Source organism: Notolabrus celidotus, chromosome 2, assembly GCF_009762535.1.
Source record: "Notolabrus celidotus isolate fNotCel1 chromosome 2, fNotCel1.pri, whole genome shotgun sequence".
Lineage (NCBI taxonomy): Eukaryota > Metazoa > Chordata > Actinopteri > Labriformes > Labridae > Notolabrus > Notolabrus celidotus.
In genome coordinates, this window is record NC_048273.1 from 25110021 (window position 1) to 25230848 (window position 120828).

Sequence of the window (120828 nt, forward strand, 5' to 3'; positions counted from 1 at the left end):
AAGAGTATGGACGTGCACACAACCCACATGCTGCTTTAATAAGAGCAAACCCATCAAAAGTTTAAGACCTAACTTAACTACAACCTGTTTCAAATTTGATGGTTTGCAAATCTTTTTTAACACAAAATTTAATTGAATTAGTGCAAAGACAAAACATGGAGAAGGAGCCTGTAAAATACAAGACCTTTATATAAATGTGATATATCCTGAGCAGGTGGGTCCAGGAACAGCATCATGGACCTTAAGTGATTTTGTAAAAGTTTAAGAAATGCACAAAAAAGTTGGATTCTTCCTATTGACCTCTCAATAATTAGTCTAATTAACAGGTAAGATATTCAACATGACTACCTTAGGGTGTGTCTCCTTTGATATCACAATACTGATAAAACCCCTGACCATGAGAAAATATAGTTTGCACTTACGTTCAACATGATGACTTATTTTAGCTGTGATATTAATACATCTTTGTAAATCAGGTATAGTTACAGAGGATTGAGGTGTTTCTTTATGTACGTGGATGTGTACAATAACAACCCCTGTATGGCAGATTGCAGGAGGCTGTTTTATAACCAAACCAGTATTCACTTAGTAAAATGAAGCTCCAATAAAAATCAGTGTCTTCATATGATTATTAATGACAGAAATGTAACAGTTTAAATGTTCACAGTGTATTAACAGTTTTTATAATGCTAATAAATGTTAAATTAGAGCTGTGTGATCCAAACTGGAACAAACTTTAAAACGTACTCAGATCTATATCCTCTTCTCACCTCTTTAAGACATCTCTCCTCACTCTCCTGCTTTTAATTGCGTTCAGAAATATGTGATAAGTTTGTGTTTTGTTGATGTAAATACACATAAATGCATGTAGTTGGATTACTATGGGTTTGTGAACATCTACAGTTATTGAATGTATCTTTGCTGTATGTTCATTTGAATTTCTTGGCGCCTGGTGGTTAAGGAAGTGGTCAGGTCGGCAGAGCTGTCTGTGTATGTTTGAACGTCTCGTGATGTGTGATGTTTGTGTTTTATCTCTACGTAAATTTGTTGAAGGACCACCTGATAACAGAAGGGTTCATCTGAAGGAGTATCCTCGATACATTTCAGATTTCAACTAATGCTTAGACACAACTCTGTCATATGCCAGTATTATTTTCAGTGAGTTGCTGCAAACGTCAGATGTTTTTCACAGCTACATGAATACCTCTGTTACAAAAGTGCAGCTCACTCTTCTCAACAGAAAAGGTGAGTCTATCAAGTTTTCTCTGATGTGTCAAATTTCTCCATCCTCTTAATAACCCCTACACTCTGAGAGAGATCAAAGCCTGAATGTGTTTGCAAGTCTTGTCATCTTTCTCCTGAATGGAACAGAGTTCTGATGTATGAATAGAATAAAAATAAAAAACTTCCCCTTCTCACCTCTGTTACTGTAAACAGAGAGCTGGCAGAGAGCGGATAAAGGTTTAGGCTTTGAACTTATTTTGTGAATGAATCCGTGGGAGGACAGCGAGCTAAGTTTAGAACACAGAGAATCAAAACAACTCCTCGCTGCCCTGCACGGCTTTCCCCTCCGTGTAGCGGGAAACCAAGAGCAAGAGCCACAAATGAAGACAATAACAGAAAGTTGTAGCTAGGAGACAACTGAGAGGTGTATCTTTAATATTCAGAAGTTGAGGCTGAATCGCTGCTGTCCTCAGATAACCCCTGGTGTCAAGCTTTCTCATGTGAGCTGTGGGTGTGTTGTAGTCTGTCTGCACCGCTCATTGTAGAAGTCACCTCCACCCACAACGATCGCATACTTTCTGTTGTCACCATCTTCCTCGAGGATCCATTCATTCTCTAACATGTGCTGCTGGCTGAATAACGGCCTACACTGTCCCCACCCTGCACACACACGCCCTGAACCAACCCTCATCCTCCTCCAGAGGTCTAGACACGGACATGATAGACAGCATGCGTGAGCTGATGAGCTGGAGCTCCAGAGATGAATGTTTCAACCCGCTTCTTTAAACCATGATGCAGGACACACCAACTGTCCGCCAATATGCACAAAGTTCACTTGGGTGTGGCATGCAGATTTTAAGACAAGATCATTCACAGTTCATCAATTTAATGGTGAAACTGTCTCTCATGATTGCTAGATATGCAGATTTATTTTCCATTGCATTTGTTTTTTGGGTACTTTCATGTCTGAATTGAATCATTCTTCATTGGCAGTGTTGTTCAGGTATTGTTTTTGGATTTCTGCTGCAGCTTTTCATTAGCAGCAAGTTCAGTTGATACATTTGTTTGAGATTAGCTTTGTTTGGATTTGCAGCCCATCTCTCTCCAAGTAAAGATCTCATGGTTCCTTGCAGCGTGCTTGTCCTTGTCAGCCACTGTGGACACCATACTGCAAATGACTTTCTGAGCACTGAAGAAAGTCTTGGATAATTAGTTAGCATTGCTAAAAACTATCTTGGTCAATGTGCAAACATCTGCGTTCAGTCCTACCTACTAAACGGTGCTATGAACCAGTTTTAGCAAGTTACTGTGCAAGAGTTGACATTCTTTAATTGTCTCACTTCTCTCCTGAGCACCTGTCTTGTGAAATTGATTTGCTAAGTATTTTCTACTTTCAAATTTTGAGTGGAAATTGTTCATTGACAAAAAAATAGAAAATATACAATGACTGTAGCATAAATGTTCTCCCTTTATTGGGTGAAAGACATGGCACAGAACAAAACGTTTCTAAGCATTCAACATTTTCTCTCAGTGATATTAGGATGAGTAAGAGCACGTTGACAGTTCAGTCAGAGGAGAAACAGCACAGACTGAATCCCAATTCTGACCCAGAACCTCCTTAAAACCAGCCTGTCAGCCATTTTTAACCAGTATGTTAGCTGCATGAGTGGCTGCAGTTGATTAGCATAACCACCATGGCTGGGACTGTCCTACATGGTAACAATGAAATCCACTCATTTAGTGTCGTTGAGATTAGATAAACAGACGTGTGTCTGAGCAAATGAAGCAGAAATTGAAAGTGAGAATAAAAAAAGAAATGAGTGAAGAATAAAGTGATGAAGAACAGAGATAAGGTTCATTGGATGATTGCACATGAATATGAACAGAGTTGAACTGAGAGTGAGTTTATCTCTTTACAGGCTGGACACAGGACGGCTGGAAGCAGGTAAGCTGGAGCTGCATGCTGCTTTTAAACTTGTTCAGCAGCTCTTCCAGTAACCTGGAGGATAAAACAAACATGTGAGATTGGCTTGTGAAGAGGTTTGTTTCATTTAGCCTTGTTGGGGTCTGAAGGTCAAATAAGTACCATACGTTTTAGAACTGCGCTAGACACAAGACAGGCTGCTAATTTGTGTCTGCATGCAAATCCCCTCTATCGAAGTGCGTCCACTTGAAGTTCTTGTTTTTGCCACTGACTCAAGCTTAGACTGTTATTACAAGTGTATGTCAATATTAAAGTAAATGAAACTGTAAAACAGACTTCTGAGATAAAGAGTAGGATGCTTGAACAAAACCAAAACCAGTCGTTACAAGGCTCTCACCAGAAACCATGGAAACAAACAGTAATTCAACCTTTCAGAGCAGCAGATGAAGTCTAGTGCTGCCTTGATCAATAAGCTTGTCTGTGTATTCTGTGACTCTGGGTGTTTGAACGGTTAGTTGGTATGCAACACAATGCTTGGTCAGCAGTAGACTAGAAAGTATTTAAAGGGGACATACCATGAATCACACTTTCTCAGTATTTGTGCACATATACTTGGAGTACCTACTGACACACAAAATATGAAATCTGTTCGACACAGATTCTGCTCTCCCCCATACCTGGTATCTCCTCCCTTCAGAACCAAACTTTTGGGAAGTCCGCCTCCATTTTTCTCACATCAGGCAGCAATAGGGAAGAGAGGGACGGACTGAGAAGGAGCTAATTTGCATTTGTTGCATTTGCTTCTGTTCGTATATAAGGCACTTCATGGTTTGGCCCCACTTACATCTCAGAATCCTGTCTCCATATCACTCTGTCAGAGCACTCAGATCATCACACCAAAACTCTCTGTCACCCGCACATCAAGGACAAAGAGACATTGGGACAGGGCCTTCTCCATCTGTGCCCCAAAACTGCGGAATTCTCTCCCCCAACCATCCAATTCTCCCCCTGTCGAGACTTTTAAAAGTCGTCTCAAACACACTTTTATTCATTAGCTTTTAACTGCCCCTAACCACACTGGCTCAGATACTCACTGCACTGTTAATTGTTTTTATTGTCATACTGTTTGTTATTATTCTGTTAATTTCATTTTTAAGTATATTGCTCTCTTACCACCTTCTTTCCCTCTCTCTTCTCTGTTTGTGTGTTTTTATTTCATTTTCTCTTTGTTTTCCTCATTTTCTGTTGTTAAGCACTTTGGATCAACTGGTTGTGTGTAAAGTGCTATCTAAATAAAGTTTAGTTGATTTTATTTGATTTTAAAGAGACTGATCTGAGAAAGACTGTTTGGAGCTGCAGAGTCCGAAACCTCCTGTGGTAATAGATCCATGTCATATTTTGACCAAAGTACAGCACAGATGTTTCATTTAAACCACAGAAGACGGTGTTAAATGGTCAGAGGGGGTATAACAAGCCCCCTTTAAGGTAAAATTAGTGACTGTCCATGGAGTCTGGTGATTTTGTAATAGCAATGTAACAGCTGCTTCAGGTTTTAAAATACTATCTTTCTCTTCATCAAAAAAGTAACCTTCCACTTAGAATTAAATTCTGAACCCGTCAGTGGCAACAACGAGCACTGTAAGTGGACTAACTCTGACAGAAGCAATACACCCACTTTTTTGCTTCTCCCCACAAATATATAACAAACTTGCCCAGGTGCTAACTGACGAGAGAAACCTTGTAAAGTAAGAACCAAAGACTGCAGGTAGAGTTACTTTATCTGCAACTCAAATCAGTGGACACTCACTTTTATTCTGCTCCCTGTGCTAGGCTGGGTGGAAGGCCCCTCCAAATCCAGTTTAAAGCTGGCGCTGAAAAAAACAAGTCGGCCAGGTTGAAAGCATTCATTTAAAAAACATATTTATTGGAACACTGTAAACCAAAGAATACAGCTTCAGAATGAGAGTGTGTGTGTGTGTGCATCTATGAGGCCTGCAAACTGAGCTTTCTGCACACACAATAATACACACACACCCCGCTGCCATGTACACAGCAGAACCAGATTACTTTCACGTCCTTTCTCAGAAACAACCAACCAAAGTAACCTAACTAGGGGATTGTAGTGAGGGATGTGCGACTGCAAAGATTTATGCTTGGACACTTTGCTATCATAATCACTGGTATATACACTATGTGAGTTCCTGTGTGTGTGTGTGTGTGTGTGTGTGTGTGTGTGTGTGTGTGTGTGTGTGTGTGGGGTGTGTGGTGTGTGTGTTGTCCTCACTTGCTTTCAGAGTTTAGGAATGCAGCTACAGCGTCTCTTAGGGCACAAAGTTCAATTCGAGCCTGAGGACGACACAGGATGGATGGGGGATGGGGTGGGGGTGGGGGGGGGGTGAAAGCAAAGTTGAGATCAAGTCGACTTCATCAACTGTCAGCAGCTGGCAGATTGAGGAGAAATACGGCATTATCACTAACAAATGGTAAAACCCCTGCTAAGTGTGGGGGTCGTTATGAGTCAGGGTCTTACTATGAGTGTGTGTGTGCGTGAGGAGGGGCCGGTGTGTATGTGTCAATGTGTACCTGGAGAGCTCCGTTTTTGCTGAAGGAAGACACACACTGCATTAGACGACACATTTCGTCCGCAACCGACTCAACGATTCTAGACAACACCCGAGGAACCAGGTCCTTTGAGACCGTGAAGACCTGAAGCAGAGAGTTGGTTGAAGACAGATCAAGATGGTTCTTAACCAGGTTACTGCAGAGTTTGATAAGAAGGACAATATGTGTTTGGGTTGTTTGTACCTCAGCATGAACCGTGATGATGTTGACCAGAGCTTCCTTCAGGTAGTTCCTCACACCTGAGAGAGAAGAATGCCACAACATGAACACAATCCAAATTGACGGCTGGATGATGAGCTGCTGAGAGCTAAAAGGAAAAGCATGATCGTGATGACTGTTGATGCATCGTCAGGAGGAAGAGGATTTAGTCAGAAAATGTGAAAGTGCGTGGAGCTACATGCAGCTCTGCAGGGAGCAACATGCTGCATCACTTCACACAACTAAATGACAGCAAACAGCACACAAAAGTTAAAGAAAACGCATTTCATTATGATGCAATAGTTCACTCTTACATCTCTATAAGAAAGGTGCAAAAGGTGTAAAAGTGCTGCAAAACAGAGGACTTGTCTGAGCACTGGTATGGGTTATTCAGTCCTGTATGTGGGGAAGATTTCCAGCATGTGAGCATGTGAAGAAACAGCTGAAATGATGTCACCAAGTGCTGCTGGAACAACTTCAATACACCTTGGCATCAAGGCATGTGACCTTAAAGCTGGGGTGGTAGTCAGATTTAGATACACTTTTTGTATACTGGTTAAAACTGATCTTTATGTCCCAATGGTAATCAACATAATGTGTTCTTAAAAAGAGCGAAAAAAAAGCTGCTATTTACAGCCAAAGTAAACCTGGGAAAACACCAACCAATCCCTGCCATCAGGAGCCAAAATATGAAACCAATCATATCCCGTCCTGCCATTCTGCCGCCTCCTGCGCGTACATTTCATGTTTGTGTTTTTAACTTTTCACAATGATAATGTTTTCGTGTTTTCTTACTGCTGAGTGAGACATGAGTTGACGTAGTGCAAAACACAAACGATATGCTGAGGACCGGTTTGAATCAGTCATGATCATATAGTCACGAAGCACGGCACTTGTGCATGTGGGCTGGGGCGTCATTTTAGAGGAGCTCAGAGGGGAGGGGGGGAGGGGTAGACGGAGTCCTGAGGAAATTCTACATATTTCCCGTGGACCCAACCCTAACTTTAAGGCCACAGCTTAAACATCACATCCTTTCATACTCTTCTTCTTTTCATGAGCTCTATGTCCTAAAAGACGGGGCTTGAGGGCTCAATGGACCACTCCTCCTTTAATTTACCAGTCATTTGTATGAGACCATGTTAATGAATCTGATCTGCTGTGGACTGGACCCACCTGAAGGATCTTCAACTGTAAGTGCAATGCATATTATGGGCAGCATAAAGGGTGTGACATCAGCCCTGCAACACCACCAGCCAGGACTCTTCTGCCACATGTGTTGGCTGTACCAGCGTAATATGTCGGCGCCTAACAAGGTGTTTTTTTAAAGTTATATTTTTGGCCTTTTTGCCTTTATTTGATAGGACAGCTGAAGAGAGACAGGAAATGTGGGGAGTAGAGAAGACATGCAGGAAATGGTTCACCGGCCGGGAATCGAACCGGCGGCCCCTGCAACAAGGACTGTAGCCTCTGTATGTGGGGCGCTTAGATCGCTAGACCACCAGCGCCCCAACGAGGTGTTTTTTGCTTCACATGAAGGCACGTTGTCCATTCTATTGACAGCCATTTATTTTACACTGAAGGTCCTTCACGTTGAATACACCAGCATTTCAACATGCTTCACTTAACTTGTGTTTGTCAGACAATGATCAATAAGATCTTATCAGTTTTAAAACTCTATCTGGTCCACTGCTGTTTGTGCTCCACAGATGACTTGGAGAAAGGACTTCATGCTTCATGATGTTCATGTTGCTGCATTCAAAACTAGAACTAATACACAGAGAGAGCTGGAAGTCTAGATATGTTTGCTCTTTCTATCAGATTTTTTTTCTTTTTTTTTTATAAACACAAACCTTTGAAGATAAAGAGGACGGCAGTTAATGTGTCACCGAGAAGTTTAAGATTGAAAAAAGTCAAACAGTGAAACAACCAGAGACAACAACAGAGTGAAAGTAGTGAAACTGGATCTTTAATGTCTTACAGCGCCCACACCAACAAAAAGTGCAACAAGTGAAAGTATCAGATCCTAGATCTGTGGCTGAGTGTCCAAAGTGTTCCTGTTTCACATGCAGCTTGAACACACACACTCACAGCGGCAGGAACAAACCAGAAAAAAAAAAAGGCCCACCTTTCTACAAATGCTGTTTTCTGTAAAGCGAGTAAAGAGCTGGTGCCAATCTGACAACTCACCAGGGCTCTCACACACACTCTGACATGTGGCTTCACATCCTGTGCTAAGGTAAACCACACATAGAAGTTTCACCTGGGTTTTTATCTGGTGAGCCTAAAAGTCAAACTTACACATGTGCAAACAAACGCTGCAGCTGCACACCCACAGCTGAGCACAAAAGGCCAGGACACTTTTAGGGGGACTAATAGAGCGATCTCTGCGGTGTTTACAGTAAGCTATCAAAGATCTGTACTTTACTCATGAGACAGGAGAGCCACAGTGACAAAGATCAGGACCCACAGGACGGTTTAAGCCTGATATTACTGGGGTCAGTCAATGCTTGGTGCAGGTGGTTTCCCCCAGGATCTCACACCATCATTGTTTAATTATGACAAGAGAGTGAGCATTCATGCAGAGAGCTTTCTACTGAGCATGCTCACAGTGACACTACAGTACCTGTAGGTGTTTGACAGTCCCTCCAGTCAAAGTATCCGGCGTAGATGCCCGGCTCCAGGGATCCTGCGATGGGGTCTGCTCGTTGCTCGATGTAGGCATCAAACAGTTTTTTTATCCAGCTCTCGAACAGCGTCCACGCTCACCTGTCAGGTGACAGACATGTGACGTTAATATACATAATCCAATGTGTGTACATGTGAACACTCGCAGGGCAAATCTTCCACATTCCTGAACTGTGCAGCGCTTTCCTCACACTCCAGAAAACGACATATTGCAGATATTTTGTTTAACGTCTTTCATATTTTTTATCGTATGTTAGACAATTGAAAGCTGGATTCCTGCAGTTCACTTGTATTTTATACCTACTATATTTTATTCTACTCAGTGCCCACAAATGAAGACAAATTATTCAAACAATAGTGAACAGATTTTATCATTCGAGGATTTTATCAAAAGTAGAGGGGTACCTGCCACAGAGAGATCTTGAGACAGTAATCCATGCTTTTATTAACACACGACTGGATTACTGCAACTCACTTTATTTTGGATTGGACCACTCACTCTTGCACAGCCTGCAGCTGGTACAGAACGCAGCTGCCCGTCTCCTCACTGGCAAACACAAGCGGAAACCCACATATCCCCTTTCCTTGCTTAGCTGCACTGGCTCCTGGTTGCTTTTAGAATAGATTTTAAAATGTTATTGTTTGTTTTAAAGCTCTTAATGGTCTAGCTCCCCAGTATCTGACTGAGCTTCTCCAGCATCACCTCTCCACTTTTAAGAGTAGACTTAAAACTTTCCTTTTTGATAAAGCTTATAGTTAGAGCTGGATCAGGCTTGGACCAGCTTTTGTCATGCTGCTATAGGCCTAGACTGCCGGGGGAACTGGCACACTGACACACTGGGATCCTAGCTCACCCTCTTCCCCCCCACCCCCCGCATCACTTACTTTAACTCTGCCTGTCCCATTAAAGTTACTAACCATAGACCTTTCTGGAGTCCCTGAGCTCCATTGTCTTGTAGATTCTCTGAGCTGCTGTAGACGTCCTCCTGCTGTGGACGATCTGGACTCCAGCTGATACGGACGTGCTGGACTCCAGCGGCAACAGCTTCTACGACTCGTCTCATCACTATCACCTCTCTCTCTTACTCCCCTCTATCTGTCTTTCCAGACCCAACTCAGTCGAGGCATGATGGCTGTCTAACATGAGTCTGGTTCTGCCTGAGGTTTCTGCCTGTTAAAAGGAAGTTTTTCCTCACCACTGTAACTAGCTAAATACTGCAATGTGCAATGCTCATGATGGATTAAGGTGGGGTCAGACTGAGTCTTACCCTGTCTTGAAGTTGGGTCTCTGTTCATAATTTGACATAGTGTGGTCTATACCTCCTATGTTTGTAAAAGCGTCTTGAGATAACGTTTGTTGTGATTTGGCGCTATACAAATAAAGATTGATTGATTGATTGACTGATCATGTCCCTGCTAGAACACTGAGATCGTCTGGCCAGTTATTATTGGTCAGCCCCAAAACAAGCTTAAAACCACAAGGTGACGGAGCCTTTGAGGGGGCTGCCCCTTGGCTCTGGAACAACCTGCCCTGGCGCTCTGCGGGATCAATTGAGGTTTTCAAATCCTCTCTAAAGATTCACCTCTTCTCCCTGGATTTTAAATCACGGTTGAGTGGATATCTGGCATCATTTTAATTAAATTCTAATTTATTTTATTCTATCTTATTTTATTATAAAATTGCACTGTGTTTATGTATCTTAGTATTGCATCTTTGACATTGTTTGGGTTATTTTTGTCTTTTGTGCTGTTTTGATCTGTACAGCACTTGGTGGTCAACTCCAGTTGTTTTAAACGTGCTCTATAAATAAGTTTGAGTTGAGTTGAAACAAGGTGCAAACCCACTTCACAACTGACCCATACTCGAATTCTGATCCTAACAAAACAAAGAAATAGATAAGAAGTAGGAGTTTATATCAAAGTCTGCTACAATGTGATGTCAGTTTGATTCAACACAGTGAGCGGATGTAAAACAATATCAAAAGCAAATTCATCACGCATATTTTCACTTTGCATCAACTATAGTGAATAACTGTTTATTGGATCAATGCAACGGCAGAGTACATCATGACATCGGTTATAAGAACAATAGATCCTTTTTACTGAAAAGAAGAAGTGTGTTTCCAGGACCTCATGATGACACAGGGCAGCCCGGGTATGAACATTGTGAGTCAAAAATGTCACCACTTCATCATCTGTCTTTTGTGACATTTGTATGAATTACATATCAAGATTACACTCTGAGTTCTTGAGATGTTCGAAAGCGATCACAGAGAAATCTGACATGCGTGTGTCAGATATAGCAATTCGACCTGTTTAATAAATCCTTGTTGTTAAATCAAAAGTTTGTGTTCTGTTCTGATCACGTTATAATAATGGAGTTAATGTCTTAAGTTTGGGAGCAAGATGATGCCTAAACCAAACCTTCAATCACCTGACAGGCCTGCTACCCACTCCACTCTGAGTCCGTGATTCTTCAACCCACCCTCCCTTCCTTCTCCCTCTTTCTACAGTCATGGCCAAAAGTTTTGAGAATGACACAACTATTAATTTTCACAAAGTCTGCTGTTTCAGTTTTTATAATGGCAATTTGCATATACTCCAGAATGTTATGAGGAGTGATCAGCTCAACTGCAATTAATTGCAAAGTCCCTCTTTGCCTTGAAAATGAACTTTATCCCCAAAAACACATTTCCACTGCATTTCAGCCCTGCCACAAAAGGACCAGCTAACATAATTTCAATGACACACAGGTGTCACACACATTAACACAGGTGTGGGTGTTGATGAGGACAAGGCTGGCAATCAATCTGTCATGATTGAGTGACTGGACACTTTAAAAGGAAGATGGTGCATGACACCATTGTTCCTCATCTGTTAGCCATGGTTACCTGCAAGGAAACACGTGCAGCCATCATTGCATTGCACAAAAAGGGCCTAACAGGGAAGTTTATAGCAGCGAGTAAGATTGCACCTCAGTCAACCGTCTATCCAATTATCAAGAACTTCAAGGAGAGAGGTTCAATTGTTGCCAAACAGGCTCCAGGGCGCCCAAGAAAGTCCAGCAAGCGCCAGGACCGTCTCCTGAAGGTGTTACAGCTGCGGGATCGGGCCACCACCAGTGCAGAGCTTGCTCAGGAATGGCAGCAGGCAGGTGTGAGTGCATCTGCACGCACAGTGAGGCGAAGACCTTTGGAGGAAGGCCTGGTGTCAAGGAGGGCAGCAAAGAAGCCACTTCTCTCCAGTAAAAACATCAGGGACAGACTGATATTCTGCAGAAGGTACAGGGACTGGACTGCTGAGGACTGGGGTAAAGTCATTTTCTCTGATGAATCCCCTTTCCGATTGTTTGGGCATCTGGAGGAAGGCTTGTTCGGAGAAGACGAGGTGAGCGCTACCATCAGTCCTGTCTCTTGCCAACAGTGAAGCATCCTGAGACCATTCATGTGTGGGGTTGCTTTTCGGTCAAGGGAGTGGGCTCTCTCACAATCTTGCCTAAAAACACAGCCATGAATAAAGAATGGTACCAGAACGTCCTCCGAGAGCAACTTCTCCCAACCATCCAAGGGCAGTTTGGTGATGAAGAATGCCTTTTCCAGCATGATGGAGCACCTTGCCATAAAGCAAAATTCATAACAAAGAGGCTCGGGGAACAAAACATTAAGATTTTGGGCCCTTGGCCAGGAAACTCCCCAGATCTTAATCCCATTGAGAACTTGTGGTCAATCCTCAAGAGGCGGGTGGACAATCAAAAACCCACAAATTCTGACAAACTCCAAGCATTGATTATGCAAGAATGGACTGCCATCAGTCAGGATTGGTCCAGAAGTTGATTGACAGCATGCCAGGGAGAATTGCAGAGGTCTTGAAAAAGAAGGTTCAACACTGCAAATATTGACTTATTGCATGAATTCTGTGTAATTCTCAATAAAAGCTTTTAATACTTATGAAATGCTTCTAATTGTATTTCATTATACCATAGAAACATCTGACAAAAACACCTAAAAACCCTGAAGCAGCAGACTTTGTGAAAATGTAATATTTGTGTCATTCTCAAAACTTTTGGCCATGACTGTACTTAACTCTCTGTTTGCCTCTCCTGGTGTCCCAATTCTGGAGCACAGTCTGGGGCAGGATCAGTTCGGGCTGAATAATACCCGAGACGAAGCCTGCCAAGACCAGCCTCACACATGACATCCTTCCTCCACTTTTACCACTCATCTCATCAGCCTCAACATTCATACTCCTGAATTTTCAGTAATATCAAAGTGTTTGATATTAAGATCATCAGCTTTTTCTAACATGTTGTGTTTGCAACATAAAGCAGATTAAAAGAAGCTGCAGAGAAAAAGAATCGACTTTGCTATATCTAACATGTAACAGATGCACATCTATGAATTTATTTTCTTCACTTAGAGAAATCTTAAAAAAACTGAGTAAAATGCACTTATCATCCTCCACATATTGATCTCTGAAAACATTAACACACACCATCAGTAGAAGTCTTCATTAATCTTTCAAAGGAAGTGACTCGTTTTTTACTGGAAAACAAACCATCTTTGCTTTGTGATTCAGCTGTTAGTCATTGCGTGCAGTGTTGTGTGTATGTGTGTGTGTGTGTGTGGTGTGTGTGTATGTGTATGTGTATGTGTGTGAAGAAGAAGAGAAAGGAGTGAAAATGTGGAACCGAGCTTCTAAGGCGATGACCTTTACGTTTTTTTGAATTTCAGTCATATCTCTGCTCAGAAGAGAGCGAGAGACTTTTAGTTTCTCTCATCAGCTTTGTTTATAATGACAACACATTTCTCATCAGCAGAATGAGGCAGAGCTTTTGTGAAATGGTAAGAAATTGTACTGACCCGTGTGATCTTCTCTGTGCCCGTGAGGCCGTTCTTCTCGAAGTGATCAGCCAGGTTCAGGAAGGTGTGTCTCTCCAGGTACTGGCAGTTACTGAGGATGATGAGAAGACGCTGCTCCTGTGAACACAATATATACATGCTTACTCTTTTATACTGGAGGAGGGCTCTCATAGATCATGTAGTCCCTGATCTTAACCATCACTGAATCAGTGTCCAATGGTTCAGATATGGCAGTGTCTCTTAATGACCCCTCTGAACTCATTCACCTAACTTTCCTGAATGTTTGCACTCAGATTCTTTAATGCAAACTTCCTGACTGTAAACTTTGTCATTTCTTCTCCCTATTACAAATCTTTCCACACTTTCCCCACTTTAGATTTTTGTTACTTTTTAAAAATAAAATCCACATTTCATTAAACGATCAGTTCTTAAACTGATCATAACTTGTGCCCTTTGTTGAATAGAGGTCCTCTTATGCTCTTAAGATAATTTGTGCTGGGAAAAGAAGGTTTGTGCTTTGCGAATATCAAATATAACATTGAAACTGTAAAGAAGTCAGCACACAAAACGTCCTTTAACAGCTTTTAATTTGGGCAAAGCAGCGTACAGACCAGCTCGGACCCTTCCTCAGCGAGGAATGTTGGTCTGTGCGCTACTTCGCCCAAGATTAAATGTTGTTAAAGGACGTTTAGTGTGCTGACCTCTCCACTGTTTCAATAATCTTCGTGTTGTCGTGCACCTTAAGAAGTTCATTAGTTGGAGTGTGCTCCTTTTTTACTCCTACTTTTTCAAATGTGTCCTGTTCTGTTAAAGCTTCTCCTCATTTCTCTTACAGGTCTTTCAAAATAATACTTCACTTCTTAAAATGACCTCATTTTCAAAAGTGATCCAAACTTTTTCTAGCTTTTGAAGCTTTTTAAAAAGGTTTTAAACCTTGGGCGCGGATTGAGGTTGGTTAATGGTTAAGTTGCACGCCCATATAGCCAGCGGCCCGCGTTCAATTGTCCACGTCTGACCTATCCACTGCCCCCCCCCTTCTCTAAATGAAGATGTCAAAACCCCCCAAAAAAACTAAAAAAAAATTTTTTTTAAACCTTTAATCCTGATGTGTCTCTTATTCCAAAAACAACTTCCTAAGATATCCTCACTCTAATGAAAGCATCTTCACTTTTTTGGGAAATGTCTTCACTATTCAACTACTCACTTGTGTAAACATCCTCATTCATAAAAAAGAAAAAAATCTACCTCTGATTTTAGAAAAATGTCCTCCCGACTTAAAAGCCCTCCATGTGTCATGCTGTGAATCATCACTTTCTTAAATTTCCCTTGGCAAACTGTACCACGTGTCCTCCTAACCTTTTTAATGTCTTCACTAGAAGTGTCCCTCATAAACCACAGAGCAAACTTCCATTGCACTACCAGGTTACATTCACAGAAACATGAGCACACAAACACTGACGGGACAGGCGACAGAAAGGTTAGCCGACATTCTGATGACCACAAATGATGTTGTTGACAGCTATCTGTTTGTATTTAACCGTACATACAAGATAAGAGACCTACAGAGGCTGCTGCGCACAGATATCCATCTAGTTATGCCAGCTTCAGACTGTTTTTCTTTGTAGTTGGTGGTTTTAAATTGTACAGCTAGCCCAATGAGAAAAAAACAGCCTTCACTCTGGTCAGCTGCACTCAATCGTGTCTGGCTGCTTTAAACCCGCTACACGCATTCTGACAGGGGGAAACCCTGTCTGCACCTTGCTCCATTTCCCTTTACCAGAATCACTCTACGCCCTGCTCTTCCTCCTCTTCTTCCTCCTCCCCTGCACTTAACCTCCTTCGCTAGATCTCAAACAAGTTACAGGAAATGAAGACGTCCATAACCAGGAAACAGCCTGATAGCATTTGGTGGTTTGAATGAGTGACACACGTGTTTTTGTGGTTGTGTAGAGGAGAGAGCCCACACTAGTGACGCCGGCTGTGGCCAGATGTGGGATTTCAGGTGTATTAAGACCAAACTGTTTTAAGGAAACATAAAAAAACTAACTTCACACTTACAGATGTTGGACTGAAGCTCTCTTGAACGCCAGAAAACCGATCTGGAGAGGACAGGTCCACTGACATGTTGCTGCACACAGGGGAGATTTTATCTTAAGTATTTAAGGGGAAGCAGTCAGTGATTAAAGATTGAAAGTCATCAAATTACTTACAGAGAGGAATCATTGTGTCCATCTGATTTAGAGCTCAGCCGCTCCAAGCAGTTGATGAAAACCTTAGGGGAACAAACGGACACACAAGTTAGTTATAGTATAAAAAGTGTCACCATCCTTACTCTACGTCAGTAACTGTAACTTTGTGCATGGGTAAAGTGGCACGAATGACACGTTGGTGCCAATCGGTCAGACTGAATGATGTCATGTTGGCACAGGGTTGTAAATAGAAAACGAGAGGCCAGCAGAGACACGTCCGCAACCCAAGCCACCGCCATGTTTATGAGATGCTTTTAAAAATATTCTCTAGACATTGAGCTGGCACTTCTGCCCATCAAAAAATTCAAAGTATGAGGTGTGTGGACTTGTTGTGGCCAGAGAAAACACAACGATGTGGTGTGCTGTGTCTGCAAAGTCTGAAGTAAATGTACTTTTAGCAGCAGTTGTTAGATGTTGGCACTTTGTGATGGAGTCTCAACGCGGTCAGTCTTTGGTTGTCAAAGCTCTTGAGCACAGTTCATGTAGGGTCAAAAAGCGTAAAGCTTTACGACAAAGGGAAGGGACAGGAGAGTAAATCCAAACAGGCTGACCAAAGCAAGTGCATAAACAGAGTGCAACGAAAATCAAGATGTTGTGATTTATTAATATAACAAAGAATATAAAAAAGGAAAACTGACAGCTAAAAGAAATATTGAAAATGTTTTGTGTTGGTATTTAAACTTGACAAAGAGTTTGCAAGTTTAGTGCAAAGCAAAACAAATCATCTTCTGATAGCTTGTGATGACAAATCGTCTCTGAGGATTTGAACAAGGAACAGAGTTTATGCTGCAAATAATTCTTCTCTTTTATATCAAGTTAGCCGGGAATCATATTCCTTACTGTTTCAGTAAAAGGCTAAATACTTGATGTCTCTCTTATAGGACTGTTGGTCAACAGCATTTTAATGTTTTGAAAGTTTATTTGAAAGTAATTAAAACATAAATTAAGCCTCCTATGATTTATGTGTGTTCACAATTTACCTTCATGATGCCCACACTCAGCTCTGCAGCCTGGTCCTGGACCTGGTCCAACTGCAACACCTGAGGAAGAGAGAGTGGAAGAACTTCAGAGAAGCTGTAAGATCTCATTCAAGTTGCCTAAAATCAGATGAGGTATTCTATGTCTTATATTTTAATATTGCCGTGAGGAGTTGTGTATCCATGCTCAGGCTTTTCTTTTATAATTATACAAAAAAAAAAATCCTTATTTACTTTTGTGCATTGCCTTTACAATGCTTGGCAGTCTCTGTATCCAAATGGACTTGAAGTACTTTGTTACTCTTACTGATCTTGTTTCCTCTTGTCTAGATCTTTGCTTGTGTTGTTCTTGTTCTCGTATGTACATCGCTTTGGATAAAAGCGTCTGCTAAATGACATTGTAACATTGTAACAACTGAGGATGAAGTTTGTTCATCAACTCATTTATGTGAGTGATACCCAAGCGGCAAACTCCGGTCTCAAATGATGAAGCCAATGCGGAAGTGATATAAACTGCAATACATCGAAAATCCGCTTGAGGCTGGCTGCAGAAACGCCGGAAACCACATAGATATGAATGGGAAAAAGACGATCTTTGCAGCATTAATAAACATGTTTACAGCCTGGTTCAAAAAACGTCTTGGCCCTACAAAGCTAATCTCTCTAATGGCACACACTGTACGGGGGGTGAATTTTTTTCTAACGTGACGGTTAAGAAGATATTAAGATTACGAGTTTTGCCCAAATAAGGACATGACTGACGTGACTCCCGGTCGGGAACACACAGCCATTGGCTAAGAGGCTCACACTACGTCACACTCTGCCTAGTTGAGTTCAGCATTACCAATATGGATGCTGCCGTCGATTTGCTTCAAAACAGCTCTCAGGAACAGATGGGTGACGTCACAGATACTACGTCCATATTTTATACAGTCTATGGTGATACCAGATGATTGTTTTTTTATGACAGCATGATTAGAGCTAATATTATAAAGAGTGCTTTGGTTAATTATGGGACATGTTTCTATGATGGTACTAAGAGTTTAGGTGCTTAATGGGTCAACTACATGGAAGATTTATGACAACAAAACAAATACAACTGAAAATGTTTGCAGGTTTCCATTGCAATGAAAATGATCTCAACTACAACTGCAAATATATAAACTGCACAGAGTAAGATTTGTTACGGTTTACTGTTTAGTTTAGTTGAGATGTTTACCGCTTGGACAGATCCTAAATGAAGCAGTTTACAGAAACAGTGCAACAGCAAGAAGATAAGATTTAATACCCCTGCTATTCTACAGTTTGATGGATACAAAATCCAGTTTTTAAGTGTAATATGTAATTCCCCAAGTAGATGCAATGGATTCACCAAAGCACATGCCAAAACAAGAAGCATCTAGTGCAACCAGTAAGTTGCACTAGATGCTTCTGCTGCTTCTGCTGCTTTTGTTACAGATTTTGCTTACATTGATTTCTCCTGGTTTGATCTCCAGCGGCTCCTTGAGTGACTGCAGCATCTGTATCATGCACTGCTCAAACTGTGCAGGCTATGAAGAAGAGAGAGAAAGGAAATCACAGATAATCATTCTGTTATTTTTATCAGCTCATATGAGGTCAGCAAGTAACCTCATAAAGGTTGTTAACATATTGTATGGTAATCAATTGACTAAATCTTAAAAAGATGAACATGTTTCTGCTTTGAATGGTTGGAGGAAATGATCTACTAAATAAAAAACGTTAGTAAAGCATGTTTCATTCTTGTATCGTGGTGGAAAAAGTTATCAACCGATAACAAAAAAGTGAAAAAGGATCATTGAAAGTGGCAAACTGACATTGATTTTTATCTCCGAACCCATATGTGACGTGTCAGTGAACATTTGCTGATGTCTATCTTTGCTCATTATACAACTCTCTGATGTGATCAAAAAACCTTACCAGACTGGTGATCCCTTCATTATCTACGACCCAATCTTCCTTCTCTGCAAGTCTCTTCACATCTGAGAGTGTAGAAGTTTACTTTAGTTTACTGATATCACAGACAATAAAAATTATTACAAACAAGAAATGAACCATAATTGATGGTTTCTGAAGGAAAACCACAAAAAGAAGAATATTACAATGAAGACCACAAATGGATGTGAGTGTGGGGAAAGTTAAATGAAAAGCAGTCACTCTTCTCAAAATGACCGTGATTATCACAAGTGAAACTGAGAATGTCTAGTTTTAGTCTCATCACAGTTTCTTCATTACTACCAGGGAAGCTGCGTCAGGTAAAAAGTGACAGTTGAAGACAGTGACCGCCAACAACTCAAAGATGCACTGCAGACAAGACAGATACGTGTCTTCACTGTGTACTGACTTTTCACTGCAGCACAACTCCTCATGATACTCTACCCATATGGAACACGCCTCACTACACTGAGACCCTTCTACACTGATTGCTTTCAAAAATTGAGTGCTTTTTGAGCTTTGTAAACATACAAACTTTTCTTCCACCACGACTCTGACAGTGCAGCTATTATCCAAAAGTCAAGACTCTTGAAACGATTACCTTTTCTAAAGGAGGAAGAACAAAGACACAAAGTTGATGCTGATGGAATAACTCCTCCATCTCTGACACCCTTTGCTGAAAGTGATACATGTATCAGTTCAGTTTTTTTTTTTTAGTTGAGACTTTCTTTTGATGAGAAGAGGTGCAGGAGTCTAGTTTTCTCTCACACCACCGAATTTTCAAGATGCTCAAAAATACTTCTTTCTGGTGACTTGTTCCACGACTACAGTTATTCTACACATTATGTGTCTTTTATTTTCTTAATTAAAGCAGAATTAATGGTGATCAGCTACCCAACGTTCCCAAATGATACCCTTTAATGTCTTTTTTTTATTCACGACCCAAATATAGTCAGTTATTCATTATAGAGGAGGGGGGAAAAGCAGAGAAGATTCACAATTAAGACGTTGGAGTCTGATTTATTGGGTCATATTTGCCCAGATATCTGAATGTATCTGAAAATAATAGTAGTTTAATACTGGACAACTTGCATGAAAATTCACCCTTGTAGCTCTACCTCTCCACCTTCAAACAGAGGCAAAGTAAGTACAAATTGAGTGCATGCACACTGATACCCTCTTTCTGCTCCTGCTCACCTTCTGTAGTGTGCAGCAGAGTCACCATGAGGCAGTGAACTCTTAGATCCAGCAGCAGATCCTGGATCACCTGCAGCAGATCATTTGGGATCTCCAGGGCAGACAGAGCGTCGTGACAAGCCCTGGAGGAGAGAGCGAAGAAGAGACAAAGAAAGGAGAGTGTTAGTTGGAAAGGCAAATTGCAGCCTGTCACCACTGCATGAAATCAAGGAGACACATGTTCAGACAGTAAAGCTTGAGAACCTGACGGTGTGTATGATCTGTGTCAGCCAGGTTCCAGTGAGCTCCGTCTTGTTCTCCCAGCCTCCGTACATGTTCAGCTCCCCCTGCGGCAGGGTGGAAGGGAGGAGAGCTCCACGAATCAGCTTTACCAGCCGATTGGTCATCTCTTCAATCATTTTCTATGAAACACACAACAAATGCACAAAGAGCAGGTTTACTGAAGGTAGTGTTTATTCCAAAAACGACTGTGGTGAGAAGGTATCTCAAAATAAAGTGTTTGCGTAAACAGTCTCAGTGACACATACTTTAAAGTCATTCTGCCTCTGTCGAGCATTCTTCTTGGATTTTTCCACCTGGCCTGATTTCTCTCCAGTCTGCAGGACAAGAAGTGTATTTAGAAATGCATAAGTAATGCAGTATGTAGAAAAAGTAAGAGACAGATTTAGAACACATGATTCAGACTGACATTTGCTCCATGATTTGCTGAAAATAATCAAACGGTGCCATCGTAAGGCCCCTAAAGAGAAATCCTTTTAGAAAATCATGAACTTAGGTCTGTAGTCTGTGGTTGCACATACAGATTTTTGATGCTTGTCAAGCTTGTCAAAAAAAGGGATCATAAATCTAAGGGGTCAGTTTAACATTGTTTAAGTCACAGCTTGTTCTGTAGATTATCCAACGTGACATGGATGATGTTTATGACATGCTTATGTCTAAAAAGTGGTAATCATCTCTTCTGTTTTGTGGTGGAGAGAAATCTAAGAGGAGATGAAGCTGTATCAATGACATCAAGAGCGAGCGGGCGGAGCGAAATGACACTTAATCTTTAGTCCCCCTAATCACAGACTCCTTGTCTGTGATTAGGGGGACTAAAGATTAAGTGTCATTTCGTAACAATTTTTTCTGCCAGTGTTTAAGTCTCTGAGGCATTTACCTCACTAAAAAGACTTCCATTCACATAAGAGATCCAGAGCTTCCAGAAGTTTGGCAGCTGACCGATCACCACATCAGACAACTTCTCCACGAACTGCACCTGTTGCGGGGTTTCAAAGCCCCAAGCTGAAAGAAAGACACACAAACTGTAATACACAAAGCCGCAGACACACGACTATATCTCTTCTGTATTAGAAAGTCACGGGGGACTTTTGTTATTCAAGAATCATAAGTATATGTATACATTTATATAACTTCCAGGCAGCACTTGTACCACTTGTTTATAGTCTTACCAGTCAAGGGAGACATGCTCCAGTTCTGTTAAGCATTACACACCGTGATTCCAGTAAGCACTGTGCATTTCAAAAAGTGTTACACATAAACAAACAATAACACAGTCAGAGTGTGGCTGAAACAGGGAAGCCCCTCTTAAACACCAAGCGTGTGGGAGTGTTGTAATATGATTGTGGTGCTCACTGCTGGGCCGTGGTGTTCGCAGGCTGCCCCCTCTCTTCAGAGACGCTGTATGGCTGAGTCTGCCGAGGGCTGACGGACGGGTATCTCCCTCCAGGCCCGAGGCTCCGACACCTTCTGATAGGTATAGAGGAGGGGAGGGGAGGGAAGGGGGCAAGAGATGAGAATGAACTCAGAGGGAAAGAGAAACACATACTTCAGATATCAAATAATCAAATAAGCCATTTTCATAATTCCACATTCCTCAATAAGCTCAGCAGGCTTTCACACCAAACAATCCTTCCTCGCCCCTCTCCTTCTTTCTTTATTTGTGTTCTGATCCGTCTCTGCCGTGGCCCACAGCTGAGAGAATGTCCCGTTGTTTCCAGGGTGAGGAAACAGAGCTGTGGGCTTTGTGAGGGCCGGGGTGAAGTGGGTTTACATCGGCCACACTGGGCTCAGTTACGTCTGACTCTTGAAGCATGAAGCTCGGCTCCACTAGATGGCAACAGAAGGCTTTACAGCAGTGACAGATGGGAGAGTCCTACTGCAACCGCACACTCCTATCTCGGTGGGTAAGACTATTTACTGAGACATCTATGAGATAACTTTAGGATAATAGAAAAAGGGGTGAAAGTTGAGAAAAAGGAATGAAAGTGAAACATTGCAGCTTTGCTAAAGATCACACTTACAACAATGAAAATGAAACTTAGAAAAACGAATTCGTGCAACGCTGCAATACACCTACATGTAGTTTATCTAAACGATGGGGAATGGATGGCCACATTTCCAAAACATGTGTCTGACACACACAGACAAAAAATGTACTGGTGAGTCACAGACTGAATGTAGTGTGTAAGCAAGTATTGAAAAATCCCCAACAAAAGGAGCACATGCGGTTGAGTTGGCCGTGCACACAACACAGACATCCAGTCTACAAAACGTAAGGAAATTCTCAAATGGGTCAGATTATATGTAAACACTCAAAGCGCTCTCACATAGCACTTACATGCACACTGACACACAGCCCTTCTGAATCTGTGCACACTCTGTTTTCTCTCTTTTTACAGGGATGAGAACTGCTGTTGATCCAGGTGTCAGCTGTCCTCAGAATACACAAGAAGGGTATGTGAGACAGTTTAGGTGTGAGTGTGCATGAGTGCAGGGCTGCTTAATGCTATTCTTTGTGCTGCCATGTTGTTTCTTAGTGAAAGTTGGAAGGTTTAAATATAGGAACTTCTGTGTATGTGTGTTGAAGACAGTCAAACAATGTGTGTCACTCCTGCTCACTTCCTCATCGGGCCTGGAGCTTCTCCACTGCTCCGATGAGTTCCTGTTCCCTGAGAGGTCACAGACCCGACCACACACACGCTTGCTTTCTCTCTAAACACATGCATACACCTTACTGACTCCTGGTTAACCATAGTGTCTTCACCATTAGGGCTGTGACAAAATATGGATAGACTTAAGCAATGCAACATTTGTTTAATGATCCGATTTAAAAATAATTATTTTTACTTTATATTTAATCTGCAAAGATTGTTATATTCCACTCTTTGCCAACACAACACAAAAAGGTATAGCGATAATGATAAATATTTTTTGCATGCATGACAAAGTATATTTTCACATATTCATGGAATATAGTATGTTTACACCATGACAGTTTAATTACAATTAAATGTAAACTATTGCAGTAAGTAAGTAAGCAAGTAAGTACGAAAGTAAGAAAGTAAGTAAGTAAGTAAGCAAGCAAGTAAGTACGAAAGTAAGAAAGTAAGTAAGTAAGTAGGTAAGTGAGTAGGCAAGCAAGCAAGTAAGCAAGTAAGTAAGTTAGTAAGTAAGTATGTAAGCAAGTAAGACAGTAAGTAAGAAAGTAAGTAAGTATGTAGGCAAGCAAGCAAGTAAGTAAGTAAGTAAGTAAGTACGTAAGCAAGTAAGACAGTAAGTAAGAAAGTAAGTAAGTATATAGGCAAGCAAGCAAGCAAGTAAGAAAATAAGTAAGTAAGTAAGTAAGTAAGCAAGTAAGTAAGTAAGTAAGTAAGTAAGTCGGCAAGTAAGTAAGTAAGTAAGTAAGCAAGCAAGTAAGTAAGCAAGTAAGTAAGCAAGCAAGTAAGTAAGCAAGTAAGTAAGCAAGTAAGCAACTAAGTAAGCAAGTAAGTAAGCAAGTAAGTAAGTAAGAAAATAAGTAAGTAAGTAAGTAAGTAAGTAAGCAAGTAAGTAAGTAAGTAAGTCGGCAAGTAAGTAAGTAAGCAAGCAAGTAAGTAAGCAAGTAAGTAAGCAAGCAAGTAAGTAAGCAAGTAAGTAAGCAAGTAAGCAACTAAGTAAGCAAGTAAGTAAGCAAGTAAGTAAGTAAGCAAGTAAGCAAGTAAGTAAGTAAGTAAGCAAGTAAGTAAGCAAGTAAGTAAGTAAGCAAGTAAGCAAGTAAGTAAGTAAGCAAGTTAGTAAGTAAGTAAGTCGGCAAGTAAGTAAGTAAGTAAGCAAGTAAGTAAGCAAGCAAGTAAGTAAGCAAGCAAGTAAGTAAGCAAGTAGGCAAGTAAGTAAGTAAGTAAGTCTAGCAGTATATTAAATTGTAATGCTTCAATAGTAATAGCTGTATTGTTAACCAGATTCTCACCATAATAAATGTCCATATTTACCATATCATTAAACACAGATTCAGAATACGGACTTACAAGTTTGATGATTTTGCACCACTAAAAGCTATGAAGGGCATTTCATATTTCAAGTTTGTGTTGAAATGGATTTTCAACAACTTCTCCCAACATTTGCAAAAGCAAAAAGCATTCATATATGAATTTAAGCCCCTGTTCTTCTAGGAGATAAAAGTCAAATCTGATGAGTATACCATCCTACACATGCAAACACATGGTTAAAATGCAGGATGAAGTGTCATAATTAGCACGTTTCTCTGAGTGGTACTGACTGAGCACAAAATCACAACCGCATGTTTCCCAGACAAACGTTCACCGACAAACTTATTTTTCTTCGAACAAAGTTTCCTGCTAATTGTATTGATATTGGCAGAAGAAGCGCTGTTCAGGAAGTAAAGAGGACTGCACTTTATAATTGAATTGGGCAGAGTCAGATTGCAGCACTGGGGCACGATGGGGTTGTTTAGACATACGGAAGCAACTTGTGCTGCTTTGCTTTCTTGCAAGAAAACTCAAACTTCTTTTTTTTTCCACCAGAGATGAATGGGTCTATTTCACGTTTAAGGCAATTTACAGGATAATTAATGGAATCATAATACACCAGAACGGCCTCTGACCTCATATTGTGGAGTGAGAAACACAACAGACAGAGAAAATGACGTCACTTAGTGCAGACATGGTCGGTCCATCACAGTGGAATTATCTCTGCCGCGTGTGACGCTGACAATGGCATAAAAGACGAATTATAAACACACTGAGCTGGTAGATGTGATGTGAGGAGGAAGAGGAGGCCGCACCAGTAAGTGAGGCACCAGTCAGGGGGATTCTGGCAATTTGAGAGGTGGGGTTGAGGGTGGGAGGGAGAGGGGAGGAAGAGTGGGGTCAGGGGAATGTAGTGGATGTGGTTTTGTGATGGTGGCTGCTCAAGGGATGCCTGGGTGGAGGGATGTTTCAAGAGGCACAGGTTTTGAACAGTGAGCAGCAAGACCGGGGATGGTAAATAGCTACCAGGTGTGTTGGTATACTTGTCTATGTGTGTATGTGAGGAAGAGGTGGGGATAGAGGGTGTCTCTGTAAACTGTGACAGGAGACAGCTGCTGTGGCAACAAAAGGCAGAAATACAGAAGGATCACTCACATCCTTCTGTACCTACCTGAGCCTTTTGTACTGCATTTATGAAAAGAGCTACGGCAAGAAAAATGCCAGCGTTGTCCCCTCACTACAGGGTACCTTGAGGAGTTTTTAAGAAGTAATTGTATTGTTTGATGATGTCGTTGAGAGTGTTGGTCACTAGCAAACTAACAAAGCCCCCAACATCAACACTGGCCTGTGATGTTTCTGCTGTGGTGGCCACAGTCGGGATTGCAAGTCACATTTCAAACGAATGGGCCATAAAGAGACTGAAATGTTCTGAAATAAAAGGCCTTTTATGTGTTAAATATCAGCTGGACAAGAACTCTACTGGGCACGCTCTATGAGGCCAAAAAGTAACAAAAAAAACCCAATCAGCCTCTCAGGGCTGTCATTGTGTAGCTCTAGCTGCCTAAACATAAATACAGCTTAAATATAGATGTTTCAAAAAAGGTAACACCCATGAGTCTTGTTTGGAAACATCATACGGGTCACTTAGGAAGAAACTGACAAATAAGCAGTTATGTGTTTTATGTACGAGGTGCAGTAAATGTGTTTATTTATAAAGTGTCAGTGTTGTTTTGTATACTGAAAATTGCTTGAATCTGATGTTATTCTTAAATTTCGAGGGCTATATTTCATGTCTTGCCCTGTTATATTAGCGTACAAAAACTTTCTGTCTGTACATTTTCACACTGTGAAATAAATAAGCTCTACAGGTGCAGCAAGAAAGAAATTGAATAGAGTGAGAAAGTTCTTATAAAAGGTAAACTTTCATATCTACTATATGTATTCTATGTAAAGTAAAATACTTGAAGCCTTTTTTGTCTGAATTTGGATGATTTTGACTTATAGCTATTGAAAATCAGAAATATAGTGCCGCAAATTATTCAAATTTTTCCTATCAAGATCATCAAAAATAGGATTAAAAATTCAAAGATGTTCAGTTCTGAAAAGTATGTTAATTTATATACTGAGTACTTGCCTGGGTGTGGTTGAGAGGTGATTAGCCTGCACTGCTGAGCTGCACAGGTTCCTAAGAAAGCAGCCTCGGTTTGTATTTTATGGTCAGGCGTTTGTCATCTTCCTCTTGTCAAATATCCCACAGTTTCTTTATGGTGGTCTTTGTTAGACTAGTTGGCTGGCCATTAGCCAATCAAGCACAGTAATTTCATGGTCAGCAAACCACTTGGTAGTAGTTTTGGCGCTGTGGGCAGTAAATCAACATCTCCATGATGCTTGTCAGCAGATGAAAGCATGAAGTGCTCTAAAATCTCCTGGTAGGGGGTACCGTTGGCCTAGCAGTTTTAAGTGCACCCCATATGCAGAGGCTATAGTCCTCGTCACAGCGGTCGCTGGTTTGATTCCTGGCCCTGACCATTTGCTGCATGTCTTCCACCACTCTCCACTCTCCACCTTTCCCTGTCTCTCTTCAGCTGTCCTGTCCATTACAGGCAAAAATGCCCAAAAATATAACTTTACAAAAAAAAAAAATATATATATATATCTCCTGGTAGACACTGTGCTGTCTTTGGACTTGATAAAACACAGTGGACCAAGACCAAATTAAATAGTGAATGTACTTTTATCTGAAAAGAGGGCTGTGGACCACTAAGCAACCATCCAGTTCTTCTCCTCCTTAGCCCAGGTAAGTCTCAGTCCTTGTTAAGTTCTGCAAAGTTCTTAAATCAACTTTTCTTGACAATCCTCTCAAGGCTGCAGTCATCCCCTGTTGCTTGTGCACCGTTCACTACCACACATTCCCCTTCCAGTCAACTTTCCACTCATATGCTTTGATATAGCACTCTGTGAACAGCTGGCCGTTTAAGCAATGACCTTCTGCGGCTTACCCTCCTTGTGGAGCGTGTCAATCGTCTTCTGAACTATTGCCAAGTCAGCAGTCTTACCCATGATTGTGGTTGTGTGTACTAAACTAGACTGGAAGATATGTAGTATTTATACTGTTTGAATAATGATGTACTCAAACTCAAAATGAAATATCCTTTTTTTAAGATTAGGTTTTTTTTCTACATCTGTTGATCTGTACGCTATAATTATTAAAACTAAAATAGAAAAAAATCACTCAAAACATTTTAGTTTGCATGTGATGAGTACAGGTTATATTACATTTACAAACCAAAGGAAAATTTTGAACTTCTTCACCATATTCAAATTTTTTGAGATGATATAATTTGCCATTTCAGCTTCCTGCCACATGTTGCTCTGCTGAGGAATGCACATGTGGACTGAAAGGGGCCATCCCTGACATGATGATCAAGATGATATTTAGCTGTGGAGAGGCAGGGAGCAAATCACCCCCCAGATCCATCAAGCCTGAGCCCCGGAAACCACTGTTACCCTTAGCATTAGACATGTTTATGTTCCAGCTGCACTATGTGAAGCAGCCACCCACTCACAATGTATTTGTATGGGTGTCTTTGTGCAAGTGAGGGCGTAAGAGTGTGTGTGTGCTGCTGAGTGTGGTTGAGGAACTGCTGTTCTTCCTGAGCGGACGGTTTCACGTTCACATTTCTTGCCGGCTGATTTAACAGAGGAACGGCTTAATTGGGGTTAATTGTTCCAATCCATCTGTGAGGCCGTGTTTGAGTGAGAAAGAGAGGTGGTATGTGTGCAGTAACACGTCAAGCCCCAGAAACCCAAATCCAAAGCCAATGCTCCCTTACTTTCATCTTATTCATACGTTCATGAAAAAATAAACACACCGGCCTCGAGGAGGGCAGGCAAGGGAGGGCGGTGACAGAGTGGGGAATGCAGGCAGAGAGCTGGTATGACAGAGAGGTCTGTGGGCTTCTCTCTTCGCTTAGATCCCACAGAATCACGTGGCATCCAGCAACAGTTTAACAGGAGCTTTTCTCCAACATGTGTAAAAAGATGCAACATGTGTGTGCTGATATTAGTCAAGTACCTCTCTGGCCACTGATAAACTCATCCCTGCAGTTTTGCATCAGCTGCAGGATCCACTTGTACTGAGCGAAGATGCACTGCCACGCCGGGTCGCCCGGAGCGTGCAGGTCAGACAGGTACCTGTACATGCACAGACACACAGAGGAGGAAATGCTTACAGTTAGAGATGAACCACTGTGAGTCCAGAGAGGTTCTGGATGGCAGACCACAGCACGATGAACTCTATGAGGAAACCTTTCAGAAAATGTGTCCTCCTTCAGAATAAAGGCAACAAGTCGTCAAAAAAAAAAACATCATTTGTTTGAGTAAATTATAAAAACAGCTTCATCCAATAGATCCACAATGTAGAGATGGACATCATTTTTGCACAAGATGTTTCCATTTATGTTTAGCATTAGCAAACATATGGTGTGGAGTTGGCTTGGGACTAGCTGAATGCACCTTTGCATATTATTCAAAACATTTGTGTGTTCCCGAACTTATAAAGTGACTCTTTACGGCTAGCATTCAAAGGAAGTATCTGCATTTTTTATATCTCAAAATTCACTATTTCTTTGTTTCAGTTTATAAGTTTGTCAAGTCTATTCATTAAATCAAGTCTAACTGCATAATTTTTAAATATTTGATCAAAGAGGGAAAACTTTCAGCATCTAAGAATCCTTTTAATTTTTGTATGGAACAAAAAACTCAAAGTAAAAAAAAAGTATTAGTAAGTGTTACATTCAACTCAAGTGATTAAGTCTGTTACAGAATATAAATGTTTTTTAGAGATATATTCTGTATTTCATATAAAAACGGCAAACATAAGAAAGAAACATGCAAAACAGCATGCGTATTAAAACAAAGACATCCTCAAGCCAAGCAGCTTCAGACAAAACATTTGATATTTTTGTTTTTTGCACTAATGCATGTTGAGAACACGTATCAGAAATAAAATGGCTTTTTTTCTCTTGCCCAAATCCCACAAAAGCTTCACCCTCTCCTTCATCTCTGTACCCACAACCATCCCTCTCCCAGGAGTTTATTTTGTGGGCATCGTTCAGGGACCTGTGGGCCGTCAGATGACTCACTCCCAGAGCTGTGGCCTGGCTCCCTCTGCTGTCATCCTGTGAACCAACTGCTCAGTTGTTTCTCATTAGGTGGCATCTTTCAAAAGTTACAACGCAGGCACAAAGGACACACACACACACACACACACACGCACATGCACACACATGCACACACACAGCTCCCTCCGTCCATGGCAAGAGTAAACAGGAGCTGAGTGGGTGTTCAGAGCCGTGCCTAATGCAGCAGGATGAAAGATGTTGCCGTGTGGTTGAGAACTGGTCTCTGTGATCCTGACAGGTTGGTCTTAACAATAATAAATTTGGAGAGACCACAAGTATGGAATGGACAGAAGGATGGAGGGGAAAAAAGAAAAGGGGGAAAAATAGAAAGAGTAACAGAAAGAGCTGGAGAACAAAAAGCTGACAAGAACATTGAACGTTCAGTGAAAAGTGAGAGGCAGAGCAGAAAGTGGATGAAGTTCTGGTAAACGATGACACGGCAGACATGAAAGAAACCCAGAGGAGCATAATAAAGGAGTACAAGAGAGATGTCATGACTTTACAGTGACACGGACTGTTTGCAATGTGGACAGACTGTGTGACATGGTAAAGGACCGCGATGTATAAGCTGTTGAGGTTATAAGAGATAATGAGCCACTTGTGTAAAAACAAATCAAGCAGATTTAGTGTGTAAAACCACAACACAACACAACGTCAGGGAGGGATACAGACGGATGTTCACAGACAGATTTGATAAAAATGTAAGGACACCTGATGTATCTCTTCTGGTCGTGCAGTGTTGAAGGAGTCTGTAGCAGTTTTTCCAGTAGGAGCGTCCTCAGAGCAGCGATTCTCGTCTCAACCTCTTCATACACTGCAACAGAGAACCAGGAAGTTAATGCACCAGAATTTTAACACATTAAATTGAGAGAATGATTTAAAAGGGGGGGGGTTTAACCGTTTCATTCATTTGTTATGAAATAAAAAGAAACAAAAGAAGAAAAATGTGTTTACCTTTTTTGAAAACAGGGACCTCGGTGGTGCCAAAGAGAGATTTAGCTTTCTCATAGTCATTGATCACGACATCATAATCCCCCTGAGGAAGAAAAGGAGGATGTATTAAAGACACAGACCCGAGCTCCAACCTCTGGATGACAAACATCCAACTGTGTCTTCAAAATAAAATCATTTTGTGTAAACTGCTCAGAGCAAGGGGAAAAAATAAACAAGATCTTCGATTTATATTTGTCTTATTTTCTCTAACGTGGCGATGCAGCTAGAAACTTTGCAAATAATGATGTTTGATTGTTTTCTTTTAACACCCAATAAAAGGATGTGTATCATATCTGTAATATGTGAAGGATTTATTTCTTTACAAAATATTAGTACAGTATCTTAAATGATATATACATTTTTAAGGTGTTTATTGATACATTTTGGGATTTTATTACGAATGAAAAACATTTTAATGGATACTCATGACGTAAAATTTAAACTAGTGCCATGTTTACATCAGGGTCATTATGTGTTATGATTGCTCAGCTGTGTTTTATAATAAGAAAGTCATTTTATAACACAGGACCCTGATATTCTTCTCTGTGTGTATTATATTTTAAGTCGGCAATGTTTTTTATAAAAGCTAAATAAGGTCAAGACAAGTTTTTAAAGAACCAAGAAGGTAACATCCTCAAAGAAACAGTGCTTAACACTGTGAGAGTACAGATTGAGAGAGACTTTCCGATGACAGCACAGCAGGTAAACTGTTGTGAGGACAAAGGGAGGCTGTGTTTATTTTGCATCATGTACTTTATAGTTATGCATCCATGTGTGTGTGTGTGCGTGTGTGTGTGTGTGTGTGTGTTTGTGTGTGTGTGTGTGTGTGTGTGTGTGTGTGTGTGTGTGTGTGTGTGTGTGTGTATTTTTAATTTTTATATGTACAGAATACCTTTTGGATATTGCGTTCAATGTTGAGTGGCAGGTTGAAGAGAAACTTGAAACGTTGCAGGACGTTGAGAGCATTGCGTGTGGAGTCAGCTTTGTCTTTCCGCCCCAAAACCTCCTGGAAGAGAGTATCTGCGGTATCACTCGCTCCTACGAGAAACACAGAGTGAGAAAGAGAGTGGCAGAATGGTAGAGGCAGGAGAAAATGAGAAACTGGGATACTACAAAAATAAATGTTGATACCACATTTCCCTTTTAATGTCGGCCTCTGGTTTTCTTCCTGCTCTCTATGCTCTCTGACACAGCAGACCGAGCTTTGGAGAGGAAAGTGACAGCTATCTCTTAGCCTGACAGCTGAGCGCAACCTTTGCACGACTAGCCGGCTTCGTGGGTGGCCTTGGATGTGCCGTCAAAGAGGCAAAAAAAAAAGTTTCTATTTAAAACAAAACCCCTCCCCCCAAAACAAATCCCTGGAGAAAAAACAGCATGGGACTGAACAGACGAATACTTCACATTTTTCACTCACCAGCCTGTGTTGTCATGAAGCTAATGTTCTTATATGGGATTGGCTGATTGGTGCTGTGTGTCTGACGCATGCATCTTAGGGGGTGAACGGTGGCCTGGCCCCACTGGGTAACAAGCCCGCAAGTGTGGGCTGTGGGGATGAAAGCTATGTCCGGCTGTGGGGTTTATTTACTCAAGAGTCCGGGAAAAGGACCTGATTATTGACCCTCCATTAGAGGCGGCACATTATCATGTATGAGATGAGGGGGTGGGAACAAAAGATCTGCTGAAGTTTCTGCTGGTAAAATGTGGGGATGATGTCGCTGAAAATAGACACGTGTTGAGTTTGTGTATCACACGTTTGTTAGCTGGTGGAGGGTGAAGCTGGGCTGCACGGAGCAGCAGTCTGCTCTCATTTTAACTTCTGTTTTTTCAGTTTACTTGACCACGATGAAGTCAACACAAGAACATGCTCAAAAAATCTACACAGACATCAATGTAATTAGCATGGGTACTATTATATACAATGTTTTCCCATTAGCTATAAGATGTAAAAATCACACACACTGTACATGTAGATATTTTTAAAGAAATATATTAAATATGAAACACATCAGAGTTTCAGAAGTTGTTTATATATGTACGTACGACTAAATCATCTCAGCTGAAGCCCCCTTTCATGGCTTTGTTAATCCACAAGCAAGGACAACATCTTTATTTCATTATATACCAGTGGTTCCCCACCTTGGGGGGTCACGAAAACACTGATATGGAGGTCATGACATTCCTTCTAAAAAATAAGTCGAAATTTATAACAATTCTAAATCCCTTTTCCATCCAATTATTGTACAATTATATAAAAAAAAGACAGTATATACATTTCAAAGAAAACATGTTTCATCAGTTTTAGTTTTAGTGTGTTAACTTCCAGCAGCACAGGAAAGATAGCCACACGGCATTTAGGCGAATTTTCTGCAGACCAACTAAATGAAATATTTTTGGCTTTAAGCTAGTGAAAAACTCCCAGACAAAAGTTATATGTCCACTCACTGTTACAGTCTAAACATAAACAAACTTGTTTTCTACTTCCGGCCTCTATAACCACAAAATAAAACTTTGGTTGTTTGGCTGTTGTGTTCTTTTGTTTGGAGGTCTGGCTGCTGAAAAGTCTGGGTACCTGTTAAATAGTTACTTTTATTTGTTTTCATGAATAATAAATGGCAACTAAATAACCAAATGCAACCAAGATAGTAGATTCATTGCCTTTGGATTCCATGTTGTGCTTTTGGCATTTAAGTTGCAGCTGCTTGCTTTGTGGCCAGTTATTTATTTACATGTGTTTGCTGTAATCAGTCTTCATCCATGACTTTATGCATTATTCCTACTTTCAATAATAAGAATGTGTTTAGATCTGTATCCCATAGATGTTGTGCAATATTTGACATTTCCTTTCCATTTTCGATCTCAGCTTTATGTAGCACTATCAACCAAGCCTAATTTCTTCATGGAGATGAAAAAAAGTATTTCTGATTATGAATATATTCCACACATCAATGTCATCAGTTTTAACCATAAGACAAGAAGCATGAAATCAGCCTTTAAAGATAGGATAGAGATTTTTTAGGGGGATCATAAAAGCAGAACCTGTTCAGTAACAGGGGGAGATCAACAAATAAACATCTTCAATTTGCCTCTGGGTAATCCAACAAAAAGAAACTTACTGTTGAGGATGTTTTCAAGGCGTTGGGTCATAGATCCCTCCACCCTCTCTGTCCCATCAGACTCCAGCCTCTGGTGGATCGCTGAAACACAAATGTTTTTTATTTATTTGTATTGAGTAGGACTGTAAGGAACAAAAATATGAAATCTACTGAATTAAAATCAGAGAAACAATAAATATTGGCAGGAAAAGAGCGGGAAACAGTCGGTACAGAAACCAACGAGCAATCCTCTGAGACAGGAACATTTTCAATTTCAGGAACTGAAGGTAAAACAATAAACAGGCCCTACCCCTGTGGTAGATGAGAGATAACCTCACCAATCTACACCCACGGACGCTGCTGTTGACCCCCCTCCCCTTGTGCCTGTTCCCACGCAACAGGACCTGACCTTGTTCCGGTGGTGACTGTACTGGATCAATTCACCTCAGCAGAGCCATTAACTGCACCGCTATGTGGTTTTGGGACATTTGGAGCCCTCTGACCTGGAGGTAATGTGAATCTAAAATGTTTCATGTCTCTGAAAAATAACATTTGGGAGGAGCAGAGCTTGAGGTCAGGGGAGGCAGGAGGAACCCTCTGATGGCTTGTAGCCATCACTTAGCATGTAGCGCTGTACGCAGGAGAGGGAGTTTGAAAAGAGGTGAGGGAGGGGGAGAAAACAGAGAGAGGGAGAGAGAGAGAGGCCGAGCGAGTGGTGTGGCTGCCCCGATGGATAAATAAATGGAGTGCAGCAGTGGGCAGCTGGGTGCTGAGAGCTGCAGTGTGAGTTTATTGACAGAGTGGAGGAGAGTTGGAGACAGCTTAGGAGACCTTCTCATACATCGTTCTGAAACGATTCAAATATGCAACAAGCAGACATCCCAAGAATGAAGCAAAGAGGTGAAAAAAGAAAGAGGCCCCTTAATTCTTCTCCTCTGCACTCTCCTGCATTCCTCTTTTTTTGATATTTGTTCAAAAACTATACTAAGAGTAATTGTAAAAATAAACATGTTTTAATATAGCACCTTTCATACAGGGTGATATTTTAAAGTGTTTTACAATAGAATGAAGAAACTGATAGAAGCAGTATTGTAGGTAAATTACGTCTTGTGCAATAATGCGAAAAATATATGCAATACATTGAAAAATAAAACATGAAAAGATGTCTGAAGAAAGGACTGCACATAAACACAAGATATGTGAATGATATAATAAAGGAGAGATGGTGTTTGCATCTCTTCAAATCTTTGGTAGGGTGTTTTACTGAGAACTGTCTGCAGAGGATCTATAGGCTGTGATAGACTGTAAAACTATCAACAAAAACTAATATGCCTATGCCAAACCATTGATATAAGAGTAAAAAATATTTTAAAATAAGTCCTGAAAGACACTGGGAGCCAGCAGAGGTTAGCTTTAACTGGCTTGATATTTTCTTTCATTCCTGTTTGAGCTTAAGTTCTGTTACTGGCTGTTAGCAGAGGTTGGAGACAGCAGAGGGAGCGGGAAGCAAAGTGAAGGGGGAGAGTTCTGTAAATAAATATGTGGGTCCACTTTGACAGACAGAAGCCTCAAGGCAGAGACCGAGGTATTCCTAGAGCACACTGCTCAAACATGCCACTGCCTAATCACTTTGGACATCGCTGGCCCTTATGTGGACCTCTTGCTGCTCAAGGAGCGGCAGAACATTTGGCTGGAAAATGCAGGTTAAGACAACGTCACGTAGACAAGGGAGTGTAAACCAGAGAACAGGATAGATAGGACAGAACACAAGAGGAAGACACACACACTGCAGGTCTGCTTCACGTCTCCACACTACCCCCCCCCCCCCTGCTGCCAGCTGTGTGTCCTCTGCATCTGTCACACACTCAAGTGCTCCTGACGTCACGGCTAACCTAAACATCAGGTCAGAGTCCGGATAACACACGAAGCCAGGACCTGAGGAAGAGCTGCAGCTCCCACTTCACTTCCTGCAACTGTCGAGGGAAAAAAAGCAATGAATAAGAATAAAAATACAAGTGTCCCTGGATTCTAAAGCTGGAAGATGTTTTGACTCCTGCCGGGGCCGGGGGCTCAGGGAATAGGCCCTGGGAATCTGGCATTTTTGGAACACGGTAGCCGTTCCGTTTCCTGCATTACTGGGAGACTTCCTTTTCACACAACAATGAAAAACCTCAAATTTCAACATTTTAGTAGAAACAACCCTGGACTCCCTGACAGTCTGTCAGTCCAGTCAGTCAGCCGGAGCAGCTCGGGCTCATAAACACGGCTCTATTTGTCACCGAGGACTCCACGAACAAACAGTCACGATCTCCACCAAAACCTTCCATTTCTTTCACCAGTCTGTGGCGGTTCACATGGAGTGTTTACAGGATCACTTGTTTTCTCACTGCAAAAATTCCCTTCTGCAAACAAGTTAAATATTATATCAAACAAAATGTCTCCAGAATGGTCAGGCAAAAAATGACTTAATGAGATTTCCTGAAACTTGCATAAAAATCAGGTCACTTCCAAACACAAGCAGAACCCAAAACGAGTAGAAACAGTTTGCTATAAACCATGACACTGGGCCTTAAACAGAGCTGATTGAAAACATCATTTAATTTCATGTCTTAAGGACTCACACAGAGCTGCGACCATTAACTATCGATTATTTGGACAATCTTTGAAGTGCCTTTGTGATCTCGCAAGCCAATATATCTTAAGATTTGCAGCCTTATGGTCATTTAAAAAATAAAAGTCATGGGTTTTCAACAGTTTTCTGACAATAAACGCAAATGACAGAAATGATCATGTAGGGCCAACACTGATATTTAATTTCAGAGCCTTTATTAGACGATGCAACTTATATGCTGATATAATAAGTATATGTAAAAAATACTACTTATTTTCCTTGAAATATAAGGGACTTACAAATTAACCTTTCTCCTGGTACTTAGTGCAAGACCTGAACTTCAAAATCTGCTGATACAGGCTATTGATTTAAGACCGAATGTCTAAATGTTAAATCTCTACAGCTGCTATACCTTTTATTAACAGTGACATGAGCATTGTGACTTTTTGTTGTGCAAAAAATGTAGTTTTTAAATGCAATGATTGAGATATCCATCGACCCCATCCTGATTTTGCAGTGCAGCTTGGGCAATGCAATCTTTTTGAGTCAGCACAATTTGACCGATCACTCCTGAGGAATCAAACCCTTGCATCACAAGCTGCCTGAAGCTCCAAGTGTTATTTCTTCAGCCCAAAAGCTGATATTAACTGACAAACATAAACAGCAGAGTAATTAACAATATCTGTGGTTTGCAGTTGTTTAAGTCATAAAAGAGCTGGGATTCTCTGGCTATATCTGTTGTAAATGATAAGTTATACAAAAGGGAAATTAAGAGGCAATTAGTGGGGACAAGAAAAAAAGAGAGAGGGGCTAAATGCCCCGGATAATGAGGTCACAGTCCAGCTGTTTGCTGTAAATATTTTTAGAGCATTTCTTTTTCCATTTCTTTCCCCAGATTTGGCTTCTTCTCCTTGTTTCCACCTTGCGAGCAGCAGGATTTTCGCATTATACAATAACTCCAGACTTCTATTACAGTCATCAATAAAAATCTCACATGCGAGCAGAACTGAAAATAAACAGCAGAGGAGACAGACATGACTTGATGGTGATTGAGAGGGCTGGAAGCACATCGCAAATTCTGAACACGGAGAGCACACAAGTATACTGTTAGTTCCCTTTTTTTTGCAGCTAATTTCTTGAACATTTTCACAGTCAAATCGAAGGTAAGATTCATTTGGAGTGACTCAGAAAAAACAGAGATCTGCCAAATGCTGCTGGGAGACAAAGAAAGGATTCACAGTCAGTCAGACAGCTGTGCTAAAGAGGCCTGGCAGTGAGCTGCTGCAGAGCTGTCTCGAGCTGGCTGACTGCTGAGAGCGTGCAGGCTGGTATGTCGGTTTGGCTGACCGTACATAGTATACAGAATATCTCTACTAAAGCTATCCACTCTGAGCCACCACTTCTTTCTTTATGACTGAGAGCCAAATCTTGGCTGAGAGAGAGGATGTTTTAGTGGTGTAATGAGTCAGGGTGAGAATGCAGTAGTCAGGAAGCTTTAAAATGATCCTTAAAGTCAAGTTCATTCTGTGACTGAGTGTGAGACAGTCGTTTCTTCTGCGAATGACATTCAGAAAACAGGAGTTTAATGAGGCTCGAGGAGGAGACATTCACACATACGCAAATCTGTTGGCACACATCCATTTACTTGCATCGTGCTTGCATTTTGATGGGGTAGTATTTTCTGAAATAAAGACAGTCATTGTGCATCTTCTTGAACAATTTTCTTCATCTTTTTCTCGGCCAATTGCAGCGGGACAAAGCATTACCGACAACATTTACCTTAACCACATTTTGCCCTTGTTTCCTTGCATGGTAACAACTCCTTTTGCTGTTTTGTGCAAGTTTTCAAGGCTTACATACATATTATTTGCATCTGATCGAGGTGTATCTGCAATTTTGTAGACATATCTTGTATATACTGTGATTTTTTGTTTGTTTATTCTGTCTAAGCAAAATCTTTTGCTTGTCTGACTCTCCTTGAGGAGTGATCTCTCCCCTGCTGCTCCTCCTCAGATTTCCTAGATTTCTTTTCCTTGGAAAAACTGTTGTTTCTGGATCGTTTGAATTAATGCATCTTCAGGGTCTAAGGAGAAATGGTGGCTTTTACTATACATATTGCACAGTGCTGCAAGGCAAACTCTTTTTTTTTGCTCTATGTTTAAAGTGGACCTGAGAATAACTGTCTGCTGCAGCAGGTGGGGATGATATCTCATGCGTACAACTATCCTCCACGTATAATAATTAAATCTTTTTAATATAAAGCATATTAATAATAATATATCTTCCCCAGAACACTGCTCATGAACCAGAGCTGTTACACATTCAAATCATAGAAAACACTTCAAATGTCTACAACACTAACCCTAACCCTTACCTTCATGTGATGCCACAGACTTAAGAGGGTCTTTATGTTTTAGGTGTAATCATATATTAGGATCATAATTTTAAATGCCATCCTCTCCAACAGCAACATGAAGTCCTCTTGGTTCACAGGTCACTTGAGTCCATCAATGCTGTCCTGTTTCCTCCATCTGTACATTTCCCATTGGGGCAGTGGGCACACAGTAGGCACGCTCAGTCTGAACGTGAGAATGACTGTGCATTGTTCCCATTGGTCATATTGGGTCTGTTATCGGCACTATCAGTCCTAATACTCTGGCCCGCATTGTGTTGAGCTGCTCCGTTTATTTAGATTCAGCCACTAACAATGAAAACATTGCCTCTCTCCCAACCAGGGCACAAACATTCGGAAAGCAATAATAATAATGATGGAGGCAGAAAAGTGTACGTATAAATAGTAAGGGGAAGTAACTGAGCGGCTATGGCGGGAGGAGAGAGTAAACAGACAAAAGTATGAATGATGAAGCAAACAATTGATGTGAGATACCTGGCAGAGCGACAGCAGTCAGTCTCTACTACCTTGAAATCATTCTGGCATCTGAGGGCTGAGTGTGTTCGTGTGTGTGTGTTAGCATGTGCGTCCACTTCTAAGCTCCAGGGAAACTCAAGTGCGCCTGTGTGTGACAGGTGAGAGCTGATCTCATTTTGATGAAGGTGATTTAGCCGTATTGTGGTTGGCTGGTGTAACCGTAGCAGAGAGTGGAGGGTTTTCACACAGCGACCAAATGAGCCTATTTAATCAACCGCTGCAAAAACCACATTCAAGGGGAAGAAAAAATTCCCAAGACACGACAAACGTTGCACCCTTTCCAAAAAATCAAGAGCTCTGAGATGGAGAGTGATGATTGGAAGTTTTTGTATTAATTGCAGACCATTTGGTGCTGTTCCATTGTGCACAAAAGACGTGTTAATCCCTCTCACCTGCCAGGGCGTCCTGGGCCTCAAAGAACGTACTGAGGCCTCCTTTCACGTAAGCCAGACTCCCCTCGTTCTTCTTGGTAGCCTGCTTCTTCAGATTGCCTGCTGCAAACTTCAGCTGCTCAAAACTGAGGAAACAAAACCAAAACAGGGCATGCCATTAATGAGGCCAATTACTTAATTTATTAACTGATGTTGTTATTTGTCTTAATTGAATTATTCATCTTGCTGAAACAGTCAGAATTATATTCTCAAACAGAGAAACAGCTGTTTGTTAGAATTAAATTGAAAACCAACAGATGATTGGCATTTTTAATTTGATGACAGTCAATATGGAAAAAAAAACACAAAATGTATGATTTATTTTTTGGCAACACATTCAAATTGTTCTCTGTTGATTAGTAAACAAATATGTCTCCTTATTTTGATGCTGTTATACATTTTTGTTGTTCTATTTTTTAATTTTTTAGTTACTCTCCTAAAGCTACACAGAGGTCGATTTTCACAAGGACTCCTAACACATGTTTTATTCTCAATAACTTGGTTTTATTTTAATCTTACGTTCAAAATAAACTACATCAATATTGTATGTTCTGTGGCACAGCTCACTTACGAGCATGTGTCTCAGAAACACAACCCACTTTTGGGCCGGTGTGAGTACATGTGTCTGTGTCCTGAGTGAGGTTTCCTCTTCAGGAAGAAACATTCCCCCAGCAAGGTCCAAACAGTGGCCCCTGGTCATAGTGGATCCTGGGGTCTGGGTTACTGGAAGGCTAAGCAAGGGGGAGAGGAAGCCAGGAGAGTCCAAAATAACTCTCCTCTGCCCTGACATGACAGTCAACTGGACTCAAGGCTTCTGGGTCAGGCGGCTGCCTCATCTACAAATCCCAGTGTTTTCTTCAAAAAAAGATGATCAAGTAAAGATGTGGCCGAATAACATCCTTATGAATATCCTTTTCCTCCAAGAATTATGCCTAACTCATTAACTGTCCATCACATGTTGGCTGTGACTATTATTGTTGTAGAATTTGTTTTATAATTTCTTTTCTGAATCAAATTATATGAAGATCCTTTTTAACTTTAAAATGTCAGGAAATGGTGAAATCACAATTTCAAAATGTCCAAGATGATGTTACCTTATGTCTTGTTTGGTCTGACTACCTGCCCCAAATCTAAATATATTGAATTGTACTGTCAAACAAAATAGAGATAAGAAAATTTGAGCTATTTCATAGCCTCAAAATATTTGGCAACACTGTGAACTAAAGTGATACATCAATAAAAGGTAACCGCTATAAGTCTAGCATTGTTATTTATCCACTAATTGGATGTCAAGTGGACATGCATGATCTTTGTTGATGTTTCCTGTCTATTAATCTGATCTCAGTAAGTGACTGTAAGTAACAGTAGGTGTAACTTGAGGAATGCAGGTCCTGTAAGGCTAAAAAGGCCTCTCAATGGACATGTAGGAGTTGCCAGCACAGTGAACCTCTTGTCTCTTGTGTTCATCATCAAAAATATGATAAAAGTAACCCCGCGTCTCCCTCCAGAACTTTACAACTTGAACTGCTTTCTCTGGTGCTTGTGTCAAATCGACCAATGTTTAATTATTGTTTTCCTTTTACTATAAGTTATGAAGTATTCCAGCAAAAGATTATTGGAAACAAAGGACCTACCTGGATCCTGCGTGGTTTTCAATGAGGTACCAGGTAGCAGAAAAGTTCTCACTGGTGAAGTCTCCACTCATTCCTGGGAATGTCAGCTCCATGTCTTTTTGTGGGATCTTGCCTCTATGAGAAGACAGAAAAACAAAGAATAGTTTGTCATTCACAACAGATTAGAATTTCTCATTCATTGAAGCAAACTGCATTGTTTTGGTACCTGTTTGCAAAAGAGTAAGAACAATGCCCCAAAAATCTGCACAAAAATCACATGTATATGATATATATGGCTCACTAATTAACACTGATTAGTTGTTCACAGCTTGCAAACACTCTTTCATCAATACAGCATCACATGCAGGATTAGCCATTCAAATATCTGTCAGACATTCATGTATAAGCTAAGATAAGAGATAAGAGAGTCCTTTACTCGTCCCACAACGGGTAAATTCAAGTGTTACAGTAACAGAGTAGACAGTGCAAAAGAAATATATAAAGCAACAGGAGCCTTTAAATTAAAAATTATTAAAAAGTTATTAGCAATTATATCTTAAAATCACACACATATAGGAGTCACAATCAACCATTATCAGGATTTTTCCCTCCTTTGCATCACGAGAAAAAAACATCAGCTGTGAAGTGGATGAAAATCTCTGGACAAAATATTGGACATTTTGGAACATATAGTGTCATGTAGCCAACTGTGAAGAGGTTTATCTATTTATTTAAATTTGTTTTTTTACTGTAACTAAACTGTCACAGGACGTTTCATTGTTTTGAGATGTTTCCTTTTTGTTTTGTCTTGTTTTGATTTTGCTGTTTCTCAAGGATGTAATTTTGTGTCAATCATAATGTAATTTGTGACTATCATGGTGAAAGAGCATCCATACATTTTGACCAGTATGCCTCAAACAATAACAAAACAACTCTTCATTTTGGTGGCAGTGGCCAATAAACTGACACAAAAACTTGATGAAATGTTATGAGTGTCTCTCTACTTTCTGCAAACACGCAATAGAGTTTTGATGTACAGTGAAACTGTTGTGACAGTTTAGAGACAGTTGAGACTGTTTCCAAAAATGTGCCAAATGATTGAGAAAAACTGAATTATCAATCCAGAGTGAGGGGGCCTCACTTGCCATAACATTTCTGCTGTGTTACTGGTGTCAGGTCTTCCAGCAGGGGGCAGTGTGCAGCCAAAAGTAGCCAGGCTGAGAGAGCTTGGCGTGGGAAGTGCAGTGTGTGACGCCTGGGTTCCCCTGGAGGACCCAGCACTCATTAGGGAAGCTTGATCTCTACTAATGACCCGTGGCCTACGCAAACCAAACCCCCCCCTACCATCACCACCACCACCCACTATGCAGTCACACACACACACACACACACACACACACACACACACACACACACACACACACACACACACACACACACACACACACACACACACACACACACACACACACACACACACACACACACACCGACAGTACGGTGCTGTGGTCTAATAACTATGATAAATAAAATCTACTAACACAAACTGACTGTGACATGTGTGCACACAAAACCAGAAGCTCGTAGTAAGCACTTCATTATCCAATAACTCTGCAGTGTTGCTGTTACTATAAAATAATGCTATTTTGATATTTCTATATGAATCAAAAAATGAGTGCAAGTGTAAAATTCTACTTTGAATAAAGCATATTCAAAAAATTTGAAATGCACACTGCATATAGAAAAATAAATGGAGCACTGACTTTGACAACGTTGCTACAGTTAATATAAATTAAAGGCATGAGTTTTTTTTTAAGTGACAGTAAATGAGGGTATCTAATGGCAGATCTGTACTTCCAAACAAAGGAAAGTATTGGCTTCTTGCATTTGTCCAGGTAACAGAAAACCCTCAAAAATTCGCTGCTTTTTGCCATCCAAGCTCTGCAGTCAGCAGATGTTGGTTTTTCTTATATCAACATTTAAACATCGCTCTTCTTACAGAGATTAAAGAGTTGATTCTGCAGCTGTGTAAAATAGCAATCATGCTACATTTGTCAGTATGAGCTCTGAAAACAAGTTGGCTTCCTTTTTAACAAGCACTACATTAGAAACACTTGCAGAATCAGTGTGATATGACTTCGTTTAAGCAGTCATTTGTTTTCCAAAATAAAAACATCCATGACAAATACTGTAGTTGTTTCATAAAGTGCAGAAGGCGAGGGAAAATCTGTTTGAAATTATGTACAGACGTACAATTTGACATATGTTAAGCAATACTTTAAAATATATAAATGTGATTTATCATACAGCTAGTCAATTTTGTAACCCAAGTTACCCCTACTTACTTAACTAGGACAAATACTGTGATTTAATCACACACAATAGTTTTGTCTGGTGGTTAAGTTTGCTATATAACAAGATATTAAGTAACAACTCTATGTAAAAGCTATATTTTTATGCTCCTGTTCTAATAATTTTGATATTAACTTATCAAACTCCACATTAAATCAAGTTTTATTTCGTCTAAGTCCAAACAGCTACAGCTGGATAACTAATTGGGGACGTCAAGGTTAAGGTTGCGCACAGGAGTGATGCTCTTCTACTTAAAAATGCCTCTTGTGATTAATTGCTCAAAAGGTTTCACAATGGGAACTTTCTTACCTAAGATTAACACAAACAAGTGTTTTTATTTTCATTATTCTGTAGACTTTGTCGGCTGGATGTTTAGAGCAACCCTGGAAGACGTGTGAATGGTACAGCCTGTTTATGAGGGTCTCGTCTCTGGCCACGAGCGGTCACTTGCCCCCGGCCCCTCTAAAGCAAACAAACACTAAGCTAGAAATGCCAGAACCTGACAACACAAACTATATATTACAACTTCTGCACTCCCTGCCAGGCGCGTGGGAGGCAGCACCACGCCGCCTGCTCCGAGGCAGCATACAAACATGTGTGTGGGTTGCAGCTTTGGTTCTTTCCAAATCCCTTTCTATCGTCGTTCTCTCTGTTTTATACACAATTATTGTGTTTCCACTCCCTGTGAGCGGCGGTTAGAGGCTGCCCGGCCATTGCTGTGTTGGCATAATATTTCAAACGCCTGCATATGGGGAGAGTTTGTTTCTGTTTGGGGATGTAAACCATGACTCAATAAGATGAGTGCGTGTGTTTATGGTGGTGTGATTGTGCTGAGTGATTTGTGTGTGTTCGTATGTTCTCGGTCCGTACTTGTCTATGTCGATGCCCAGTGGATTGCTGGGTCGCAGGGAGAGAGGGGAGATGCCTTTGTTGCGGTCGGTCCTCATGTCGTAGTAGTTCATCTCATCCACCCACACAGCAGACTGGTCCAGGATACCTGCAGGAAAGGGCGGGACAGGGGAGGCATGACACGTGTTATGAGGCTCAACGGCACAGCCCAGATGGGGACACTCTCACAATCTCAAATTCAAACAGCATCATATATTGTGCTCGACTACCAGTTTATTCATATTTAACCATGTTTCTCCGTAATGTTGATACACCGGTGCACACTGGTGCTATTCTGCTCTATTTCTATACATGTGGTACCTATTCAAAGAGTGAACATACAAAGCAGACGTAGCCCCTTGTTTTCAAAAGAGAGGCCAGCACGGATGTAAACCTTAACCTTCATTTTTTTTATATATTTCTAGCAGGTTGCACAAAGAAATTTGATTGCATGGAAATCTATGAAAAAACATACCCTGCTTTCTACTTTTTTGGTCCCTCATTCAACACTTCAAAATTAGTTTTTGGTCTTATTCCTCACTTCACAATTCTTTAATACAGTATGGTGCTTATTTTGCTGATTATTCTCAGATTAAGAGCAGAAAATATGCTATAAGAATGTCTTGTAAAATCAGGACAGAGGTGTAGTTATGCCATATTCAACAACCCTGAGATGATGAGTGAAGTCATTGTTGCCATGTCCACTTCTTGCATACACTCCATGAAAAATGCACAGTTCTATTTCCATGTGTGAGTCTCAGATTTTACTCAGTTAGTGATTTAATATGATGATGCTGTGTTTGTCAAGTAGTGAAGAGTGCCTCTCTTTTGTGCATTTTATTGTCAGTTTGCATGTGTTTTTTTAAAGATGGAAATCTGCCCAAAAGAGTGATCTCCATTTGCTCTTCCCTTTTCTTGTCTTTTTCAAAACATTACAGTAAGCATAAAATATATATGTCACAGGGTTCATGCAGACAGTAAAGCCCTCTTTGAAAGACAACATTTTAGGACAACTGAACTGCTTGGGTGTAGCAACTCATTCGACAGTTTGTTTTTATTGTTTATTGGGCACAAAGCTTACTTTCAGCCTTTTAAACACAAAGACTTGCTGCGTGAATCTGTTCTATATCATTGTCAAATAAATAGACTTTGCTTTTCAGTTGCTTATTTTCTAAGCCAAACAAAATGAAGATGTCACCTTGAGTTTTTGGGACTTCACGTGCATTTTTTTACTGTGGTTCGACTGTTTAGTCTATGCAGTGTCAGAAAATAAAGAGTAAATAAAACAATAGTTTTATTGCTTTTGTAAATAATCATTAGTTGCAAAAAATTCCAGGAAGATAATTAAGAGCCTCACCAATCCTCTCCGGTCTGATCAGTTTGAATGAGACTGTGGATGTGCCGAGACCTCCGGACTTGGTGGTGACGATAATTTCTCCCTTGTCATCTTTGGCAGGACCCACGCGGCACACTATCTTACTGGCTGACATCCACTCAGCTGTCAGCAGGCAGTTGTGGCCGCAGATTGACAGACCTGAGATGGAAGAGAGAGGGGAAAGGGTGAAAAGGGTGAGCGATACAGCCACACAGTGACAGCACAAATAAACACAATGTAGCACCAACACACACTCTGATGAACACAGAACACAGAACTGGTGTCCAACAGCAGGTTAAGTCAAACTGTCATCAAGGGTCAAAGTTCAAGTTGGGGTCACGATGGGTGTGGGTGGCCTTGACCTTCCTTCCTCTCACTCAGCTCCTTTAAGCTAACAGGAGTCACTTCAGTGCTAAGTGGCCCATTACTGGCACAATGTGCACTTTGCCCCTACATCTGTTGTCCCCGTTTTAAACCCTCTTGAAAACTATCCGGACACTAGAAGACAGACGCGGGGATCACTTTGACATTTCCAGCCAAGGGGGTTCACGTGTGTGCAATCAAGCATCCTCAAAGCCTGTGAAAGCTGATCAACAAATAGCCCATAAAACCGTGAAAAATATGCCCATTAGAGTCCCATTTCCTGCCTCTGTTCTCCACTGGATACTTTGTTTGAATACATAAGCACTCACACACATTTGTGCATATCTAATTGTCTAATAACAGGCCCCAGGGACATTCATGGTCAGAAATAGACCTGTATCACAGGCCGAGCACTGCATGCCAAGAATGGAGTGGTGTGTCAGTCCACTGGACCGTCCCCCCTTTTCTCCTTCCTCCCCTCAAAGTAAGGAAGAGGAGAGATTGGCAAGCACGAGGGGAAATATAGGCAAAGAGTGACGTTTAAACACATAATGAGAACAAGATGGAGGCAGTCCATCGATGTGGCAGTGAAAATCATAAGGACACAATAATAAAAATCCATTTTCACATTAATACATGTTGATGGACTCTTCAGTGTCTCAAATGAGGCAAACGTAATCTAAATATTTGCTTCAGCTAAATAGTCGTGTTATTTAATGCGCTGGAAGAGAAGCAAAAGAGAGAATGACATAACTGGAGATTTTTGTTCATGTTTTTACCCTACAGAAGATGCCACAAGGTGAGGGCATATTTTAGTTTAATGTTGATTTGTTTTGATGCAACCGATAAAGAGAACTTAAAACTTCACATGCCAAAAAAATCACCAAAGATGTACTAATGATTTATGTTTATATAATATGAAAATATATTTTTAAATGTCTCATTTAAATTGCTCTGAATCATTAAAATTACAGGCAGAGAAAAACCAAACTGCCACTTCTGAAAGCACTCGTAATGCATCACATATTTCAACAACTGAAACTGATAATTAAAGCTGAAATATAGAAATTCTAAACTTCTTTTTGCTAACTTCTTTTAGTTTAATTTTTACTCAAGTTATGAAATATTCCTAAAAGTGAAACCTGATAACTGGAAAAGGTTCTGAAATTATTTTCAGAGAGGAGAAGAATCAGGTGTCGTCCTGTCCACTTATGCATGATTATAAACAAAAACAAACGTTACAGCGGTCTGTTTAAAAAAGGGGGCCGCTGTGGTTTGCTGATTGATAAGTTAATACAATCGGTTCATATGATTTAAATTAACAAAGTACTCAACATAACAGAGGAGAAATTAAAAGACTAAAAATTCTACATTAACACCATTTCATTGAGCCTCTTTTTCAACAACTACACAAGAAAAATAAATAACATAAATGTAAGAATTATGCAATCAGATTGAAAATAAATGTGAATTGCATATTTGTCGACAGCTTCTTATGTATTTATAACTGTGTGCCGACATAAATAGACTTCTTTAAAATGTATATTAACTTTACATATGAACTAAATATTTACTATTTGAATAAGAAAGGAGATGAACAAAAATGATCAAGGGTAAGGTTTGCAAAGGATAAATACCGATTTCCGCTGGGAAATCAACCGTGCTGAACAGAAATCAATTTAAAGAAAGTCAAACAAACACAGAAAAGACACATATTTTCCGAGACAGAGATGTTCGTGTGAGGTTAGCCATGTGGTTATAGATGTATTACCGATGAGGTCGGTCGAGCCTGTGCCCAGGTTTTCTCCACGGATGGTGACTTTAGTCCAGGCCGCACCCTCCTTGGGCGAGATGCCCGTGACCAACGGGGGCTGACGGGAACGAGACATGGTGGCCTCAGGCAGACAGGAACTCTGGGTCAATCAGCACCTGGGCATGGAAACAGACAGGGCATAGAGAGACATATATAAGATGGTGAGTAAGACTTGAAACAACAGATTGATTAACACATTTAATAATGAAGCTTCAGGAGATAAATAATCAAAGTGTCAAAAAATATATATTTTCAGGGGCTGCAGAAATACAAAAAGTGTCCTGTTGACATCATTTAACACAAAAAAAATTATAGTGTGAAAATTCACAATTAGAAGGACTGATCCTTTTGCATAACAATTTCTATTATTACATCAAAATCAATAAAACCCAGATAACGTGATATTTGCTAGGTCATCTTTGAAGCACTTTGGTACTTGATCTCACTGCTGTTGTGTCTTTTTACCTTTGCAATTCCCATAATGCAGTTGAAATCAGCCCATTAAATACAGAAATGCATCATGGGTTTTAATTATACCTTTAATATTGACTGACTGATTTTTTTTTCCAAATTGAAGTAATTTTAAATTATTTCTGACAATTTAAATAGGCTACTTACTGCTTGAAGAATTGAGAAGAGCATTTTTAAACGGTTTCATACAACCCCTCAACATAGAGTTAACAGTTCCCTCTTGGTTTTAAGGGGTTTAAGAAATAATCTTTACATCAACATAGAGCCATAAACAGTGAAACCAAAACCTTTTCCCAAAAACAAATATGGTAAATTATTTTTTAAAGTTCAGCGGCCGCTTTTTTTAGTAAGTAGAAACACGCGACCGATTTTCAAGTTTTTAAAACTGACCTTGGATGGCAAAATACAATTGGCCACAATTGGCTGGCAGCTAGCGTTAATTTCCCACCCTGTAGGTCTCCAAACAATGTATGCATTGCAGCAGTTATCTCTGAGATAATAGGAAAAATAGAGAGGGGAGCCAAGAATGAAGGAGCAGACAGAGAGCAGGGAGGAAAGGAAGAATGTAAACCTCACAGCGAAGGATAAATAAACCTGGCCTCCCCAATCATTCCACATAAGCCCACACAATGCAGTACAGATTACGGTACCAACGAAGGAGCACCCATGCAAATCAGTTCATGTTGGGGCTGAGCAAAGGAAGACAGGGAATGTTTCCAAATGAAAAAATGAAAGGATGTATTTCAGCAGCACAGATGTTTGCTAATAAATTACTGCCAGGTCTTCCAAAGGCTGACCAATCCAGACTCTCTGAGGCAGCATCAGCGGGGCTTCCGCCCTTTTCTCCGCAGCCAAAACACGTTCTGCGCAAACAATGCACAAGTTCACACGATCCGGACCTAAGGCAAGTTCACGGTGGTCACCCTTAGCACAGTTATATGGCCTTTATTAAGAGAAGGTGTACAGCTGAAGTGAGAACAGCTTCCGAGAGCCAGTGAAGGCGACAACATCAGGGGAAATCAAGACTGACAGAGCACTACACTGATTAGTCTACTGGTTAATGAGACTTTCCTGTGAGAGGGAATATCAGACATTTAAGCCATGCAGCAATAACTGCAGGCACCAAGAGCACTTTACCAGAGATGAAGTGTATGATCATCTTAATTACTAATTAATCTGTGTCCAAATAATAAATCAGATACATTAGTCTGTGAAGTGATGGGAAAAAGTGCAAATTCAAATCTTTAAAGCTCGGTTTATGTGGTCAGCAAAGTAAATCTAAACACACTCCAGGTAACGTTGATACCAAACACAGAGAAGTAGATAACCAATCCATCTGAGAGTCTATAGGAAAGGTAGTGTTTAATAACTTTAACAGTTCATTCCTTCCTGATCTTGGAGTCCAGACCCCCGGTCTGCAAGTAGGATCGAATGAACATTTCTGCAAAATGCATTGAGACATTTTAGAGCAATATGAATCACTGTAGATTTTTTCTAAACGATGTGTTTTTAGATGAAGTCCTGTTGATGTCATCATTTATGAAGAGCCAATGCATGTGGTAATTTAACAAATTACCTAATAATGTATACTTTTAATTAAATGATTATCACTCAATTTGATTTCAGATAATTTTCAACCTTTTGTTATCTTGACTCAACACTCAACAACGTGCTGCAATTTTTCCCTCTAATGTTACGTCTCATCTGAAACCTCTGGTCAAGCCAAGCGGCAACCGCGGTCTCAAACTATGAAGCCCATGCAGAAGTGTTTTAAACTGCAATTCATCGAGAATCCGCTTGAGGCTGGCTACAGAAACACCAGAAACCACATACACACCAATTCAAAAAAGACGATCTTTGCAGCATTAATAAACATTTTTACAACCTGGTTCAAAAAACGGCTTGACTCTACGTAGCTAATCTCTCTAACGGCACATACTGTACAGGGGGGTGAATTTTTTTCTAACGCTACGGTTCAGAAGATATTAAGATTTCGAGTTTTTGCTCAAATAAGGACATGACTGACTTGACTCCCGGACGGGAACACATATCTGTTGGTTAGGAGGCTCAAACTCCGCCTCTTTACGTCACACGATGCCTGGTTGAGTTCTGCATTTCCAATATGGCTGCCGGCCAAAACAGCGCACAGGAACAGATGGGGGGTGTCACGGATACAATGTCCATTATCTATACAGTCTTTTTAAAGTAACTCAAGGATAAGTGCTGACATTTTTTATATTAAGCATGTTTAATATTTTCATCTTGGAGGATTTCTACCGCTTTACTGTTTGCATGTTTTGGGTTTTTGTATATTGGTGTGGTCCAAGGGATGGGCATTTCAAGCAAAAATACTATTCGATAACCATTGGCATCTATTCGACAATTTTTCAAATAATTATTCGACTGCCACGCGTTAACCAGCAGCGGGACGAGGTGCTGCGAGAAGCACTGACAGCGTCTGTCTCAACCTTTATGTCAGTCTTTCTGTGACGCAGCATGGCGTGTATGTTTACATTTAATAGCCATGCTCAGTCTCTGGAAATACGTGTGTAGTAGTGTGAGATTCGGAAACTGAGAAAATTGCCACAGTTGTAGTTAATGTTTCCTTCTTCTTTTGCTATTTAATGCAGTTAGCACACAGCTGTAAGACGCTCTTTAAACATTTTATTGAGTCATTCCTGACATGATTATAGAAATAGTTGCTTCCCTTCTTCACAGGACTGTATTTTGATACAAGTTAGTATATAAAGTTGTTTACACAATAGTGAGCACGGATATCTAAACAGACATGATGAGTTTAAATCAACATCGGTATTAGCATACTTTATATTGTAGTCGTTTTGATAGGGTACACCTGCATAATCTGGTGAAATGCATTCATTTCAACATGAAATCTTTCATTATGAACCGTCACATTTCTGTTCAAGCATATTTCATCACAGATTTCATGACATTCATGATGCCTAATTGATGATACCTCTCAAATAGAAAATGTGAAAGTATAATGTGGCACAAATCAGCAGAGAGTTCAGGATCTTGAATCCTTCCCGGGGAATGTTTCTGCTCCAGGGTCCCCCCTCCGTCACCCCAACATCGCAGAGTTAACAAGAAACTCCAGTGGGATTTACCTCATGTTGTTGCTGCTGCCCCTTACTTGTCAGAGGAAATGGAGGGGCTATGAATCTGACATGCAGAAGATAAGAGGTTAACAGGCCTAAAACAAGAGCTCTGCATATCCTTCATCAATCCCATATGTTTAGAGTGGGAAGGCAAGGGGGCAGAGAACTGGGATCTTTATTTTCTGCAATTCTGATTCCTCTTCCAGGAGTGTTTCTAACTCCCTCACCCCCCTCCCCTCCCCTCTTCCCTCGTCTTGGAAATACACGTGCACAAACACACAGATAGCCTGCCCACACATACACACACACTTAGGCACACATATATACACGCTGGGCAGAATGACAGCTCAGCTAGGTTGCGTGCGAGGGGCCCGAGCTGGAGTTGTGTGGTCTGTGTGTATGCGAGTATGTGGAAGGATCTGCGGAGAGGTCTGGGCAGTGTGTGTGTGTATATATATATGTGTGTGTATGTGTGTGTGTGTGGTCTGGGTGTGTGGTCTCTGGCGCGGGCCTGGGGAGAGCCTGCTGACGGCTGGGATGAGAAAAGAGCCGCTGTGTTTACTTTACTCTGGGGGCTGTGCATGGACACGGGAACACTGCCCAGACCCCTCTCTCTGTAACACCAGCGCGCGCACACACACATGTGGCAAGTCACGCAGAAATGAAGGGGGGGACTCTTGCACAAGTCTCATGTCACACACCATCACAAATACGCTGTAAACTAGGTAATAGAAACTATAACTCTATACAGACTAAGTGTATGATTTTTTTTCCTTAAAGTAGCATGAAGAGGAAAACAAAAGAAGATGTTTCTAAAGCTCCAACTGGAAACTACTGAGGGAGGTGTGAAGCTCTTAACCTCTAGGGGGCGTCAGAGGACCCCGAAATAAGACTTAACCCCAATTTCTTCCAACATGTGTCAAGTCATGTCATACAGTAAAGGCTAAATTTAATCAATGACAACACACAACAAGATTTGGCTCTTTTTCTAGCTTGACTCTTCTCCAAACGTGATGCTGCGAGCCCCCCAAACCCCCCCCCCCCAGCCTAGCCCAGCCTCTGTGGTGCAGGGCTAAAAAGGCAGGTTTGTTTTCCTTGGAGGCTGACTAACAAACAGCAGGTTTGGCTCCGATCTGTGTGGTAGCTATGAGGAAGTCTGAGGCTCTGGATCTTCTTCCAGCCCTGCTAATAAGTGGCAACCCCCTTCCTTGGCACTGCACTGGAGTACGTGGACACAAAGGAAAGACTTTTCATTAAAACTCTAAACAAATCTTTTTGCCACATGAAACCATTTCATTTCCACATGCCGCGGTGTGCCCCAAGTATGCTGGGCTCAACGGTCTGGGCTAGATGGATTTCTTTTTCATAAAAAAAAAGACTTCAATCATGCTGTACTCCTTAGCGACTTGATATTTTCTTTTGACATAGAAGTTGTTTTTAAACTCAATATCTTATTGGCTTCCCCCTGCTGCTGGGATTAATATCAGGGTGGGTTTGGAGAGACACACTGAAACAAATTGTTAATAACACCAATAACAAATTCAATGATGCCCGTGATTGTTATGCCTCATGTTCAAAAAGAACGCTGTAATGCGTTGCATTAAAAGGTTCCTATTGGAAGCACACTATCTTTCTTGGCGGTCTGTTTAAAGCACGCCATGACAGGGTAACCTACAGGTTACTGCATCAAAATAAAAAGGAAATAATGTGGAATTCCATCATTTTTAATTGTTCATTTCTAGATGCAGCAAAACAAAATATTCAGCTTTTGCTGCATCTAAAAATGAAAAAGTAAACACAGCGATTCACCTGCCTGCAGTTCACAGTGATTAAATTCTACCCTCTTTATTCAGAAGTACTGTAACCTTACTCAGTCCTCCCAGGACTCCAGGCACCTTAAATGACATTGCCGATACATGTTTTTATGTTTTTTTCTTCCATGTCCAATATTTTTTCTTTTGCAGGGGTAGTGTATCTTAATGTAAATTGTATATTTTACATTGTTGATGATTTATTACAACCCCCACTATGTCTCTTTTTTGTGTATGCATTGATCTGTTTGTTATATATCTATATATGAGAAAATTCTAATGAAAAAGTTTGTTTTTTTAAAAAGGAAAACTATAAAGATGAACATAAATGGCTTAAATGTAATAGAATATAAATGTCTCATATCAAAATACATCAAACCAGTTTAAAAGTGCAAATCATATTAAACAATGTATGCCTGCTATTAATATTCATCAGACCAGTAAAGCCTAAGGGTATCTCCAGTTTTGAGTCATAACTTGTGATTTACATATAATGTAATAGTAATTATTCCAACAAGATAGGATTTATTGATTCATTTATATGATTCATTCATTCTTAAGAATTGTATTTGCTCTCTGCAGTGTCTGATAACACAGCATATGCGATACAGATCTTCACAAAATAGTGTATATAACAGAAGAAAAACTTAAAGCACCTGCCCCTTCCCTTGATCACAACATAATTTACCACAATGTACCACCGGACTGCTAACCTGTTGGTACTCACCTTCTCTTTTCACAAAACATCCAATGTAACAATAAACAACAATAAAATACAGATTTACTGGATAAGTTTGTAGTTCCCCGTTACCTTATCTTTTAACATTCTTTTAAACTGTAAAATATTTGAGCAGCATTTTATATCATCGTCCAGAGAATTCCAAAATTTAACTCCATAAACTGAAACACATATTTGCTTTAATGTAGTGCGGACGTATGGACTTTTAGAAATTAATTTCAATCTATGAGCCTCCTCATGAGATGTGAACACTTCTCAAGTTTTCAGGTAATAATCTGTTTCTGGCTTTAAACATAAACAATAATATTCTAGTAGAAAAAACTACACTTATTGCCTAGCAGTGAAACAAAATAATTTGCAAAAATGTATTAAAGCTTTTAAAAATTATCAATTTGTCTCCAATGTGATGATTGTATTTTTGTTCCTACTGTAAGACATGTACTTTTGGTGTTTTTGGTTTGCTACAAGTGACTTAAAGTGACTTAATCATGGGGTACCATGATTTATGTTAACCCTGTTCAATGGTGGTTATTGTTTGTTTTGCACTGAACAATACATGTAATCTATGATACATTAAACAATTTCTTTAAGAGCAGATTGCATGTTAAAGTCATTCATGTGTGTTTTGACTCATTTTACAGTGAAAGCTTATTTTTAGGGTTATTGGGATATTTTCAGGAGTTTAAATTATTTTAACAATGCAGGGCTAACTTTACTGTTATCACTTATTTCTGACTTTTAAGCTCTTCATAATACAAAAAAAAATGAATCATAAAGCATAATATTTACAGGGTGCAGATCTAAAAGTATCCTTTAATCTCCTCAAGATTCAAGCCACGTGTTTGATGTCCAAGCTAAAATCAGAGAGCACTGCAGCATACCTCACTTTGTTCTCTTTTAAACTTTTGTCCTTCTCGACTGCGTTCATCAAATAAAAAGAAGAACCAGAACATAAACTATCTGGTCCTCCTGATAACATGAAATATGTTGAACCAAAATCAGCTGCTCCTGGATCACACACATCATGTGCACCGAACTTTAAGTGGACAACTTCCACACACGACAAACTCTTTGCATCGCCACAGACGTGAAAATTCTATCGACCTGACCAACCACACCAGCACACACATCGCTCAGGTATCCCATGAATGCTGCGTTCATACCTTAAGATCTCAGCGCTCAAAGCTTGAAAGTGACTTACATATGGCAGTGATTGGCAAGTGTGTGTGTGTGAGTGTGAAGGTGAGGGTGTAATGGTTTTTGGGGGCACAAAGGGACCCATTTAGGTAGATCATCACCCTTACCCCCTCCGTCTCACATCACAGCAGCTTACTCGGTATCCGCCGGCGGCTCGTCTCAGAAACCCCCCATCCACCTACCCCCACACTAACACCATTTCACTCCCCGCTCCCCAAACTTTACACAAACACCAGATTCCTTCAAAGACCCCCCCTCTTGACTTGTCTGAATGGACAGAGCGGGCCAAACATGACCCAGTCTGAGATGAGTGCTCTGATCACACAGGCTGGATGAAGCTCTGAACAATCTCCCACAGTGTTCGCTCACACCCGGGCCACCGCATGCCTCTAAGATGTGGAGAGGGCGATGGAGCTGATAGTCCGAAAATTGACCATAATGCATGTCAACTGTATCATATTTCAAATAAACGGACCATAAATAACAAGAACTGTGCAGGTTCTGTTTGAAAACAGATGCTGTCCAGTCACTGAGTGCTCCCACAATGACTCAGCTTCTCCTGAGCGAGTGTTTCGTGACAGAAAGAGAGGACAGAGTGATCAGATGTGTGCCTCTGGTTCACTATCCGACCATCATGATGATGTCTGCCCACAGGCTTTGTTATCTTTAGGGGCTGTCTGTTTGTTTGTTTGTCAGTCTCAAGTGCTTTTCAGAGTTAGCTTTAACGAAGTCAAGTCCCCAATTTCCCATATAAAAATCCTGGAACAATAAACAGAAATATGAAGTATAGGCCTGCAAATGCAGGAAGATGTTTTCAGAGGATTAAGAGACTGGAGACAGGCGGCTTTGCCCAGTGACATGGCCAAATAGAGAGATTTGAACCTTCAGGAGCCACTGCTGCCCCAGCTGCTTTACATAAAACACACACCACCAGCGTGAGAACCATGTTCACTGTCTCATCCGAGCACTACACAAACACAGCTAACACAGTCAGTAACCTTTACAGAAAGAAATCTGACAACTGACGGGATATAAAACTTTGATCTTAAGAAGCCTAGCTGTTCACAATACTTTATTGCCATGTCCACAATCAGAGCTCTTAATAAGAAGACACAAACACAGCATCATAACACAAAATAATAACAGAGAGTTGATCATAAATCAGGATCAGGCATGTCATTAGTATCACACAAAATAGTAGGACCCCCTCTTCTATCTCACCACACACACACACACACACACACACACACACACACACACACACACACACACACACACACACACACACACACACACACACACACACACACACACACACACACACACACACACACATTCAGTGATATTTAACATACAGTTTCAAGAAAGGTGACATGATGATCTATTTATTAAACCATTTCAAATGTGAAAAAGTCCAAATCATTTTTCAATACACTACATGCAACTGTAAACGTTTATTTGGTCGATAACATGTCAGAAGATACCATAAATGATGGTCCTGATTAATATAATAATCTTTTAAAATGGCTTTTCTGTCTGACCAACACGAAAAAACATCTCAATAAAAACTCCACAATAACATGACCCAGGAAAAAAGGCATCATGTCTTTGCAGTGTCAAAGCGGAATCTAAACTTTAGACTGTATAAATAATGGACGTAGTATCCCTGACGTCACCCATCTGTTCCTGAGCGCTGTTTTGAAGCCAATCGACGGCGGCAGCCATATTGGAAATGCAGAACTCAACCAGGCAGAGTGTGATGTAAAGAGGCGGAGTTTGAGCCTCCTAGCCAACAGCTATGTGTTTTGCCGGTCAGTCATGTCCGTCATGTCCTTATTTGGGCAAAAACTGGTAATCTTAATATCTTCTGAACCATTGTGTTAGAAAAAAATTCACAGCCAGCCTCAAGCAGATTCTCGATGTATTGCAGTTTATAACACTTCCGCATGGGCTTCATAGTTTGAGACCTGAGGTTGCCGCTTGATCTAAACACTACAGAAATGTTTCTTATAAAAGATTGATTTATTACAGAGAGGGCTGCACAATGACATATAATTCATGGTGTGAATTAATGATAATTTTTTATTAAATATTTTTATATACACCAAAAATTTGGAATTCCCCACACCAAACTGACTTATGTACATTATCGTATCACTGTTGAACAAGACTCGTAGGCAAAGGCTTCTCTCTGGCAGTGCAGTATTTCACATTTAATCATAATGCTGCTTCGTCACATATTTCACTTTAATTGATACATTTCTATTGACTGAAATATTATTTAGGTTAGCTGGGCAGCCTTAATATTTTTTGTCAAATGGTGTCAATCTGTAATAAATGTATTATTTTAATAAGTTTGAATCTTGGAACGCTCAACACATAGGGCCTGACTCTGCTGCTTTTGAGTTCATCTCATCCAGCTGCACACTTTTCCCTGCTCAAAGCTCCTCCGTCTGCCTTTCTGTCCGTCCAACAGTCTGTCCAGGACCGACTGGGTCACAGTAACCATACTGTGAAAACCAGTGGCCCAGCAAGGAAGAGGACTACCAGGTGAGGTTGACTGCAGAGAGCAGACAGGGGTGAGAGAGAAGTGCCGCTTCACAAACAAGGTTTCGGCCTGACCCCCGACGCTCAACTCACCCCCAAAGTCTACGGAGCAGAGGCACTGAGGAGAGCCTCGAAAAAACACAACCCACCACATTCAACCAAAACAAACAAGCAGGGCCACCCAAATTTTTCAATTAGAGCCTGAAGAGGGGGGCAGGAAATGGATCAGTGTAGCCTTTCCCCCGCTATTCCCCAGCCAAGCAGTGCTGACTTTGTGGAAGTGAAGGGGATCCACAGAGCTCTGCGGGCTCTCACTGAAAGGCTGAGGACTTTCTGGCATGAGTGTTGACACAAATGATGGAGGAGCTCAATGACAACGTATTCCTGCGACATGGCGCCTGCCTGCAATTGACCCGTCAATCAATTACTCTCAGTCCCTCCCACACATAATCAATCAGTAGAACAAACACACAGGGTCTGGGACTGTTTCTCTAGAGAAAGCCGATTAAGAGAAAGTAGGTTTTACCAATATTTGACAAAAGTACACAAGAGCAGGGATTATAAGGGTTTAGATTATGTTCTGTTTGAAAACACTGCGCTTAATGAGGCTGAGCTGAGAGAAGTGTCTTTATTGTAGCAAGACCAACTTGATGTTTTTATTTTAAACCAACCTTAAAACCTACAAGAAAACAACTACACAGCTGTGTTTTCTGCTGCAAAGAGGTTTGGTTTACATAAAGAAGCACTTTACCTCGACAGCAGTTAGGTTGAGTTCAGCATTTCCAATATGGCTCCCCCCGACAATTGGCTTCAAAACAGCACTTCAGAAACAGATGGGTGACATCATGGATACTACGTCCATTAATTACACAGTCTATGGCCATAACATGGATTTTGAAATATCATCTTCACTAGTTTAAACCATAGACAGCATAAAATATGAACGTAGTATCTGTGACGTCACCCATCTGTTTCTGAAGTGCTGTTTTGAGGCCAATCAGAGGCAGCAGACATATTGCTGCTGTTGAGCGATTGTGACATAAAGAGGCGGGCTTTGAGCCTCCTAGCCAACAGCTACAGTGTTCCTGCCTGTCAGTAAAGTCAGCTGTGCCTCTCATTGGAAGACTTGTAATCTCAATATCTTCAAAATTGCTGCGTTAGAAAAAAATCCACCCCCCGTACAGTGTGTGCCGATCGTCTTTTTTGAATTTGTGTGTATGTGGTTTCAGGTACTTCCGGAGCCAGCCTCAAGCGGATCCTTGATGAACTGCAGTTTTTAACACTTCCGCATTGAACTCATATTTTTAGACTGGAGGTTGCAGCTTGGTTCAAACTAGATATCTACTTCAAGCTCTCACCATTAATCATGGAGCAAGCTGCAACTGAATATTGCCACACTCTAAAAAGACAACTCTAATTTGGCAACAGTGCGATGCTGCTGAGGGATATATAAACTCATTCATCAGGATTTTAAATTTCATTTTCAGTGGCAATAAAAACTGTCATGCAACTAATTGTTCTCACTGATCAGGAATCATGTTTTATTTATATTACCTGACAAGTTCATTGGAATTTATTAATCATTTTGTAATTACTGAAGTCCTGCTGCACAAAGATCAAGCTCTCAAAAGTGGACTCTTTGGAGTGGAAAGGGTTTTTGGAGCCTTACTAAAAACCTATTTACTTCAAAAATCAAGCAGAGGCGCTTAGTGCACCCTAAGATCTAGAATCCCAACACCTAGACTTGTCCTGACCTAAATTAACGACTCACCAACGAGTCTGCGTACAAGATGGAAGTGGAGCAGCTCACAGCGTGGTGCAGGTCCCACAACCTTGTCCTGAATGTGGAAAAAACAAAGGAGATGCTGATTGATTTCAGGAGGGCTGGCAACCAACAACACACCCCGCTGACCATCAATGGTGCTGCCGTGGAGAGGGTTAGCAACACCAAGTTTCTAGGAGTTCACCTATCCGACGACCTGACAACCACCACCAACACCACAGCAGTTATCAAAAAAGCTCAGCAGCTGCTCCATCCCCTCCGGAGACTCAAAGTGGCAGGTCTTCCCACCCCCCACCTCATCACCTTCTACAGAAGTACCATAGAGAGCATCCAAACAGCTTCACTTCCTGGTTTGGGAGGTGCAAGGCCTATGAACACCAGCAGCTTAGCAGAGTAGTTAGGACAGCCGGCAAAATCATCGGTGCCCCTCTCACCTCCTTAATGGAGATCTACGAGCAGCGGATCCCCACCACCCTTCTCACAGCCTATTTTCCCTCCTGCTATCAGGGAAGAGGTACAGAAGTATCTGCTGCAGGTCCAGCAGGATGCTGAACAGCTTCTTCCCACAAGCAGTGAGGACCATAAAACAGACTGTGCCCCCTCCCCTTCACACACTCACACCCAATCCCCTCCCCATCAACAAATGCTTCAGCTGACAGTCAGTCACCTGTCAGGAGGAATCCCAATTACAGTTTTTCTCAGTCTCTTTGGTACATTTCTCAGATCAGAATTGAAATTCTCAAAACTACTTGTTCAATCTTCACATCACTGAGTCATTTGTGCACATCCAAAAAAGCAGTTTCTCATTTTCTTTGAACAAGTTGCAAATGCTTTGGTACATCCATGTAAATGATTATGTACAATTCTCTGCTGTTTCCTACATCATCTATTGCTTATGTCATGTTGATCAAAATGTATTATAATGGGTCTCTGTTGAATAGTCTCACCCTCCACAACATTTAGGCTTTAGTTCATCACACAAGTCTTAATGTCAGTCATATTTCTGTACATTTCCATCAGACTGTTTTTCTAAATCTGTCCTGAATTGTTGACATGGTCTGTCAACAAATTAAAGGACAAACAGTAAAAGCATAAATGTGAATCTTGTCCGGTCTCTTGCAATCAATCTCCCACATACACTAAGGTGTAACTTACAATTTACAATAACTGCCTTCAAAACTTTAGCCATAGTTTACATCAGAACGTCCCTCCAGAGTACACTATCATATCGACAACATGACTAAGCTATTTGACTGTCTTATCCACACACAATGACACAAGGACTTGTCATTCTGATGGCACTGACACAGATATTTACTTTTGAGAGATGAACTTAGGATTTTGAGCAAGATACTGGCTTTTGCAGGTAATCCATGGAGTTTTGCTATTTGCACAAATTGTTTTGAGAAATGCACTTCCTGTTTTGCAAATGTCCACGATGATTCGATAAAGGTACCAAAGCGACTGAGAAAAACTGTAAACACTTTACTGACTGATGCACTTTCTACCTTTTGGTCTATCGTGCTGCTAATACTGTGTTTTTTGTGTTTTTTTTAACGTGTCTTTAAATGTTTTAGCTTGTCTTTTGAGTCTTTTTATTTTGCACTGCCAAGCTGGTTGAGAAACAGTATTTCGTTTCACTGAGTATCAAACTACAAAAGGAAATGACAATAAAGTGAATCTTGACATTATTCTAGAGAGGCTACAGTCTCGGAAGCTGTGAGGGAGATGCTGATAACAGCGTCGTATGTGTGATGACAGATTCCGTAAAACGCTCCTAAAACAAAGTCATTCACACATTGCATACAGCTAGGTAAGACAACAAGGTCAACTTACCGAGACACACGTATAGAAATCACCACAAAACAGCATCAAATGCCAAACATGAAATCTCTGCACAGCCTTTAATCTGACAGACATGTAAACATAGCTCGGTTCAGCTAAAGATGTCTCCGATCAGACTGTGCGACATGTGTCAGTTGTTTCTAACATCATTTAACAATTTTGCAATGTGAAGAAAGAAACCCAGTGCACAGTATCACAGTCGGTATGTATTTTAATGAGAGGTGTAACGGATTTGTTTATATATTTTACATAAAGCTCACGTTAGCTTAGCCTGGTCTGTGTTGAGCTCCTAACTCTTCTACCTCTGCTGGAGGACACAGGAGTGCATTTATATGTGTTCGTCGAAGTATTAAAAACCGCTTACATTTACTTTGTCTCTTCGTAAAGATCTGAGGAGGAAAATATGTCAAAGAAAAGAGTTACTTACAGTTTACATCGGCTGGGCTGCAGCAATCGTTTCCTGTATCACTATCACGTGACTACTTCCGGCTCTCCCTTCTCAGGCACAACCCTTCAAAATAAAATATAATATAAAATAAACGAAATAAAATAAGATGGCATCAAATAAAAAAATATTTAAATTATTACAAGCATAATAAAATATGAAACAAAATGTCACAATTCCAAATAAGATCAAAGAAAATGAAAGAAAAGTAAACGTCTGTTTAAAGGATGGACGGATAGATAGATAGATAGATAGATAGATAGATAGATAGATAGATAGATAGATAGATAGATAGATAGATAGATAGATAGATAGATAGATAGATAGATAGATAGATAGATAGATAGATAGGTAGGTAGGTAGGTAGGTAGATAGATAGACCCAGCTTGATTCTGCAATCCCTTTGATCTACAATACAATTTGTATGATTGTCAAAAAAGAAATATAAAGAAGCAATTTTTCACCAATCAATTATTAATTGGCCCAGTTTCAGAATGGTAGAAACAAGTCAGTTAGGTAGTAGTTGTACTTGACCTGACTATTTTCATTTCTGTGTTGCTTTTCCTATATATAAATGAATAAATAATGAACATTTTACTTCAGTTAATTAAGTTGAAGTAGCTTTAAATGTAATACAGTGAAATATAATGAACAGCAATTTATCATTGTAAATATATTACTTCACTTTGATTAATCAGTATAATGTATCTAGTGCATTCCAAAATCTTCATTTACATCTACCTTTGTCTTTATCCTAATATGTCTGGCACATGAGATATTGACGTGCTATAGTGAAACCCTTATGCAGTTTGAGCTATAATCACATGGTTTACTCAAAGGGAAAATAGGACAAAAATTAATATCACCCCCCTGCCTGTTCTTCTCCTGTTAGACGTCCTTGGTGTGAGAATTCTGAGGCCTAGAGGGAGCTTTGCCTCTTTCCTCTTCTCTCTTTTCACGGTGCATCACTGAGGTATTTCCACTTGTTCTGGGAAAGGCGCAGCATCATTAGAAATGTAACAGAGACCACCCAGGCACACAGTACAACATTGATACCATTACATTTATCTCACCAAATTGTGCAGGGCAGAAAGAATTTCAGTGATAAGGCAAGGCCCAATCCCTCAGGAAACCATATTGTCCAATTAGACGGGCTAATCTGATAATTGAGGGATCAAACTGTGACTTGGGAAGTTTGCACAGATGCTGATACAACACAGGGGCTGTTTGTCTACATAAACACCAACTTAAAGCAATGACGCTGGCAGATTTTGATCTTGGTCTCAGTGGTACTGTGGTACCATCGAATGACAAGATCAGCCACATGTCAAAGATACCAGCTGATGAAATAACAAATCAATCAGCTAACTTATTTTATGCTTGCTGTAAAATATTCTCAATTATATCCACTGTTTTTTTGCATCATTGGTGCAAAAAGAAAGTGAAAAATGCAAGTTTAATGTGCAGTACAATTAGTGGAACGGGTTAGAGTGTGTGAGTCACTATTTCCAGTCAATCTTGTTAAGCTAAGCTAAATGGATGTGGGCTGTAGCTCATCGAACAGATACGAGAGTGGTAACCACTTAGTTAGGCAGCAAGTGTCATCTGATGTCATGCCAAGGATTGGAAACCTAAAGCTGGTAAGATTTTGAACTGTTATGTTCCAGATTTAAAAATGGTAAGAACAGGGAATCTTACAAATAACTGCTTTCCAACTGAAATTACAATCAATAATGAAAATCCAAATGGCGAAAAGGCTGTATTAAAAGTTCTAGCTCCAAATTCATTAGTAATAACAAGCACCTCAAACTTTTTCCTCTAAACAGCAGCAAACTCTGCTGAAGATTCTCTCGTTAAGCTCGGAGCACGTGATCGCTTGTTGTGTTTTTAAATAGCACAGGCTTTCTGAGCAGGTGTCCCAGGTGTGCTCCTGAGGGACACCACTGGTGCCTTGATCCTTGCTATGACCCCTGAACCCTCTCTAATCCACATCCCGTAATGGCACATGCTGCGCTGGCACCATTGCTCATCCCTGAACCCTATTGTTCATTGTTTGTCTTCTCCAGTTTTTTCCCATGGGCCCCTGGCCAGTGAGAGGAAAAGGTCACTGTAAATATTGCACTGAAATCCTCCCTCCCTCCCATGGAGCTCCTGAAGATGGAACAGGCGACCAGTGGGTGAGCACTTCCTTCCTGCGCAGGGCACTTCAACTGTAAGACATCAAACAAGTATGAATCCCTCAATGTCAAAGAGCACTGCAGTGAGATCATATGCTCAGTGTTGACATTACAGTAACCTGGACAGGTCTCTGAGCTCTCTGAGGCACGTCAGATAGCATCATACCTTAATTAGCGGTTACATGTTGCTGTGTTTTTATGTGGAGAAAAATTGGATTGAACACCTAAAATACTTATTATTCTCTTTTTGAGAATTGTAACCCCTTCTTTGCCGTATCTGCCATTGAGTCCGTCTCTTTAACTGTTAAGTTAGCAAAAAATATGGTATTCATAACAAGGCATAAGTCCAATCCCTGCCTGTATTTTGCATCTCTTAAAACACACAAAATATGGATTCCAAGGGAAATTAAGTGAGGCTCAGGCACCCCTGACCCATGAGTGGCTAATCACTTGCCTGTAGCTATGCTGTTAATATAAGGCGAGGAGATTTAAAATAAACCCCTAATATTTGGGATTGTTTTGATTCTGAGTGGCGCTCCATCTCCCGTTGCTCCCCTTTCCCGGAGGAGTCCAGTTCTCCTGGGCTCACATTTTGGGCTCCGGAAATCCAGGCCTGTGCCAGGCTTAGCTTGGAAAAGCATCCAGATGAACACAATGAGAAAGGAGAGTTAAGGAGAACAGAGAGCCTTTCAGTATGAATGCTGACACATTGCTTGACACACATTGGCCAGATAATATGAACAAGAAGGGAGTAAAGGAATTATCTTACAGCAAGGTGTTGAAAAATAACCTGATACACCTCTGATTATATCTCTACCATGACCTTAAAAGTCCAGTGTGCAAGATTTAGTAGGATCAATTGGCAGACATTCACAAATTCCATTTATATTATGTTTTCATTAGTGTAGAATCACCTGAAAATAAGAAAAGTGGTGGTTTTTTTTTTACATAAGAGTAAGCTCTTAATGTCTGCAGAGGGAGTCTGCCCTCTTCTATGGAGCCGCCACATTGTACTTTGTTTCTACAGTAGCCTGGAATGGACAAATCAAACACTTACTCATGAGCAGTTATTTTCTGTACTATGTGTTTTGCAGCCACTTCAGGTTGTTCTCATAAACTGTATAAAACATGGATGCTATCTCTGTCGTCGCCCATTAGTTTCTGAAGAGACATTCTGAAGCCTAATGTTACTGGGAGAACAATTGGAAATGCTGACACAACCTAACTTTTGATCAACCCTGAAACAAACGCAGAGATGGAGTGGAGACCAGCTTTTAGCCACCTGGAAAATCTACAATGTACGTTTGTCGGTCAACCCAGCCGTGCCCCTTATTACGCAAATGTATCTATGATAAAATCAAAACAGATGTGTTGAAAACAAATCACCCCCTGTACAATGAGTACAAAGAAAGAGCACAAAAAACATTTTTAGAATCAGGCTGTAAACATGTTTAATTTTGTTAGAAAATGTACCCATGTTAACATGAGACCTAATGGTGCTCCCTGGGCTTTTGCAGCCAGCCTCAAGTGGACAGTTAAGGAACTGCATTTTTTTTGCGCTTCCACAGTAGCTTCATCTTTCAACGCGTTTTAACTGGCGTCAGTAGAGCTGGTTTTAAGCTGGTTGCTGTCTGCAACCTTAATGCTATGCTCCAACACATTGCTTCTTAAAGTTTTAGCCCTAGCTAATGTTTAAAAATTAAAAATTAAAAAAACATTTTAGTGACAAACTGTGAAATAGAGCCACAGATTGTTTTGATTGTTGATTCTGATGTCATTTGTTCATGTTTAAGATTCTGATCTATCTCTTGAAGCTTTGCAAGTCTGGAGGCTACTTGGGTCTAGAGTGGCTGGTTGGTTTTAACTTAACAATAACAGAAGTCTATCAGGATGAGCTTTCAGCAGGCAATGCTTACCATGTTCATTGTCTGAATTTGAAGAGTTAACACACAAACATTTGTGTATGAAAACATGAGTCCTGCGGCTGATGAGAGTGTAATCAGCCTCGTTCGTTACGATCACAAACCAAAGTTCTGGACAAGTAGAACTTTTCCGACCAACATCATCATCAATAAAGCCATACTACCAGTGTTGGTACTGTTTCCAGAAACTCTTGCTCTTGGTATTCCACAGAGCATATAGTACAGTCAAGAGTCTTCACAGGAACCATTTATTCAGCCGAAAGTGGTTCCAATGAAAGCTATTTAAAGCACGGTCTGCTGACGAGAACCACAGCAAGTTCCAGTAAGGACACAGATCCAATGTTCAAAGTATTATTTTACATATACAACACAAGGTAATATTTTGTTCTATCGTTAAAGCTGCTCCAATCACTGCTCTCGAATATGCAGGGTCGTGTCCAAAGGGTTGGCCAGTGATGGCCCCCTGCTCAACTCTGCTAGGGTCACACACTGAGTCTGTTTTTGACAACTCCCACACCCAGCACACGTCTAACTGAAGAGAGAGCAGATCACCCTGGGTAGGAAGTCAAACACGGGAACAGTCAGTCAACTTTAAAGGGATATTCATTTTTTTTTTGTGTGTGGGGTTGTATGAATCACGTGTCACTTGCTATTGTACTAGCCACAATGGATGCCAGTCAATTTCACCTTGATGATGAGAAACTCTTCTGAGAAACAGCACACAAGCTAGGCTACAGATATCTGCAGATGGGGCCAAGTCTGCCGCGTAATCTAGCTCATTTTGAGAAACTCCGACCCAAGCACTCATCTCTGTTTAGGTGTACACTCCACTGGGAAATTTTCAACATTTTATTTTGCCCTCAAAATGCCCATTTGTGGGGCTGCATGTCTTCCCCCACTCTCCACTCCCCACTCCCCACGTGTCTCGTCTCTCTTCAGTTATCCTATCAATAAAGGCAAAAAAGCCCCAAAATATAACTACAAAAAAAAAAAAAGGCCATTTGATTTTGCTCTAATCGCAGACACAACACGAATGTGTTGTGTTCCGCCTGATCACACACCTGATCACACACATCCAGTGGGGCAGGGAATGTAACTTCAGATGGAGCAAAACCCTGACATAACACGGCACACATGATTTTCCGGGATCAAGACATTACTTTTTAATGATAAAAATGAAGCAAAACACAGTAGAACACACATCTTTATTATACTTTGATATCAGCATTTGATGTAAATATGATTAGAGGAGACATACTGTACATAGTAATTAAGAGACAGATGTTTATTGGTGTGTTTGAAGGCAAACTTAATGCCACCCTAGTTGGGCCACCCCAGTTAAGAAGGTCTGGATACACCCCTGCATATTAGCCATGAGGGAGATCGGCAGAAACTTATCACTCTGTTCCTCTCCGTCTTCCCGACTATGAGTACTATTTCGGCATACTTGAACAAATGTTTTGATTTTCCAGGGTTCAACTTTACTATCCAGCTCAGAGTGACCATTCTAATCAGCCCCAATGTCACCCATGCAGGCAGCTTGTTCAGCCAAAAAATCTCTGAAAACACATCGTACACTGCGTGCCAAGAACCGATTTCACAAACTAAATCAGCAACTAGCTGTTACACATAGTCAGGACCTCAGTGGCTTACGTGTGAGATGCTTCCCAGAGTCATCAGAGCAGCACAAACAAAACTTCAAATAGAGTTAACGTTGCTCCTTTTCCTATGTATCAAGTTAAAGTTTACAGTAAGAAGTTGAACTGCAGGAATTTTGTATATTCTGAAATTGTGCAGATTAGAAGAGTGAAAAATAGCATGAGAACACTGCGATGTGGGAGTGTGTCTTTAGAAAATGTGCTTTAAAAGTTAAATTAAAAGGCAAAATATAAAAGAATTATAACTATAAATTTGGACTTCCTGATAGAAAATATTCTGCTCCATCTCTGATAAAAATCATATTTTTAAAACAAAAAACAAATTCATCTATTAAATATCTATTTTTTGAGTGGGTAAATTGGCTGAACTGCCCTTAGGGGAAGATTGGAGGAATTCCCACACTTAAGCGTAAGAATCTGAAGAAAAGTAATGGGTGTGAAAGGGTATAAAGGGGCATTTTCCCCAAATATGTTCAGGCTTTTACCACCCAGGTTAACATAACATGTTCCTCTCCTTCTCATAACACCCCCCCCTTCAGCCCCTCCAGGCCAGACAACAGGCTACTGTGTCTCAGGAGGCATGGACGGGCTCAGCCCTGAGAACTGTGGAGAAAACACTCTCTGGGAAAAGTCTAGCAGCTAAAATGAAAAATCCACACTGGTGTTGAACATGTAAAGGAGAGGCAGAGCGACTTCCAGGAGCGTGTTGTGTAACAGCTCCTCATATTTAACTGTTACATGTTCATCTCGTCTTGAATGCAGCTTTGAGAGGAAACAGCTTTCATCCACAGAGGCCAGCTGAAGCCACCGATGCATGCAGCGGTGTGTGTGTTCTGTCTTTGACAAGATTTGACAGCTCGGAGTGTGTTCATAACTGTTTGTGTTTATAAACAGGTGGACTTGGTTACAGCTGGGGGTTATTTGTGTGCTGGACGATGCTGTGCCAATCGCAATCAAGAGGAGAGCAAAATAAAGTCATACAATCATCCGGCTGATATTACACGCTCTTTTTATGGCATCATGAGTTTGCTGTTTTGATTATGTACTGGACATACACTACCATATTTTCACAAGTAAGACTATATCCCCTTTTTGAGATGTAACCACTAGCATTTAAATGATACCTTTAACAAAAATAAAACCGTTTTTCAATAAGATGAGTTACTTGCTGTGTTTTTTGTAGTGTAACTGACCTGCATTGGCATATAACCTCTATCGGAAAACACATTTAATTTGAGTTAAATGTGAATAAAATAGTGAAATAATGAGAAATGCATTTTTGAAATTTGATTCAAATGTTGAAAGCACAAAGTAATGATTAAAAAAAACATCAAAGTAGACGACACAAATCTGTTAAGTTGAAAAACTAAGAGAGGCTATTTAAAAATAACGGGATAAAATAAGACCTCAGAGATTAAAAAACACCATGATACAATCCAAAAATAAAATGATATCTTATTATTTTCCACTGTGTGAAAGGAAGAGGGGGTCTTAACTTGAGTGAGCCCTCTAATGCTGCACATGAATTTATGATCCCACGGATCAGTCTGTAAGGACACAACACGCTCAGGAGGAACTCATTTGGCCTCAGTGAATATTAACTGGACTCAATGTGCAGCATACTGGCACACAAATGATCTAATAATATGTCTTCATTTCATTTGTTGAATCAATGACTGGAGATACAGGCCTTGGCGGGAAGCCTCACTCTCTCTGTCCTCAGATTTTCCCTCTTTTTTTTTGTGCAGACAGGGAAGAAAAGTTACTACAGGCCAGAAGGGGGCGCCCAAGAATGGGATTTATGAACTCTGCTTCCCCTCTGTGGTCTTGTTTGCGGAGGAGGAGAGCTGAAGATGTACACTATGAGAGGTGATGGGACAAACTTATGTTTGATATGTTTTTATGGTGATAGAGAAAGTGAAAGGGGACTGCAGGGCTGACTCACAGGAACCTTATTGATCAAACCTCTAAGTACTTTCTTCATATTGTTAACCAGTATTTCCTTCCTACAGAGGTAAAAGAATAACAAGATTGCACTGCATTATGATGGAAACCAGTGCACCACAAAAAACCCTAAGAACGAATCATCAAGAGGGTACGGTTTGAAATATTTTGATACAAATGTTAATCTAACACATCTTATCAAAAAGTGAACAGAAGAAGAAAAAGGCGGTTACATTTTCTCCTTTTACTTTCAATGAATTATAGCAACAGCTGAAGCTGAAAGAGCTGCTCTCAGTCGGGGATAATCAGGTGATGTTTAAGGATTTTGAGGCAGACATTTTTGGCTGGAGGTTTTCTGTTTGATATACTTTAGATATGTATTGATTTGGAAAAACATTTGCTGTGTCAGTCTGTTATGTCATGCATTTAATGTATTATTTGTATACTGCATATATATTCACTTTGTATTATGTCTCTAAGGTGGCTCTGTCTGTCAGAAACTTTGTAAACTGTGCTGCAGCCTCTCTTGGCCAGGACACTCTTGAAAATTATATTTTTAATCTCAATGAGTTTCTCTCCTGGTTAAATAAAGATGAAATAAATCAATAGAAAAATAAAAATGGAAAATAATACTACAAAAAACTCTTTATTTCCATTGAAAAAGAAAGCAACATTAATATTATTTAAAAAATATATCCAAATTTAGCAGGAACTTTGATAATATTTGGATTCCCATCAGGTTCACCCGGGAAATAATCTGTTTACAAGATTTCAGATGTAACTATTTACAAGTTTTAGTATTTAGACATGGTTTAGTGGAAGCCAGACATGTTTATGGAGCCTTAAAATCATCCAGTATTAATCATCATAATGTTTTTATTTATAAAACACTCCCAATCATCTGCATGGAAACTTAGCCCACAAACCAGATTTTTTTTTTAAAGCAGGGCTTCCCAAACTTCTAAACCCACAACCCCCCAAAAAGGGATGACAGAAACTGCGACCCCCACTTCCCTCAAGGTGGTTTAAATGTGCTCTGATGGCAGCCAAACAGCCTTTATCTTATCTTACAGGAGTTTAAAACACAGGTATTCTCTCTGTGTGGACTGCAGCAGTGAGTGAACATACAGTATTTAATAGGCAGAGGCACAGTGTGTGTGTGTGTGTCAGTCTCATACTGGTTTTGTTTTTTAGAAGATACCAAGTTTGGCTGATCTGCAAAGAAGTCAGCCGACCTCTGTGCACAATTGGTTGTGTTTCTAATGCTGATGTAAGTTAACTTGCTGAAATTGATCTGTTGTTAATCCGACATACTCTCCTTAAACAACAGAAAACTGATGACACATTTTATTCGCATGGTTTTACTTCTATTATTCAAGGCATCTCTCAATTAGCTATTAGAACACACACAAAATGAGTCACCCTGAAATGACAGCAGGACAGAAATCTTTAAAAACAAGAAGGTCATTGAAGAGGTCAAATAATTACACAGAGCCAAAAACAACCACACCTCTGTGACACACACACACACACACACACACACACACACACACACACACACACACACACACACACACACACACACACACACACACACACACACACACACGCACACACACACACACACACACACACACACACACACACACACACACACACCATGAAAACAAAGATCTGTTATTCTTACCATTCATTGTTTTAGTGCTATTTCAGTGTGTTAATTAGTCAATTTTATGCCAGGGGATGTAAAGCCATATATAACTAACCATTATACTGTGTACAAAGCTTGTTGTCCTTTTTTTAGGACACATGCAAACTTAAAAGACAGCCTGCATGAAAACCTGCTGCACACCTTAAAATCCACAACAAACTACAGGAAAGCTGACTTACATTTGGTAGCATACATGAGCGTATGTGTGTATCTGTGTACCCATAAACTGTATGTGTACACATGGCAGTGTGTGTGTGGGTGGGGAGTTGAGGCAGAGAGGCTGTTTGTAGTGAAAACAGTGAGAAAGAAGACACAGAGAGGAAGCTAAACACAGGCTGCTCTTTGAAGTCCAGAGCAGGGTGAAGCTATTGTGAGCAGGTTATTCAAGCAACACAAACACAGGTTGGATGTTCGTCTGGGACATATCTGATCATCTGTGCACTTAAAATGATAGAGTTTGATATAAATAGAGCAGATTAGAGGTAACATGTTGTGGTGGTAATGCTGAGGCCATAAATTGTACTATTAATGGGCTGGAGGTGGTGAGAGATTTCCCGTGTTAAGTGGATGAGGTAGTGCGGCGTACAGGAAGGGAAGCAGCCTGTGTGTGGTTCAGTGGGAGGTATTGGAGGGGATGTAAGGAGAACTATAGGATTGTGTATGTTGGAGAGGTGCAGAGTGCGCAGCGGTGCAAATTGAGGTCAGTTTCAGCCGAGTAGAAATTTAGCTTTGATCCCTCAGCTGAACTGGATGAAAGACATCCTGCTTCCCTTGCCAAGGAGGGAGGAAGGGGAGGCAAGGAGGGGAAGGACCTCAGTTTTTTACCTGATTAATATGACTGGATGCTGCGAAAACAGTTACCTCTATTGACCATTTTTACATTGCGGTCATTTTCCTCTCATGTCACACTTCTGCATCCAACATCGTTCAAGTGAGAGGAATCTTAAAAGCCCTTATCATTTCACGACTTCTCGCAGCTCCAAAGACAAAGATGCTTTACAAACCAGAGACACACCAGACTGTATGTGATGTTATAACAACTTAATACTCTAGCATAAGATGTCTTAACCTGTCCCTCTACCATGTCTTCACTTCTGTACAACAGAATGAAGTCCAACATTTCAAACAGCTGAACATACAGGATGAAAACAGTTACTGTGCTGCACGAAACCACTTGCAAAAACACGACTTCTCTCAGTCAGAGATATTTTTTCAGTTCCTGATTAATTTGATGAAATAATAATGACTCATATATATCCTTCATACATGCAGAAGATGAGCTCTCCTTCCTGCCTTTGGAAGAAACTGGCTGCTATGTAAATATGAATCACACTGATAATTTGAGTCTCTCCTGCCAAACTCATAACCTCCCCCATGCCTTTCTGTAAATCTCCCCCCTCCTCTTCTTTTTCCGGCTAATATAAACCCTAATGGGCTTTATCAGTGCTTTGTCTATCTATCTGTTCTTCCCTGTCTTCTGTTTCTTTTCCTTTACAGTGCATTCAAAATCTGAACTTTGATCCTCCCACGATCTGTCAGACAGTAGACCTGCAGCCCGGAGCAATCCCCTGTTTGCGTGTGTGTGTGGCCTGGCGTGGGATTTTACATTTGCAATATGATGCAAAAGGAGCCCAGTTCATGTCAATCACTGTGTGTGTAATCAAAAAATAATAACTTAATGGGATTATGTTGTTTAGACTTGACTCACTGTGTCACTAATGTGTCTTAACAATGTATGTGAACAATGAAAATCCCAGTGTAGATTTCCGTCAAATTAAAGGATCATTAAATTCCTTGATTATAAATCGGGTTGGTGTTTGAGGGTTAAGGATGTAATTTCTATCAGTCTAAATTATTCTCAACAAAGAGGATTCTGAGATTTGGGAGATGTAGAAATTACTAAAACAAGAAAACATGTCAGCAATCAGACAACCAAACAAATGGATGGAAAAGTAGTTCCCAAAAAGTTTGCTGTAAACACATACAGGCTGACTTTCTCTTGAGCGACAACACAAGTGAACAGAAGTGCAGTTTTATTACATAGCAGACTTGAGCAATGATATCAAAGCTGCACCTTTATAAGGACAGCACTCTTTTAATTGCTGCCAATTTGATCTCAAAATGAAGCCATCGAACTGTCATTAATTCTGACGTAGTGTTAACTCCGCGCACTGCAATGACATCAGAGAGACACGACAGGCTAAGTGCTTCAAATATTTTTGACTAAGATGAATACCGGACAATAAAAGGTCTGCCAAGAGGCACAGGTAATAACATTTGACAAAAAAAGGTGACGTCATATAATGTTAATTGTTTTTCCATTTAAACAAGGTGTAATAGTGAAATAATGGTGTTCTTCATTCCACTGATTACAACCAACTTTATTATGCAAGCATCTTCTATAGCCTTCTATAAGAAAGCAACACAATCTGGCTTCAATGTTTTTGACCTGCGTTTTATTTGCTCCATTTGAAAATGAACCTATTTATATCATGCTTTATGTGGGGCATTCAGATCACAGGTTGACAGTTTTAAATATGTGTGACAACCAAGAAGTGCTGTGATCCAAACAATGTGGACAAAATATACAACAATTCTGACACAATAACTTGTGTTGTCCTGCTGCTCTTTTGTAGGATCCCTAAAAACTTCGTCTTGCCAATTGAATAGATTATTAATTATTGAAATTAACCGGATTTTCTTTGCTGGCAAATTGGAAACAAATCTGGCACATCTGGCACTAGTCTGGCAATATGACACTCTAGTAGTCCTTATAAAGGAATAAAATAAATAATATAATAAATCTGTAATTAGTGGTCAGCTGGGCAGCTTGGAGACAATGTAACAGACACAGGTGTGACTGGTGATATGTCTCAGCTGTTCATGTGTGTGCAGATCACAAAGATGTATGTTCCTTAAAATAAATGATAGAAGCGTTTTGTTGAAGAGATTTTGTAGTGCTTCCAGATCTTAAACTTAAATCTGCTCTGCACATATTTTTTTTGTATCACCTAAAGTTGTGTTTACATTTTGTTATACTCACCAAATCCACGGCTGCTATGACAATGTTCACGTATCATACATCTTCTGGGTCAGTGTTGGATGGTCGGATGAGCGTACACCTTAAAGAAAAAAACAAAACAAAGACCCTCCTCCTCTCCTGGTCCCCTCCTCCTCTCTGCTCCAGTCAAAAGTTGTGTGTTGAGTGCTTTTTGGACCTTTCTACAGATCTATCCATGCACTGGCGGATGCAGGGGAGTACCTGGGCATGAGCTCTGTGATTTTCATTCCACTTTTTTAGATAAGATTTAGTTAAGTCAGTGGATAGAGTAGGAATCAGGTAAGAGAGAGTGGGGAATCACTTGCAACACCTGCTTCAGAGACTATAGCCTCTGTGCATGGGGTGCATGATTTAACCACAGAGCTAAACCTTTGTGTTTGTGTTCGAGGTTGAGCTCAAGATCGACATGTTGGTAGATGTGTTGAATTAATTTCCTTCCAGCCAAAAACTTGCAAAGCCATTTATCTGAGAAATAGTTGTCTGCAACTATTTTGTCTGGCTTTCATTGCACATTGATATGTGTGTTATCTTGTTATTGCCTCTGTCTGTTAAAGGATGATGAACTTGAAAATGAAAGTTAGGTGTTTACATCAAACCTTGGTGCTTCTTCTGGCTGGTTCACTTGCATTCTTATGTGTGTGCACAATACAAACAATGCTGGGGGTCCATTCATAAAAACATTGCTCTGTGGTCAAAGACTCCACAGGGTACCTCTAACTTGATGAATAAAAGTATTGAGTATGACTAGAAATAAAACCAAATGATGAAAGTATGAGGGTTGAAACACACTTTCCAGTTCTCACCTTCTCTTGTCAATCCTCCATAACTTAATTTCTCATCTTGCATTCTCCCTTTGCTTTCCGCACTCTGCTCTGAGCTGAAATACTTCAAAGAACAGACACATATGGAACATAAATGACAGGATGGAACTATAAGTGCAAATACAATAGAGCTCAGGAACAAAGAGGATTAATAGAGGGCTACTTTCCTGTGTTTGACAGTGAACCAGAACACTGCGATGGTTCTGCATGTTTTTCATTTATTTATTCTGGTCAGAGTCAAGTCTGTTAATGTGGAATTAAGGACAAACAGTAATTTAGAAACAGGGTTTGGATTGTTGAGGGTCTTTTATCATGTAATATAATGAAAAGAAAACAAACATTAAAATTGTCGGGCATCATGGGAAGTGTGCGTGCTAGCATGGAGGTCTAACAGAGGAGTGGGAGGATGCAAATAAACGGAGCTGCTACCAAATCTGGTGAGATAATCTACACTCATGTGGGATTATCTATGGGAATAATTGATCTGATCTGGAAACCATGCAGCCTGATCCCTTTCACTCTGTGTGTGGGAACACAGAGCATTCTTCTCGGCAGTCAACACTGTCAGTAACAGAGGATGCACTCCTTGAATAACTCTATAAATACTATGGGAGGTGTTGAATTACTTGCTACAACAATAAAAATCTGCAAGTATGCCACGAAGGAATGCTCTCTTTAAATAGTCTCCATCACAATGCCTGATTAACGTTAGCATAAACAATCCAATTATGCCGAACAAAAGCTAATAAGATTTATAGTTCTGAGCTGTTTACCATGTCACTAATTTAGTACTCAAACTTGATTGATGGGAGGGTTAATGCTTCACACCCAAGGACTACTACGCCCTGAGGACGGACGCCACATCAACTGACGAATGACCAACTTTTCATTTAGTCCCCTTGTGTCTCAGAGCAGGGTTGGAATCACCGGTTGTGTTGCATATTAAGGCAAGTCCGTACAGCCGGGGATCTCTCTGGCTCTCTAAACTAATCTTACCTGACAACTTCTGCAGAGCCAGGGAAACACCTTATTCAATGAGCTGAGAAACAGGTTCTTTTATACTGGATTAAGCACAGTTGAGTCTGAAATTTACGGCAAAGGGGTTCTGATTCACAGGTGTTTGTGATGCTTGGCATTTCAAGTTGTCAGTTTGGTGTAAGGGGAAGTAAGGTCCTTTATGCAAGTGAAAGTAGAAAAATACACTAAAGCTCTCCATCACAAGATTTAGTCATGCATCCAAAGAATTCTCCATCCACAAACAAGTGTTTTCAATAAACATACCGAAGCATCAAAAGTCATCACTTTTCAATATAAGTTGATTCACAAACCTAAAGTCACTTCTTCAACCACTCTTTATCCACATCACTGTTTAGATTTTAAAAGCTGATTGTTTACCTTAAATGTGAAACTTCTCAGGCTGTAACAGGCCACCTGGATGTTTCTATAGTGTCTTGCCTGTGCTGACCACTATGCTTTTCAACTTCTGAGCATCTCTGGCAGATTACAGTGACTTCTTTCAAGTAAGTTAGAAACAATTTTAAGACAATTACCAGCTTTAAGTTTGTTCTCTTTTTAATTGAACTTCTTCATTTGCTTCTGTTTCACTATAACAATCAGGTGCAGTGGAGTACACAGTAAAAAAGCCCATCAAAAAGGTTGGTTATAAGTAAAACTGAGTACAAGGGACAGATGAGATGTTGCATTTTAGGAAAGTGTTTCACCAGCTGTTCTGCTTTCATTCCTTTATTCAAGGTACTAAAGACACTGTGCTAACGGTTATACTAATATTGTATCTCTGTTTTGGGAAGAAACAGAAAATAAACCCCTCAAGACCCTCCTGTGTGCTGTGTAGGGGTCAAACCCCCAGAGTTAACCTTAACTTCAGCCCTGGAGCAGACCGAAAAGTCTCAACTTGCTTATGGAACCAAAACGTTACCTCCTCTACCATAAAATATGTTTTTTTAAACAAATCTTGTCATGTACCTGGACAAAAACAAAACAAGTCCTGAGTGGCTGATTGGTTAATTCTTATCAGAAAGCATGTGGTGTGCCTGCTTCTTTCAAAACAGTTGAGATAGTGGATTTGTACAATCACATTGCAATTAGTTCAGGGTGAGTTTATCACACATTTCAATGAAAATGTAAGGGCCAAAAAAAGGGGCACCCAAGCTGTAATACCACAGAAAAGTGAAAGTAATTCAAATACTATCCTTCAATAACTGTACTTAGTGAATTACAGTCTCCTCACCCTCTATGAGCAACAATCTTAAACCCATGTGAACTCTGATATAGGTATACATAATGACTATAGGATGAGACAGGAGAGGTAGGAAATGCCAAAATCAATCCCTCCCCCCGTCATATTTAATTACCTCCAGCTCCCATACAACTCCACACACTCCTCCCTTCCCCCTGGTGCAGCAGGAAATAGAATATGAGGTATTTGAATTGGTTCATGCATTTTACAAGCACTACAACACTCCTTATAGATTAATGATTTCTTCAATGAACATCTATCATGGGTCTACAGCCAGATGACAGTGCCCCAAGCTACACACATACACACGACATGTACACCTAAAACACATGTCTCTTTAAGCATAAAGACAGAGAATTCCTGATACTTGTTGAAGTGTACCTGTGGTTTACACAAACACGAACACACACACACCTCAAAGGTGACACACAGGCAGAGCTGCATTGTATTCTTTCAACACACAAGGGTTGCCCATCGCGTGTGACGGCAGAGCTGAAGGTGAGTGCGCAGGGAGTTTTCTTGGATGTCGAACATGTCATCCAACCTGTTTGTGCACATAAAGAGGTGACAGTTGGATTGTTATCACGGATCCAAACAAAGGCAGGAGTGAGACAGGTTGACACCTCAGTGGGCCACTCTTTGACCGGGGATCAGCCTGGATTTAGGCACATAATCATCAAAGAGCAACATCAAACTGATGTGGTGTGGTTTCCCACCGAATTTGTTTTCTTTATGTATGATTGTTAATGTGTAAAAGTTATATAGGAGCTTGTTTCTGGCTTTGATTTGATTTGAATTTTTCTGCAGGGAATTTACTGATAGCTTTGACTGTGTCATCTGCTTACCACCAGTTGAAAAAAATTTTTGTTTGATGGATCTGAGGCGTAGGAGATAGATGGGTGAATCAAAAATTGCATTGGGGTTGAAGTACATCCTGCAATCTTATCTCACTTGTAATCACAAGTGATGCAAATAAATGTATCAATGTAAGCCAGAGAGTGCCTGCGTCTGTGCTATTCAAAACTTTTACCAGTTGTTGATTATTTTTCCATTGTCTTTTCAAGTTCAGTTTGTGGTTGTCTTTAAAAGCAATACCAATGGACTTCACAGGCTTGAGCATAATCTGGGGAACAAAGCGAGCTCGGTTATTCTGAGTTCAAGTTTATACTGCTGTGTTGAGTCATCTCAAGCTTGATCCTCAGTCTTGACATTAGAAAGAGTTACGTTAGATATACATCGTTAGAGGTACGACAGACGAATAACTCTTTCCAAAAACATTGAAAGACATATATTCTGACATATACTTACCTGTATTCTTCTGCGCTGACTGTGTCATCTACTGTATAATAACATGGACGGCATGCCTTCATGCCCTCACATGTAAAAGTGTGAAGCCAAAATTCCCCCATGATCAGCACTGACATATTGCGCTGATGACATATTCTGAAATCTGTGTTCGGAAGTGATGTGACACCCGTTCATCTAACCATAACACACATTTTACCTGCTGATAAAACATCAGCATAAAACCAAAAAAGCATGTAGACAAAAAAACTATTGCTGTCTTAATATTTTAGTTTGACCTATGTCTCATCTTTTATGAAGGTTTCAGGCTTTATGATCTTCAGTCTACTGCAGCCGGTCACCAGGGGGAGCTCTAAAAACTATGGCTTCACTTAGGGGAGCTGTTGTACCATCCATGTTTTTATACAGTCTATATCGTGTGTTATCTTATAGATAGATTCATAACAAAACCAGCAAACAGATGGGGGAACAATGGTACTACTTTGCCAACTTAAAGGTTTGTTATTGTTTCTAACTTTTTTCTATATTTGGGAAATGAGATCACTGTGGTTCCTCCAACATTAATAGGAATCACTTGAACCCCACCTTTTCTTTATTACATGTGGTGGAATCAAGTGTTCAGTGATTGTCAAAATGTCACACTTGAGGTTTCAAAACAAAGCACTGCATGATGTAGGGATGGCTAGATCCATTTTATTTTTAAATCTAATGTCTAAACCAGGTAAATATGTGCTTGCTGACTTGGAAAGAATATTTTCCGGCTCAAAATACTGTTGTGGCTGAGGTAGATTTAAATATTGCAGGAAAAACCCCTTTCCTCAAGTGTACATGAGGTTGCATTAAATTGCAGTATTGACAGAAGTATAGATAATATGTAAAGCTGGTACTCTGGCCCTCCTCAAGTAATGTAAATCAGTTAAAACACTGGTGTGTGTGCGTGTGTCCACAGTCACAGCACTAGCAGAGAGCATGGGACTCCAGGCTGCAGATAGAGTTCAGCAGAGAGGCTGTGTGGTCCTCCGCTCTCCTGCTATTAGTTTGTTTACAGAAGTTAAAGCTGTGAGCTGCCGAGTGCTCGAGGCCAGCATTCCAATACAGTGGCTCACACAAGCATGCACAGGCACAGTCTGCAGTGCTGTTGTCTCTCAGTACAATGTATGCAAACCAGAAGCACCGAGCAGCACGCCCAAACTCCCATTATGACCACTTCTTCTTCAGTCCCCCTCCTAAAGAATCCATTCCTCCTCTTCATTCACATTGCTCCTCTCTAAGTGTGAACTACATGTTTTGCAAATCCTTTCTATCTCACACGATTGTCTTGAACTGAGGTCAGACTGTACGAACGTGACAGTCCTCACTATAGGCGTGGACAGAGAGTGGCGGTCTGGTCTCTGTGGTCCTGTGGGCACAGGTGATAGCTGTTAAATGTTGAGACAAGTCGTTACACATGTATTTGAATGTACAGGTGAGATGTCTGCTGCTGATAATACGCTCCTGACATTTATAATGGGGCTTGTGTGAATTGTATACAAATGAGTAATCATCCGCTTAGTGCGTTCAACTGTCACGTCAAAGTTCACTTTGGAAAAGATGAACAGCAGAGTTAATGAAACTCGGTGCTGACTGATGAGATGACACATGAGGATAATTAGTTACAGACCTGACAGCTACGTAAAACTGTTTCAGTCTAGGGGGAACGGACAAATATGCAGACAAAATTCTTTAACGACATTTATTTCTATTTAAAGCATCTGTTTCCATCTTTAGCACGCACTCGTACGTACCTGTGCTTCAAGTAAAATGGAGAGAATGTAAATTGCTATTGAATGAGCAACCAAGAAGTCATAAAACTGTCTTACAGTTATTGGATGGGGTCAAAGGTTATTTAAAGAAAGCTGGTTGTCAAAAAGTATTAACGTGTGACAGACTTTCAGCTCTTTTAAGTGTGCAGATAATTTGGGTCGATGTCAAACTGCTAAAAACTGCAGCACCTCGAGTGTCCACTCTGAGCATCATTATAAATATACCTAGCAGAACATCTAAAGCAAGTGTGTGCCTCAGAGTCATTTCTCATTTCTCTAAAATCATACAATAAAATCAGTAAATTAAAGCTCCTGTGAGGAGTTTTAACTGGTTATGATGCAGACTGAAATTGACAGTGATGCCTCTTTATAACCTACAAAGGCAAACAAAACCTCCGGCAACAAGACTGAAAATTTCTATATTGTAATTTTTAATGCCTGTAACCTCTGTGAGGGTGTAGATGTCAGACCAGAGGTTTGAAAGCACCCTAAAGAAACAGTTTTTCTTTACATAGACAAAAGTATATATTCACCCTTAGTGACATGTTTGAATGTTAAAGGTTACTGCTCAGCTCCAATCTGCAACGATGAAATGTTCAAACCAAGCCAGAAACCTTGGTGTAGTCATAGACTCAGACCTTAATTACAGCAGCCACATTAAGACAATTACAAAGTCCGCCTACTATCACCTTAAGAATATATCAAGGATTAAAGGACTTATGTCTCAGCAGGATGCAGAAAAACTGGTCCATGCATTTATCTTTAGCAGACTAGACTACTGTAACGGGGTCTTTACAGGACTCCCTAAAAAGTCCATCAAACGGCTGCAGCTCATACAGAATGCTGCTGCTCGAGTCCTAACAAGGACCAAAAAAGTAGACCACATCCCTCCAGTTCTTAGATCCCTACACTGGCTTCCTGTCGGTCAGAGAATAGACTTTAAAATCCTGCTGATGGTTTATAAAGCACTGAATGGTTTAGGCCCAAAATACATTGCTGATCTGCTACTACTTTATGAACCACCTCGACCTCTGAGATCATCAGGTACTGGTCTGCTTTCAGTTCCTAGAGTCAGAACGAAACATGGTGAAGCAGCGTTTAGTCATTATGCACCACATATCTGGAACAAGCTCCCTGAAAGCTGTAGGTCTGCTCAAACTCTCACCTCTTTGAAATCAAAGAAATCAAGACTTTCTTATTTGCCACTGCCTTCCTATCTTAGATTATTTTAACTCACTTTAAATTACAATTTTAATGTAATTTTTAATATATTTCTAATTTTCCTTTTCTTTTCTGTTCTATCATATTTGTCATTTTAATTGTGTTCTTTTATGCTTGTATGAATGTCTCCAATGCTTTTAATGTTTTAATGTAAAGCACATTGAGTTGCCCTCGTGTAGGAAATGCGCTATACAAATAAAGCAGCCTTGCCTTGCCTTGCCTTGTTAAGTATGGCTGGAGGAGTTTTAATGTCAGAAAAACAACTTACACATGTACAGGGCAAGATCAGTAAAGAGAGGTGCCAATTTGTCCACAGGGGGTGCCAAAGTCAACACAAACAAAACAGTTTCAGGTCTTATTGTAATTTGTATCAAGTAAAGAGAGCAGAAAACTTTTCTTCTAAGTTCAGTCCTGACCTCTGAAACAGTCCGTAATAAAAGTTAAATTTTACATCGTATTATAACCCTTTAATTCCACCGTGTATTTAGAAATGGAAGCTAAGTCATTATAGTTGGCGTACCAATATTTTTAACTGCTACTGAAACAACATGCCTGCCATTTCACATGTCAATATGAATACTGATTTCCGCTCTCAGTCTTTGTTCGAGGATTTTAGCAGGAAAACTTTTGAGGTACTTATCAGTCAAGGTAGAAGAGATGTTGACTCAAAGCCTTGATTTGGAATGGTTACACACCTGAGCTTGTACCAGATTCTCTTTATCTTGTTGAAACAGTACTGTTTGTTGACAGGCAGGTGTGTTCATACCTACAGACAAGAAACAGCATAGCTCCAGACTCTGCTCTCTGAAACTATAAGCACATGTAAAGTATCTAATGTGTTGTGGTAAATCAAGTGGTGTAAACTTGATTTCATCCTAAACCAAACTGTTACACAATTCAGAATTACATTCCTATGCAACTAACGTCATTGTACTTAGTTTAGTTAGTTATGATAGAAAACAAGAGACGAGAATGATTGAAAGACTGAGATTCTCGTCACAGAAGTCCCTCCCTATCCGAGAACAACTGGTCACATTGCATCAATATTTAACTCTCCATTAAAACAGCATAAAGCTGTCATCTAATTTAGGTTAGAGGGAACGCTTAGTCATTCAAACAAAGCAAAAAATCGAGCACTATGCAGACACACCTTGTGCTAATGGCTCAATATACTGTTGGCTACAGGTATGGCCAAATTCTCCAACACTTGGCGAAGGCCCAGCTCCCTCAGATAGACAGGATAACCTCTTGTTTACTGTCAGAGTACTTCTTCAGTCTGCAGTCACATGATTCAGAAAGATATTGAATAAGAAAATGCATCAAGTTTTTCTTAAACTTAAGTTGGTGTTCAGTTTGTCTGATTTGAAACTTATAAACAAGACTTCATCAGAAATAATTACATGTCACAAGGCTTTTAAAGAGGCTGTAAGGATCACTTGTTGACAAATGATGTATTTAGCTTCAATACCATGAATGATATTTAAAAGTAAATTATAGTTTGGATATTTTGATAATATATTAATGACATTGTGACTGAAATCTCTAAGATTGTAACTTAGACAAATCAACAATGTAAACTTAAAGCTCCAGTGAGGAGTTTTTAACTGGTGTCATACAAGATGATTATCCCAACCTACAGCAGCAACCTACAGTCTAAAAATATGAGTCCAATGCAGAAGTCCTAAAAACTGCAGTTCATTGAGGATCCTCTTTACGACAGCAGCAATATGGCTGCCACCACTGATATGCCTCAAAACAGCGCTTCAGAAAGACATGGGTGACGTCACGGATACTACGTCCATATTTTATACAGTCTATGGATTATCCACGGCAAATATTCTCATTAGAAAAATGCGGGATAAGGTTTTTGTTCAAACCAACACTTACACATGAACAGAACAAGATCAGCAAAGACATTAGGTACCACTTTGACCACCGGGGGCGCCAAAGCTGACCAAAACTTAAAGTTCCTCATGGGAGCTTTAAGTGATTGTAACTCAGACAAATCAACAATGTAAACTTAAACCTCCAGTGAGGAGTTTTGTGAATTAAACTAAAATTAGTATTGATGCCTCTTTAGAACCTACAAAAGTAAACCAGACCGTTAGCACTACATTGATTATTTCTATGTGGTAGCTTTTAAAACCTTAAATTGCTGTTGCAGGGGAGGTGTCATATAAGGGGATTATCCATGGCATATATTCTCATTCTCATTAAAAGAATGTGGGATAAGTCTTTTTATTAAAACTACCACTTACACATGAACAGAACAAGATCAGCAATGATTAGCTACCACTTTGACCACAGGGGGCGCCAAAGTTGACCCAAACTAAAAGCTCTTCATGGGAGCTTTAAGTGTAAAAATAATACCGTAATCATTAGGATATATTACATTTTCCCACTTGAAATACATCTGAAAAAAATTGGCATCATCTTATATTGGAGTTTAGTAAATAAATTCAAATATTTTTTACAACATATGATACCACTTATGACTTAAAGTCAGTGTACCCCTCATGATGGAGGCCAGCCGTCACTCACCGCTATGATGCCAGGGGGATGAAGGCTGGAGAGACATGGAGAACAAAGGTGCACAAAAGAAGGAAGAGTTACTCAACAAGTAAAGCAGAGTTACGATGTCTTTCTTAAGAAATAATAATTAGTTATTCATAAAGCAAAAACTTTCAACAGCTGTCAAACAGACAAGAAATTAGATTTTACAGTGTTAAATCCAAAAGTGGCGAGTCAGAAAAGATAATCTTAAAATTAATTTGTGAGTGTTTTACTAAAAGAATGATGCCTGTAATCTATCTAATAGACTGCAGGTTATTTATAATATATGGTATCACATACTGCTACCTGCTTCTTTAACATGAAAACACCTTATATTTCATTTAAATCCGGCTTACTCATTTTATTTTTTTTATTTTTTTTTTTATCAACATGGCAAAATGAAACATTATCATTTTCAAAACTGTTACCATCATGGTCATCTTTTATTTTGGCCTGTGGTAGTGCAGGAAAACACCAAAAATAGCAGTAAAATACAGGTTTTGGTAAAATTTGACAGTACATTTTTTGAAAACTTCATGTAGTTATTATACTTAGATGTGGAAAATAACCGACCTGTCACTTGTGGTGGGTTGAAGCTAAATAAAAATATTCACCTTCAGTCTTGTACTGTATTGCAGTCATCTCAAAGATTTTATTTGAACATCCAGGACAGCTCTGTCCTGTAACTGTCACTTTTGAAAAATGTATCTTACCGCCTACAGCATGTACATAACTGTTCATTGTATCTGCATGGACAGATGGATGTTTGCATACCCTGTTACTTATCAGATTGTGACACTTATGCACACTACCACTAAGGTGGGGTCTAGACAACCTACACACAGTAACGGCTTAGCCCTTTTCCATGAGGTTCAACACCTCACCCTGAGGCCACACACCTATTTGGAGATATTTCTGTTGAAATCATGACACATTTACTGGTTTACACTTGGACATGTTTGTGCCACGTATGCACACACAATGGAGGTGAAGCTAGGGACACAGGGAGCCTGAAGATGTAGGAGATGTAAGGTAAAGGTGCCTTAACATAACATTTTCCAGATTTTTTATTTTTTTTTGTTTCTTAGGAGCTGTGAATTGTATGGAAATTTAAGAAAACAAATCCAAGACCGTCTCTCGTCCCTGTTGCTGCTTCATGCTATAAATAATATTTGATGGAAACTGCAACTTGTTGTGCAAAAGTAACTTCACAGCAATGCTTCATGGGATTTGAAAACTTTTATCCTGTCTAAGACGCCATGTTGCCTCAGCAGCCAGGCATTATTTAATCTGTGTAAATGATTGATTGCATTTCCAGGCAACCTCATATAACCTCACTTCCTTTAGCCATTATTGAAGCCGCGCCTCTAATAAATCAAAAACAACCAGCGATAGGAAAACTGTGGGATATAAAAGGGACAGGAAAAAAACATTTAAAGTTACCATGAACCCCCTGAAAATATTCAAAGTTTAATCCAAAGGTAAAAACACTCATTGTAAAGTCAAAGTCTGGCTACCTTCTGAATTAAACTTTGATTTACCATAACCTGGATGACTGAGAACCTTCACAGGTATTCTCCCCTAGAAATAAAGCAAGCAGGGCTTACTGTATGTTGTTTCTTGCCTTAGCTTGACACTTTCTGGTTGTGAAATATTTTCTCCCCAGAACCTGCAGTCTTTGTTCATGTGCAAACAGCAGTATTCTCACTTTAGTTCAAGGCTGGGAAAGTTCAAGTAAAGTGAAGATCAATGACACATATTTGACTTTTACCACACTCTTTGAGGTTTTGCACACCTAGTATGATTATTTCATGATTTTAAATCCACCTCCTACTTGTTCATAGTATCATTGCACTATGGGTCATTATTGCAACAGTTCACACACAATTCAAATGCATAGTAGGGCTGGTTTAGCACAGTGCTGAAATGATGCGCCCCATGTACGGAGGATATCATTCTTGAAGAGGGCGGCCTGGGCCCAAATCCGACCTGCAGCCTGTGCCGCATGTCATTTCCTGCGCTCTCTTCCCAGTTTACGGCTCCATCTACCATTCTATCCTCTGATAAACCCCCCCCCCCCCCCAAAAAAAAAGAATTGTAAAAACAATTAAACCACATCACAGCTGAAAGCTGAAAGTATGTTAGACTCAAGCGCATTCATGGACACAGCGCCTACTGACTGCAGTATGGTTCTTTTACAGTTGGTATTTTATGAACAATGCAAAATATTTAGTTTATGAAGGATTCATGACTTAAAACAGTTTCAGAGTGCAGAGAAACAATGTGCTCACACCTAGATAATAAACTTGTGTGCGCACACCTGAATTCAATGTGTTACGTGGAGTTACGTCAGAATTTGCACTATTAATATCCACAATACAACAGATCCTTCTAACTGACATCAAACTGTAAAACATAATGATGTATTTATGTGAACAGGATGAACATGATACTGACTGACACCTCTGATGACGCCTCACTGATTCCCCCGGGAGTTCATTCGAGTCTGCTGATGCTCATTTATGTAAGCCAGCCTGTGAGTGATACAGCCGTATGGATGACATGAAATGTGTTGTTTTTCTGTGTGATGGGGATAATTTATATAACTATGTGCACAGTATGACACGTAACAGACACCCCAGGAGTCACTCAGAAGCTGGATTGTGTAACTGTCATGTTCCCAGCGGTTGTCTTTGTTTATGGTGTCTCCTGAGAGTGTCTGTGTCTGTATATTGTGTAACTGCCACATGTCCCGAGGCCTCTGTCTGTGAAAAAAACACATTTCTATTTTTATATCTTTCTCCACAAAATGGACAAGAATCATGTAACAAAGGGAGGAAATGTCATGTTTAGGTGGAAATACAGGATTGTATGTGGATTCATTATTTTTCAAAACATAAAATGTGTTTTAAGATGTTAGTAATTGAAGTTTCACTGATTTTTGTTAATTGGCATTATCATGGTCAAACAAGACGTGGTGACAGTCTAATAAAGAGTTGACAAAAAGTGAAATAATAAGAGTCTATCTGTCATGAAAATATACAAATGGTGATTAAAAAACTTCTGTCTTCTGATTGGAAGTTTTCAAATTAGCAAAAGCCAATTAATCAATTATTCCACATTATATCAAACTATGATAAAAGATAAGAAACCAAATATTGCTGTGTTTTATGTATTTAGAAAGAAAGATAGGCTCTTATTTATGTTCAAGTTTCAAAACTTAACTTCCTGAATTGATGTGCTTATCTTTTTTTAATTCATCAAATCTGCCTGACACTTAAAAATCTGACAAAAATCTGTGCCAAAATTTAATAAAAGCTCAATTCAAAACAGCAACATCCTGTATGATATCTAGACAGAGTGAGAGCATGAGCAAATGAAAAGAACAAATTTAAACAAGGATCTTTAAACTGAACTTAAAGCATCAGTGAAACACCTGGAATTCAAACAAGCAGGTGGCTGCTGTTCTTTTGACACTATTGCATGGTTAGGACTGAGATTGTGTGTGGGGGGGAACAAAACAGGGCAGGTGAAGTAATGCATATCAGTGAACCCACGCAGAATAGCGTGTCTAGCAGAGCAGCTGCTTCAGAGGTGTCGAAAACTTCTCTCTGCTCGTTTTTCCTGCGTCCCTGCCCTCCAGCTTTCCTGCCTCTCTGTTTACAAACCAGGTTCACTTTTCAATCCCCATCAGGAAGACAGAGAGAAAGACAGAGTGACACATTGTGCTGTTCAATTCAGCTAATCCATCTGAAAAATGCACTGTGCCAATTATATCAGTATACTTTTTAAAAAACAAGTTTATTTTTTTTTTCACTTTCGTTTTTCTCCATCATGTAGCTTCATCAGCTGATCTAATAAAGAATAAATTCAAACCTTGAAACTTTAAATTCAATATTTCTGTGACAGCAAAGCAGAACTCTTCTTTATCACAAAGAATATTTGACAATACTCAACTTGATTTAGCTGTATTATCACGCAGTAAACTTATATATAGCTGAGCCTAATGATGTTTCTCACAGACCAGGTGTCAACCAGTGCAAATACACAACAGACAAACAAAACACCATAAAGCAGACTAAGAGTGGGACTGCGTGGGGCTGTGCAAGCTACAGGTTTGAATAGTTATGGGACACGTGTTGTTTGCATGAGTAAAGTATGTACAGCAGATGCAAATTGCAATGATATGTTGCACATTGTTTGAATAAATAAATAAAAGAAACAATAAGTGAGGCAGACACTGAGTAAGTAGGGCAGACAGGTTATGATGACACAGTGCCGGGTATTCCTTTGAAATGTCTATCACTTTTCATGAAAAAATCTGCAAAGTGTGAATTCAGTCTTAGAGAGATCTTATACTGAAGTAGAATCTCTACAAATCAAGCACTCAGTTCAGTCAAGTCAACTCAATGAACAGTTCACTGACAGAGAATGTGAATCAACGAATTTGTCATGTTCCTTTGAAGCAGAGTGTTTCAGATGTCTTTATACTCTTTGGGCCTGATCTACCAAGATCAAAAATAATGAACTCTAAATTGCGTGTGCAAACAAAACAATTGCACATGCTTTTCTGGGTGTGTTGCAGGTGATCTACTATGATTGCGTGCAAAATTGATAACTGGTGCAAAAGTGGTGCGGACTGCTCTTAAATGAGGATTTAAGGGCACTTCTCAAATCAGCTAAGACCAGAAAACACCTCAACAGAGCCCACAAGTGTCCAGATTGTTATGATGACATTGATCGGGAGTCGCTGCAGCAACAAAGAAATCAGACAAATGGGTTACAGGCCATTGCACAGGAGGTGAGAGCTGTGTCCAATGTGGCGCACGCCCTCAGCCGTGACACTCGGACCATTGTTGCGCACACGAATCAGCTGGTCAGTGCTGTGTCTGGGCTGACAATGGCTGTCAGGGGAGAGCACAGGAGATAATTGTTCATTACGCACGGGTGGACACTGGGAAAACACCGACTGCAATCGTTTTCAGGTTCGATAAATCACATTGCGGGTGCTAAATGATTACATTTGCATCTCCTCCTCCCAGATTTTTGCGCGTTCTGATAATCTGCATGTATTCTGCGTATTCATGACGGCAAACACGCTAAATGGATTGCGCATGCTATTTTGTTAATTTGACAGACGCAATCCTTGGTGCATCAGCTTTTCTCGAGAGGTCAAGTTTGCACGTGTTTTTACACACGCAAACCTTTAGTAGATCAGGCCCTTTGAGAGTTAAGTAATTTGCAAGACATCATGTTAGAGTGAAGGCGATGCGGAGTGCTATTCGTTTTTTTATAATTATATGGCATTAATTAACAAAGTAATTGCATTGAATGAAGCAAGTTGAAGTGGTTCAGGCATTTGATTAAGATGCCTCATATATGCCTCCCTTTAGAGGTTTTCCGGGTTGCTTCCAACTGAGAGGAGACCCCAGGATAGACCTAGAGCTCACTGGAGGGATTATAAATCCCATCTGGTCTGAGAACGCCTCAGGAGGAGGAGCTGGAAAATGTTGCTGAGGAGAGGGATGTCTGAGTCGACTTGCTTAGACTGCTCACCTTGACATGACCCTGGATAGGTGAGAGTAAATGGATGGACTGACGGACGGAGTAATTGACAGTGGAAGTAATTTGTGTTTGAAGTTCCATAATCACTAAAATGGTCTATAACAGAATGTATGTATGAGCACAATAAAAGCCTTATATACTTCTTAAAAACATATCACTACATATTCACTGAATGCTTTTAATCCTCCATATAATAATGTACAGTTTAAGTGTTAATGATCCATGACATTTATTTGACCTTTAGTAGCTTTGCCTGAGAGAATATGTGGGAGGTGACCAGTCTCACTTGCTGAAACAGAAAAAAAAAAACCATTTCCTTTGAAATATGCACAGAACTTTACAGTGAAATAACTCTGCTCATCTAGAGAACTTGGCCAAGGTTTTTAAGTAACATGTGAATCTTCTTCTGTAATATTCTCACTTATAACTGTAAAGATGGACTCAAGCACTTAAAGCTGAGCCGGTTGCGTTAATGTGTGAACAAACATAATATGTCTTGTTTTTCATTCCTCCATCCTAACCCTCCTGTCCATCCTCCTCTGCTCTTTCTTGACCTCATCACCCTCACTCTCCTCTCACTCTGGCCTGAGGGCATTCGGTGAAACTGCTGAACTGCAGAGCTAAATAAAGGCTGGGACAATGTGTTCTCTCGTGCTGTGTTTCTACGAGTGTCAGTCTGAGCTTTCACACTCCAGATGCCCTCAGACACACCTAATATCTCTCCAAGGTAAAACACCCTCATACTATCGTACTACAACAACTCTGCATGGTTCGCCCGCAGGACAGGAGGGCTGTGAACTTCAGCTCCTGGGTCAATCAGTCAAGAAGAGGAGGAGGGATCAGGGCACCAAAACCAACATGTACCTCCACTTAACCTGTGAGTATTTGACTGACTGAACAAACACAGGCTGCAAGTAACATGCACCGCGTGTAACAAGTGTATCTGCAGTCATTACTCAGACCTATCAGCTGCTGCTAACACAAGAAGGCTGACCTTGGCTGTTTGGAGGATGTGCATGTGTTATGCGTTATTCCAGTGAACATTTTTAATCTTTAACAGGTGCAGGAGCGCAAACAATCCGTACTCTACTTCTACAGCAAAAGCATGTCTCAGAAAGACAAACAATAAATACCAGATAAAAAGAAACGAGTCATTGACACTAGACTCAAAACAACCCTGATGCACTTGCATATTTTGCTAGTTAGCAATGTAGAGGTGGGACACATGGATTCCCACAAGCACAGAGAAATAACAGACAGTGAAGAAATGTAGAAACAGAGGAAAAATCTGGTTGTTACAGTCCTAATTTGGTTTCAGCTGATACATTACACTCTGTCTATTCCAATAAATATACCTATCTTAGTTTTGTGGACATTTGAAAGTGCTAGACTTAATGATTGTAAACATGTAAGAAATAACGGTGAAGAAGAATCCGGCATCAGGCTGCAAATAACTTTTCATATCCACCCCTAGAAGTATTTGCACAGGGAAACAAAAATTCCATTGGATAAAGCCCAAATTTGGCCACCTTTGATACATGATCATAGCAGTATTTATTCCACTGTTGCATTACATATAACTCAGTTTTATGTACATTTAGGAGAACAAGACCTTTTGTTCTTTTTAGCAAACACAGGCTGTAAATAGCTTTTCATGTCCAAATCATCCCGACCACAGATTGATCTCAACTTTAAAAACAATTAATCATTTGACATTTATCTTTCACTTCATTGCATGGTTTTGGTTGAAAAATGTAGAACATTATGCAGAGACACATTTATGGAAAGGCCATTAAAAGCTGAATAAACAGATGAAAAGTCCCTGAGTCATGTCTGTGAGTCATTGATGACGGAAGCATATCAGGGGATTTTTAATGCTAACTGCACAATCATCAAATTGATGCCATCAGTGATTCTGGGTGTTTTTCAAGAGGATATAATTTTTTTCCAGTTATGAAATGAGCTTTGTAATTGGTTATTTTGCTAACACTTGTCAAACTTTAGAATATATGTTAAGAAAACCTCCCAGCTAGCATAGACTCACATTGATAAAGAGCATGAAGGGATGGGACTGATGGAGAGACAGGTAAACTTTATGATCATTGGAGGAGAAGGATGTGAGTTTTTAAGAATGGGTGTCATCACCTCTTCACCCAACAAAATAGCCTACAGGCTCGATTATTGAATCACAAAAGGATTGTTTTCGTAGATAAACAGCCTTCTTATTTGATCTCTTATTCTCAGCAGTCCAGAAAGCACCAGAGCACATGCAGCCCGCTGCAGCAGACACACAAATACCTGCTACATGTCACTCAAAGACCTGCCTCTTATTGTGGGAGGTAATAAAGCTGTGCATATGCAGAGCAGGGATGTCTAGCACCTTTATTATGTTTGCTGTACAGATGCATTCAAAGCAGCGAGCCGCTGAAGAACAGGCCTGCTGTAGATTAGCCGTTGTTACAGCGACCCTTGCGGCTAATCCTTGCACGCACGCCGCCGAGAATGTTCCACTCCCAAGACACAGGCTTGGATTAGAGCTGGGAGTTATCGACATGTGCAGCACACACACAAAGAGAGCGCCATTAACATAGAGAACGACATGAGCTGCTCTCTTTTGTTGAGGGGCAGACGGAGCCGAGCCCCCACTTTCTGCATAAACAGAAGTCAGCGGTGAAGGAGCAGAGAGGGGAAGCAGACAACAGTGATGACAAGGAGTGAAATTTGCTCTCAAACTCTGCACCTCTAAACACCGCTGAGCTGTATTAAAATGACAAAGGATGCAAACTTACTCTTTATGAGGCTGCCGCTGTGCATCCTCGTAAACTCGGAAAAACATCCTTTCAGAATTTCAATATGATTTTCCCAATTTCCCCCGGAGGAGCATTAAAGTTTCATCCTGCTTATAATGACTGAGGGCATTGTTGTGCACCAACAACAAAAACTAATATTTACAGTGGTGTATACTCTGTGCTGAACATTAGAAGCTTCTTGTTGATGCTAAGTTGAAGCATCTTTATGCGATCCAAATCTCATGTTTTAAAGCTTTAAAGTCCTTGTCTCTTTCTTTTTACTTCCCTCCGAAGTTGATTGGTATAAATAAGATTTAAACAGTTGGTTTAGTGAAGAACAGAATACTTGTAGTGATATCTCCAGTAACTGTGCAAATAGTTTTGGTTTAGTTTAGTTTGTTTTTTCTTTTGCTAAGATTTCTGCAACAACACAGCACAAAGGGGGGTGAGTGCATAAAAAGGTGACTCAAAGACCCAAAATGATACGACTTTGGGTATTGGAAGCATTCTGGTTTGTTTAAGTATCATGACCTGTATGCAGATCTGTGTGGAGGAACACACTGACCACAGTGCATTCCTAGTACCCATCGGCAGTCATCTTACGTCAACATACTTTTTATTTTATATTTACAGACAATGGGCCTCTTAAATGACGTTTGAAGCACAAATCTGGGATTCATCAATATATTCTTACTTGATTTTGTTCTTACACTGCAAACAAAAATATAACTTCCTCAGACCATGCGTACGCACAAATGGTAACAACAAACTTTCTTAGAAAATGTAAACACATACTCTTTTAACTAAATGCATGACTTTTTGAAACTACTTTCAGTGCAATAAAAAAGCCAGATGACTGTCATATAGCCATCTGGAAAAAAGAATGGCAGAAAACTCATCACATTTTCTATTTTCAAGGTTTTATTTCAAGGTTAGCTACTATTTTTGCCGATATTTTTTTATTATAATGGGTAAAATGTACTATTTTAGACAACATTAAAAAAAACATTCCGGAAAACATCTCAAGACCCCCCATTTGTGTCTCGCGACCCCCCAGAGGGTCTCGACCCCCACTTTGGGAACCCCTGCTCTAAGAAATGTTATATTATGTTATATTTAGCTTAAGCCTCTATCCTGTTTTTTCTAAAATGTTGTGATTTTGCTTAAGCACTTATTTTATGTGCAAAGTAAGAACATTCTACGCATTTATTAGTGAATTAGGCCCAATGTGTGGAAATGGAGGTCTTGCCTGGAATATCATTATCCCTCAACACTGTCTACACCCAAAGACTCCAAAATTGTATTGTTGTTAGCTGATGAGTTCAGAGATTGGTTAGAGTATGACCTGTACTGTAAAAGTTTGGACAGAGGATAAATAAAACAGCTAGAGATTTATTAGAAAAAGAAAATGAAGGTGCTTAAACTTCTTAACACTAATACCAAAAAATGGTGATCACTAGGCAAAAGATTTAGTCCTCAAGCTGGGATGGGAAGCAAAAGAAAGAGGGATTTTGCAAGTATTGGGACATAAAAATGTTCTCCTGACTAATGGTGCCAAAGGAGTCCGTGAGAAAGTGTTATGGAGTGAGTCAAACACAGATGGACAGGTAGGTACACCTATCATCCTTTGCCCATTTGGCAGGCTTGACATATGTCCATACACCACACTAAAATTAAGTTCCTAGAATAAATTGCAAAGCCTACATTTACAGTGCCTTCATCCATCCATTATCTCGGCCACTTTCCCATTCTCATTCACCATGGACAGGTCGCCCCTCAGTCTCAGGGTTAACATGTATGGCGAATAAAGCTGATTCTGATTCTGATTCTGATTCTGATTCTGATTCTGATTCTGATTCTGATGTTAGAGACAAAAAACACACTCGCATACACTCACACAAACAGGAGTATAAATAAGAGTGAGCAACTAACCTGACAAACATGTTTTTGGAGCGAGAGCACCAACGCATGAACAGGGAGAACATGCAAACTTGACACAGAAAGACTTCTGCTGTGGGTTCAAACCAGGAACCATTTTGCTGCGAGGCAAAAGTGCCAACCAGTTCACCACTGTGCAGTTCCATTAAAGGTGCAGTTACCCTAATAATAGATACAAGAAATATTATCTCAATGTTGCATCAGAGCTTGTGGACTTTCTTATGTGTTTCTTTGTAAACCTCAAATTTTAACTTCCAACATTTTTTTCGTTTTTCCTTTTGCCCACAAGAAGTGCTGCTTGGCACGCTTCTGCAAGTGGGCCTGAGTTTTCTGAATGTAATTCTAGTAATTTTTTAACTTCTCTTTGAACAAAGACACAAATTCTAACTTTCTGTGTACATATAAAAATGGAAACTTTTGACCTTTTCCCTCACAGTAGCCTCCTGCCTCTTGACTTGAAGTGAAACAGCAGCTTGTCACAGGCAGACCCAGGACTGCAGTTTGAGCGTACGTTATTGTTGTGTGCAACCACTCTATCCAATTCATCAGCCGCTCGTGTTTGTATGCAGCTCCTGAGGCTCAGAAAAGTTCCACAGTTAGGTGACTCATAGATTTGGCTGTAGCTGGACGCTCACAATATGTTTTCTTCTGCTGCTGCTCAGGCGTTCATATTCAGTATCTGCCAGGCATTGTGAAACCTGGGAGTATCCCAGCTTCATTAATCCACCTCCCAGACAACTGCATGGAAAGACAAATGTTTGAAACACTTGTGTTGGTCAACTAGGTGACCTGATTGACTCATTGTTTTGAACAGAATCATAACAGCTTAGCCAGAGGTTGAAAAAGGCAGCTCAGCACCGAGAGGATCAACCAGGACCTGTATCCAATGACAAAAAATAAATTGGCCCAAGCACTCTATGAAGCTAGATGGGAATTTGACATTTAGATTTTTTAAAGTTGATCAAATAGTTCTCACACTACTAAATCTAAAAAAGCCAAAATGACATTTTAACATTCTTTAATCATTTTTAAAAAAATATTTTTTTTTTTACTTCATACGACTGAAGAGATTTTTAAAATCCTGAAAACAGAAATCTACTGACTTTACAATGTTAGTCTTCAAGATTAACCGGGTTCCCAATCCATTATTTTATAAAACACTGCTGGTAATTCTTTGATGAGCCCATCATGTGTATCATGAACATTTTCGGAAAACACCATGCAGTAGATTAAAATACAATGAATTCACAGCACAGCGCTATCTCTTGCCTTTTTGATGCCCATGGTAAGATCCAAATTTAAGTTCCACTCTGAGTTAATAGGCCTTGTACTGTGATTTAATTCAAGATACTAAAACTGTGACAAAAACAACAATCATATCCCGTGTTTACCTCACACTTGTTGCTGTTGAAACTGGAAACCACAATGGCTGTCTGCTTGAATCCCTAAGTGTTTGTTTTGCTGCTAATCTCCAGCAACTGAGGTTGTGAATGAATCCTGTAGCCCTGGTCTGTTGCTCAAGTTGTTTTGTTGACATTCTTTCTGGCGTTGCAGAATAACCTAGTTTTTGTGAGATTAGCGATGCCAACACACAGTCTAAATATGGCAGTTTTGCAACTAATAGAAAGGATATTATTTGAGTCAACGCCTCACTGCAGCATCAAAACATCACAGCAAAGGTGTGATTCATTGCTCAACAGGAAAAATTAAATGCTAAGTTATCATTCATTAATAAATGACCATGTTTGATCACGGAATGAGATAAAATTCTGAACTTTTTATCATTGATAAATCATTCGATAGTCAAACATGATTAATGTCCGTGTACAATTTGTAATCGACCTCCACCACACCCTGATTAAAGAAACTGTCATTAAGCTGCTTCAACTCAATCATTGGCCAACCTTTGAACATTTCAATCCAGGTCATATAATTCATATCATTTTCACTTGCTTACTCTGTTCTTCCTCCACACTAAATCTGTGTTTAAGGACCTGTTGTGTATATCAGTCTTCTTATCTATGACCGTTTCACAGCTCTGGTAGTTTTGTGAATGTCTCATTGGAGTTTAATGCAGTGATGGGTGGCAAAATAAAGAACAAAATAAAGTGTAAGATAACATTTAAGTGCCATTAGATACTCGTAGAACAGCTTCAATGTACCTTTACATTGACTCTACAAGATTCTGAACACTACTGGAGAGTTGAACACACTTCTACTATCCCATGATTAGGTTTTTTAATGACAGTGGTGGAGAGTGCTGTCCATCAGTTGATCCAATTTCTCCCAATTGGGACCCAATTATATCTAATTGCAAATTTCCAATTAGTAAAATGTTTGGGTTTGTTTGGGTTGCAATCACAGACTCTGCATTGGAGTGGTAGTAGCTCAATGTGTAGAAACTCTGCATAAGAACTGGAGGGTCTTTATTTGAAGTCCAAGTGTGGACCAAAGTACAAGGCACTGAATTCCCCACTGTGTGAAGCCACTGTACTCTGACATCCCCCTATCAGTGCATATTCACAGGGTCCTGTTTGTGCATGTGTGTTTATTTTCTACTTTTTATGTATATTTTGGTCTTTTAGCCTTCATTAGATAGGACAGCGTGAGAGAGACAGAAAATAAGGGGAGATAATCAGATAATCATGCACCAGATCTTTTCGGAACGGTAAAACGATTCTATGACCAGTGTCTTGAGGATCGGAGCTTCCATACATGGTGCGCCTGCATGTGTGCAGCATGTTCAATAACAGTCAAAAAAAGGAATTTCCCCTTGTGATTATTATACCATGTCTTCTTCTCCTTCTAAAAAGGGGATGTAGCCATGGCATCACCCATTGGTTTGTAAACTTCAGATCTGCTTTTTGCTTCTTGCTCTTGGAGACTGAAGTGACCACATCTGGCCCAGAGGGTGTAGTTGTAGAGTAGTGAAGGGGCTGGTAATCCTAAACTGAAGCTAAGGTATTCATTTGGGTTTAGATTAGGTGATCTCCATCCTTTTTGGATGCCAAACCATTTAGTATCAGTTCCTGCCCTTGGTATGGCAATAATGTCATCCTCATATCAGCATAATATATGCTTCATCATAGATTAACTGTGAATCCTTCAGTCTAATGGCAAGGGTAGGCCTAACCATGCTAAAAAACTGCTGCTTACAGGGTAACAGAGCCATCAGATCCCTGCACAGAAGTGAGCATATTTAAGTCTTCCCTCAAATTATTTCACTCTTCTTTACTTAAAAGATTAACATATATTAATTAAAGTGACTACTCAGCTCAGCAAACTGACAGAGTTCAGGTTTGAGCTTTGAGCGCGTCTGAGGCTCAAAAACAAGAAAGAAAATGAAATGATCTCAATAAAACAGGAATCACCTTACAGCAGCTTAATCATGTAACACATTATGCAACATTGCAGATCACTAATCAGAACCTGTTTTTGTGTATTGTTCAACGTTTGCCTACACATTCAAAACTGCTGTTGTAAACTAATATGACTATTATGATAAAACTGTGAACTTTGCATCGTGTGGCCACAAGCTAATTCATTTACAGACAGCCATTAATACCATTTATCATACGGAATTGATAAAGTTGACACATATGATGACCACCCAATCTAAACACGCGTTTTACTGTCACATGTTGACAGGTTATCTCATTGCTTCTCATTTTAGATCTAAAATATTATGCAACTTACAGTGAAATTAGGAAACGTGTCGCCCCCAAAAGCCCCCTACTGACCCCCCCCCCCATGCATCTGGCCAGCTCATTAGTGCTTTATACAACAGCATCTCACTTGAGAAAATCCAGGTGTGATCATTTAAGATGTCCTTGTGGTCATTGCCCATGTGTTGGCTCAACAGCAACAGTTTCCTGGCCCGGAGTTCCTGGTGTTCTGGCCACATCATCCTGGCTCATCCAAACAATCCTATGTATAGAATAACAAATGCTTAACATGACAGTACATGACAATTCTGCTGTACTTTATGCTCAAAGTTATAACAACATCACCATTAAACTTAAAAATAAATCCATGCCATCCTCACTGTAAGCTTATCAGGCCCAGTAGCAGAGTGTGTTTCATGGCTTTACAGAGTCAATCACTCCATTACAGATTGGTTAACAGGCGCAGGGCGGCTCTTGGACTTGTGAAAGCATTATCAGTGTTGACAAAGAGACAGATGACCTGCAGGCCCAGGCCGACACAGTGGCAACACACCCAGCGATGGTTAGAATTGCTCAATTGGCTGATAATGCAGCTCATGCTATCTCCTGCTGATTACTTTATGGCTGCGTAATCTAGGGACAGTTTGTTTTAGAGATTAGGTGATCAAATAAGGCAGAATGTCACTGCAGCTACGAATGTTTGTTTTATTCTTTTTATAAGAGCATGAATTCCCATTGTGTATTGATCTTGTTATCTGTTCAAATAGAAGTTCAGGGGAAAGGTTAATGAATAATAAAGATTTTCAAAGATGTATACCCGCTCCCAAAATTCTATTCATGTTCATGTAATGAGCAATAAAGGATTATCGTAACTCAGCAGCTTTACAACCAGACAAAACACTGTCCTGGTTTCACTCTTTCCTCATCTAAAGAAAGGATTTAAAGCGGAATATCAGGTGATATGCAGATTATGTAATATGCCACATCCTGGTCTTATTTGTGTATCCGTGTGAAGTGGGTCACGTCTACCAATGTGTCATATATTCTATATGTACATGTACATGGCACACCCAGTGAGTGCTGTCTCTAGAGAGATTTGATGCCTATTATTTGGAGCTGAATGAAGAATAAAAGCTGAGGTCAAAGTGAGTAGCGAGAGTACAGCGTGTACAGTGAGTTGTGCTTGAATGGATTGGGTTGCAACCTTTTTATATACAGTCTATGGTTGCAACAGGTATTATTAAATCTATTGTGTTTAAAGTATTTCCTGAGTTCTTTCACCAGTAGGTGAAAAAGTTGGGTTGCATTCATAGACTGTGATGGTGTCATTATTATGCCAAAACTTGTGAAGACAAATTAGATTCACACCCTAGCCTACAGATCTTATGAGATTCACACATGAGAAGAGCCTGCGCATGCAACTCAAACAGCTATACACAAATTATTATTGGAAGCGCTAACACAGCAAACGCTTAAAACATTTCCCTCATTTCACATTTGGTGCCTACCATAGACTGTTTAAAATATGGACGTAGTATCCTTGACGTCACCCATCTGTTCCTGAGAGCTGTTTTGAAGCCAATCGACGGCGGCAGCCATATTGGAAATGCTTAACTCAACCAGGCAGAGTGTGACGTAGTGTGAGCCTCCTAGCCAATAGCTATGTGTTCCCGACCGGGAGTCACGTCAGTCATGTCCTTATATGGGCAAAAACTCGAAATCTTAATATCTTCTGAACTGTCACTTTAGAAAAAAATTCACCTCCCGTACAGTGTCTGCCAATAGAGAGATTAGCTTTGTAGGGCCAAGCCGTGCAAAGATCGGCTTTTTCCCATTCATGTCTATGTGGTTTCTGGTGTTTCTGCAGCCAGCCTCAAGCGGATTCTCGATGTATTGCAGTTTATAACACTTCCGCATGTGCTTCATCGTTTGAGACCAGAGCTTGCCGCTTGGTGCCTACACAGAAACCAACAAATAAAGTAAATGTGCAAATAGATACATTTTGCATGCCTATGCTGTGCAAACATAAGCAAAAATTGTAACCAACACCACCCTCTGGGTCGTAGACTTCTGTTTTAAAACTCATCTGTGGTTTTGCAATTATTGGCATCTTAGTCTTTTAAGGCTGAAGAGATCATAATTGCACAGGAGTATGTAGCCTGAGTTGAGTGAGGGTTGGTAGATGCTAAGTTTTTATAACTTACAGTGCACACTCAGGGCTATTTAATTAGCTGGCTAAGTAGAAACACACTGAGCTGACAGCCAGCTGCACCAACTTGTCACTTAGGGCTGCTACATCCCTGATTATGTACAACTTAGTATAAATTGAACAGGTGATTTGCACGCTATTCAGCCCGCTACCTTTATCATGATCAGAACAAATAACAATAAAGGCTGAAACAAGCTGTAAGCCACCCTCCAGTGGCCAGAGCTGCACTTTTTGGGCAGCCAAGCCTTTGCTCAAGTCTTAACCCCAGAAGTTGACACTTGAATTTAGATGCAAAGAAGATGTTTAAGCAAGTAACAACTTACTGTGGGTAATTCATAAATGGGATGGGATGGGTAAAAAATCTCTAGGAGGCTGCTTAAAAAAAAGCATGAAAAAAAAAACACTGGAAGGTAAAAGTTACAAAAGTTCTAGTTTTAATAAGGCAGCAGATATGTGCATTTCACTACGTCAGATATGTCCTCTGCTTTTGACAACACTTTTCAGTGTAAACTGGTAATACATCTGAAATGTAACATTTTTGACAGTAGGCCATTGCTAGTAGTAGATATTGAGGTTCAATTCATTTGAATTTAGTGATGCAGAAATCTTCCCTCAGTAAAAACTGAAGTTTACAAGGTTTGGTCTGACAGAAGCAAAAGAAAAATCCCTGTCTGTAAAGAGCTTTCTTTGTTAACAGCAAACCTGATATGGAAAGGAAAAAAAAATGAGTGTACTGCAGGGCCTTATTGTGTGTCTCTTCTTTCCTCTGCGACCCACAGTAACGAGCCACACAGAGAGGGACGATGTGCCAAATGGGTGGCCTGGGGCAAGGAACACCAAGAAACCATCAAGTTTGGTGGTTTGAGTGCAAGCAGGGGGAGCGATTGGTTTGGTTTACATTGAAATTAAAGCAAAGAAATGAGAAACTGCTGTTTACATTCTAGGTGGACTGTTCTCTGTATTTCCACCCACACCCAGAGAGGACCCAGGACAAGGAGTTATAAAAAATGTTTCTTGTAATTGAACATGTGAAATGTGAAACAGAGCTTTGCCTCACTTTGGTTTACAGCTCAAAATGCAGACATTATAGCTTAACTGAGGGTTAATATGATGCACTGTGTATTCACATGTGAGTGTGCATGGTGCATTGCAACACATTTATACAGTGAGAAAGCTAAATGCAGAATTCAAATATGCAATAGTACTACTGCTTTCATGACAGCACCACAACAACATATGGCAATTTCCAGAAGGTGTTTTTTACACTATGGGAAAAAAAATTTCAAATGAACTGACTCTTTACATTTACTCCCTTTACTCACTGGATAATTATCCATCTCTCCTGAATTTTCTTGGCCTGTAGGTGAAAACCAGACCACCAGAAAATCCCAAAGGGACTGAGAGAACACGAACAACTCACCTCAAGTCAAATCCAGAGTTTTCGTACCATCCGGCATCTGAAATAACCCCCAAAACCACCAGAGCAACCAATGAATCACCGTGCAAAAGTTTTACTTCTCTCTACACAACACATCAGGATGTTTTAAACCTGAGAAAAAATGTTAAATTTAGTTGCAAGTGATGTGATGATGTGACTGAGATGGTTTTTATTTTTGGCACCAGCTCAAATTTTATGATCACCTTGAGCATAGTCACACAAAAAAAGACATACATGTGAAATGTCTCTTCTTAATCCTCAAAGGTGATTCCGTGTCCATGACATAATGACCCCAGGGCGTTGTGTTACTAAAGGGAGATTATTATGTAATGACACAGCAGACCTGAATGAGGGGGGGGGGGGGGGGGGGGGTTTACACCTTCTAGAAACTGTAAACCCAACATCTAGTCACCAATAACAAAAAGAGGACAAAGAGGGGTGTTTAGACTCATGTTATCTGCTGTTGAAGGTGTTTTCTACACATGTTAGTCTGATCCTGAAACTGTCCCCTGAGGATTATCTGTCAGTCATGTGTTCAGCTGTAGTGTGTGTGTGTGTGTGTGTGTGTGTGTGTGTGTGTGTGTGTGTGTGTGTGTGTGTGTGTGTGCGTGTGTGCGTGTGTGTGTGTGTGTGTCTGAGTGTGTGAGTGTGAGTGTGTGTGGATGTGGGTGAGTGGGTGTGTGGGTGTGTGTGTGCCATAAGAACTTGTTTTTTCCTATTTCAATCTATATACAACAAAAAAACAATTCCTCAAATTCCTGGTAACCATTTTTCTGAAGTACACATGTATTTATATATTTTTGTCTTTACATGATGTTCCTCCTCTGATTTACAATGGTTACTTCTATGGACGCCTCCAATTAAAGTGCTGACACTTGATGATTCAGATGATTAACAATACCAACAATACTGAATCACTTTATATTTTGATCAGATTTAACTAATGCTCCAGCTTGTACAGCTGTCAGTGACATATTTTATATTGTATATCTTTATTTTCATCACACTGCATAAAGGCTATTGAATATACTTGTATATATTTCATCTTTAATGCCTCTGTCAACATTTTTCAGATTTATTTGTGCAGTAATCAAGTTATTTCATGACCATAATGACGCTTCAACAATAAATCTGGATGTATTAATGATTATACAAGACTCCACTCATTCATTTTAGCACCTGTAGTAAAAACAGTGGACACTAATGGCTGCCTTGACAAAAGAGGGAAATAAAGCGAAAGCATGTTTTTTGCCTTCAAATGGGGTCATGTTTACTGTGTTCACAATGAGAGCCATATGAACACCCCTCCCCCTTTTTGGTATTCTTGACATCACAAGTCAAACTTTTCTGAAAGCCTCGAGTTAACGGGTTGTGACGTCCCTCATGACGTTTTCAGACATTTTTCTTTGAAGAAAAGAAATGTCCACCCGTTAAATTTCCTTTACTTTTTGCTTTTTAGTGCTGCCCTTGAATCAACATATTTCTACTTCATAACAAGAAGTTCATGTTGCCATAAAAGATTGAGTGATCTGACTTTAAGGTGGCCACCTGGCTGCTGTTTCATTTGTGATAATGCATCTTATGTTACCATAAACAGCTCTGAATGAGCAGTCATGGGTTTTCCTGGGAAACAGTGACAGTGAAACGCCGCAGGTGTGCATGTATGTGCGCCTCAGATGACGATGTCAAACTCTATCAAGGTGTTGAGTGAACACCGTTGGATGGCACGCACGTTTATTTATATATATCATTTGTCTACTTCTGTATAATCTTTTTGTGTTGTAGGTGATTGTGTATGTGTGCGTGTGTGTGTGTTTATGCATGTGTAAAAACCCAGGTATGCTCTGCCACCTCTAATTAAGTTGGTGGAGATGTGTATGACTCAGCAGCAGTTGACAGCATAATCACCCTGTGGCTCACCTGTTTATTTGCCCGAACTCAAACTCACGCACACACACACATACACACTGGCTGCTGAACTCACAAACACACACATACACACAAAGTCGTGGGCTGGCGAACCCTTTGTGAACCCCTGGGAGTTTTCTCACTTTGCATCGGGGAGAAACTCAGAATCTACCGTGGCACATGAATGCAACTATAAAACCCAGGCATGCCATAACCCATCGCCCAGTGCCAATCGTGGTGCATTCTTGCCAACATGAGTGTGTGTTTGTGTTTTTGTCTGTCTGTCTGATGTAACCTGGCAGCTCAGGTGCAAACAGAGGTCAACATGCCGTTTAGCGGTGGCAACATGCAGCCACAGGAAGAAAATGAGTGTTCAGGCAAATTAAGCAGCCTCCATTTAAGTGCAACAACTGATAAACAGACACAAACAATCACCATGGTTTCACAAAGCAGGAAGATCCATGTTTAGATCTTAGTACAAAAAGGCCCATATATATAACTTTTCTAAGCTGTGCCAGGTGAAAGAGATGAGTCCTGTATCAGTCATACTGTCCAATTCAACTTCAGTCATGATAACATGTTACTCACCAAACGGGCTGGTCAGTATAAACAGCGCATGTGGTTAAATGTAGAACTCAAGACTGAAAACACAGTCAGTCCATCTTTAAAAAAAAAATTAAAAAGAATGAAACTCTCAAGAAAATGTTGTCACAGGTCACTTGGCTCAAAGAACCAAGCGATTACCTCTAGGGCAAAAATATGAAGCCAATGCAGAAGTGCCAAAAGCTGCAGTTACTCAAATGGCAACTTGAGGCTGGTTCCAAAAGTTAGGCCTCATATTAAAATGTCAAAATTTAAAGCAGAGCCAAATATGTTTATAGCTTTGTACAAAAAGCAGGTATTGGTATTTAAACCTTATTTCTTTATATATTAAAACAGTATGGAGGTTAGGTTTTCATAAACTATCAAAAGATTTAAGTTATAATCTGCTTTAAAGTTTTACATAATTAGGTTGATAGACACTTTAGGTGACAGGTGAGAGCTTCTCGCCATCTGCTAGGTGTCATCTTACCAAAATTAGTTACTGAAGTCCCATTCTATGTCACAAACTGTAGAGTATCATTGTATTCATAATGCGTATGGCGTCACTTTGTGCATGTAGTATGTGACTTTGTGTGAGAGAAATGCCTGAATGTTACAAGACTGGCTGGAAGCGGGAGCTCATACTCAACTCACCTTCTATGCATTTAGCCTTCTAAGCTGGGTTTACTTGCTGAGAGTATGCCCAAAAGTAAGTGAACAATGCCAAGTTTGTCATTTTTTCACTATCAATGTGAGACTTTGAACTGTCTAACATCACACAGATTTGTCCTGATTAAAAAAAAAGACAGCAAGTAGCACGGAATCAAAGGATGATGTTGAGTTATAAGCAAAGAAAACTGATTATACACGAACAACACATACAGTCCCATAAATATGAGCACACAATGCCAGATGAGTCCTTAACATGCCTGTATGTATAATTATACTAACCATATGTAATTATTCTACAAATGCCACTGCATCTAACGGTGTAGGTGTTGCAGGTATGAATGAGTACAATGCTTCCATTCAGTTATTACGCACATGGAAACACCCACAGACATCAGTACATGTTCGTTCTCATACACTTCTTCATAAATAAACACAAAAAAACAATTGTAGTTGAACAGACAGGATTGTCTGTGTTTATGTATACACTGCATGTATGTATATTTTAGGACATGTCCATGAATATTTGAGATTCAGAGAAGCTTACCTTAGAGCTAGGTGCTTTTAAACCTTTTTTTTTTTTTAAATGTGAGTCCTGTTTTATTCCATCCTGACCATGTATGTCTGTATTTCTGTGCAAAGTTAATAAGCAAACGTTTTTTAACTTTAAATGGCTAAAGTTTTGCTTAAGTGGATTTATATGCAAAGAAGAGATGTTCACGTTCAGTGGTCACCACGATTAAACACCCTCTCTGGTCAGGACCAGAATTTCTAGTCAGTCCAACTAATTATTAATATTTTTATTATTGTAAGCCAGAAATGCTGGTCATATGTTGTGACTAAGATGTAGCACAGCCACCATTGGCTTCTGCCATAATGATATAATGCTCTACTACCCTTATTCAAATAAGCACGGGTGACATTTGGCATCTCATAGCGTGGTGTGGTTCATCAGTATTCTGATCCAGAAAATTTAGATACAATTCTATGCAGGCTGTGTCAGGCTAAACTGGTGTAAAACCACTTGACTGTGTAGCCAGCAGGTATGTGGATGTTAACCTTCAAGGAGGACTGAAGGTAGATGGTGCTAGCTCTGCTAACCTTAGCCACACTTGATAACCGATTTGATATTGTTTTACCTGCAGACTCTGTGTTCCCATGTTCAGCTGTGGTAAACTGATTGTGCTCAATTTTGACTGTAAGAGTGTTTTCTTACCTTAAGACAATTCAGTTAGTCAGAATTTAAGTTTCAATTGTAACAAGTAAATTAGTCACTTTGTAGTATCCATAACACATTGAAGGTGACTTTGTTTTTTTTAATCTTTTGGACCAAATTTCCCTGGAACCTTTAACTACCTGGCATTGAGAGTTAAGACTTTGGTTCATTCATTTTTGTGTTGCTATGGTTGTGTCACAACTTTATTGTTTAGTCAAATTAGACTACTAAGTAGACACAATTTGATGGCTGATGAGATATTTTTTTACAAATGATAAAATAAAAACTTACTTTATAGGATGCAAAGTTGTTGCTTAGATAGTGAAATTTGACTCATAGGCCTACATACAATGCTCAGGTAAAATCAATACCTGTAAGTTAAATACTTTTTGGGAAAGTTCAAAAGTTCCTGTTGTTTCAGCAGCGCTGGCAGATGGCTCTTTGACAAACAGGAATAACACACAGATTCACTAACAGACAGGTGAAACAGACTTCAACTTTCCAAACACAGTTCATGACCTCAACTGGCATGCTACAACAATCACAGTCTCCTCATACTTTGCCTTGCATCCTTTCCTCTGACCTCTGAGAAATAACAACTTATCATCTGCCAATAAGCCACCAGCACTGCCAAGCTCTGGTGAAAGTGGTGAGTTTTATGAGATGCAGGTGGTGGCACAAGATGATTCTAAAGCAGACTATCTTATTTTTAACATCTTTACTTAATCCAAGCAGGATAAGAAAAGGCACTGATGTAAGTTTTGATAAATGATTAGGCTATGTTTACCAAAATGTTGCTTTATAAAAGACGATTAATACTCAGTACTTGTTATATTTCTTCATGCTGCTTTACTGACAGTAATTCTAACTAAAAAATGGGATTTAAGTGTGACTATCTGGCTGTGGATGTGATTGGAATTGAATTGGAATCCATGCAAAAAAAAAATCTTGTAGTCTTTAAAATGTTGCAAGAAAAAACTGGACACAAGAAATAAAAAAGCTGTATCAGTAAATTATCTCATGGAGTCAAAATAATAATTGTTGAGTGTCTCCGTAGAATTTAGCTTTAAAACTTTTTTGTGGATTGCAAACTGCCTTAGAGTGCTTTTGGAAATCTGAAACCAAATCCAAAATGTAAGCAGCCATTACATCATAAGTAGAAAGACTAATAAAGTCCTCTTGGGAGTATCAATCAGAGGTGATAAGTGGCCCGAACAACATGGAGTCTTAACCGAACAGAGCAATTGATGTCTTTTTGCCTAAGTCTCAACCATCAATGTTTGAAGTGAACCAGCTTTTTTGCAGGATGCAAACAAATGCTACCATGCATATATGTATGACATGAAAATAATCTTCTGAGCATATCAATTAACAGAAAACCAAAGGGGTGTGAAACATTGGTATTTGATCACCTGAGATGAGAGAACACCTTTTCTCTAAGCAGCGCTATTGACACTCAAAAGTTTGATTGTTTTAACCCAATACAATTACTAATCTTTGTAGAAAAATAAACATTGAATAAAAAAAAAATATATTTCATATCTAAGTTTGAAGACTTATTCAAGTCCATGACCCTGACAAGTTCAACACAGACTCACAGTGGTACTGTGTAACCTGCTTTGCACAGGTGTGCTGTTCAAACACCACACAGGTCTAATCCTCCCACACACTGAGAACCAGAGATGGAGGAAGAGATTTCTACAGCGTCTGATCTAATCAGACACGATCAGGTGGAGGCAATGTTTCATAGCATCTAATCAATTGTACTAAATCAAATTAACTGCAGGACTTGTAGAGATCAGTTCTCACAACACTGAAGCATGTTCAAGTGTAACGTGGGAGGTGATAAATGCAGGGCTGCTGCCTAGGAAACAAAATAATTTGAACTCTGAGTTGTGCAATACCTCCACTCTGCATCGAGGTCTGTGACGAACCCAGGGATCTTCTATGCCAAAATCATCAAACAGTTTTGGAGCTAAAAATTGACCGGGATGAGGAGAGAACTGCTTATGCACACAGAAACTCTGCATCTTGTACAAATACACCTGGAGCACGCCCAGTATACACGGCAACTCAGCACAACAACCACTTAAAGCACGACCACAAAAAAAGAGGTGTTTGCAAGCGGCTGGGAATCACTACACTCAGGTCAGGTCTGACAAAAACCCAAAAGCAAAACATGAACCCACAATGTTACTCTGTTTGATGTTCCCCGGCTCTTTTTTCCCCTTCTTCTTTTTTTAATCTTTCTTTCAATAGAGGGGAGTCTGAAAGGCAGAGTAGAGATGTTTAAGAACACGGTTTGCGGCGGTTAAAGCCAGGGATAACAATAAGCGTTTTACACTGAGCAGGAATTCAAAGAACTTGAGGAGAGAAACACAGAGACAATACTTGGCTGTGAAAGAGTGACGATCACTCTAACATGCTAAATCTCTGCCTTTGTGCCACAAAGCTTTGATCCCAAACTTCCAGGGAGCCTCTTGTTGGGTCTGTTTGCTCTTATTCAGATATATTAAGACTTTCCATTATGTGCAGACTTCAGAAACAGCCTGTGGTATTTGCTCAAAGATTAGTTTACTTAAAAGCCCCGAAAAAGGTCCTGAAATCAGAGGGGAAAACCTTTCATTGACAGAGATGAGAGGTAATCTGCCACGGTTGACTCATTTCACAGCTCTCAAACTGTGTGTGTACAGATTGTGTGTTTGCATATGGTTGTTTTTGAGTGTTTTTTGCAGTTAGATAAATATGTATTTAAAGTGTTAGGTTTGAAAGAACAAGGTGACAGGAGCATAAACTTCTTCTTCCATAATCTGAGTTCAAAACACTGTTTACTGAGACACACTAAGGTAAGAGCCAAACAACTTCAGAGAAGATGATGCAAACCTAAAGCTTTGTGTGTGTGTGTGTGTGTGCGTGCGTGCGTGCGTGCGTGCGTGCGTGCGTGTGAGAGAGAGAGAGAGAGAGAAAGAGAGAGAGAGAGAGAGAGAGAGAGAGAGAGAGAGAGAGAGAGAGAGAGAGAGAGAGAGAGAGAGAGAGAGAGAGAGATGTGTACTCTAAGAGCATGTGTATCCGAAGACTTGTTTTGTTGATTTGTGTTTTTGAATGTGGCTTACCATTGGTGTCATTCATCCAGCGAGTCGTCGAGGTTCATTTGGGTCTCTGTGGTTTCACCAGAGAACATGACTGTGCAGGCAGCTGGTCAGGCCATGGAATGACTGACTTTTGACCTCCAACCTTGTCACATGACTGACCTTGTCATGATTTACTGAAGCCCAGGAGGAATCAGAGGCACCCATGACTTTCAACTAATGTAACCAAAAATATGTACGTGTGTTAACACTGAGACTGAGGGGTTCAAAAGAACAAGAGTTGCACTGAGATTATAAGATTAAGCTGAATGACTTTAGCCTAAGGCTAATTTTCAGAAGCATTTCAGACAGTAGTGAACTGATGTGTCGTGTTTAAAGTTTTACGTGTGTTGGCTAGCCTGACACCCCTGGATTTATCAGCCAGCTCATATTGATTTTTCCTCGAAGGTGGATCCGGATTCTTAACCATTACCCGCCAATATCACATATATATCGGACCTATCATAGTTCTTTATTTAGAAATGGGCCAGGTTCTATAAGATGACACAGTAGCGCCACTTTACAGAGCAGAGCCACCAGAAGCAGCAAAGACTACTCAATTAAACCTACACTCCACAATGTTGTAGTTGTAGGTGAAAGTTTATCCACCATTAAATCCGTCATTTTAAAACAAAATGGAAAATGTATTTTTTTACATTTTCTGCAACTCTGTGCTACGTCACACACTGCACCGCTCTGATTGGTTGTAGGTCTGATCAATCGCTTCCAGTGACACTTCCGCATGTGGTTGTTGCTAATTGTCACTAGACACTAATTCAACATCTATTTTTAGACCATATTTCACCTGGAATCTTTTTCTGTCACAAGATTCATAACACATTCACATACATATTAATAGCGATTTTTTAGTTTCATGTCATAGCGACGACAATGAGTACAAGTCGGCAGTCACCAACAAAAATGTAATTGTTGAAATCCTGGCTCCCTGAGTAAACTCTAAGCAGCAGGGTAATGAAGGGCTGGTGTAAGATATGACCCCTGAATTATGTAAAAGCATATCTTCCTAAGCTGATTGTTGAAGTATAATCAACCGCAGACCAGGCGAGGCACAACACTTCCCACAAAAATTACTAATGTAAAAGTACTGTATTTAAACCACAAAGAAAAACAAAAGCACACAAAAAAGCTGTAAAACGAGTAAGCAAATTCTGTTATTTTCCAGCTTCCTGGTGAGCAGCTCTGTGCCCTCCTCTCTAATCAGCTGTTGTGTCCCCTCTAGTATCATTCTGAAGTTATCATCCATATTTCAAGGTGGGCTTGTCTTCCTTATACAACAGAAGAATGGAGCATTGGTATGTCTTTCTTTATAAGGCCATACTCCAGGAGCTGCCGTCTTATTTATGCTCCTTATTGACTCCTAAAGTTGTCAGTGGCTGTCATCTTCGGTCCCATAGACAAATTCTTTTTGGCATTCCTCGGACTCGCTCTGTCTTTGGTAAAAGTGCTTTTAATGTCTTTGCTCCGTCTTCTTGGTTTGAGCTTCAGGGTCGCCTGAAACTGGACTGTTTAATTCGATTGGAGGATTTCAAAACTAGGATAAAGGATGATCTGATCAGCTTGTGCACATGTTTTAAAGCTTAACACTGCTAATTTATAAATAAATGTAATAGTTACTTGCCACTGTATGTTTTGTCCTGTTCTATTTGTGAAACTTTTTATGCTGCTGTCTTGGCCAGGACTCCCTTAAAAGAAGAGACTTTGTATCTCAATGGGATTATTCCTGGTAAAATAAAAGTTAAATAAAATAAAAAATTTCAAATTCTCAATATCAAGCATGTCTGAAAGAATCGTGGCAGTCCCAATGACTCCGTGAGTCAAACACGCAGATGCACAAACACACACGTATGTCAACTGTTGTCTCAAATTAGTCCAGGTGTGAATAACGAGTAAGGTATGAAAATCATTATGACAGACAGATGATGGGAGTGCTCTGTTCACTGAAGTGTGAGAAAAACATTGAGTCCAAACTAACATGTCTCTGAGTACAAGTGTGAATGTTTGTGTGATGGCTTGTACATACCTCGGTTGTACTCACCTGTGCCATGAACCCCTTTCCCATCAGAGGCTCTTCAGAGGGAGTTTAAGGTAATCACCAGTGATGTTCCTGAAAGTTTCTCTTTCTGTACAGATAAAACAGGTTGGAGAGTGAGGCTCTTCTGCTTCACATAATTATTCAAGAGGTAAGTAATTGTTATGTAGTAACACCCCTCACCTTTCTTTTTAAAAGGTTATTCCACTGATGCTGGTAGATAGAGCTGTAACACCACAATGAATTATGATCAAATTAGAAACATGCTAACACTTATTTTCTACCTTTTCTGGAGGTCACTGCGTGGTCACTCTCTCTGACTCTACACAGTCAGGTTTAAAGGTCCCAGTGATGCTAATCTCCTGTCAGTATTACCATGACAGTAACATTGCTCATTTAGCTGCTCTCAGACTGGCTGCTGACCTCTGACCTGAAGATGACCTGTGATGACCCCTGAGGTTTGCTCTCTTAATACACACGTCATCAAGTCAACTGGTGGAGATCACTAAGAGGGGTAAAAGAGGACCAAGAAGGGAATTATGTCAATGGAAAATGGACATTAGAAAATGTTTATGTCAGGTGATATTATACATTATTTGTCTCAGGTACATGTTGTGTTGCTGTACCTGTATGTCGTGCATCTCCATGGTTGGCCGCAGAGCAAACGTTACTCAGGTCTTGAAGTTCAAGGGTGACGCTTCTCCTAAGCAACCATGGCCATATTCGAAGCTAATGTTTGAGGTTTCTGAAATAAATAATTATTTGCATTGTTAAATGTTTGCTCTGTTTACTGACCTGCACAAACTTCATCATGGCCTACATCCCAACCGTCCACTCTGTGAGAGCATGTTGAGTTATATAGCTAAACATTTGCTTTATTCTACATGAACATTTAAAACCAAGCTGTCTGTGCTTGAAGTAACTTAGTTGTTGTTTTTATTCTGAAGTTGGTTGCTCCAGTTATTGTCCCTGTTATTTTTGAGCTGCAAATCTGGATATTTGTAGCATGTGGGTTTAAAAAATGTAAATCATATGTTCTATAAACATAATGAAGCAGATTATACACACATGTATTCTTCACTTAAAGAAAAGAAGCAAGTACTTTAACTCAAGTAATAACCTGACTTAGCAACTTTCTTTGTATTGGAGTAATATTTGACCATGAGGATCTATACTTTGACTGAAGTAATAAAGCTGTGTACTCTGTCCACCTCTGATCAAAGTTTAAACTCTGCATCCCTTTATTTCACCTGCCTGACACAGGACCTCAAACTCTCTGGCTCCGTCTGTCTGTGTGCACGAGCAGGAGCGTCAGTGTGTGCAAAGTGCAAATGAGCAGATAAGCGATCCAGAGCTCCATCCTGTGATGTAACAGCTAATGACAGTAAATGAGTTGAGCTCTTCGCTCCGGCAGATCGGGGGCTCCCAGAGGAAAAGAGCCGGCGGTTCACTCCAAGTGCTCTGTTGTTATTTCTGAAGTGAATGGAGTTTGTTATCACAGCTTGGGCCCCCCCTCCGTCACTCTGCAGAGCGGCAGAGAAAAACCCCTGTTGCGTTTCTCATGCTACACACAACATGCCTGCAAACACACACATATACAAACTCATGTGAGTGGTGAATGCATGCACACGCACTCTAGCTGCTTAGGCATGTGGGAAGTAAGTGCAGGTAGACAAGATGTGTTTGAGAGTGAAAGAGCTCATGGCGTGCGACTCGCCCGCCATCGCCCTGGCTCTGCTTATGTTACTTATCTTATCTGCCTATCACCTTGGCACACAACGAAACAAACACATACACACATGGGCACACACAGTCTTTGTGGTATGTACCAAAGTAACCAGTATTTAGGCAGGTGTTCCCTTTTTCCTTAATCAGAACAAGATAATCTCCTCTTTGAGTAGAAACACACACACACACACACACACACACACACACACACACACACACACACACACACAAATGCACAAAAATACACAATTTTACTTCCCAGAAAACACACACATAAACATATCAAGCAAAATACCAACAAATACTTTACCTCTGATATTCAAGCACAACTTTTAACGTATTTTAAAATATGTACAGCAACTAAGCTCTCTCTCTCTCTCTATTCTGCGTATAAAAAATATTTCTTATAAACAGGAGGAAAATATATATCAAGAAGTCAGAGCCATCCCAATAATTTGCCTATCTGAAAGAGGCTGTTCCTCATTAGTACTTTAACTTTTCATACTATTATTACACCGATGCTAGCTGAAAGCATGTCCCTCTGTACCTGGCTGGCTGTGAAACAAAGAAAACAATAACATCAACCAGGTGTGTGTTTGTGTCGTGCGTCACTGTGCTGCCCTGCTTGGCTCTGGAGCTTCAGAGCTGCAGCGTCAGGCGTGGGCCAACAGCCGACATGATGGAGGAATGTCTGGCTCTGCATACCAGGCCGAGTCTGTGTACGTCAGAAACTGCCGGTGTTAATAATGATGTACCTTTGTGTGTGTTTGTGCGAGTCGGAACACGGCCTGTAGTAGGATTTAAGATGTATTGTCTTACAAGTGGCATGAAACAGTAGATGAGACCATCAAAGAAAACAGGGACCAGGTTAAGACTACCTGTGTCTACAAACAGCATTTTTTTTGTTTGTCGCCATTAGTTGAAAATTGTTCAACTTCAGAAAATGCCATGCTTGTTAAAGTCACGTCTTCCTCACAGACCAATCAAAATCAAGAAAGGTGTGACTGCTGATTTCAACTTGGTCAACAACAGTGGTGGAGGAGAAAATAACCCTTATGCTTTCTGGATGGTCAAGGACTGCTAATAAACAAGTCCTTTTCATTGTGTGTAAATTTCACTAACAGTCAGGGAGGCAGAAGTGCCGTGACACAATTTTCCAAACCGATGGAAGTGGCGTTGAGAAGCGCCCTGGAATTGACGTTGTGTGCATGCCCAGTGCAAAAAAAAAAAAAAAACAGTTTGTGGACACAAGCCCTAAAATGTCTCTCAATGGCCTTATCAGCATTTGTTTGGACAGAGCATTAATTTTAAACCTCAGCTCTATGTCATAGACTGTGTAAATAATGTACACAGCCTTGGTGACTTCACTTTGGGGTTTGTTTTCCTTTTTTAAGGGACGAGTTTGGCATTTTGACGGTGAACAAGTTGTTGTTTTTGAGCCAGAAGGGACCCATTTTGGACAAGAAGGAGGTTCTGGACAGGAGTTTAAATGCAAGACATTACAAGGATACATCGAAGACTGGAAACTTAAGATTGAGAAAATAAACTCATTAGAAAAAGTGTTTACTGTGGTAATTAACCAAGTAAGAAGTAGGTTTATTTCCCCTTTTAACATCATATCATTTTAACTTTCTTTAACCTGTGATGAGTTGCCCTCTGCTTGACATTAAAAGAGGATTTGATTCTCTATAAACCATTTCAAGAGACCATTAGATCTGCCTAAATCGATTGTGACACAAATTGATATCAACTGTGGCGCATACTGTAGCCATGCTAACATACAGGTTCAACCAGGATGCTCAGACATGGGAAGGCCAAAGAAAAATAAACTATGATGACAGACATTATAAGGACTTGCCGTCCAGGTAGTATGAATATCTGTTTTGTCTACAGTGTACTCCATTGGTGTTATTACTTCCCCTGGTTCAAACACATCACTTTGTGATGATATCAGTCCAATGCAACGCACTGTCTAATGTCTAATGCTCATTGATTAGTTGATAGGCTGTGAGAAAGGTAGATATATGTATATTACATCAATTCAGTTAGTTGGTGAAGTTAATGGATTCAAAGATCTTGATGTAAGATGTCAACCTCAAATTAAGTAATCGGGTCTCAAACTCAACTCTCAGAGACTCCAGTTTTAGGAGCATCAGAAGGAAAGAGAAAAGTCCTGATTTTCTTCGAGCAGTTTTTCTTGTTTCAGATTGTTCCAAAAAATGTAATTCTCTAGGGCAATGTAATCAACATATATAAAGAAAAGAGCACCTGTTCACTGAAAGCCTTGATACATGCTGAGAAGTGTTAAAATCAAGTGAAATAATGTATCACCTCTGGCAGAATTTTTTCAATAAGTTGAAGAAAATAAGAGTTTTATGCCCTAACATTGTCAATCAGCGGTTCTGTTGAACATGAAGTATCTGTAATCCAACAAATCACACATTTTTGACGTGTTGTTTTTGCTGCAGAAATATCTAAGATTCCATGATCAGCAAGAAAATTCTGCTCAATCAATCATCAGCTGAGCTCCTGAGTGAAAAGCTCAGGGAAATTTGCCCTGCAGGTAAAATTTAGTGCAAATACCAGCAGGATTAGCACATGCTCTGTTAGCTCTGATGCATAGACAAAGTACAGTGATGTTGGGTATGCACCTGGTGTAGTCCATGTGGATCAGCCCAGTGTTATCACACCTGAGAGATATGCTCAGGTGAGTCTGGGCAGTCTGTCAATCACAGTCTGGGTCTCCCTGCAGCAGGTCTGACAGTTTTAATTTACAGGCTTGTTTGGGTTCAAACCAAAACTTCTGCCCTAAAACTGTCCTATATAAACATGCAACCACATTTTTCTACACACACACTCAAACACATGCACACACAGATTATCTTGGCTGTTTATACAGAACGACTTGAGCACAGATCTGATAAGGTTTATCTGATCCGAGAGCACAGCTCATTAAATCAAGTGTAAAAAATTCTCACGCACCTGTGTGCTGCAGGAAAAATCTGTTTCTTACTACAGGCAGAAAAAAGACTGCTATATATTTTAGTCTTTGCTTTGCAAATGATGTCGCAGGTTTGTTTCTTTTCAAAACACATTCCTTCACCTCAGGCTTTTTGTCCCACACTGGATTCCAGCAGCTCTCTTATATTTGTTCATACCAAGTAAACTAGCCCAAACCAGAACAGGTAACAAGGAAATACACATTTAAAAAAAATTCAAAGGATGAGATATGCTTTACAGTTATAAATAAACAAAAACACAAGATAAGAGTTGAATGCTTTGAGGTCCAACCGGTAAGTTGGACTTTTTATTTCCTGGAAAAGACCACAGATATAAACTTTTTGCCTTTTTGTTTTGCAAAACCTCCAAGCATCAACAATCTTTGAAGCATAAAGTTTAAACAAGAAGATGCAGAGCTTTTTTGTTGAACCTATAGCTGTCAGGTTCTTGTCTGGGTTTGAAATCACTCTTCCCCACACTGATGCTCCGTTCTCCCCACATCAATCACTCCAGTGTAGGAAGAATTGCAGGAACGCATGGACCATTACTGGCTGGTTACAGAAGTCACTGACAAAGACAAATGGCACACTGGCATAAAAAAATCCATTATGAACTTTTTTTGTTGCTTTCTTTAATTTTTAATGGTAGTATCAAAATATTGTTACTTCCTTTTTTTTATTTACAGTGTACAAAAATGAAATATGGGGTATCAATGTACCTTTATGTCCAACAGTGGCTCTACTCGGAAGTAAAACAGATAACTTCTCAAGAATTACAACAATATTCTGTGGAACCCAATTGTTTTGATGCAGGCATCTGGTTTACAGATTATTTGGAACTGCAGCATCAGTTCTTCCTGACTTGGGCAGTGACCTCAGAGGTTCTTTGAGCCTTACTAGACCAGCTTTGAATAAAGACTTGATGGCATAGAGAATGCATTTACATGGATGGTTTAAATCAGTTTTTTTAAGTATCATGTTTTTGTGTTTGAGCATGTGAACATCACATTCAAATTTCAGTGTGATCAAACAGCATCCCAAAAAAGGTGAGCTCTCAATCTGAAGATCAAATAGAAAAAATCTAGTTTTTCCTTTTCTTTGAAGTGTTGAGACCTCAGAGTCTGATGACACATGCATTTTTGGCAAGGTAGAAAAAATCTTCTCTAGAATTTGGTGACAGTGTCTGATTGATTGTTCCTTTGACAGCCTTGTCATGCTATGCTATGCAGTGGCTGCTTGGATCAGATCAGATCTCCAGAGCCTTGCCCCGTTACGTCACACGCTTGCTGAGCGTGCCAACACTCTGAACAAGCAGAAATGGCCCGCATACGCTGGCACGTTATTGTTGCATGGTTGATAATCTGGCTGCAGCAGAAACAGAGCGGCGATGAGGGGACTGATAGTCAGCAGACAGCCGGTGGTGGAGCTGCTCCGCTCAGTGTACAGCTTCTCTGAGAGGGAGAACTGTGGTATACAGTGTTTTTGGTTGCTGTGTTTCTAATGCAGTTGAGTTGAATTTGCCACTTGGTGTGACATCATGCAATGTTGGATGTGCAAATGTATCAAATTGTGATACCTGTAGCTTTCAAAAGATTCTACCTTTCTAAGTCATGACTTCCAAAACTGGCTTGCTCATTTGAACCCTTCCGATCAACACCAAACACAAAGCAGCAAAGAAAAAGAGACAGAGGTTGTAAGGTAAATTTGACTCAGAAGAGCCAAATAGACTGATTATAAGGAAACAAACATGTAGGAGCTCGATTTGATCTGGATTTTTCATCGTTGCACCTTGACTTCCAGTCTGTACCTAGCATTTGTGTTTGCTTGTTTTAGGAGGGCTTTGTGTGTCAGAATTTCCACTATGGACAACGGATAATGGACACTTGAAGTGTGCACAAAACACAGCATATTTTCATCGCCTGGTATGGTTCAAAGGATGATGTGACTCTCCTGGAGCTCTTTCCAAACGCTGCCGTCATTTTGGACATGACAGCTAGCCTATCTTACGTTACGAAGCAGATCTTGTCAGTACGAGCTGGGCTAGCTGGGCTAGCTAAGCAATACATGCGCGCTGCGACTGATCAACAAACACAGACATATCAGTATTGAACATTAACTCACGGTGCATTAGTGATGTTTCACTATTGGTTTAAACAGCAACAGCCTTGACTACGACATTGATCCACATATATGTAGACAATCAGTGTTGCAGCATGTTGCATTGTTTTTGTATTTCACTTGATTGAAATCAGGACAGGGATTATTAAAAATCAGGACACATAGTGCTACATAGATATCTGTTGGGACTCCAGACAAGGAGCTTAAAAATGGGACGGTCCTGGTCAAACAGGGACATCTAATACCATCACCATCACAGAATTCCCAATGTTATAGTCTAAGGGATTATTATCTTATCCAAAGAAATGAAATTGTTTCTCAACCAATTAAACATTGTCCAGGAAACCCTCTGAGTCAGACTATCTTTATTTTATATGTTGTTTGTTTATATAGTACAGTGAGAGGGTTGTTGTAGCACAGGTATTACAGCCCTCTTACCGTACATTATCCCTTACATGTTACATGGGAAGACAGGTCCAATGGTTGAGTCATGAGAGCTCTGACAGCTCCGTATTTCAGTTAGCTTTGTTGGTTGGTGCTGACATTATAAGCAAAACAAGCTTAACAGCCTGGCAGGTTGTATCTTCAGGTGTTTCACTTTGTGCAGCTTTAAGGGTTGTTTTTCAATTTCCTCTAACAACGTTTCTCTGTCTGTGATTGATGATTAATCGTCCAGGTTACTTCCATTTAGATCCTTCTGATAAACACATTTTTGTGCTAATAAAAGTGTATTAATATGCAAAAACTCATCACTGGAAACATAAATAGTGAGCATTGTCACTGTAAGCATGTTGATGTGTATACGTTGGCATCTGGTGTTACTTTCTCCTCACAGCACTGCTAGCATGGATCTAGCACGGCTGTGGAGAGGCTTACTGTTGTGTAAATGAACTCTGAGGCCAAGTTCGGTTGTATAAATTTTCTGTCATCGTGGCCTCAGGCGCTCAGAGGAGGAATCCAAGGAGGTGACACTCTCATCCTCAGCGCCACACCTGACATGTCAGCACAATAGTAGCTCTATAAATAACCTCATCATTGTTGTTTAGGACTTCTTGCCATCAGCCAATGTTTCCATAGAAGAATAAAGCTGTTGCGTTTGCAGCGCCATCAAAATGATTCTTTCTGACATCACTAGCTGCATTCCTGCGCAAAAATCATACACACTGACGACAGCCACGCCGTAAATCACTTGGTGAACACACACAGACACCCACACCATTAATCAGCACAGGTGCTAAGCAGGAGAATAGGAGGAGGGAGTTAAGGAGGAGGGGGGCTTTAGGTTAAAACCATAATTACAGGCTTGGTGATATTTTTAGAGCTGCAGTCAGAGCGCTAGCATGTCGAACAAAAACAATAACAGAAAATTCTGCAGCACCTAAGCCACAGACAAACATGTAGTCCTTACCTGCTATCCAAACACACATGAGTAACGTCAGACCTGATTCATCAGCACGGCATTAAGGTCTAAGCCTTCGAACCAAACCCAGGACTAAATAAAAGCCAGGAAATCAAATTGAGCTTTGTTTGTGAGTGTAGAGGGAACCCCGAGGATCTGGTGATCCCTGTGCTATTGATATCTGTCAAAACAACATTTCAGAAGAACCAGTTTTTAATAGCACCCACACACACACTCACACACACCTTACCTAAACTGCTCAACACACACGCGATGGTAAACTCTCACAATGACTCACAGCTATTAGCTGACACTATTAAGCATTGTGAAACACTAGCTGGGCTACCCTCAGAGTCACATTCTGTCAGTCAAAGTGTCCTCATATTTCACTCTAATCCTTTTTACAGAGAAACACAGACTAGCAGCAAATAGCACAGGTATGTTTGGACATGTCGAGCGAATGACCAGGCGGCATGTGATGGCTGATCTGTCACACTCACTGTACATAAATCTTCTGTGAACACACAAACCTTCGCAATAACTCGGGTCAGCATGATAACACACAAGATACAGGCTGAGTTAGCGCAGGTGATGGGACAGCAGAGCCCCTGAGGTCAATGTCATTTTTGAAACACGCTCGACCCCCGATAAGAGGGGCCATGAAAACACAGCAGTTATGTAAATTGCTATCTAAACATTGCATAAAGCAGAGCAGCTGCTGGAATTGTTGGAGTGATAAAGTGCCTGTTGAGATGATGAGGATTACACTCCTCATGTGACGTATGTAAGAAGGTGTGAGGAATGCATTTTTCCATTAAGTATGTCTTGAAACACTCGTAGGTTGCACCGCACTCAGAGGCCAGTGTCTCTCTGGAGCTCACAACATAAACTATAAAGCATAAATAAGAAGAGGACCAGAGCTGGGCAGTCCAAGTCAGTCCAAAGTGGTTGAGAAAAGAGCTTTTGAGGTACTAGACTATTATTTAACGTTACCTGTCATATCCCCGGTGTCAAGATGTGAGCTAAGGTATCCCAATAAATGTCTGAATAATATGTAAATAGGCACACAGTTTAACTCTTTAGTCCTCAAAGAGCAGGGAAGCATTCAACACTGGCATAACCATTACATCCTGTTCATAGACATTTAGCTTTTTTAGATAGCAAAGCCCTGGTTGTATAGTTTCTCCATCTAAAACAAAACTTCAACAGAAAACTAACGTCTTTTTGATAATCCTGCTCCAGCACCAGCTATGAGGACGAAAC

General features: G+C 40.1%; 1 protein-coding gene across 1 annotated transcript; it reads right to left on the minus strand.

The window, feature by feature from the left end:
• Positions 1–2672: 2672 nt before the first annotated feature.
• On the minus strand, positions 2673–61797 carry exoc2 (exocyst complex component 2). The gene is given in 30 exon segments (XM_034711841.1): positions 2673–3223; positions 4956–4987; positions 4989–5019; positions 5433–5494; positions 5732–5854; positions 5954–6009; positions 8592–8703; positions 8705–8734; positions 13513–13629; positions 15571–15640; positions 15723–15784; positions 16742–16801; positions 18208–18288; positions 18677–18738; positions 19889–20010; positions 20132–20289; positions 20416–20484; positions 21045–21169; positions 21521–21634; positions 28208–28326; positions 30027–30129; positions 30270–30351; positions 31201–31346; positions 33422–33502; positions 39333–39457; positions 41006–41119; positions 44207–44333; positions 45582–45758; positions 47734–47891; positions 61715–61797. Coding segments are annotated over 29 exon segments (2772 nt in total). The 5' UTR covers positions 47852–47891; positions 61715–61797; the 3' UTR covers positions 2673–3129.
• Positions 61798–120828: the final 59031 nt, after the last annotated feature.